Source organism: Cydia strobilella, chromosome 6 (genome assembly GCF_947568885.1).
Source record: "Cydia strobilella chromosome 6, ilCydStro3.1, whole genome shotgun sequence".
Lineage (NCBI taxonomy): Eukaryota > Metazoa > Arthropoda > Insecta > Lepidoptera > Tortricidae > Cydia > Cydia strobilella.
Window position 1 is genome coordinate 8512582 of NC_086046.1, and position 136988 is coordinate 8649569.

The 136988-nt window shown below is 40.1% G+C and overlaps 3 protein-coding genes across 4 annotated transcripts; 1 reads left to right on the top strand and 2 right to left on the bottom strand.

Moving 5' to 3' along the window:
• Positions 1-735: 735 nt before the first annotated feature.
• On the bottom strand, positions 736-51481 carry LOC134742424 (serine/threonine-protein kinase tousled-like 2). Its single transcript, XM_063675566.1, has 16 exons — positions 51002-51481; positions 38238-38323; positions 35342-35398; positions 18303-18393; positions 17408-17560; positions 15351-15511; positions 14850-14939; positions 14461-14601; positions 13743-13948; positions 12967-13210; positions 9972-10123; positions 6040-6183; positions 5332-5479; positions 4582-4832; positions 2922-3141; positions 736-1379 (listed from the first exon to the last, which is right to left on the bottom strand). Exons 1-16 carry the CDS (start codon positions 51072-51074, stop codon positions 1149-1151), a joined length of 2448 nt encoding a protein of 815 aa, XP_063531636.1. The 5' UTR covers positions 51075-51481; the 3' UTR covers positions 736-1148.
• A 6100-nt stretch (positions 51482-57581) lies between these two features.
• On the top strand, positions 57582-71879 carry LOC134742374 (late secretory pathway protein AVL9 homolog). 2 transcript variants are annotated; one of them, XM_063675482.1, is made up of 7 exons: positions 57582-57689; positions 61974-62171; positions 62792-63008; positions 65534-65723; positions 67462-68177; positions 69295-69478; positions 70782-71879. In XM_063675482.1, exons 3-7 carry the CDS (start codon positions 62816-62818, stop codon positions 71095-71097), a joined length of 1599 nt encoding a protein of 532 aa, XP_063531552.1. In that variant the 5' UTR covers positions 57582-57689; positions 61974-62171; positions 62792-62815; the 3' UTR covers positions 71098-71879. The 2 variants fall into 2 exon arrangements, with proteins under 2 accessions (XP_063531552.1, XP_063531551.1); XM_063675481.1 differs by lacking the exon at positions 57582-57689 and adding an exon at positions 61505-61683.
• A 2082-nt stretch (positions 71880-73961) lies between these two features.
• On the bottom strand, positions 73962-119906 carry LOC134742423 (kinase D-interacting substrate of 220 kDa B). Its single transcript, XM_063675565.1, has 28 exons — positions 119834-119906; positions 116841-117397; positions 114733-114870; positions 109304-109501; positions 102782-102891; positions 101459-101679; positions 100765-100922; positions 99750-99953; positions 99255-99398; positions 98327-98624; positions 97667-97874; positions 95191-95328; positions 94221-94388; positions 92206-92322; positions 91417-91612; positions 89103-89282; positions 86752-86946; positions 86264-86540; positions 85808-85973; positions 85272-85450; positions 84596-84693; positions 83340-83510; positions 82643-82807; positions 81682-81784; positions 81296-81390; positions 78599-78616; positions 77010-77106; positions 73962-75134 (listed from the first exon to the last, which is right to left on the bottom strand). Exons 1-28 carry the CDS (start codon positions 119889-119891, stop codon positions 74311-74313), a joined length of 5481 nt encoding a protein of 1826 aa, XP_063531635.1. The 5' UTR covers positions 119892-119906; the 3' UTR covers positions 73962-74310.
• Between the last annotated feature and the right edge of the window lie 17082 nt (positions 119907-136988).

Genomic DNA, 136988 nt, shown 5'->3' on the forward strand with positions numbered 1-136988 from the left:
TTAAATAAATAAAAACTTATTCTAAATACTAACTAAATATAATTTATAAATGTTGATGGTAAGTATCACAGGCGGGGACCAACAGAGGGGTAATACTCAGTCATTTTGGTTGGTGGTTGTTAAGTTCACTATTTATTTAGCAGAATGTTACTTAGGTAGGTATTTTCGTTGGTGGCGGTCCCTGCCTGCGATACTTACCATCAACATTTATAATTTATATTTAGTTAGTATTTAGACATACATACACTCGAAAAACATTACCCTCCTCCTTTGGCAGTCGGGTAAAAATAATAATTTATCCATATATAAGATATATAAATACATTTTTTGATATTTTTATTTTTAGTTTTAATCGTGTGTCGATAGATGGCAGTGAATTTACTGTGGCTACAAAATTTACTATGAGTACTATGACAGTACCGCTCTATCTGTGCATTTTTCGCTTGGCGCAGTCCTTATGCCGTAGCGTAGGCCTCTACCAACGCTTCTTTTGGCGTCAAGCAAAACGCGCAGCGGCAAACGTGAAAGGTGCATTCGATGCACATGCCCCAGCCAGCATGAGCGTCTGTTTTAGGAGCTGAGCGATTTCTAGTACCCTCTCGTCTGTGGCCATGTTCTAGTGTATGCCAAGATATTCCGGGTGTTTGGCATATGATGTCCAGTTTGTATTATGAGATCTCTGAATTCACAACGAAAAACATCAAAAGGTCTCGAAAGGTAAATAAAAGCTTCGGGAATATTTTTAACTTTTTTAATAGGGATAACTTATATAATATGCAAGGGATAGTCCCAAGGTTTCTTCTTCTCTAGTGATAAAAGGACAAACCCATTCATAAATGGAGAATCACATTTTATCACCCGCTCAATAAATACAGTCAACAGTAAGCATAATTCTTAAACAATTTAATCCGTAAATGATATTTAGTCATTTTACAACTCTGAATATTAACTGACAGTTCAAAACTAAAAAGTACAGTCTATCAAAAGTCCTCGGGCGACACGCACACGCACACGCACACGCACTCGCGGTAGAGGGGTGTCGGTCGCACTCGCACCCTGCGCGGTCCCGCGGCACGACAACTGTACGCGTGGCTCGGGCGGGCCTCTCGTCACTGCGCCGCCGGGTGGCGACGGCGGCGGCGGCGCGGCTAGGAGGAGGAGCCGGCCGCGAACATGTTGGCGGCGCTGAAGGAGGCCGGCGCCGCCAGCGCGGCGCCCGCGCCCGCCCCCGCGCCGCCCCCCGCCCCCGCGCCCGCACCCGCGCCCGCGCCCGCCCCGCGCGGCTTGGGCACGGGCGGCTGCAGGTACTCGTGCCGCGCCAGCCCGAACACGTCGATGCGCTCCTCCTTGCGGTACGCCAGGCACGCGCGGATGAAGCTCTGCCGAACGAGAGAACACGCGATCAACTTCTGATTTACTTCTGGAACGCGTTAAGATGACGGTCATCTTAACGTTTTCCTGGTTGCATCTTAAAGGAATCTGGGGTCTGCTTTGGCAACTGGCCCGAGCGCGAGTTTTTAAGACAGCGATGACCATCTGACCTTTCAAACCAGGGGGAACTAGTTCTAAGGTCTAGACCTTATAGGGATTAGTTGGGAATGTTCAGTGTTTTGTTACTGGTTAATATCAAATCCAAAGTAGGAATTTAATGAATTTAACATGGGTAACATTAGAATTTCTTCACAGATGTATGCAAGTTATGTTTACATCGCCTATAAGACAAGGGCAAAACGTTTAATATTCACCAAATGGAACTATCACAACAGGTCATGAAGTTGAAGCTGCGATTAGTTGTGCTCGGAGTGTAATATAATGTTCCAAGTCATATGAGAGAAGCTATAGACCGCGAGCTAGGAACAGATTTCTATGACCAATCGCCTCCCGGGCGATAACTCGTATAGTGGTTAACGGCTATGTATGATGAACCCCCGTGCACGTCAGCTGCCGCTCCGTTGGTGGGTTGAAAAATGGCAGCCACCGAAACACGTAAAAAATTTTTTTGTCATCGCCTCCCGTTTGATAGTATGTCAGATGATCGTTTAGATGCTATTATGAATTAAATAAATCGTCAGTCGATTGTATCGCGGTGGAAAGAACGTCAGCTGGTCGCATACCGCATAAATCATGAAACTTTGCATGTAGCATTCCATTAGGCTTTTCAATAAACGGATTACGCATACTTTGCGGACACATGTGGTAAGGCGCGTATTTTTTACATGTTCATGTGACCAGCTGACAGTTTTTCTACCGCGATCAGGGCTCGGAACCGGTATTTTTTAAAAACCCCGAAATAGCCCAATATTTTGAATTTTTTTATGCTCATTACGTAGGACATTATGTATTTAGGAAACAATTTTGCATTATTAAAACGTCCCATTAAAAATGAAATTATAAACAAAAGAACGAAAAAGAACGTAATAATACCGGTATTTTTGTATGGAGCAAATACCGGTTTCCGACCCCTGACCGCAAAACAACCGGCTGACTGTTTTTTTTATTAAAAATTGCATCTTAACTATAATCTGACTCAATATCAATCGGGAGGCGATGACTGAAAAAAAAATTTTTTTTACATGTTCATGTCATTAACTGAAGGGGTTTCCACCGCGATACAACCGGCTGACTATTTTTTTAATTCATGATAGCATCTAAACTATCATCTGACAAAGTATCAGCCGGGAGGCGATGACTGAAGATATATGTTCCTGGTCCGCGGTCTACTAAGTTTAATACCAATGTAAAAAAAATAAGACCAAAATTTGCACCAGGCAGTAAACATAAACTACAGACTACCTACAGAGACAATCTTGTCAAATTATAGCTTTTAAAACACGCTATTGTTTTTTGTCATCAATATTTATACCATGTATAGATTATATTTCCAGCTCCCACCACATGTACAAATTAATAAAAATGCTCACCTTAGCCTCATTGCTGACAGTGGGTTTGTTGGCGAACTGCACCTCGGTGGCCTTGAGGATGGTGTTCTCCTCCAGGATGGTGGCCTGGCTCTGGTTGTGGCCGAACGGCTTCTTGCCGTACAGGCACTGATAGAAGATCACGCCCACGCTCCACACGTCCACTTTGCTGCTGATCTTTGGTGGGTTTTTGCCGACGACGAAGCACTCGGGTGGTAAATACCTAAGAGTAAAAAGAAATAAATTCACATCAGTAAAATCGATTACTCTTGATTTCTTTATTATCCTCCTTTTGACTTTGACTGTGTTAGATTCGGAACCTGTCTGTGCATGATAAGGATCATGGCCGAACTTTTAGTCATCTTTCTGCATTTTTTAGAGAACTATTTTTGCTGCTCTATACAGCACAATCGAGGTTTGAACCTACGAATTTGACCACTACCCACATATTAAATTTAAGGGTTAATTTGACAATACTGTAATTAAGATAAGAAACTTAAAATGAACAGGAAACAACAGGGGCCCGTTTATCAAAAGCTTGTAGCTTGTAATACAAGTGGAAGTCGCTTTTTGATAACTTTTGTTAGAAAGGGACTTCCACTTGTATTACAAGCTACAAGCTTTTGATAAACGGGCCCCAGTAGGCCGAGCACATGATTGGCGCGAGAGTATCTCGCCGCGAGATAGACTACCCTACTTTTACTAACTGTATGAATTAAAGCGGGAAGGGTAGTCTATCTCGCGGCGAGATACTCTCGCGCCAATCATGTGCTAGCCCGGCTGGTGTAGTAAAATTGTAATTATTTTTTTGAAACTTTGTAGAAAATATATCTTACAAATACTTTAGCGGATTCAGAACACTATGTTTTTTGAGAAATGGTTTCCCAAAATTGTGTAAGGCTTCGTTCACACGGCATTGTCCTGCACGTTTTTTTGCAGTATACGTCTTAACGGATAAATAGTGGCGCATACTTTGTTCATAGAACCATCCACACGGCGTTTGTACTGCAAAAAAACGTACATTTTTTATACGTTTAAACAGATACTCACCAGACTTGTCAAGCAAATCGAATAAACTTTAACGTGTTCGGTTTGCAGTGGCGCGTAGTATAGTTGTTACATTCACACGGCACGATGTTATACGTTTTTTTTTCGAACAGCAGTCGAATAACCGTCTATAGTACTCGAGCGTTTTTCGGAAGGGATCGCTCGTATTTTGTTTGTAATTTCGTGCTTATTTTAAAATGGTTGATAACGAATTATTAATTAATTTAGTGGAACAAAACTTTCAATAGGCATCCGAAAGAAATTAAAAAACTGTTTCCTCATTCCTAAGTTTAGCGTACCTATAAATTTTCAAATTTTTTACTACGCACAGATTTTTTAGTTATGGGGATGTACCCAAAATCTTCTATTTTGTCGGCGGCGAAACCGTTATCGACTTATCGCCATCGATACCAAAATAAAAGTACGATGAAGCGTGGATCCGTCTCACACGTCTGGGACAACTGCGTGAAAAAACGAATGAAAATCAACCGTGTGAACACCCGACTGGTTGTACGTTTAAAATCGAATACGCGAACAAACGTGCAGGACGTTGCCGTATGAACCTAGCCTAAGTGTACCCGAAAGTCGTGTGGTAGTAAACAAAAAGAATAGTGACCAGTAAGTGCCCGCGCCCTGGCTCGTGAGGTCCATCCCGTGGTCGGGGTTGTAGTTCTCCTCGTCCATGACCTTGGAGAGGCCGAAGTCCGTGATCTTGATCTCGCCGCACACGTTGCCCTCGGTGAGCAGGATGTTGCCCGGCTTGAGGTCGTAGTGGATCACGGGCGGCTTGATCTCGTTCAGATACTTCAGCGCGGACACCACCTGCATCACGATCGAGCGCGCCTCTCGCTCCGGGATCGTCTTGTGCTGGACAAAGGATTTGTAAATTACTAAATTGTCTCCTGTTTCCTGTTTAATCAATATTGCGGTCTTATGGTGAATAAAGTCATATCGTTATTAAATACCGCAATAATATTAGACCCATAGTCTACAGGTGGACATTTAGGAATACACATGTAACTATGTTGTGCTATATTTTATGCACGCGGCGATGTCGCTTTCTTCTGCTTTCTGATGGTCCTATTATTGCAAGTCGTTTTATCTCCACTTTTTACGACGATGCGTGCAGCGAAAGAAAAATATCACTACAAGGAAGCAACAGGTTTCATTACATCTTACACCGGAGTAAAGTTTATCAGACGGGCAATCACGGTATGTACAGACATGTCTCCTTTTCAAAGAAATTAATTTGTTTACAGTTGTTTGCTATGCGATCGTATATCACGCACATTTTGCCTCACTTATAATTATGCAAAAATTTCCAATGTAAACACCAGCAAAACCGCTGACAAAAGCCACCTTTTACCTGTTTGAGATAGAAGTCGAGATCATGGCCGTTGCAGTACTCGAGCACGGTGCAGAAGGAGTTGCCGTCGATCTCGAACACGTCGTACAGCTTCACGATCCGCGGGTGGTCCAGCGCCTTGTGGATGTTGTACTCTCGCAGCGCGTGTCTGCAACAATGCATGTGCTTTATGACTCACTACTTACTATGGGAAACTGCTAATGAGCACGTCAACAGGGAATTGTGAGAAATCTTTGACTTATTTCAATATTGCTGTGTCTACATATGACAAAGAATTATCATAGAATAATATCTATTGCAAAATTCTCGTCATTACTCTGACGTACAAAGGAGTATGGCAGGTAGCTGCACTATAATTATTGAAGCTTCAAACAAATCCTAGTTTAATTTTGAGATTAAGCGCCCACGACATATTAGTACTTTAGCCATGGCAAGTACAACAATGCTGTTTTTAAGCAAATCAAGAAAATGTCATATTAAAATACATACAAACACGTTAAACATAAATAAGCAACAATTATTAAAACAAAACCTTTTAACACTCACTTCAAAAACAAAAAACCTGCATGCAAAGATATTTTTTCCAAACTTAAAGTCATTAAAAATAATAAACGTCACCATGAACCTGAATAACAACTACACATATTGTGAGGTCTGCTCAGTAATGACACCGATAAGACATATGGTGTGTCGTTCATACGGACTCACTTAATATAGTTGGCCTTCTTGTCCTCCTTCCAGTCCTTGTTGAGCTGGTGCACCTTGCAGGCCGTGTAGCGTTGCTCGCGCAGGTCGAAGGCCTTGTGCACCTCGCTGAACCCGCCCTTGCCCAGCAGCATTAGCAGCAGGTATCTGGTAACAGGAATAACTCATTGTATACGTATATATTACATGCTCATTTTAAATGGATGACTGTACGACACAGGACCGAAATAAGTGGCATACGTGAAGAGAGCCTATGCTTAGCAGTGGATGACAAAAGGCTGAAATGATGAATTATAATAGCCTGAAAGCTATCCTCCTGAGACTCCTCGTACATTTTTTTACATATTTCACAATATATTTTGAACTTTTATTGAATAACTAAAGAGTTCCAAATTCAAAAACAAAACAATGAGGGCTACCGTTTTTGTGCTCACCAGTTGGCGCCACTGTAGATGTAGGTCCAGAAAAACAAATCTCAAAATTCTTTCATGCTTATTTTTATAAAATCAATACGTTCTAATATACACGAATACTGCGACATATATAACCACATACCCTTAGAGATTAAAAGTGCGACTAGTAATAGAGGTTTCGTGAATAAACTTAAGGCTAAACAGCTTATAAACGAAATAAATATCATATACAAAGGAAAAAATTACCAAGGCCTCCAGTGCCCGGGGGCACTTGTAATAAACACAAATTAAAATATTTTCCTAAGAAAGTAATTTAATTTGTTCTTAGAGTAAACAGCTTATGTCTGAAGCGTACAGTCCGTTAACTCTCAGAATGACATTCGTTTTTCGTGTAAATTCGGACGTAATCGCGTAATAGAAAATGACAGTCTCTTACTGAGTTATGTGGAATCCAGCACCCAAAGAGTGCAGTCGTCTTTATGCCTTAAACTATATAAGAGTAGTTAATACCACCATAACAATAATATCACAATTTTCCAATTGTATAATTTTACCACATGAATTGAAATATGTGACTGGTATTTTCAACTCTATATAATTATAAATCATAAATTATTTATTTGCATGAATATGGTCAGATTACAGTTGTTACATAATTTAAATTATGACAAAAAGTCAAATCGCAATATAGTCATCAACCGAATATTAAGCATACTGTCATTAAATTAGGGCTTATTTAACATTGAGACAATAGGTATCCTTAACTTTTTGCGGTAAGTTTAAAACTTTTTGTGAGTTAATAAGAAAGCAAAACAGCAGTATCACCTTCGCGTGTTATCGCCGATATCCGATGTATCTTTCTAAAATCCGAAGGTCATTCTGAGAGTTAACGGACTGTACTACTCTCTTGACGATTTTTTCAACGGCGTGCACTCTTGAACTGGTTCACAATCCCAAGCTATTAAAATATAAAATACTAGCGACCCGCCCCGGCTCTGCACGGGTTACACAAAACCTAAACAAATTACACACCTAAACCTTCCTCAACTCGCTCTATTGATAGGTGAAGTCCGTTTAGTAGTTTTCGAGTTTATACACACAGTCAGACGCGGCGGGAGACTTTGTTTTGTTTCATAAGGTGTAGTGATAATTTAACTTGCCATATGTGACATAATTATAAGTACTGTAAAAATTAAAGCTATAAATATTTAAAAAAAAAATAATTGTACCCACCTGACATCTTATATCTAATTATTATATGATAAGTTATGTTATGTAAGATAGATATAATTAGTTGTAAATATGAACTACACTGATTGACATGTAAAACTATCCATACTAATATTATAAATACGAAAGTCTGTCTGTCTGTTTGTGTGTTACCTCTTCACGCTTAAACCGCTGAACCGATTTAGTTGAAATTTGGCATAGAGATAGTTTGAGTTCAGGAGAAGGACATAGGATAGTTTTTATCCCGAAAATTATCCCTTAAGAGGGTCAAAAGCGGGGTGGAAGTAAGTATATGTAATTAATGAAATGCCAGATAATTTGTGTAAACAATTAAGCACGAAATTGAATGATTGCTATTAGACTTTATCCAGGCGCTATTCTTACTCTAGCTGCGGTTACTAAACACGCAGACGAAGTCGCGGGCAAAAGCTAGTGTTTTATAAAGGTATATTTTAATGAAATTGTGTTGCAACTATTGCTGCCGCAGTTCCAATTATAATCTCGTATCAAATATCAATTGCCTTATAAGCAAATAATAAAGCGGTTTTACAGTAAACCTCCTTCACCAACTGCTCTTGACAACACATTAGCTGACTACATTACGTGCGATATATCTTGGATACCATGCAATAAATCAAAAATAACGTAGTTCCTTATGATATGTAATGTAACTAGCATTAGAACGACATCGATCAGAAAAGGGGACATAAGAGAAAGGGCAGCCTCGTGTTTGCAAATACGTTAGCCAAACCCCAGCCCAGCTCCCAAACACATGTCCTTGCAACTTTCGCCTTTGTTTATTTATAGCCGTGACACTTGTAAACATCGACCACGAGTACGGCGTCGACGACAAATACGACTAATGAAATGATAAACCCTGTTTGACGTAGTCGGTTTGTTAGTTTCGTGAAATAGAGAGGTAAATAAAATAGTAGTACATGCGAAAGTAGCTGTCTCTGTGTTACGTCTTCACGCTTAAAACGCTGCACCGATTGAGATGATATTTGGTATGGAGATAGTTTGAGTCCTGGATAAAGACAGGATAGTTTTCAAATTATCATTCTGCACGGTCGAAGTTGGGGGCAGAAATGAGTAAATATGTCTAAATCTTAGAGTTCATAATAAAATTGCATTAACTGTTGCAGTAAGTGAATAAACATCAGTAAAATAGATATTCCTAATGTTCAGTGCAACGCTCTCCTTATCAAAACAACCGCATATCGGTGTTCAAGGATAGTGTTATCTACGCGGCGAATATTAGATCCAGTGGCAAAACGTTTCGCGACTTTATTTCTATCAACGTACAGCACACGGCCGTTTGTAAACAAGACACGAGTAAATGAATAACTATTAAGCATCAAGCGAACTTTAAATGCTCAATTATCTACATTGCATTTGTTTCTTTAATTAATACTCTTCAAGGATGTGTACCTCAAGTACTTTTAATATAAGATAATTGCTATAATGTTTTTATCGCAAAAATTAACAGTGAAAACCTAATGTTGGCATGTTTTATGACTTTGTTGTTTTAGATTTGTTTTGGCATTCAGAAATATTTACTGGGGCAGCCCGCAAAGCACGTAAGAGCAGTGAAGTCACGTTTTATCATATGCCAATTTTCTTTAACCATGTTACGATAACCTGTCCATTTCCTAATTCCCGTATTCGTTACGGCATTGCAATCGTAAGATATAAAAAAACCGGCCAAGTGCGAGTCGGACTCGCCCACCGAGGGTTCCACTTTTTAGTATTTGTTGTTAAGCGGCAACAGAAATACGTCATCTGTGAAAATTTCAACTAATTGTAACTATCACGGTTCATGAGATACAGCCTGGTGACAGACAGACAGACGGACATCGTTAACGCGCCAGGGTATACACGACCTTTGGGTATACATTCGAGTTATCTACACTAATCGAGAGATCCAGCCGCTGACTCAACACGTGATGGGCGGTCTGCGTGGTCTCGGCGGCCACACACCACTTAATTTACGATCAAATTGGATCAGCATTCCACCTCACACGATCCAACTTGATCTTCAGTGGATACATAGATTATAGTCTAATAAAGCTGTCGTCGTGGTAAAATGTTCGCGTCCCCATGACGACTCGAAATGACACATGGCAGGAAGCACCGTGTGGGTTTAGTGGTGACTCCTCCCCCTCTTTTTCACTAGAAAGAAATGGGAGGTGCGAGTCCCACATACCCTCCATAATGGGTCCGCAGGACCAGAGGGACGATGAGTAACTGCATTCCCACAACGTCTAAAAAGAAAAGAATGTGTAGACTGACCGCTCGGAGAGCACGGGGTGCTGCGAGAAGCGGCTCTGGTCCTCGTTGTGTATCCGCTTGAGCTCGCGGATGTGCAGGTTGCGCTCACGCTCCAGCTTCTCCATCTCCAGCTGCAGGTCCGCGTCCTCTTTCTTTAGCGCGCTTTGCCGCAGCTGCAAATAATCACATTAGTTAGTTATGAACGGTGAGTTATGTTTTTGCAATTATTAGCATAATCTCTGATGTCCCTTAAATATCATAGCACAAAGCTTCGTTTGCGTTGCTCGACTCTAGCTTTGAGTAAACGGTCAGTCAGTACCGTGATTCTCCTAGTTTATTTTGACCTCTTCAGGGATAGTTAGCAATAGTCAACATTCATAAGTGTTCATGGATTCACCTGTTGCAAGGGAACGTACAGCACAAACAGGCGCAGCAGAAGGTGGACACAGTGTACCTTGAGTATCTCGTCGGCCTCGTAGTACTCCTGCCAGGTCATGCTGGGCAGCGGGTCGGACTTGAGGAAGGTGGGTGCGTCGGTGCCGTTGTGCAGCGGGGGAGGCTGGGGGTGTAGTGTACCTTGAGTATCTCGTCGGCCTCGTAGTACTCCTGCCAGGTCATGCTGGGCAGCGGGTCGGGCTTGAGGAAGGTGGGTGCGTCGGTGCCGTTGTGCAGCGGGGGAGGCTGGGGGTGTAGTGTACCTTGAGTATCTCGTCGGCCTCGTAGTACTCCTGCCAGGTCATGCTGGGCAGCGGGTCGGGCTTGAGGAAGGTGGGTGCGTCGGTGCCGTTGTGCAGCGGGGGAGGCTGGGGGTGTAGTGTACCTTGAGTATCTCGTCGGCCTCGTAGTACTCCTGCCAGGTCATGCTGGGCAGCGGGTCGGGCTTGAGGAAGGTGGGTGCGTCGGTGCCGTTGTGCAGCGGGGGAGGCTGGGGGTGTAGTGTACCTTGAGTATCTCGTCGGCCTCGTAGTACTCCTGCCAGGTCATGCTGGGCAGCGGGTCGGGCTTGAGGAAGGTGGGTGCGTCGGTGCCGTTGTGCAGCGGGGGAGGCTGGGGGTGTAGTGTACCTTGAGTATCTCGTCGGCCTCGTAGTACTCCTGCCAGGTCATGCTGGGCAGCGGGTCGGGCTTGAGGAAGGTGGGTGCGTCGGTGCCGTTGTGCAGCGGGGGAGGCTGGGGGTGTAGTGTACCTTGAGTATCTCGTCGGCCTCGTAGTACTCCTGCCAGGTCATGCTGGGCAGCGGGTCGGACTTGAGGAAGGTGGGTGCGTCGGTGCCGTTGTGCAGCGGGGGAGGCTGGGGGTGTAGTGTACCTTGAGTATCTCGTCGGCCTCGTAGTACTCCTGCCAGGTCATGCTGGGCAGCGGGTCGGACTTGAGGAAGGTGGGTGCGTCGGTGCCGTTGTGCAGCGGGGGAGGCTGGGGGTGTAGTGTACCTTGAGTATCTCGTCGGCCTCGTAGTACTCCTGCCAGGTCATGCTGGGCAGCGGGTCGGACTTGAGGAAGGTGGGTGCGTCGGTGCCGTTGTGCAGCGGGGGAGGCTGGGGGTGTAGTGTACCTTGAGTATCTCGTCGGCCTCGTAGTACTCCTGCCAGGTCATGCTGGGCAGCGGGTCGGACTTGAGGAAGGTGGGTGCGTCGGTGCCGTTGTGCAGCGGGGGAGGCTGGGGGTGTAGTGTACCTTGAGTATCTCGTCGGCCTCGTAGTACTCCTGCCAGGTCATGCTGGGCAGCGGGTCGGACTTGAGGAAGGTGGGTGCGTCGGTGCCGTTGTGCAGCGGGGGAGGCTGGGGGTGTAGTGTACCTTGAGTATCTCGTCGGCCTCGTAGTACTCCTGCCAGGTCATGCTGGGCAGCGGGTCGGACTTGAGGAAGGTGGGTGCGTCGGTGCCGTTGTGCAGCGGGGGAGGCTGGGGGTGTAGTGTACCTTGAGTATCTCGTCGGCCTCGTAGTACTCCTGCCAGGTCATGCTGGGCAGCGGGTCGGGCTTGAGGAAGGTGGGTGCGTCGGTGCCGTTGTGCAGCGGGGGAGGCTGGGGGTGTAGTGTACCTTGAGTATCTCGTCGGCCTCGTAGTACTCCTGCCAGGTCATGCTGGGCAGCGGGTCGGACTTGAGGAAGGTGGGTGCGTCGGTGCCGTTGTGCAGCGGGGGAGGCTGGGGGTGTAGTGTACCTTGAGTATCTCGTCGGCCTCGTAGTACTCCTGCCAGGTCATGCTGGGCAGCGGGTCGGACTTGAGGAAGGTGGGTGCGTCGGTGCCGTTGTGCAGCGGGGGAGGCTGGGGGTGTAGTGTACCTTGAGTATCTCGTCGGCCTCGTAGTACTCCTGCCAGGTCATGCTGGGCAGCGGGTCGGGCTTGAGGAAGGTGGGTGCGTCGGTGCCGTTGTGCAGCGGGGGAGGCTGGGGGTGTAGTGTACCTTGAGTATCTCGTCGGCCTCGTAGTACTCCTGCCAGGTCATGCTGGGCAGCGGGTCGGGCTTGAGGAAGGTGGGTGCGTCGGTGCCGTTGTGCAGCGGGGGAGGCTGGGGGTGTAGTGTACCTTGAGTATCTCGTCGGCCTCGTAGTACTCCTGCCAGGTCATGCTGGGCAGCGGGTCGGGCTTGAGGAAGGTGGGTGCGTCGGTGCCGTTGTGCAGCGGGGGAGGCTGGGGGTGTAGTGTACCTTGAGTATCTCGTCGGCCTCGTAGTACTCCTGCCAGGTCATGCTGGGCAGCGGGTCGGGCTTGAGGAAGGTGGGTGCGTCGGTGCCGTTGTGCAGCGGGGGAGGCTGGGGGTGTAGTGTACCTTGAGTATCTCGTCGGCCTCGTAGTACTCCTGCCAGGTCATGCTGGGCAGCGGGTCGGGCTTGAGGAAGGTGGGTGCGTCGGTGCCGTTGTGCAGCGGGGGAGGCTGGGGGTGTAGTGTACCTTGAGTATCTCGTCGGCCTCGTAGTACTCCTGCCAGGTCATGCTGGGCAGCGGGTCGGGCTTGAGGAAGGTGGGTGCGTCGGTGCCGTTGTGCAGCGGGGGAGGCTGGGGGTGTAGTGTACCTTGAGTATCTCGTCGGCCTCGTAGTACTCCTGCCAGGTCATGCTGGGCAGCGGGTCGGGCTTGAGGAAGGTGGGTGCGTCGGTGCCGTTGTGCAGCGGGGGAGGCTGCGGGGTGGTGGGGGCTGCACTCGCGGTGCGCTTGCCGCGCCCGCCGCCGCCCTCGCTGTTGGAGGGCCGCTTCTTCAGCAGCAGCTTCTTCTGCCGGTCGATCTCCTCCTTCTCCGCCGTGATCTCCTCCTGCCGCCTGTCACAAAACGGGAAGGGTTACAAATTGTGCCTGTACGTCAAATTCTTCGATTAGCAGAGTGCGGCAGCTGATTTGATTAGGAGGAGGTGGTTACCGTTTATTTGATAAGAACTAAGAAACGCATGGGCTGTCTGCTTAACCTTTCGTATGCGCATGTCAAAAAATTGGCATATCAATAGCAATCGTGACAAGTTGAATATCTATGGAGCAGATCTGCTACTAGGCATACGAAAGGTTAAGTTTCAAAAATACGAAAAAGCTGTGTATTAAAATCGAAACAAATAGAAACTGTAGGTCTCTAAGATATTTCCTAGAGACCTAGAGAAATTCTATTTGGTATGTAATAGGTAGGTATCCTCTTACTCAATTCTCAAAATTCGGGCTTTATAACTAAACAGTAGCAATAATTATTTAGTTTTCCTCTTCTTATACAGAATGAAGTAGAATAACTCACGTATCCAAACTCAAATTAAGGTACAGGAAAAACCTAAAGATATCTTTATGAGCACAACAGACAATGAACAATCACCTCGTTAATTCCTGGAACGCATATCCATCAGTCCAATTCTCCTGAAACGTGGCGCCGACGCGCTGCGTGACGAACTGGCCGAGCCTTAGCCGGTTCTGCATACACCGCTGCCGGGCTTCCTTCTTCTCTATAGTGCTTTTCTCATTTAATAGTTTCTTCACAACATCTATACACTTATTAATGTGTGACTTATGTTGCTCTATTACCTGTAACAAAATTTGACCATACAAGTCTGTCTTAATAATATATTGTTTAACAAAGAACTCAACGCACAAAAATAATAATATGGTTAGTTAAAGGGCCCAGGTGTCATCGTCAATCTTTCATACAGAGAGACTTCACATGAATACGCGCAAAACAAACTGTTTCCGAGGAATCCGAGACATAATAGCTATAAGAGCAGTACCATACATATTTTGTCAACAAGTAAAACACAAAAATGTTCACCACACCAACGCAAGGCAAATACTGAATGTATAATATCATACAAGATCAAACCAAATCAATGTAAAAATGAATGTTATTAAGTATTTATCATTCTAAATCGCCATTTAAAATTAAATTCTACCAGCCAACATAAGGTCAAATTTTGCATTTAATTACTTTGCCACACATGTGGATAAAATGCAACTTTGTTATCAGTTTTTGAACAATCAAGAGAGCCTTTACCAGCTGGTGTGGCGAAAAAAAAAAATTAATGCCTTAAACTTAAACTTACTTTGCTCTGTGCTTGAACCTGATGTTTCAATTCTTCATTACTCCTTGTTAATTCTTCTATTCTATTATTCCTTAGCTCTAAGTCAGACGACGCTTGAGTTTCTAACTCTTGTATCCTCTGGCATGTCAGTTCAGTTTGAACCTAAGACAAATAAGAATCACATTCAAGGATTTCAAGGATCTATGACAAACTAAGTAGGAAATAGATTATGGATAGTAGACGTAGTGGCGAGGCGCCCAAAGAATAACACATAGCCTAATTAAATACATAAGCTTCAAATCCTAACACGTGGGTTACCGAAAGATACGTTTGACGCCGCGCCACTGATGGATAGGTGTAGTAAAGTCATTTCAAGAAAAGTATTATGATTGTAATGCATTAGTATTAACCTGTTTAACAGATGTGTGAGGCCGCTGTTGAGAGGTGGAACGTAAAAAGTCCGCTCCCGAAGGCAGCAATGAAGAGGGTGACGGTGGGTACTGTCAGAGAGACACAACTTTTGATATAACAGTCAGGATCACTAGAGCCTGCTATTATAGTTAAGCTTATATTATAGGGGTTAACTTAACGGGTTAAGGCATAATTTGCCACATATACGCGTATTTCATAAAATTAAGCAATTTTATTATACAAGCTGTGTTCATTCTTGTCTCATTAAAAATATTTCCAGGCTAAAAATCTGAAGCCTTGATTTCAGGTTTATGTATATCAAAGTAAAGAATATATTTGTATGATGAATGTATGTATTTTTTTACATGTTTTTATAATAAATATTTACTGTTGTTTAAGTACCCATAAAGAGTTTGCTTGTGGGACTAGGTTAATAATTATGTCCCTGATTATTAAACTACAAATATTAATAATCTAAGATAATATGGTCGAAAACTTACCATAGGATAGTTGCCGCCCTGAGGCGAGGGGGATTTGGCTCCAGTGAGCCGCACGGGACTGGAGGAGGGGTGCTTGGAGAGGTGATCCCGGATGCTCTTGTCCGAGGAGTTGTGCCTCTGCTTGGCTCCCACTCCTCCTCCCCCGCCAACACCTTCATCACCTGAAATTATTTACAGATATCATTTAAGTTTCATTCAATAATAGGCATACCCTTATATTTTTATATCCATAACCCAAAGGGACTTTAGGGTCAATTAATTGACCTATCTTTGAAAAACATTACATGCATTTAAAGTATTTAAACAGTTTGCTTAAGTAGCTAAGTAAAAGTCATCATATGATTATGACATCACTAGATGTAATTATCAAGTGGCCTCCTTTTCATGAGTAATGTATTAGTAATATAAAAATGGCTCAAGAGTAATATATAAATATGACCCTGTATATCTACATTTGATTTTTATTTAAGATTGCTGTGCGAAATATTCAATTTAATGTTTTTACTAAAATGTTGTACTAAAATTGAAATAGAAAATCTTTATTTCAGGCCTGTCGGCCCATATTTTGTTAGTTTACAGATCTTAAAAATATATTAGTAAACACACATAAATTGTAAAATAAATAAATTAAAACTAAAATTATAAATAAATTAGCTTCAATTGAATAAAATTTGTTAAAAAAATTATTTGATTAAAAATGACATTTTGGTTGAACAACACAAGGATTACACTACATCCATGCTATTAAACAAACTAATTTATTTGTGTTTGTTAGATATTATGTATGATGGTATTTTAAAAAATAAAACATGTCACAGTGCCAATTTGGAATGCAAAAAGTAATAATTACCGAGTAAGTGATATATTGAACCAAATTTTTATTTAATACTGGGTAATTATATAGGTTGTTTGAGGAAAACCCAAAGGAACTAGAATGCATGCTAATAGATCTAGCTAAACAGAGCAAGGCAGTGGGACTGGAGCTTAACTCGGACAAGACTAAATTGATGACAAATTCTAAGAGACAAGAAATGGCAGTCAATAACTACATTCTAGACTATGTTGAAGAATACGTATATCTGGGTCAAATAATATCTTTCAAGAACCAAATGGATAAAGAAATTGAAAAAAGAATAGCATCCGGCTGGAGCAAATACTGGTCACTTAAGGAAATCATGAAAAGCAACCTAGGTATAAAGATCAAGAGCAAAACTTTCAACTCATGTATCCTTCCGTGTCTGACTTATGGCTGCGAAACCTGGTCTCTTACTAAAAAACAAAGGGATAAACTTGCGAAGTGCCAGAGAGCTATGGAGAGGAGCATGCTCGGTGTAAAATTACAGGATAGAAACCGCAGCACTGACATAAGAACCAGAACAAAAGTAGCAGATAGATGGCGCTGGTCGCTGCTGCAAAGGCTGCGTTCAGCTTATGGTTGGGCCGTGTCGTACGGCTGCGATCGTGACCCAAAATGGTCCCGCCGGAAGATCAGCGCTGACCTTCGGGTCAGCATTATGCTGAGGCGTGACCATTTCGTGGTAAACTTCAACTTCGACCTATTTTATAAGTTCCTATAGCTTTAGTATACTTTTGTATGTAATTTTAGTTTTAAGTTTATCACGAATAAAACATTTGAATTTAGCAGATATCCTCACCCACATAGACATGCAAAAATGGAGGTGGGCAGGTCACACTATAAGATGCAAGACAGAGAAGTGGAGCCAAAGAGTTCTAATGTGGCACCCTACCGATGGGTCAAGAGCGCAAGGCCCTCAATTAACACGATGGGAAGACGAAATTATACGTACAGTGGGACCACTCTGGACAAGGGTGGCAAGAGAGAGGAAATACTGGAAGGAGTTGGAGGAGGCCTTTGCTGACAGGCACACTGAACTAAGAGACTTCATATAAACACTAAAACTACAACCACAAAACAAACATGTTCAGAACAAAGGGCTATATAATAATTATATAGGTATATAGGTTTAGGTAATGTCTTAACATTATCTAATCAGAAACAAACTGCTATACATGCATGATAAATCTGTGATAAAGACCTTTCCGTTTCCTTTTCCTCTCAGGTACAGCTATTGTTGGTGTGGCACCACTGGGCGGGACCAACGCTATGCCTGGACCTACAGCGGAGCCTCGCAGAGCTGCCGTTTTCTCAGGAGTTAGTGCGTCAATTTCCTTATCACTATATGATGACCCTGAAAAGTAGAATGTCCACATTCAAGCTATGGTTCACACACATTCACTCAAGTGGGACAAACTTTAGGTAACAGTATCCAAACCACAAAAAAAATATTGTTGAAATTTATGACTTGTTTAGGCAGGTTTCAATAACAAATTGTCCTTGGTATAGTTTTGACCATTTTAGTGAAACTAAAAATATTGTGATCCCTTTGGAGTTTGGCACATTCAACAGTTATCAAAGTATATAGATCTAACAGATTTTAGAATCATTGGTAAAGACTTAACAAAACCTGTTTCAGTGTGAATACTTTTGTTTCTATTAATTGGACATAAACATAGTGGTATATTCTCTTATTATGGCAATTTTGGACATGCAAACATTACTTGTATAAAGTATCTCGATAAACAGTGAACAGAAAGTGGTTAGGTGGCAGAACTCACTTTTTGACAAGGAGCTCAGTAGGCCGACGTGGTTAATGATAGCTCCACTTTTATAGTCATGCATTTTGGCACACGGCAGTCTTGGATCTAGGAAGGAAATACAACACTTTCTCGCTTTCTGTCCGGCATAATACACAGCAATGTGACGTCACGGTCCTTCGTTCGATCGCACTTTTCCACATTTATTTATTTCATCCCTCATAAGTTCGCGACTAAAGGTTACACACTGATGAACGGGCCGGCATATCGTAAACACTGGGGGCACTGTCGCGTCACCACTTTTCACTGCACACGAAGCACTAAATCACAATTTACCTGTGCTCATATTGGAGTCCTGATTGTGTAGTGGCTGCCCCGTGTTGACAGTAGTTTGTGGTGCCATTTGAATTTGTGCCCCAGCTGACATCTGTAAAGAAAGATGGCGTCTTTACATATGAGTCGCCCAGTTAACTTCATTTACACTCACGTACACAAAATTTCAACTAACTGCACACTAACATTTAATCACTAATTAAGTGTTAAAATACACCCATTTTAATGGTTTTTTATACATATTTTCACTTTATTAATCGGAATAACCTAACTAGTTTGACAAGTCGTCGTAAACTCCAGTCGCGACAATCCAACGGAACGGACGGATACGCATCCGCGGGGTGAGGCGAGGGGGTGCGGACCGTCACGAAGTTTGCTCCGGTAATAATAATAACGACGACGACGGGCGAGACGCCATTTTACAAGGATACAAGGCCAAAAGAATTGTTACCCCACTAAAAAATAATATTTCCCTGAACATTGATCACGGATATAAGCACAACCGTAGAGCGCCAAGGATTTCGCAAGCTATTTAACGCGAAACGTTTTGCTCGTAGAAAACTAAGCGGCGAGGCGGCAGGTCAACAGCCCGCGAATCCCGCGATTGCGATCGGTGCTAGCTAGCTGTTGACCAATGTAAATTTTGCACAAATTAGAGAAGGGTCAGTGGGTAAACTGTCATATTTATGTTTTTTGTGACTTTATTTTTCTCTTTTTATTTGTTGTAGATGGTACGGAAATAAATGACTGATTATTCCCACAGAGGTGGTTGAGGCGGGCGGCGGGCGGCATGCCACCGACCTGCGGCGAACGAGAACGTGATATCGGCGCTCGTGCCCCACAACAAACTGCTTACTGGACGTGTTACGTAGGTAGGCGTCGGCGGTGCCGCGCTGAACATATAAACATAGGTATGTGTACTTACAACTGAATATATAGGTAGGTATAGAATCTAGCATCGCGCGCGATAATCATGTGCCTACAACGAGCAGGCAAGGCAACACTGAATATTTTATATTCAATCTTGGACATGACTTGCTTAGTAGCAGTTTGCGGTGCGATGTGCGATGTAGATGTCCTTTCAAAGCAAACTAACTTGGCACAGAACCTTACACATATTTAAAGGTCAGTCCAGACAGCATTATCAAATCGACCGATTTGATCAGAAAATAAATTGGCGTCAATCTCCAATTTAATCATCAATTTCAGATTTATGGTTATATTTGAGCGCTCTAAAGGCCGTAACACACCATCGCACCGTACCAAGGTCATCGAGCGACGCATCCATAAGTCGCACAATGACCTTGGTGCGGTGCGATGGTGTGGTACGGCCATAACACTGCGTCTTATGGCGCCTCTTCACGATGGACCAGCGAGATGGCCATGCGATGGTTATGGCTCCTCTACACGATGGCCCAGTGCTGAACCAGCGAGATGGCCATGCGATGGTTAAGCGCACCCACTTAAGCCAGTACCGTAGCCTATGGTCGCTTAAAGCTTGATAGATGTTGCTTGTTTAAATACCATGTTTTATATGCTTTAAAAGCTGGACTGAATGATAATAACACGACTAACATGCAATTGCAGACTAAGTTTCACGATTTACATGTAATAGATTATAAAAAAAAAACCGGCCAAGTGCGAGTCGGACTCGCGCACCGAGGGTTCCGTACTTTTTAGTATTTGTTGTTATAGCGGCAACAGAAAAAAAATCTTAGTCAACATGTTATTTAGTGTGAAAGATATATAAGATAGTAGACATATAGATAATGTTAGAAGACATAGAGATATATAGACAGTGTTAGAAGACATAGAGACAGTTTTCCAAACATACAGCTTAATTTTATAATGAATTATAGCAAAATAACTAGAAAAGGTTCTGAGAACTATCATCACCATACACATGAAATCATCACCGATCGTAATTTTTTCCCGGTGATGATGGGTATGGTATTGACGATTTGAGAGTTTCATGTTTTTATTTCTAGAAATACGAATAATAGTAGTTAATGTCTATGCCACAAATAAACTTTATGTAGTTCTCCATTCATTACAGTAATTATTTCTAATATATCATTCGTAAAATCTTTAAACCAAAGCATAACGGTAATGATGCTCTGTTGTGATAAACTATGTTTTACAAATTTGTTCGTAATATCTCTCACGACGATTCAATCGTGTGAATTAATAGTGAAATCACTTTTTGCATTTTATACTAAAGTGAAGAATAGAGTAAGGACCTTTAGCGGTATTTTGTTGTTCATACACGAGGATAAGCTCACATTGACATTTACCATGACGGTGATGACGAATATTCGTGACAAAATGTTAAAATATTTTTAAATGTATAGTCCTCTTCATCGTTTTCGATGACGGCGACCCCAGATAAAATTATGGACTTTGTCTAGCGTGAGCCCTAATATGGCTGGCCAAGCCGAACTTCCTCTTAAAATACTCTATTGCATGCGTGACAATAAAGTTGGACAGCTACGTTGATTTTTAAATGTACTTTATCAGTGAAGGAATTATTGTATATTTTTCATGTGTTAAACAACAACATGGAATTAAGATATAACTAAAAGAAAAATCGCAATCGTACGATAGGTATGCGATAATTTTCACTGCAAACAAAAAGGTCCAATTTTTTCCGGTAGACGGTGATGATTTTAGACACATGAAACATTTTATATAAAATAAAAACTGTCAAGTTATTGGAGATGGTAATTGAAGGAACATTAAGATTTCTTAAAAACATATAAAAAAGTTGCAACTCGCACAACCTATTAGTTTTCTTTATAAAGACCGAAGCGAACCATAACTTTTCGCCGGATTTTGAAATCCACCCCATTACATATATGAATGCATGAAATAAAAAAATATTTATGCCCCTCTGAAGCAATAGGCAACCAAAGTATTGTGGTACTAAAATCATCACATTTAAGAAATAGGAGTAATAGGACTAAAGAATAAAGAGAATCACGTGATTCATGCACGACCAGTATTAATAAGAACGTAACTATGACATGCTTACGAGTTTCACCAATTGCTGACAAGGTTATCTGACGTAATGTTTGTTCCATTTCCAGACAATCAGATAGCATTGATAGCAATCATTAGGCAGTTACACCAATCAAATCGAAACCTAACTCCCGTATTACCATGAATTAAAGTAGAAAAATGGTAAAGTAAAAAATCTAAAATAATTTAATTTCAATTCTTTTTTTAAAAAAGGAACCGCCTTCAAAAAACCAACCCCCTGAAAAGCACAAAATATTTTTTATATACCCCACCCCCTATCCTTGTCCAGTCCCTATCCCGTCGTATAGCAAATTTCTGCCAAAAAGTAATTAATACCTAATAATAAGCAAATTAATAACCATGCGGGTAATGACTTAGTTTTCGAAGGCGGTGCCAAACCAAAAAAAAAGACATGTTTAGTTCTTGCACTACTAACTACTTCTCGTATTCCTTTTTCTATTTGGCAGTAAAGAAAGTATTTGTTGGTTTGGCACCGCCTTCAAAAACTAAGTCATTACCCGGATGGTTATTAATTTGCTTATTAATTAGGTATTAATTACTTTTTGGCAGAAATTTGCTTTACGACGGGATAGGGACTGGACAAGGATAGGGGGTGGGGTATATAAAAATTATTTTGTGCTTTTCAGTGGGTTGGTTTTTTGAAGGCGGTCCCCTTTTTTTTAAGAATTGAAATTAAATTATTACAGTTTACTTATTTTTTATTTTTTTATTTATTAATTTTTTTTTTACTTTTTAGTGATAGTACTTTTTGTTTAAATTTTTTATCATCTTTTATTATTTATTTATTTTATTTTACTTTTTAGCGATTTATTTTAGATTTTGGGCTAAAATATTAGTTTGTTTACAGTTAGGTTCCCCATTTAGTTTTGGGCTAGTAGGTACTCTAGTGTAGGCAATGGATAACCTCGATAATTATTCGCGACGAACCCCTTTAACGTTTCGGTGCTAAACGATTTGTAAATGTAGTTAGGTATAGGTATTATGTTTCGTCCTATTGTAAATTGTAACTAAGATTTAGTTTACCTAGACACTCCCACTCCCAGTCCCAGTCCCAATCCCATTCTCAGTTCCAGGCTCCAGGACTCTGACTGACTCCGACTCCCACGCCCACTCGCACTCCCACTCCCACTATTTCATCTTATCACAAAATTTCATCTAAAATTCCACTAGGTTCAGCCATGGTTTAGCATCAGCTCTATCTTGGGTACTGCTCTCCCAAGTGCTCATCAAGACGCGTCGGAAGACCAAAACAGCGTGTGCCTATATTGCACCAAACCTGAGCTCCACTATGTACAGCCAGGGTTCAGCATCAGCTCTATCTTGGGTACTGCTCTCCCAAGTGCTCATCAAGACGCGGCGGAAGACCAAAACAGCGTGTGCCTATGTTGCACGAAACCTGAGTTCGACTAGGTACAGCCAGGGTTCATCATCAGCTCCATCTTGGGTACTGCCTGCTCTCCCAATTGCTCATCAAGACGTGTCGGAAGACCAAAACAGCGTGTGCCTATGTTGCACCAAACCTGAGTTCCACTAGGTCCAGCCAGGGTTCATCATCAGCTCCATCTTGGGTACTGCTCTTCCAATTGCTTATCAAGACGTGTCGGAAGACCAAAACAGCGTGTGCCTATGTTGCACCAAACCTGCGTTCCACTAGGTACAGCCAAGGTTCAGCATCAGCTCAGCTCTATGTATACTAAAACCTTCTACAGAATATAACAAACACTTTTCTGAAAACTGCATCAAAATCGGTTCAGCCAAACGCAAGATAATCGCGAATAAACATACATACATACATACAAACAAACATACGGGTCAAACTGAGAACCTACTTTTTTTGAAGGCGGTTTAAAAAATAGGTACCTCTCAAACAATTCACAAATCAACCAATGATTAGCCAGCGCATTGCTTATTGTGTCGGTCGTATCTATTTTTAGCTTACCCGCCTAGCATCCGACGAATGGAAAGTTAGCAAGTTGGCAACCTACGGACGCTAACAACAGGTAGATATGTATTGTAGGTACCTATATTATGTATATGTTGTTTACAGCGAATCATGGATCGATGCGAGCGTTATGTTAGCAACATTGCGTGATTGTGCTGTACCCGTTTACGTTAGAAAAACCTTTTCATAAATTGCAGCACGCAGATTTTATGGCATGACGTTGCCGTCGCCGCACGATTACAAACCAAATTGTACAGTCTATAGACACGCGGCACCGGCAGCGTGTCAAGCCAAATTCAAAAGAAGAAACTGGCGACGCAGCGGCCGTGTTTTATATTACACGAACCATTTGAAGCCATTTTTGTTTTGACCCGTCACTAAAAATCTATTAAACATAATATGGCTCGCACTGTCAAAAAGTTATCAGATCTCACACTACAAGCCCCAACTTCACAAATACACCTCATTCAAAATATGTTGCTCTCATTTAGCGGAAGCCGCTCGACCCCAATTTCAAAGGAATACCGCAAATCGATGTACAGGTTAGCCGTTTGGCACACACATACTAGAGGCCAAAACAAGATTTTTGACCCGCAGTTCCTAAAAAAATTTCTCTGCGGGGGGGAGTGGTAAAACATTATTTTTTTTGTATGGAAAAAAAAAATTTTTTCTTCCAAAACCTATCGAGTGTGGTATCATACGAAAGGGCTTTTTGAGGCGATTCTAAAAATATATCACATCATTACATTTCGGGCATTTTTTTAAAATTAAAACAAAAAGAATTTTCGAAACATACCAAGTTTGGGCTCCTCCAGACACGATATGGCTGATTTTTTTTTTGTACAATATGCCACAAATGATACGTGATATCCTCATGTCTAACCCCAGGAAAGCAATTTTGAAAATAATATCATTAGCAATTTTTTTTAATTTTTCAATTTTACAAAGTGACACAGTTCTACTTCAATACCTATTTCACGAGACTTATGGAACTATACTGCAGATACGGTACATATTAATCATAAAATAATACGTAATATCCATATATCCAACGGGAAATACCTCTTCAACCCTTTAACTGCGCCATGTACAGGTTAGCCGTTTGGCACACACATACTAGAGGCCAAAACAAAATTTTTGACCCCCAGTTCCTAAAAAAATTTCGTTGCGGGGGAGTGGTAAAACATTATTTTTTTTGTATGGAAAAAAAATTTTTTTTTCCAAAACCTATGGTATGTGATATCATACGAAAGGGCTTTTTGAGGCGATTCTAAAAATATATCACATCATTACACTTCGGCCATTTTTTTTTTTTTATTAAAACAAATAGTACATTTCGATGCTAGTGCGGAAAGTATGTCATTACTCCACGAGTACCGAGATATAGTAGACTCGGGACGAGTGAAGAATTTTTCCTAACATATGTTGAGCTCTTTCTGTAACCGGCGGCGGTCGAAGCAGAGCGAACCGGGACCGGAGATCCCTATTGTACACGAGTGAAGCAGGCGTCACTCCTGTTGTACTATGTGGCGTTACTGGGTAATCGAAAAGGAATACCTAGTCGGCTCATAAGTTCTGTCACTGGCCTTTAAAATTTAAATTTGGAACTCCTAAAACAAAAACCGTTCTGCATTTGAATTTCGAATCTTTATTAAATATTTGAGTAGTATAATTTTGCAATTTTCTGTTTTCTTCAACATGGAGTGCACTATATCGTTGTGGTCACTCGCCGACTAAAATTTTTAAGCTACTTGAAAATTTAAAATTCTCTCTAAGATTTGTGTATCGTACCATAGAAAGATACAGTGAGGTCTCTAGTTTAAATGACAAGAAAAGAAGCGGTCGTCCGCGTACAGCTAGGACTCCAGCGGTTGTACAAGCAATTAGGGCACGCATTGCCAGAAATCCCGCTAGGAAACAAAAAGTTATGGCCCTCCAGATGGGTTTGAGCAAAAACACGGTGAAAAGAGTGCTTAATCAAGACCTGAGACTTCGTGCTTATAAACGAAAAACTGGCCATCTTCTCAATGGTCGGCTTAAAGCTTTAAGGCTTAAAAGATCTAAAGCTTTATTGAAGAAGTACGCTAAAAATAAGCACCGTTGTATACTGTTTTCGGACGAGAAAATTTTTGACATAGAAGAAAACTGTAATAAACAAAATGATAGAGTGTACGCTCGCAATAGTAAAGAAGCGTCTAATAGCATTCCCCGTATTCAAAGAGGTCATCACCCTTCATCTGTGATGGTTTGGCTGGGAGTTTCTTATGCGGGCGTCACTAGTATGCATTTTTGTGAGAAAGGAGTAAAAACTAGTGCCAAAGTGTACCAAGACCGGTGTTGACTAATATTGTGAAACCACTATCCCATACGATGTTTCTAAACCAGCATTGGGTTTTCCAGCAGGACTCTGCTCCAGCCCATAAGGCAAAGTCTACACAAGCCTGGCTCGCCTCCAATAAAATCGACTTTATACGGCATGAAGATTGGCCCTCCTCTAGCCCAGATCTTAATCCTTTAGACTATAAAATATGGCAGTATTTAGAGGAAAAGGTGTGCTCAAAACCTCATGCAAATCTAGACTCGCTGAAAAAATCTCTTGCTACGGCAGTGGCCAATATCGACATGAAAGTGGTGCGTGAATCCATTGACGACTGGCCACGAAGACTTCAAGCCTGTGTAGATAATTATGGCGGTCATTTTGAATAAATGTTATACATTTAGATTCTCTAGTTATTATAAGCTTTCAAACGCTGTACAAATTATACGGAATAAACTTAAACTTTTGATTTTATTTGATACTATGTATATGACAGAACTTATGAGCCGACTAGGTATATAATGAGCTTTTATTTGAAATATTAAACATTGAAATCGGTCAAATAGTTAAGCTTGTAGAATTATTTGAAATATATTTTGAAGAAATTTACACTCACATTCAAACTTTTATATTTCGTGAAGTATGAGAGGTATCGGTGTCGGGTTTTTTTTATAATACTTGTTATTTATTCAGTAATATATACATGCATTAAGCTATTCATGTTCCATACATTTTTTTTTGAGAAACCAAGTAAAAGCTATCAATCGAGTAAAAAAAATATCTTAAGATGCCGTTTTTTGTCGAAAGTAATCAGTATATATTTTTTGAGTATTTTTTTAAAAGTAATGTATATAATGAGCTTTCATTTGAGATATAAAACATTTAAATCGGTTCATTGGTTTAGCTTGTAGAATTTTTTGAAATATTTTTTAAAGAAGTGGCGCCATCTCTGTTCCTAAGGGGTGAAACTTGCGCTGCTGCGGGTCAAATCACTCAGTTTGGTCCCTACTAGCACTGTGCAAAGCGGCTTGCTTTTATCATGAAGTGCAGCATCCGGGCAAAAAATGGCCATAACAAGTATGACTAGATTTTGGAAAAAACATAGGATGCGAGAAAAAAGTAATTTTTGACAAACTTTTTTTTATGGCAATCGATCCCATTCCTATGGAGGATCAAAAGCTTGTATGGGACTAAAAAAATATACCGGCTAGAAAAGCCACCAATCGAGGAAAACTTTTCCCATACAATTTGTTTGAAAATGAACTTTTATATTATTTCACGTTTTCTCCATAGTAAATATATGGAAAAAGTTTTCTTTTATTTGTGAATTTTTCGTACACTTAAGTTAAACCCTAGGAAACTATTGATATGATACTGGATACGAATGGACTCGATTGGCATAAACAAAGTTTGCCAAAAACGACTTTTTTCTCGCTCTGTATGTTTTTCCGAAATCTGTAAACGCCAATCTTTATTAATTTGAAACTGAGGGAAGGTCTTCTAAGACCATTTTCGCGTAGCCGCACGGGATCTGGTAACTGCCCTCACTGACCCACTAAGAAAATCCACTCTGTAGTGAGAATGAGGCGTATCTATTATTATAATAAATTTATAATTCGCGATTATATTAATCCCAAGAGCGTAAAAACCGTTGGGTACGAACTATACTCGTTGTAGAGGTATGTATGCGGACTTATTGCGTCGCATCGCATGAAACTCGGTTTAGGTTCGAAGGACAATCAATACTCAGTCACATCTCCGTCCCGCATTCGTTGGAATGGAAGCGCAGTTCCGCGGGCGCCCAAAATCCCCTCTTCCGGCGCGGTGTGCAGCCGGTTGCCGCGTGCTGTTTAACCTAATTTTCTAGTACGAGGGGTGCAGGGCAAGAGGCGAGGGGGAGAGCGCAGCGCAACTTCAGCCGCAAGTGTGCAGCGCCGACGAGGCGCTATGAGATTCGAACAATTTCGAACCCCTAGCTTGCAATATTGATTATTCCTAGTGGCGGCGCCTTTCCTCATACAACTCAGTTCAGCAGTATAGCCTCTCGAAAACAATATTGGGGTGTGCGTAGTTCTTTATAATAAAACAACACCTGTCCGGGTATAATATTACAATACAAGCGAGCGGCTTTTATGATGTCTAAATTTCTTTCGGGCCCTATCGGTAGCACGCTTACCTATGAGATACCTATTAACTCTTGCCTTGAAGAGCCCCAGATTGTACTCATGCGGAAACACAGTCTCGGGCAGGGCATTCCACTCCTTGGCAGTTCGCATAAGAAATGTGGAAGCAAAACGCTTCGTGCGTATTTTTGGAGTTCCTACCATGAAGCGATGCCGGAGTGCCGTTTGTCTTGTAGTCCGATGTCCGATGGTAAAAATGGGACGGAGGAATAAGGTTGTGCAGTTCCTCGGCACACTCTCCGAAATGTATCCTATAAAGGCTGGCGTCCACTAGGCACTTCGTCAAAAACGTAACCAAAGAAATTAGGAGGACAAAAACTTCTGATATTTACCCCTGGATATTATGTCTATCTTCCTAGTAATTTTATTCTGAGGAATGTTTAGACTCGAGAGCGACAAGATCTCACATAACAAAGAAACTAACAGTTTTGTATGATTCACGGTTAGTTTCACTAGACTTATATCGACCGGGACGGGATACAAGACAAAAGGTAATCACGGTCCATATCCCGGTCGATATAAAACTAAAGAAACTCTCTCAAACAATAAAACAAAATTAGCTCTCAACATGATGAATGTGAGTAGAGTAAAATATATGAGTCTGACGTACCTGTTTACACAGTTATAGTTATAGCGTAATGAAAAGACAATAATATCAAGTAAACAAAATAGTAATAAAATAATATTAAGGGCGTGTGTCGCGGGCATGCGCAACGATCCATTCACAACGTGACGTGTCGCACCGGCATGACACCGCTCAGATTCCTAGCGACACTTCAAAAACAACCTATGGTTTATTTAGTTAGAACATGATATTCGAAGTTATGGTGGTTTGTCATAGGGTGGTTGCCAGCACCGTGCTCGGCAGCGGCAGTGGGTCAGGCTGGCGCGGCAGGCGGTTCGGGCGGACCTTGCAATGTCGCGGCGGCGTGACGCTCAGCTGACTGGCCGCCCGCCGCCGTCGCGCCACCCGCGTTCGCCGTTCATTGCCTCCGCGGCGGCCGATATAAACGGTTGTCCCGCATGTTGCTGCTAACATCTTTTCTACGCTACTAAATACGAACGTTGAAAATTAAACGAATGTGTATTGTGATTATAGATCGATGGTATAAGTGAGTGCGCAGATAAATATAAATTTTGTTGGAGTGTAGTGACGACCGGTGCGAAAGGTCGGGCTGTGTAAAAATAACTGCGGAACTGGGCGGTGGAATGAGGTTTGACGGCACATTGTAGCCGAGGCGGGGCGAGGCCGTGTGCGCCATGTTATAATTTCCCTTAGCATCGAATGTGCAAAGTTGCAAACTGACTGACAACACTGCGCTTTGCTTTTGCTACTTCTCTTTCTCTCAATGCGCAATAATGTTTGTGAGACACAAGTCGTCTTCCTCGTCTCAAGTCATCATCGGCCTTATTATGCGATATCGTCTGGTTCGGTCTGAAACTGCACGCTGCTTAGTAACAGTGGATTGTTTAGTGATGAGACGAGAGATGAGTAGTGATGAAACGAGTTAACAAGTTGATTGGATAGCGGTTTAATGCTAATTTTATCATTCAATGATGTACCTATACACACCTATTCAGTTTAGGATTTTGCTGCTAGGTGAACGATGTTTTCTTACAAAGTTTAGAAAGGACTTTTTGGGTCATAATAGCTATTATTTATTTAACAAGTGCGGAAATCATCTTTACGCACGTGTATCATACAATGTTTTACTATGCATTGTGCGAGTAAATAAAAAAACATATCATGGCAAATAAGTTTAATTATTAAAAGGAGTGTTTTAAATCGGCACGAGTTGCGAATTACCTATTCGCACGTGTATCGTAGAACGTTTTACAGTACAAATGGCCCTTTAAACTTTCGACATATGCACGAAAAGTGCTCTTTTCCTCACTAGTGCGAGAAAGTAGCACCATATGTACTGTAAAAAAAATTTAAAACAAAAAGCACTAGTGCGAAAAGTAGCACTTTCCGCATGATATGGCTCCGTAGGAAACGCAGTTTTCGAGCACATGCATTGTAAATTGTATTTTTTAATACAGTTGCTCAAAAAGTGCTACTTTTCGTGGCTGTTTAGCGTGCGGAAAGTTGGTTTTCGCGAACTAGTGCTTTTTACTTTTCCAATTTTTTTAAATTTTTACTTGTTCCAATTCATGACTACTTATTGATAAGTGTTAATATTAGCAAAGATAGATATAACTCCGTAATAGATGGATACAGTCTAAGGAAAAATCGTGCCTCGAAAATCAAGAAAATTTGATTCTCGATCAGAGGGCGCTACTAGCTTTGGCCTACTGTCGTATAGATGGCGTTGACGGTTTCGTTTGTTATAACCATTTTAACGCATATCAGTGAAAGAACATGGGTCAAAATCACAAAAATAATTAATGCAAATAAAAAAAAACATTTATCCATATTTAAATACATTTTATCGTATCTTTATAAATCTTCATTTTTAGTTTTAAGGTGTGTCGATAGATGGCAGTGAATTTACTGGGGTTACAAAATTTACTATGACAGTACCGCTCTATCTTATTATATCCTCTTTGATATTAGTTTCCTTTATACGTCGTAATCAACATAAAAACCTACTGTTAATGTAAGAATACGAAAAATATGCATAATTCATATTTTATTACTTACCTCTTCATCATTATAAGTATTATAACACGTTTATTTTTTAATGTTGAAAAACCGTTCTTAATAAGTTGTCTGAATAGAACGGAACGCCTGTCAAAGAAGAGGCGTATTTTCTTACTGCATGAATGTTTTAAGTTTCCAAAGGCAACATTCGATAATTTTTTTTATAAATATACGATACACAAATAATCGTAAATAACGATATTTAGGTAATAATAGTACAATGTTTTAATATTTACAATTGTTTCTGTCTTATAGAACATGCATTGAAAAAATAGTTATTTGTTATACAAGGGTGCAAAGTTGTATTTTACCCGCGAGTGTGGAATTGAAACACGAGCAAGCGAAAGGATTATATAGTTGAACCACGAGGGAAGCGAGTGGTTCTGAAATAGAGTCCTGAGCGTAGCGAGTGTTTCAACACACGAGAAGTAAAATACATTTGCACCGGTGTGTAACACAAAACTTTTCGCCTCACTATAGCGAGGAAAGTGCAACATGCAACATCCACAGGCGTTAGATCATCTTCATCACTGGAATCACTCATATTTTTACGATATTACTTATAACAGAAAACTGGAAGTTGTGTATTTTTAAGCGAGTCGGTGAGAAATGTTTTTAAGTAAAAATTTTGTTGACAATGTTGACAGTTCTGACGTATGAAATGTCAACGATGCGTTTTTAAATTGCATTGACTCAACTTGTGCGTTCAGAATTATATTTAACAACATTATAAAAAACAAACGTTTCTTATGGAATTTTAAGGTTTATGACTTAAAATCATTAAAAAAAGCTAAATTTGGTATTTTTATTAGATTCTCAAACCATTTATTTCATGATAATTGATATCTAACGAACCATTATTATGAGCGTTTTACGTTTTGTTATCTGTCAAGCTACTTAAACACGCTCCATCCAAGGTCAAACTACTTTCTCCACTAGTGGATAAAACGCGTTTTCCCCCGCTTGTTTTGAACGATAAAAGACAACTTTCCGAGCTAGTGGGGGAAATAAAAACTTTCATTGAAGTGGGTTCAATAATAATAACAAAATCTATTCTAGTCGAATATTTTTTTTATCGTTTCAACCCTATGGTGTGGAGTGTCGTTGGATAGGTCTTTCAAAATAAATAGGGGTCTTTGAACAACATTTTTTGATAAAGTGAATCATTTCGGAAATAATTATTTAGAAAAAAAAGGGGTTTTTCCTTCTAACTTCTAACCATTGATCCAAAAATTATGAAAAAAATCACAAAAATAGTGATTAATAAACACATTCGAAAATAGTTAAAATAATCGTGATCAGTTAAGCCGTTTTTGAGTTATCGCTAAAAGTTTTTCCTTCTTATTTTCTTTAAAAGCCTGGCAACTCTTATTTGTGACCGGATTTTTGCAGGCAACCCTATACCATTGTATTCGCAATAAAATTACCATTATTTTGATATATAATTCAAGCGTCAGACACATGGGTGCAATTATCGATTTTAACTCGCCTGTTTAAACACGGCAACCTCATAGTCATAATAGTGACCGGAAAAACATAGGCAACCTAATTTATTCATGTTGTAGAAGTTGTATACTTTCCATGGGAACTTATTTCGTTCGTCAGACAAATCGGTGAAATTTGAAGAAAAGAAATTATTTTCAAAAATTTATTAAAAATAGCCTTGACCATATTTCATTAGGTAACCCTATTTATTTATGTTCAGGAACATATTTTCTTTCATAAAATATAAGTTTCATCCGTCAGACGTATGGGTGAAGGTCGACCATATATAACGTATCTTAGACTATCACGTTCAGAGCGGACTTTTTCGGAATTAGTCCACAGCACCTTATCTAATTACAGTAGGTAGGTATACGGCATGCGATTTCTTGCCAAATTACTTTCGCCAGTCCACGTACGATTGTGTAGGTAAGGGGCCTATTTAGGTTGTGCGTAGTGTAATAGATAAGTGGGATGCCGATTCCGCGCCGCGACTCGCGCCCGCGCCGTGTCACTGACCCCGCCCCGCTCACGATCCTAACTTGCCGCGCATTCCTGTTGTTTACCGAGCCAAACACTCAGCCGAACTTATGTTTAGTGACCTGGAGATCCGTAACATTTACGAGTGATAAGAGAGCGAACTTATACTGGTTAGTCAGCGTTTGACTCCGACCGCTACCACACGTGGGCTAGTATAAATCTGACCTATGATCACGTGTATTTGCTGCGAGTCTCTGGGTCAAGTTATAGTAGGAGAAGCCCAGCTCTACGTGGAGACAGTTTTGTAATGGGCAGCTTACAGTCTGAACAGGCCAAACAACCGGCGTTCCGACCAAACCGTTCGCATCATCATCATGACTGCAAGCTACCGCATTTAATAATCGTAAAAGTTGCTGTATTTACATCGCATAGCATCATGCTATAAAACTTCTCGTCAGTAGGTACCATAAAGCACCTAGGTACTTTGGCAATAGAACAATAACTGCAAGGGTAGACCTCAGTCCTCAATCCATTTTTTTGTAACAAAAGTTTAGTTATTTTTTTTATAAGACAATAAGGTAATTGAACCTAATTTTAGTTCAAATACATAATATCAATAAAATCCAACGTATGAGCCGTGCTATCCGAGCAAGCGAAAGATTCCAAAATCGAAAAGTGGAATCTAAAGCGTTGCGAGAGTTTCAAGACACCAGGGTTTAACACATTTTGCCACCGAGTGAAACCCAAAAATGTTCACCACACCAACGCGAGAACGCGAGGAAAATACTAACTGTAAAATATCAAACAAAACCAAATCCAAATGAATGAAATTTATTAAATATTTAACATTCAAATTCATAATTTAAAAGCCAATTCTACTAGCCAACATAAGGACACAACTCAAAATTTGCATTCGATTACTTGGCCACACATGTGGATAAAACGCAACTCTCTCATTCGTTTTTGAACAACAGTATTTGATTGAGATCTTGAGACCGCATTTTATGTTAATTTTGTTTGTAATGTTTTAGGTTAGGTTAACCGTTAGGGTTTTGTTTTAATTAAACTTTTATTTCAAATCAATATCCGTATTACCTGTGGACACTTGCACCAACTTGCACGAAGGAGGCGAAAAATGCATACATGTTTTTATAGAGAACTGTACCCGAGGCGTATACCTAATTCAATATCGAGTGCGATAGGGAACGTATCTCGGCCACAAATAGGTACCTACGTACGATAATGAATGTTATTCTGTACGCGCTATTTATATGCTATTTATACTGGGTGTTGTAACGGAGCTCACGGCGATAAACTCGACTAAATGGAGTAAGTTATAACTTGATTTATAAATATTATTGGTAGAATGTAGCGGTCACGATAACATCGACAATCAACGTGCCTAATCAGAGCAACGTAATACATGAACGAGGGTGAATCGATACCGATATCGACTACACGGGTGTTTGCTGACAAAAGCATAATCGACATCAAGGTGAGCGGGAGGTATAGAGGTGGTCTTTAAATGATAAATGTATGGTATCACGACCTTAGCTACGTCCACACGTCGAATTTTGACGAATATTTTCGACGTAACAATAAAGCCACGTCAGCTAATGAGATATAACGGATTATGGCTAATTTTTGTGCAAATTTTCATAGGACTGCTTCGTCCCCAAAGTCCTCACAGAGATGAGAGAGATGCTGGATTCGACGAGTAAGCTCAACGCTCCATTATGAAGTTGGTAAAATATTAACAAAAAGTCAATACACAATACCTTCCCACATATACCAACCCCTTAAAGATATATCTGAAAGACCAAAAGAAGGTAAGTAGACTAAGTAAGATGGCTGTATCAAATGATATAATGAATTGAAACAACAACAAAAAACTCCTTACAAGCTTGCTCTACTAGACAGTTGAAATTATCTGTGAAATAGTTATTTGTTATACAAGGGTGCAAAGTTGTATTTTACCCGCGAGTGTTTTAACACACGAGAAGTAAAATACATTTGCACCCGTGTGTAACACAAAACTTTTCCCCTCACTATAGCGAGGAAAGTGCAACCTCCACATGCGTTAGATCATCTTCATCAACTGGAATCAACTCATTTTTTTACGATATTATAACAAAATAATCTCGAAATTCAGTACATACTTTTTACGTGAGAAGTTTTAAAGTAAAAAATTTATTGTCAATGTTGACATTTCTGACGTATGAAATGTCAATTATGCATTTTGAAATTGCATCGACTTAACTTGTGCGTTCAGAATTATATTTAACATAATTATTAAAAAACAAACGTTTATTATGGAATTTTAAGGTTTATGACTTAAAATCATTAAATAAAGCTAAATCTGGTATTTTTTATTAGATTCTCAAACCATTTATTTAATGATAATTAATATCGAACGAACCATTATTATGAGCGTTTTACGTTTTGTTATCTGTCAACCTACATAAACACGCTCCATCCAAGGTCAAATTACTTTCCTCACTAGTGGATAAATGCGTTTTTCCCCGCTTGTTTTAAAGGATAAAAGACGGCTTTCCGAGCTAGTGAGGGGAAAATGTATTTCTGTTGCCGCTATAACAACAAATACTAAAAAGTACGGAACCCTCCCTCGGTGCGCGAGTCCGTCTCGCACTTGGCCGGTTTTTTTCGTCTTTGACCTCCCATAAAATTAGAGGAAAGGGGGCCAAAAATTATAGACGCCGGAACCCCTTGCTATACATTTTTTCTTTACTAGAGCTTAATACTGTACAACAGGACTAGATATTTGTGTAGGATGCTTCATATTTTGTTAAATTTTATGGCAAGCTCAATGTCAGACATGCTGTTGATATGCATTAGCCTACCGTATACACACCTAACAAGTCAAAGGTATTTCTAAATAGATGTATTACAATTTAGCCCACAGATGGGCTGTAGATATGTAAATAGATAACTCACCGCCTTGTAAATCTTGTAATCGGGGGCCCGCTGGGTTTCTATCTCCCCTGCGCTGACCTGCAAACACGCGTCACTGCCCTCAGTCCACGCTTGCAAAATGCAGCACATGATTCATACGTCTACCCATAAAGTATCATAAGTATTTCATTACCTAATTACTTATACATGTCTACGTAATACGTGACAGAAACAATAGATAGGTACTTTTGGTCGTACCCAACCCAACCACGGATAGGTTGGGTTAAAGGCATGTCACATAATGTCAGCTCCGCGGTAAACCTCATCATCATTCCCTTGTACAATCCATGACTATCTGTATCTAATAAAAAAAACACCTACCTAATTCTAATGTGATGATCTGATGATAGTCAAAAACTAGAAAAACAGATTTAAAACAGGTGCCGGAGTTACCGGTAAAGTTTTTGTAGGTCGATAAGTGTGAAACGTATATTAGCTGGCAGGCAGACTATTTATGTCTGCCGCCATCTTGTCGTTCGAGTGACGAAATGCTAGCATACATACCCACTCGCATCGCAACCACCAATGCAAGCGATCAATAACGCGAATCAAATTAGCATTTGTTACTGCTTAATAATGAGGTATAAAAATCGTAAAAACGATAATTATTTTCAAGGTGACCATGTTTTATTTTAATTACAAGTATCACGATACTGACAAAATATTTAAAAACAAAAGAAAAACGTGAGCAATAACGAAGATCATTTGAATAACAAATACGTTAGCCGGCGAGTGGTAACAATCCGATAGCCTGACTGAGCCTGGCCCGGCCAAGTGTCGCCAGTTCGCCACGCAGGACGAAACGGGGAAATGACTGGCGGGTGGAAGGGCGGAGGTGAGACATAATGGAATTACATATCTACCACATCACAAGCTGCCCTGATATTACCATAGCAAACTTAGCCCATCGACTCGAAAGACCAGTGTAAATGTTATCTCGAAACCGAATACAACTTGTATGAAACTAAAAATGGCACTTAAATTGGTTCGTCCGAGGCGAATTGCACGGCACGAAGGGAAATGGGAATACATGGCTTGAGAGCACAATACGCGCGCATAGGTAAGTATATACGATTATACGCCGCGGTATGCGTGGAAGCGGCCGTGTTGAAGCCAGGTGGGCTAACACAATCTAAAACTACTGTTGAGATTTGTGATCACTGTTTTCTATCCGTGTTTGAGCAATATCACCAGCTAATTAATTAGCATGCTTGTTTACGAAAGCAACGAGACCGATGGTATGTATTATACTTGGAATTTATGACACGATTCATTGTTGGCGTTGCTTGAAGTACAGTAGAGTCCGGTTATAACGACACCCAAGGGACCGCTGATATTACGTCGTACTGAAATGTTCTCACTCCCAAGAACGGCCCCCCTTTCCTATATACCCCACCCCAATCAAACCTTTCAATTAAAATATTGATTTACGTTAGTATTACAACATTTTGAGAGACTTGTGTGTTGGATTGTTGGAAGAAGCCACTTTTGTACGCATACTCACTTATCATCCGCAAATTACTCGAATTCGTCGTAATTTTTGGGGATGTATAATCAAGATGACAATCGTATATCGACAATCAAAAAATACCTAAATAAGTTTTTTGTCAAAAATTTAAATTTTGATACAAGCCTTTATCGCTGACTGTGTACTTTTGTTTCAACACGCAACTTATACTCATTGAGACATTTCTAACAAACCCAAACTCAATTACGTTGCGTTTTTTATCACACAGTTCCTATGGCCACCTCCTGTGTCCATCATCAGATCCGGCACCAAATCGAAGGTACCAAAACATTGCATTAGGTAACCAGAATTGATGAGACGAATTTCCGTCGTTAAAAGCGGTCGGACGTTATGAGCGGAGTCGTAATAAACGGTTGTACTTTCATAGTAGTTCATACTAAAACCAAACATGTGCCTATACTTACGTCGTTTAAACAGGTTGGTCGTTATAAGCGAAGTCATACTAACCGGACTCTACGGTTGATGGAATAAGTAGGTACCTATTTAAGAATAACAAATACATAATTTGCAATCTGCTCAAGCATTCGGGTATTATTGTCGCGAAACGCGGCCATTTTCATCGTAAGCGTATACGCGAGGCGGCCATAATCGAGTGACGTTAGCCAGTGTTTTAATACCGAGTGATAAACCAGATGGCATAACTGAACCGGTATAACGATCGCAAAATATAAAAAATAAATTACATGAGATTTTACACAATTAAACCAACGCCAGTAAATGTTAATGTGCAGTCACATCGAATGATCGGAATGTCATCTCGCTTATCGCGCAAACAAACACACCTTACAGACCACAAAACCACATACAATATAACTCATTCCACAAGCATGCTGTAATTTTGTGTTTCTGCTGATGAGTAGTTACCGAAGCTCTTTGGAACGCACTATGTTGACAGCGTGCGTTGATTTTGTATCTATAGGACAACACGGCGAATCCTCAAGTTTACAACACTTGTTACGCACATAAACACTGCTAATATATTGCAGTATAAGATGCCTCATGGTCCTTCTTCACATAAATACTTTTACGATGCCCGAATTGGAAAATATGTTTTCTTATAGCTGTAAGGTAAATTTACTCTTTTTATTCTTGGATATCACTGAACTGTAGCCCGGCTTTCTCACGATATTTTTATTTACCAAAAATCGAATTCATAGTAAATATAAATATCAAATTTCTTTACATTTGGCAAACGTTTTAAATAACACCATTATTTAAACCAAATAATGGAAAATAACAGCTCAAAAATTGTCTGCTTAGCATTTCCATAAGAGTAAAGTTCGTAAGCGTCGTCTTGGGGGCATGCTATGCTCCAGAAGCATAAAGAGGATTGATGATGGTAGTTCTAACCTTGGCGCCTAGGAAGCGCGCTTCCAGCAGCTCCTGCTTGCGAGGATCCAGCGCCGCCTGGAAGTGCTCCATCTTGACGCCAACACCTGCAACAAAATGAGGGCATAAGTATGTTGCATGTATGCATTGCAATCGATGCTTACTTCGCATTCATATCATTCCCCTAGAATCTATACATATAGAAGAAGCGGAGATGAGAGGAGACGTGCGGGAATCAACCAATAGCATTGGTTTAGTTTAGAATAAATTTATCCAGAGGCCGTGAGTTCAAGTCTCACCCAAGGCAGTAATTTTTCCACTTTTAAATTTATTCTAAGCTTAATAGCATCGAGTGCAGACGTTTCTGCTTGTTAAAAATTAATAGCATTGGTTTTTTAACCAAGGACAATAAACTTTCTTTGACTGAGAATATGCCATTTTCATGTGTGTTTTGAGTATGTATTAATTGTGTAGTGTGCGATTCTACTCGTATCAAATGGTAACAAGATAAGACGGAAAATTCATGAATCATGAAAAAATCGTTACATTTGAAAATGAAAATCCTGTACAAATCGTTTGTGTAGTTAGGTAGTGGTAGTGAATAAATAAGTTGACATGAAACTGATGCGAATTTGATAATAAATTAATGAGATCATTTTATACAGATATTAAAAGAGTTAACTAACGAGAAGAAGTAATCAACTCGGCATTTGCAAGATGGTCGTGAAAGTGCTACTCGTAATGTAGTCTGAGCTTTTAGCGTTAATAATAAGTATAATAACAAACTTAAATTAATAAAGATAATTTGATTGGCAATTACATTTTAATGACAAAATGGACGTGTAAATCGGGCGATTATGCTGTTAGCGTATTTCGCGCTGGCAATAAAACTAACACTATAATGTATTAAAGCTGACACGGAGGCCGATATTTCGTTAAACCAACTCGGCAGGCTTAACCGCATCAGAGCTACAATGTTTTCACAAAATAATCATTGTATTCGCACTTTAACGGCAGTTTTGCGTTAAACAATCGAATTGATTGTGTTGAGCGCAAATGGAATTCCGTAAACGATCGCAAATGATCACAGTTATCACTTCAGCTCTAAGTGTTCTGCATGGAAATCCGACTAGTAAAAACATATCTACTGTTTGTATAAAACTGATCGATAAGCAAAGGATCGTTTGAACTAAGTTTAAGACAAGAAAACATTGCTTACAAGTAGAGGTGAATAATTCACGCAATTATTAATAATTGTAATTATGCTTAAGCAATGATATTCTGAAATTAATCAACCAATGACATCAATTGAATTTTCAATTGGCTTCATCCAGAAATCATGAAACATTTTATGGCGCGATTGGGGCGAGAGTGGGTCGGAAAAATATCACAGATTATCACTATGGTACTTACATGTCATTCGTACACAGCACAAAAAAAAATTACAATTTTGTATAGGTAATAGGCATAATGACAGCATCAAAGAATCATGTAAATAATGGTTTCAAAGAAACATATGTTAATATGATTCTAAAAAATGTCCCAAATTCAGTATAAACATTAGGATTATTAATATGTTCAAAAAAAAGTGCAAAATTCCCCAATCTGCCATTTTGACTGAAACACCAATCAGAAGCGAGCCAAACCGTGACGTCATCACTCCATGACATATATTTATTTGAGTAGCATAAACAACCTCATTGACAGTTTCAATGTAAAAAAAGATATATTTTTTTATTACACCATCAAATATTTATTACGTACAAAAAATATTATTACATGATATAAAGTAAGTATTTAATTGACATTTTTTTATTAAAATGCTAAATCCATACTAATATTATAAATGCGAAAGTCTGTTTGTCTGTCTGTGTGTTACCTCTTCACGCTTAAACCGCTAAACCGATTTAGTTGAAATTTGGTATACAGATAGTTTGATTCCCGGGGAAGGACATAGGATACATTTTATCCCAGAAGTCACCCCTCAAGGGGGTGAAAAGGGGGGTGGAAATTTGTATGGGGAATCAATAACCGCTCAACCGATATAGATGAAACTTGGTATGGGGATGGTTTGAGCTGTGGGAAATGATATAAAATAACTTTTATCCCCGAAATCATCCCTTAAGGGTGTAAAATATGGGGTGGAAATGTATAGTGTGGACCAATTTGGGGGTGAAAAAGGATGGATTAAAAAGCAGATTTGTTTAAGAATTAAGATACCCAAATTACTAATTCCACGCAGACGAAGTCGCGGGCAAAAGCTAGTAATACGATATTTCACTAAAAAACTTTTTTAATTATTTGGCTGGATGGAATATACACGGTGTTTCATGACCCACTGAAAACCTAAAAACAGTTTGTTCAGAATCGATAGGAGAATCGATTGCGCTATATATATTTTTTTATACTATGTCGGTGGTAAACAAGCATACGGCCCGCCTGATGTTAAGCAGTCTCCATAGCCTATGTACGCCTGCAACTCCAGAGGAGTTACATGCGCGTTGCCGACCCTAACACTCCTCTCCCTCGAGCTCTGGCAACCTTACTCACCGGCAGGAACACAACACTATTAGTAGGGTCTAGTGTTATTTGGCTGCGGTTTTCTGTAAGGTTGAGGTACCTCCCCAGTTGGGCTCTGCTCTAGATCTGGAATGACATCCGCTGTCCTGTGCCCTACTACACAAAGCGAGATGTCATTCACAGTGCCCATACCTCTCTTTTGGACGTAGTTTAAGGACATACCCGGGTCCTTTTGGACGTAGTTTAAGGACATACCCGGGTCCGGGTATATTTTAATGGGGGTAATTTTTTTATTTTTTATTATTTTTACATGCTCAGTCTACAAGTTTGTAATGCAACAATATCAATAACTAGCATTTGACACGTTATTTGTCAATGAGCCACACCCTTAACTATATGAATATATATCATTGCCATGTTGCCTGTCGTAAACAGAAAAAATTAAAAAGTAAAAATTAAAAAGTAAATAGAATATAAAATATAGAAGAAAATAAAATTACTACTATAAATAATTATATAATTAATCTTAAAGTGCAACCCTGTGAGAGTTTTTGTATTGTTTGTATTTTTTTTTTAATTCAATATTTTAAATATTATTGTGTGTGTGTTTCGTTATTGTGAATTATTGTAATGTATTTTTTATCATCGCTAAGCGTAATATAATATATAGTGCCGAATTTGTTAATTCGCTCGATTTTTAAAATTTTTGTTTTCGTCAGTATTCGATAAAAGAGTTCCCTATTCTGTTATTTCTGTTACCACAATCGGATTAGGACTAACCTCAAAATCTCTGGAACAGTCCTGAAATTTGGTATGTAAATTAAAGGCCCCTTTTTCATGTCCACACGATTTGACATTTGGGGACCTTGAGGAAGGAGGAATATGAATTCCACTTTTGTCTATACATTTGTGCATGATCTATCCCAATATCAACATTTTACTCAACTGCGACTTTACCAGAAAGTAGGGTTATGGGTTTAAGTACTGATGATTCAGTACACCCTGTAGCTTAGGATACTGGACGGATTTTTTAAAATGACGTATCAGTATATTCCTCTTGCCCTTCACAACCTGTTTACACTTGTTTTATTAAAGAAAGATCAATGCTACAAATTTACTAAAATTAACGGAGGAAAAATGTTTAGGACTAAATAATTTGATTGCAAAAACAGATTTAAGGTCTTAAATGGGGTTTAAACATTGTGACAGTAATCAAATTTGACACCTACAATTTCTGGGATTTCTGTTTGCGTGTCTTAGAATTTGAGTCACTCTTTGACCACGGGGATCAGGCGGAACATGAAAAAATAAACGACTTTTTTTTTCTCCGTAGCTATGTATTTTATATGATTATCGTGCATGGCGAAGTGAAAGCTTATTAAATTTTACACAAAAAAGGTTTATAACGCTATGTTCCTAAAACGGAGCCATCTCACAGAAATATGGCCTAGACTAGAACCCTAGAAGTCAAAAAGTTGTACTAAATCATCTCCTAACTGACGTTTTATTGAGGCCCACTTGCACCATCCCACTAACCCGGGGTTAACGGGGTTAACGGGGATGGTGCAAGTGGGCCTTAGAAAAGTTACCTTTCTTTATAGCGATACACTGTGTATACGTACATATTTACTACCGAAAATTCTAAACGCTTATATGAAAGGTTTCTACATTATATATGTGACGTTTTCAACCAAAAGGTACCACATTGTCGCTTGTCGATAAGGTTGATTTCTAATTGAAGCTATATGGAAATGGCGCCTTACTGACAAGCGACAATAAGTACCCTTTTGGTTGAAAATGGCACTTATAATTAACTAACTGCACTCACCTTACCTGGTGATGTTTATCTACACTATAACCTTATATTATACATTATACTTCATGTTTGTAGTTTTTAAGCGCTTTACGTAAGTTGACAATAGTGATAACGTGTCAACATTCAACAACTACTAAAATGCATTCAATGATTACGTAATGTTTAGCATATTCTGAAAGGTTATTTATAAGGTTGTGTATGCCGTCATAGAGAACTGACTTTATAAAAAAAAACATTATGTTTTATACGCGAAAATATAAATAAAGGTAAGAAGGTAAAAGCGAGTGAAATTAATTTCCTAACGCTCTAAGGATCAATAAAAATGTTTTGAAATCGGTCCAAGTTTCTGAGTAAAATATATTCAGAAGATATTGACTTTAGGGGTGGTATTGAAAATTAATATTTCGAGTTCTTGTCTTGTCTAATTTGCAAGTGAAAAAAGCTTATAAAATACAAATCAGTACCTAATAAATATCTTCTGCTCTTTTGTATCCGTTAGCAGCTTATAATCAACGAATTCTTATATTATCGGTGTGTTAGTGAAATAATGTAAAGAAAGAATCGCGAATGCGGGTCGCGGGCGGAGGGGCAGGGGTTTTGGCGCAGTATCTGGAGCAGACAGTCGAGTTGAGAGTTAGGTAGGTACCTACGATTATGTAGGTATACGTATGTATATGTTCAATGTACATATCGATCGCCTCCCCGGGCCACTCGCCACTATGATCTCACCTCCATCCTCCCCGCCCCGCATCCCTCAGAAGCCTATGCCCTAGCCAACAACGAATGACTGTCGTCGACGAGTAGGTACTGCTTCTACGCTTTTCACGGGATATGACGCCTTTATCCTCAACAAAAACGTGGATACAACACAAAGCATTTGATCAGACTTGGGTGTGTTTTTTGATTTGATAATATAATATATAAAATGTTTATTAAATGTATGTTGTTTATGTTCATTAATTGTGCTGTAAATTGTAGTTTCGAAAAGGACACAGCCAACCCGACATGTATAAAAGCAGCATATTTACATATGTACTTCCTACCTACCTACCCTTTCAAATCTACAAGACTTTTTTGAACTGTTTATTTCCTATGCCAAATTTCGAAAAAGTTAAACCTGCCCATGTGGTAAAGGGCCTGCCTGATCTAGTGATCAACTTCAATGTGACATCGACACATTTGTTTTTCTCGTCGCTGACCACATGATGACGTAGATTAGTCTAGCATAATTTATAATGTAATTTCATATTTTGAGAATACATATCTAATCTAATCTAATCTAATCATGTACCTTAACTCATAATCTTAGAGCTTTTCCGCTTACATCCTTTAGGACTTTTAGGAGCCCTGGATCTGTGTTTTTGGCACCCTAATCACAAAAATTTACGTAGGCCCTGGGCATTACAATAGCAACAGCTATTTGACCTTTGAACACGGAGGAAACATAATATGATTATTGGGATAAGTCCGGTTTCCTCGGTATTCTTTCCTTCACCGAAGAGCCACTTGTAAATATTTATTAATTGTACTCTATTGCACTAAATATAAACAACAATGTACAAATGGAGGACTTAATGCCATATGGCATTCTCTACCCCAGTCTACTATAGGGCCAATTACTTTAATTAAAAAAGTAAACTATACTTAACCACATATACACATATAAATAATATATACTCATGGATAAATTTAGAGGAATGCAAGAAAAAAGGTTTAATTACTGGATCTGCACCTAAAGTAATTTCAAAATGAGTAACAAAACTTTTTTTTTACGTTCCTCTAAATTTGTCCATGAGTGTAGATGTAAACTCGCATATAAAGTATATACATATAAAAATATATATAGTATATTACTTTTAAGAAACTCTATTGTTAGGAGCCAGGATTCGAAGTTCGAACCCACGACCGGTATAACAGTTTTGAATGATTCACGGTTAGTTTCACTGGACTTATATTGACAACAATACGAAAGGTAATCACGGTCCATATCCCGGTCAATATAAGGCACGACCGGTATGCAGAGATGGGCAAAATGTAATCGACTAACGATTAACGATTAACCCTTAAATGCATGATTTTTTCTTTTTGCCTGGAATTAATATATGTCTTACATAATTGTTTACTGATTCTAGGAAAAATAAAAATTAAAATTAAAACATCGATTTTCACTGCTTAACCAGTATTAGAAGTTACATAGGGTAAATAATAATTTATGTAAATTTATACAATTATTGGTAAAAGATATATCAAAAATCTTACTACCATTAGAAATTTATACTATTTGTAATATACCTATAATAAAGATTTTAAATATAAATAATTACAAACCCCGAAAAAACCGCCTAAATTACATACTAAAAATCATCAAATTTTTCCAATTTTCCGCCATTTCGTGTTAAAAGAAATGTAATTTTTTTAAACTTAAATACTGCGCAAATTTGAATAAAACAACGGAAAGCGTATTAATTTACGATCAAAATAATTATACAGGACCAAATAGATTTTACCTAATTATGCATAAAATTATATATTTTTTGTTGTGTACATACATACATCACTATGCATTCAAGGGTTAAGATTACAAGAATTAATTGCGACTGACGATTGAAAACGACGATTGATCAATCTTAGTTGTATAGAGTGCAACCAATTTTAGTTGCCGATTGATTTCGGACAACTAAATTTTGTAATCGACTAATTAGTTAGATTATTTTCTCGCGACTAATGTTAGAAGCAAATTGAATAGAATACCTCGGTATGGCTATGTTGACCGACTGATTAGGACATCTTAACGGATGTTTAAAAATAAATAGTCATGTATTACTTACGATATTTTGACCGTTTCTAAGGAGTGAGATCTGTTCTCACTATTATTTTGCTACTAAAGTAGTGCATCTCTCTGAAATTGGATTAAATTTCTCTTATCTAAGGGTAAATAAGAACTGGGTACTTTGTGCATTAGTAAAATAACACTTAAAAAAACACAATTATATAAATCAAACTTTGTATATTAAATATAAAAGCAACCATGATATGTATTTAGTTAAACTATATGAGGTTGTTTTGTCACCGCGTGACACTAAAAAGAGTTTTACTATTGTCAGAGACAGCAAAATATTGATAGTTTTAGTTTCTAAGATTTACTCAGTATCGTATAATTCATAGTATTAATAATGCACCAACCTACTTTATTGTTTGCGATTTGTAAACAATGCAGTTTTTGCTATTTGTCGTTATTACCAATATATCGTTATAATAATATTATGGCATTATTTGCATTGTCATTCAAGCATTTCAAATTAAACGTGTATACATAATTTTAGCTCAATCGGATTCTACCCAAACTAACATAGTTACAACATACGAGTACCTCCGTATGTTACATACATACGTACTTGTAATTACATATTGCAAGATAAAAAATGCAAAAACGGGCGACTACGTAGTTTTAATATAGATTTAATCGTGAAATTTAGTCGATTGAAACTAAAACTAATTTAGTTGTTAGTCGAACATTCTCACAACTAATTTAAACGCAACTAAATTAATCGCGATTAAAAAATGACGATTGATATTTTTAATCGATTGACTAGTTAACTAAAAGATTAATCGATTAATGCCCATCTCTGCCGGTATGTAAACTAGTCATACAAAATCCCTTAATTAGGCTTGATCTTGCTATTTAATAGTGGCTTAATTGTTTCAAAAATAATCTAATACTTATCACATCGTTTTTTTGCGGTATTTATTGTATCCCCGTACCCAAAGGTTGATACGAAGAGTTGGGTAGTAAGCGATAAGAATAAGACCGTATACTGATTGTCCGCCTCCATTTAATATATAAGTTATGTTAAGTCTGTGTATTGTTCTTCCTTTGGTGGACACTGAAGAATATTGTATTGTATTTACCACACCGAATTCCATAGAGCCCCATTCGGAGGTTAATGCTTCCTAAATGTTGTTGCTGCTATGTGACCTAGGACAAAGGGATCATCTACATCTACAATATCTACCTCCATAACAGACTTCAAAATTGACCCAGGAGACAACTATAGGAATAACTAAAATCAGAAAAAACCAAGTGCGAGTCGGACTCGCGCACCGAGGGTTCCGTACTTTTTAGTATTTGTTGTTATGGCGGCAACATAAATACATCATCTGTGAAAATTTCAACTGTCTAGCTATCACGGTTCATAAGATACAGCCTGGTGACAGACAGACAGACGGACAGACGGACAGCGGAGTCTTAGTAATAGGGTCCCGTTTTTACCCTTTGGGTACGGAACCCTAAAAAAGGAAGTTTACATTTACACTCATGTTTGTATGTATGATAATCAACGTTGCAGTTCATGTGCATTTGTAAGTGCATTGTAACACGCTTAAATGTGCCATTCTCAACCAAAAAGGTACTTATTGTCGGCTGTTAATAAGGCGCTATTTCCATATACCTTCAATTTGAAATAAACCTTATCGACTAGCGACAATGTGGTACCTTTTTGGTTGAAAACGTCACAAATCCAGCAGATCCAGCAGGCTGAGCACGGTCGCATTTTTATCGCCTGTCACCGTGCCTGTCACGTTCTAACAAGTAAGTAATAGCAAAAGTGACAGGCATAGTGACATGCGATAAAAATGCAACCATGCTGCCACCGCTGGATAACATAATACGTATTCAGACTCTAACGAGGAAAGTAGCGCAACTTTGACAAGTAAGAAAACCCGACTCTATATAGTGAAAACAATAGTGGGTTATGGCGCAGGTTATATAGCGAACGTTTACTTCGAGACGGTGCTGACATTGAGCGGCACAAGGGAAAACAAACACTTTTCTTAGGGATGTTTTCATGGATGTACTTTTTGAGAATTTATTATATGCGACAATTAAGATAAGACGAAAAACTTTTTATATTTTTATTTCAAAGGTCAAAGATTTAAAATATTTTTCAATCAGCTACGTATCTCCACCAAGATCGAATGCTATGCGATGAGTTAAAATAGTGGTAAATAGATAAGATAAGATAGTGACATATTTGCTTAAACATGGTACATTAAGTTGACATAATCCGTATAAGCAGGCAGAATCACATATTTAGCCAAGGGCAGCATGCAAATATTTCAGATAACCTATTTCAAAATTTTTAAATTTCCTATACTATCAAATGTTAACAACGTTACTACATACACGGTATATAGTGCAAGTAAAGTCTTTACTGGAATGTATTACCGTGGTATTTAGTTTTGTGGTATAAAAAGACTTTGTTTAGAGCAAGTACTAGGTACCCACTAGGTACCTTATACTTGAAACAATGAAATACTTCATAAATGCAAACTAACATGAATACTTAACTGCTTAGTGGTAAATTAAATTATTTAAAAAAGGTAAGATTATTCTAAAAAATATAGAACAAAAGAATATATTACTTATTACTTTTATTATCTTACATAAATAATCTCTACTATAGTTCGTTTTTTTAGCATTAGAATGAAGGTAAGCGATCTTGACTCAAAAAAAAAAGTTTAATTACTAATTTTGAAATTACATACTAAGATGCTGTAATCCAATAATTTCTTTTTTTTTTGCGTTCCTCTAAATTTGTCCATGAGTATGTATATAAGATACCATAAGTGAACTTTTTGTCGTACCCCTTCTATGGGTGTATTAGTGACACCGAACTTGTTAAGTACTGCTATAGGTATATAAATAATATATAATTACGCAAAATATTTTTTTAAATAAAAAGTTGTCAATTACCGATTTTTTTTTTTACTATAGATTCCCTTAAAAACGTATAGTGAATGTAATAATTTATGTTTTACATGTCAGAAATTGAATGACTGTTGTCTCCTGGGTTACGGTACAAAATGACGACTACATACAAAGAAGTTTCAGATCAAGCAACTTCCAGTTCAGTATTTATCGAACACGAGCATCATGAGAAGTAAGAGAACTATAAATACCAAAAGCTATATTCAAACTACTCAAGTTGTTTTAAATGACTTACATACAATAGCGATAATAATAACAATTACAATACAAGAGTGGATGAGCTCACGATGCATTAAAGGACGACCGATACCCAGGTAGAAATTTTCCGATAACTACAAAATATAGGTACGTGTATAGGTCATTGTCATTATCTAACGACATGAATGGAATGCACAGACCATAGACCTAGCATTACATAGACCAGCTATACGCGTGCGCCCGTAAGGGATAGACATAGATGACGTCATAAACGTGGGGATACCATATTGGTAGAAATTACCCCAATATTTGATATCACGTTGGGGCGATTACCCTGGAGGCAAAGTTAGCTTGTTTGACGGTATTAAAAAATTGTTAAATAAAATGTCAATGGGCCGTTCTTTTTAGGCGTATGAACAATGGAATACCTCTTATAATTCGCGCAGGTGGTACAAAACTAAACATGTTTGGTAAATAAAACGTAAAATAAAATGTATTATGGGTTTTAATTTAAAGAAATCACAAATCGCAATCACACCAATTAATGTACACCACATTTAATCTTCACAACATTTGTTTATTTATTTTTTGGAATTAGAAGTACGAAAAAACTTCGAAGTCAAAATTACCCATAAAATTATGATATTTTCATCTGGTATCCCTAACATGATTGTTATGCAGCTAAATTAAGAAGAAGTTTAAAAATGGCTGAACTCAGATTCCTACCTACCTACGTAATTTGGGCGGATAATTTTACAAATAATGTTTTGTTAATTTGCGTAAATAATTGTGATATTTTTATTGAAATCGTTTGATTCTACATTGCTTTGAGTGTAACGTAATTTTACGATGTTATTCTCTCATATTGCGTTAAGAGGAAGGTGTAAAATACCGTACTTACGTGTGAAAGGTTATGATCTCATATTTTTGCTCAGAGCGGCTATTACAGCCGATTACAGAACAATTCACCAGTATTTTATCAAAGTTCAAGCATTCAAAACGCTAACCATCACTATATTTCATAAGAGAAAGCACAATTTCATACAAAACAACGATAATTAAACAAGCAACGAACAAACATGACATGTCACGTACTTATTTGTTTGCCACAACCTCGGTTGTGGCAGCGGTGGAAAAGTGAAACTATGACAAGGACAAACAATAACAGCTCTTTCTCTGCTACTCCTACTGAAAGATACATAAGACTATCCCGTTCGGTTATTTTCCCCCACCCCTCATGACCGATCCAGTTATACTAGATTCATGGCACAGACCGAAGTCGAGGGCACCGAGTTTGTACATTATTTTGAATGACTTACCTGTATGATGTTTCATGTATTTTAAAATTAGATAATAAATTGTGAAGTTCCACGGGTAAAGGTACCTTTTGGCGGTCGGCGCCTACGCTGTTATTAACGACACTCCAATACTAATAAGATGCTACGCGACGTTACTAATAAGATCTACGCGACGTAAGCGCCAACCGTCATAAGTCGTTGGAACGTCACAATTGTATTCTCTATTGTCCACAACGTAGGTATTATTTGTGTCATTTCAAGCAAAAGGTACCACATTGTCGCTTGCCATAAGGACGCGCTCACACGTTATTCGTATAAAGATACAAGCAAATTTCGTTCTTATGGTAAGCGACTTGTGGTACCTTTTACTTGAAAACGTCATGTTTATTGGCAAGTTCGTCGTTTACAATTACAAGTTTAACAACCCGTGTTTAAGATGGTAAAATTGATTAACCCTATAAGCGCCACTTGCACCATTCCAATCCCACTAACCCGGGGTTCTATTCTAACTAACCTAACCTATTCACTCAAAAGGAAATTTAATTACTAAAAAATCGGACAAGTGCGAGTCGGACTCGCCCACCGATGCTTCCGTACAAATTAAATTTTAAGTATTTGTTGTTATAGCGGCAACATAAATATGTATGTACATCATCTGTGAAAATTTCAACTGTCTAGCTATCACGGTTCATGAGATACAGCCTGGTGACAGACAGACAGACGGACAGTGGAGTCTTAGTAATAGGGTCCCGTTTTAAACGGGACCCTAAAAACTGTTAAATAATTACTACTACGACGTATTAGTATCAAGTTATGCCTGTCATGATACTCATGACAGGCACTCATCTAATAACATAACACACGGTGTATAAGTGCCGTGTCAGACGGAACAGCTGATCGCGACTATCGCGAGCATGTTTATTCAGATGGAACCAGCGTATCGCTCGCCGTTCACACACACGTATCAATGCATGACCATCAATAAAACGTTATGCTTTCCAAGCAATTTATATTTAGGGTCTGATTATAGGGCCAAAGTTGGAAACAAGCAACGCGCGCAAGGTGTTTATGTGACGGTGTGTGATGTAGGCGTGTGTGACGCGTGGTGTTGTGTTGTGGTGACGCGTGCTGGCTAGGCAAGTGGCAGTAGCAGGCAGACGGCCCGCGGCCGTCCACCAAAACCCACCCTTGCAGCGGGAGTTGCGGCGGCCGCGCTCGCTCGGACGATCGTTCATCGTGAACGCCTCCTTGAAATGCATCTTCCAGCACCTCTCCGCACCGCATCCACATTCACGTGTAGCATCGGCACGCCAAAACACAATCCGCTCACTGTCACCACCACCCGTCGCACCCGTCCGATAAACAAGTAGCGACTACGCGTCAACCGCCGTGATCCGCTCTGATTACGTTTCCCGGAACGAGTCGCATTTTCATTTTTCGAACACCGGCGACGAGCGAATAAAACGTTTGATAGGCGCGAACCGACGGTCGACCTCGGGCGCGGACTGGCGCGCGATGCGAACGGCCGTCGCCGCCTCCGCGCGAGACCGGACCTCGCGTCTCGGGGCGAGGATGCGGGAATCGGCTTCGGCGCAATACCCGTCACGAAAATAATAGGAACAGCGAGTGCACCTCAGAGTGGCTCGGAGGCGCGACGCGACGCGGTCGGTGCGAGCGAGACGCGGATAAACACCAGACTGTTTACTTACGGCGCTCGAGTGCGGGGTGCGGCGGGCGGGGGGCCGCCTGCAATCCGCGCGCTGCAATTACTGCCTGTAGCCCCGCTGAAGATTACATCCTAACTCTCATCACAATTAAATAATATTACAAACCCAACCTGCGATCCCTCAACCTCAACCTAAACTAACACTTATTTGCAGTCTCTACGTTCAGGAAATTCACGAAACAGAAAAACCTACTTTTTCGTTCTCAAATACCTTTCAGTCCAATTACTATGCTGTTAGGATTCCGTACCCAAAGGGTAAAAACGGGACCCTATTACTATCTGTCTGTCAGAAGGCTGTATATCATGAACCGTGATAGCTAGATAGTTAAACTTTTAACACATGATGTATTTCTGTTGCCGCTATAACAAATACTAAAAACAGAATAAAATAAATATTTAAGTGGGGCTCCCATACAACAAACGTATTTTGCGTAATGGTACGGAACCCTTCGTGCGCGAGTCCGACTCGCACTTGGTCGGGTTTATTTTTAACACAACACAATGTTCTATTTCCAACTGAAACTGTTGCTAGATTTCATTATAAGTGCCTAGTTTTAGCATAGAAGAGTAAAGTAGCAATAACTTTCAGCAGACAACTTTCAGGGTCACCGTGTATTTGCAAATTTTTAACAGAGGTTACGTAAAATTGAACGGTGTCTTTAAATTGATCGTTAATTTTTATCATTTTAATTAGACTTGAGGGTTCTCAACTTATCACTATCAATAACAATAGGTAGAGGGGGTATTGTTTTACATGTAGAGCATGGAGGGAGTCGGTCGGAGCAGGTTGACGATCAATCGTCGAGCAGAGCTCTGCACCGGGCGGTGGTGACTGCATTCCAACACCCCGCCCGCTCGCGAGCCCTCGCCCCCCGTCCTTCCGGAGCCGTCACGTGACGCGGCGATTAGCCGCAGAGTGCGCCACCGCGACCGAAATAGAGCGCACACACTACATCACACATCTCGTTCACCTCCACTAAACCATGCTAAACTCTCTCCGTTTTTTCTGACAGTCGGCCCGGCGTGTGAACGCAACGCAGCCGTATCCAGAGAACCTCGCTAATGACCACATTCTAAGCGATTGTTAACCTAACGATATTATAACGGCACACAACCCGCTCCAATGCTATCCTAAACTTTCATCTGAGACATTTTTGTATGTAGATCTGAGCAGGTAATTCGTCTACATAACTGTATCAAAGTATCACCTTTAGGTAGCCTTATGTAGAGACGAGATACATTTTTTTTTTTTTTTTTTACTAGCCTAATTTAGTGTCCCACTGCTGGGCAAAGGCCTCCCCTCGTTTCCTCCACTCGACCCTGTCGTTTGACGAGATACATAACAGTTATATTAACAGACTTAAAGAAACAAATTGAACAAAACGTGGGCGTATCTAACGAGGCCAATATGGCACGAGCAAAGGACTTTATGCGGAATTGTACCAGTCAACGTGTAAACCCCATTGTAAACTTGCCAATTAAGAGCTGTCAATTGTTGATGAGCTACTTAAAAGATCAATCTATCAGGACGAGTACGAGTACAACGTTTGCCTTCATGGCTCGTTACGTAACAAAATACAAGTCGAGTTGGCTGAAAAATAATAATGCCTCGTTTCTGTTAGCAAGGGCGGTTTCAGTTTAATAAATAATTCGAATTATTTTCACAGTCCAACAAATTTAGTACGAGTGGTGTGTAAATTGTCGGAAATCACGCAGGGCTACCGCATTTAACAACAAGAAAAAGACGACACGATCAATACAGGCTGCAAAATGTACACGTGATCGCGTCACTATATAACTTCCTCCCACCACCCCGCTCACCCCCTAAACACTCAGCTCCTCCCTCGACCCGATGTCGACACTAAAGGATTTTTCTACCCCTCCTTTCCCAGCTTGTTAGAAACATCACTTGGTCTACATTATTATCATCTCGGTTTGTTTACTACGCCTAAGTTTTTCTTAAATACGACGATTAACTAAGATTTGCCGAGCCATTCCCGTACCCGTTTACATTTTTGCAGTAGCGAGATGACAAAAAAACGCGTCGTCAAACCAGTTCCCTCGGGCGAATGTGAGCCCATTGCCGCGGCGGCGGCTAGGGCCGCCTTGGCCGTCTCATTTGTGCTAACGCACGGTCAATACTGCCTGCCTTTCAAACCACATCTACCTACCTAGGAACATACCGGTACAGAAAACTTAACATGCTTTCATGCTCATAATCACCATTCACTCTGCCATTTCATGTGATGTTGAATAAAAATGGTCTATGTATATGTCTATAATACCGGCATAGCTCAATTGCCGGGTAACTAATTGTCGAGTACAGGTATGCTTCAATAGGCGTCAGTCAGTCGGTAGTCTTGAGTAAAGTTTTAACTCGAAGCCGCAAATAATATTAGCACAACATAAATAGTTACTGATCTCTTTGCAATCATGTACACGACTATAATATTATAGCTATGGTGAGTGCGGGCGAGGTGAGCTAACCGCAAAGTGGAAATAAGGAAACTTGATTACTTAAAGAAAAGTCGATTGTAGAGGCGTGGTTTAGTCGAGATGTCGGGATCATTAGCGTGGCTCTTGAATAAGTGAGGCAAGGGTGGGTGAGGTGCTACCACCACAAAGGGTTGCGAATTGCGATCCGGCGCGTTCGATCGATAGCGTCCGCGAAAAATGCCGCAGCCACCGCACATCTCCTTTTCGAGGGCGAGCCCAGAAACAAAACCGGATTGTGTAACCAACAGCCGTATAATCGACGCTCGCAAACTCCGATAAATCATCCTTCGTTTCAAACAGCGATCGGGTACAATTTCCCTTCATACTGTTAGATTGCGACGTTAACCAACATCGTATTGAACGCACTCATTATGATGCATGTAGACTTTCTATTGCTAAGCCAACCTCGCTGGTACAATTTCTCTGTAGTGCGGACGACTTTTTCAATTTGCTGGATGAAAAAGTGGTGCATCGAGTGGTTAGAATTGGTGGTGGCAGCGATGCGCCGCGTATTTGCAACGGATGCAGCGAAATGAACATGAACAGTTCGTTGACCTCGAGCGGGCCGGGTTTCACTCGACTCGTAGAGCAGCGCCCAGTTCTGCATAGCGCCAGCGCAATCCACAATGCGAATCAATTGCCTGAACGCACATACTTAGTACGTAAACGTGGCAACAACGCAGCGCTGTCCATGGCTAGTCGCACTATTGGACACCTCGGCTCGGCCCGGCCAGTTCTAATATAAACACTATCTACACATTCTTAGTAAGCCACTGACATCGACTGGAAATACGCTGGAACCAAATAAGACGCGATTCATACGCCGCTCTAGCTTTTTCTATATGTATTCCTCGATTTAATTATATACATTTGTGACATATAATGTACCTATTCTTATGCGCCGGCTACTCCTGTGTAATATAACTGAATTATCTTAAAATCTTAATCGATATCTAAACATTACATCATTCTTTTCTTTGAATGAATCTTTTCAAAACGCATGAAAGACATCGTCCAATTCGTCCACTTTTCTGATTTGGATCATATTTATTTTGAAGCTTACTGGGTAGACAGATGTAATTAACTGCTTAAGCGCCAATTATTCACAATAAATTTGCGCCTTCGCCAAACGGCAAAATGTATTCAATCCAGCAAATACAAACTGTAAAAACCCAAAACAATCTCTCTATAGGTATTGTCAAAGATCGACGTATTTTTTAGCATCTCAAAACCGTAAAACGTGACGCGTAAAATATATTCTGTGTTTATTGGAATAATTATCAAAAGACTAAGAGGTGGGCAAGGGAACGAGACGGGTGCCGACTCCGGCATCGATCCATGTCTTATGTACTTACGCGCTTTACATACATGCCGCCCGCGCTATGTGGAGATTCAACCGCGATGCGTCAACCGATGCACATGCACCGCGCCACCGACTTATACGTACGGCTGTTGAGCCAATCTCTTTATAAGTAGCGCTACCCTAACCTTGAAACGATGACCTTTTCGAAACAAGTTTAATATTACGCGTGTCATTTCACTATACAATAAAGGGGATAAGAGGTATGAGCGAGCAGACTTTATCATTTTAATTTGAGTCATCGTGACGCTTATATTGCATTTCTAATTTTAATAGAAGCTTACTTGATTCAAGATTCAAGTTAACTTTCTCGCCGTCTTACGCTTTACCTTCTGTCGCCTCCGTGTATACCGCAAATTTATTAGTACGAGTGAGAAGGAGCACCCGCGCCGACCGTGAGAGATTATCCCGGTCGCCGCTGGGGGAATAGATTGGAGGAACAAGTAGGTATGAATTGGGTTCTGCTTAATCGAAATACACACGAGTTCGGCCCCTTTAGTAACACCCCGCGGGCCATGTAAGAACTATAGTTAATTTAGTAGACGGATCTTATTCATAACATTAGGCGATATCAGAATGCACATGAATTTAAAATTAAATTTTACCTGGTTAATCCTAAGCAAAAAGTCGACGCCCGGGCAGATGTCCATATACGGCTGCCAAGGTAAACAATGTTTGCGCGACACAAGATAATACTCAATATGTGCATGATACTGCAACCGTCTGGTTAAACGGCAAGACAATGGATGTTAAATTAGCTTTTATATTAATCGAATAAATTAAAACGGCGCTGTATTAATATTATAATGCCGATTCGAATACGAGGGTAGCCATTGTTCGGTAAAACATGGCAGCTACAGCTTGCGTTGCGTTGCGTGGCATAATCAAAGCGGGCGGAGGTGAGAGGTAAAGCGCGGGGGAACGTCTAAACTCCATCAGGCGAGGCAGATTCGTCGTGTCGGGTTGGACTGACCTCGAATCCCTATTGATCTGGTGACGGCCCGTCTATGACGTCACACCCTGCTCTAACATGGCCGCTGCTAATACAGAAAACTACGCCGCCTACGCAGTTCAAACACTGCACACAGTAGAGCCTAATCGATATAAATAGGTCCAACACCGGCTCAAACGAAAAACTCTTCATGCGCTTCATTCACTATTTTTAACTTACTGCTCGTTGGTAATTGAACTGCAAACATTGATGATTATAATCGGAAAAAAAACCAGGATTCATAAACAAAGATTTGGTAAAAGGATCCTTTTCGCTCGTTCGTAATCGAACTAAAAACGAGTCTACACGCTATACGTGAAAACAACTCTATTATCAAATTCATAGATACCGGAGTCCTTGGTTCAGGTATTTTTTACATAAACAGAAATTGAACTAGGTACAGTAGGTACATACAGGCAGCCCAAAAACATTTTGACAAAGAATTTTTGCTGCTGCGTATTGTTGATAATTTTCACAAATGTGCGCGTTTGTGTAGCAAAGCTAAAGGAGGATATTTTGAAAATAATTCGTCTTTTAGTTAAATGATTGTAATGAATGCCATTACCGGGTCTAACACGATAAAATTTTATTATTTTACCTTTTTTCCGACGTTTCAGCTAGGTTGCACTAGGGAAGACTGACGTCCCAGCAAAATGTCAATTGAGATTTTGGTAAACAAAATCTCAATTGACCCAGTTAAACCCGGTAATGACATTAATTATATGTACAAAACGCGAAAAGTTTAGTTATAAATGATTGTAGTTTTAATTATCAATGCAATCTTGTAAACGCCGTTTACATAATAAAATTAACCAAAAAAACTTAGTAACTTATTTTTGGGCCACCCGTACATACATACTCACCTACGATGGTCCTAAAATATCAGTCTTATAAACAGTTAAAACAAGTGTAGGCAGCTATTGATAAATTAATGTTTCTTAAACCATTATAAATATTACGACGCCGACTTTTAAATGGAAAGCAAAGTTACTGCTTCATGACAATGAATCTGATGTCTAAAATTCCCCAACATCTAAATCCCTTAAAGAAGCCACGTAACCACCAGTCAAACGAAAATAGATTTTACGATAAGTCATTAGGGTTTATTATGCTTCCACCAATATATCCAAGCAAGGGTAACGTAACAACCTTATTTTCTGCAAGAGCTTACCTGGGTATAATACTTTCTCCGTCATGCCTGCGGATCTAACAAGCTCTCCATTGAATCCTGCGAACAAGAAACAAGTTTTTGTTAGGAACTTGTGGACAACCTTTAAAACTGATGCAGAAGTTATAATGAGGTATCTTGGTAAGTATCTTATATTTGTATAAGTACATCTCTGGCTGGTTAATAATAATCACTATTTAAATGTAGTTAGCGAATGTTAATTTTACCGAGTTAAAGTTACTGAATGCACCTGCGGTGGCAATTTACGCCTCAGTCCTAACTTCCTAAGTAGGGGGAAACGAGCAAAGGACAGGCGCTGCCGCCCCTACGGAGTAACGGAACTGCGCAGGTATACAAACGCTCGTGAGCACAAATAAGTCGCGTATTCACTTAGTTTCGAAGGTCAACCGTGTGCCTCCACCTACTCGGCCTGAATACGCGACAGACGCAAACTGTTTATTTTAATATGCGGCGTGTCATGTATACTCATACTTATCCACGTATATAGAATAATACAGCGCGTAGATAGGCTTGTAGGTAGATAAGTGTGACTTCATTGTGTTAACACAAACAACGAATGTCATGGCTAGGTAGGAAAATACCAACCATGCTGAACAGAAAGTTTCGTAATTTCGATATGTTATTTATAAGCATAAGCCTTCATAAATATGCATAACATGTAAATCAATGAAGTATTCTCTCTTTTACTGAAATCAAACAATTCTTTCTAATTTAAAAGTTGTATTCAATTCAATTTCAATTTAAAAAAGCCTTTGGTTTGATAACTTGCAAAGAAAATTCACTTCTAAAGAAAGTGACATTTAACTAATTGTAAGGTCACAGGTCAGTCTGGTCTATTATTAGCTGACCGTTATACCAAGCAGATCATTTTCAGCACCTCTGAATTTTAATTAAATAATGTACATACAATAGCTTCTAAGTAGGATTTGCCATGGAGCACCTCAAGAGAGCATATTTGTGGCTTTCCATTAGAGCAGGGTCTTTATGCTTAATCTTATCTTATCCTTTGCAATAAGGACCTTTTTAACAGAATTTTTATTGGAATTGCAGATGGAAAGATCCTTATTGCATTTGAAGCATAAGGACCCTTCTGTAATGTAAAGCCACATTTCATATTTTTATTATCACAATTTAAAAAGTCATGCCTAGACTTGAAGTATAAATCTTTTTAAATTGAATGAATAAATGTGGTTTTTTCTATAAAAAGGGAACTTATTGTCGATGGCACTTACGCCATTATAAACGATGATCCGATATAAATACAATGCCGCGCGACGCTGTGCGGCGTAAGCGCCATCGACAATAAGGTTCCTTTTCATAGAAAATGACCCAAATTAAGCCTGATTATGACAGTGGGAATTGAAATAGCATTTCTCTCTCCCTTTCCAATTTTAGTATTTATCCTGGTAGCATTCTTAACTACTGACTCCGAGCCCAGGGTTCACAAATTGTACATATTCAAGCTTTATTAACCTTTCGAGACTCGTTGGCTCTCTGGGTAGCCATATTTACTAAATATGGGTCCGGGTCTTGAAAGGCTAAACATGCTGTAGGGATACTGTTGATATGTATGTGTAAGATTGTTTCCATAAAAAATATGTTATTCCATAAATGCTAGTTAATTTTCACTGAATAAAGATTTAGAACTTTTTCCACTTTCTTTTAATTACTTGTTCCTCAAACTTTTTGACTTTGGCAATAGAATGGATTGATGCTACAAAAAGTTTAGTGAAAAAACAATCTTCAATAACAGATTGTCAGTGGCAGTTGACATATAATCCAAGAAAAGGCAAAAGGGGTTTATCACGTTTATGTATGATAAAGTTCCCCTGTCAGTTCTTCGAATATTGTGTGTACAGTCGAGTTCATAAACATGTATACATTTTTCACCTTTTTGCAATGGATTAATGTGAAGAAATGTACCCATACATATTTATGAACTCGACTGTACATTCATAAATTATATTCAGGCAATACAATGACAAAAGAAGCCCATCAACATCACTTCCACCAATGTATACATGATAATTAGGTTTACCTAGAATCAGGTTTCATTAAATTTATAGTGTAAAGGGACCCACTAGGTTTTCGCGGGCTTGGTTTCCGCAACTCGACGTCGTATATTGCGCCTATTTTGCGTGAGACCCACTGACTATCAGTCCACCGGACGATATCAGCCTGTCAGTTATTCGGAACTGTCAAATTTTTGTTCTAACTGACTGATAGTCAGTGGGCCCCTTAAGGGATATGCCTACCTGGGCCGTGTTGCATAATAAAATACAGCTAATATTACAAGTGGAACTCCTTTTCTAATTCCACTTATTAGAAAAGGAGTTCCACTTGTAATATTAGTTTTATTTATGAACTCGACTGTATGGCCCTGGAAGTGGCAAACTTGACATGGTGTGCACATCTAACTCAATAAAAGTTAGGTATAGCTGTATCTACTTAATTTTTCAAAATCCTAAATAGGCTTAATATTTGATTAGCATTAAATATTTTAGGGAAAAATGTATGCTATTGGACCGTTTCCTGCAAGGCACTGAATGGACCATATTATTTAAATATAAAAATGTTACTTTGACTAAACAAATGAAGGTGGTTCCAGGTAGTTCCGACTTCCGAAAAACTATGCATGTTGCATATTAAAAAAACGGATAGGTATGTACAATATACCTACCATGTAAGTCATATGTAAGTCTTTAACTTGTCAAAACTTGTTAAAGGTAATTAAATTTACATGTTTAAATACAAAATACATATATTTTTATACTAACCTTAAAATCCAGAACTGAACTCGAATATATTATGTAGTGCCTGCAGTCAACAAGTTGCACAAATATGTATGAGTTCTTTCACCAATTCAATGATATTTCAGTTCATTACGTGCGAAAATGGCGACGAAATGGTCAATTTTCATTAAGGAGTTTTCCTCGGCAACACCTCTCGATAACAATTCAGTGTATAATAAATAAACATTAACTTATGTTAATACATCTAAATACAGATAGTTTTTGCACTAATGTACTTGATAACGGATTCAAAATAAAACAATTAATAATTCTGCACTTAGTTTCAACTCAAAATATAGAATAACAGAATAAACAGAAACAGATTATCAATAGTCAATGGTACTCAGAGGTACACCGAAAATACACAATAGACAACATAATAGGTTAATGCGACCTCTTGACAGTTCCTGTGTGAAATTGTCAACATATGACAATCAAGATCAAGCAAGCAAGATACCGGAACGCGAATACAGACGAAGTAAGCCACAGTTTCTTTAAATTTTGATATTGATTAATATGTTACTTTAAAATTAATTGGTATTTATAAATATAATTTGTTACATGCGTTTATATTTAAATCAAGTTTATTAATTATTTGATAATAATATTCGGAAGTAGTTCAATGTTGCCAATTGCCAAACTAAATTACTTAAGAAACATCTAAGTAATTAATTTTATCATGATTATCCTGAAATAAGAAATGAGCACTTGTATTATTTTTAGTGCTTTAATTTATCTAAATACGTATTTAAAAATTATTATCCAAAAGATTGCTTGTTTTGCGGGAATATATAATTACTTTTACGACAACTTACAATTGACTAGTAGCGACATCTTTTGTCTTATCATTTACAATAAAAATAAATTAAGCCCTCGAGCGAGGCCTTCAACGCGACAAACGACAAACTAAGCTAGCATTTTGAGATTTTGGATAGCAAAACACTCGCGATCTGCGCCCACGATTCATACAATAATTTTGGAGGATGACTTTTGATTTACTGGATGGCTTGCTGGACACTTGGACAGTGTAACAAGCCTAATAAGCTTTAACAAGTCAGTACCTTAACCGGCAACACTGATTTATAGTCTGTACAAAAAAAAGTTGTGTTTGTGGTTTGTGGACTTTGTGGTGCTGTGCTGTCATTCTTTGATTGTGCGACGAGTACTAAATTCATTGTTTTTGTAAAAAAAATCCGTCTGAAAATGCCCTGATCATCAAATCCCCATAAAATAAAATACAACATCATGTCTTGTTTAAATGAACCAGTGCTCAATATAATAGTTGTGGGTTTTCACCATAAAAAAGGCTGCCAGGTAAGTGTAGGCGTCGAGGGTTCATTAATCAATAATGTTTTTGTGAAGAGTACTTGATTAATATTAATGCTATGACATTTAAGGGCTATGCTTACTAATTATTAATAAAATTCAAGCTCAGACTTGCTAAAATTCAGAGCCTTCGCGATCAATGTCTGTATCTTCCAAACGTCAAGGTTTATGCCGGAGTGTTTCGTAGTTGTTTAGTTTACTGGATTTTAAGTTCAATGCAAATTATCAAATATCAAATTATTATCATCAGGATGTTAGATGTAAATTTTATTTTGTAGGTGGAGCACTGTTACCCTGAGTTGGTCCCTGGCCGGCCCACTGAGCTGCCCTCGGCATGGCGGCATCTTCCAGCATTGGCATTGCCTGACGGTTCTCATAATTACCTATCTGACACTATATTTTTCCACCTACCAGGGCTAACTGAGCCAGCCCATACTGTATATGCAATATCCTGTTTCCGGCAAATCCCAATAGAGGTATTATTTCCTGACATGTCTATTTTAATACACACTGTGATTTTGTATTTATTTTATATTTTATCAATCAACTCAAGTCAAACTAATACTGCTGGCAACAGTACTAGTACTAAACCACTGCAAACCATAATAAAATTATGGTAATTAAAATCATCAATAGCAAAAACAAATATGTTTTAATTTAAATTCTATTTGTTATGTAAATGAGACATGCACACTGATTTTGTATGTAAATAATTCTAATAAGTTTACTTGCAATAAATAATAGAGAAGGTTACACTAGAAGTAGTATGTTATATATTTGAAATTTTTTGAGAAGTTTCTACATAATGTCCCTTCTAATACATACTACTATCTAGTAAGAATAAAATATTTAAAAAATATAATACGATGACCTGGTTTACCTGTTTAAAAGAAAAAAGCATAAGGCGTCACAAGCAGGCCTCCAACCCCTGCCCACCTGGGGGAGCATACACCTGTCGCATGTGTGGACACCGGATCCTCTCTCGCATACAGCCATGAACACAAGTGTTGTCACCAGGATGCTGCTTAAAACATCTGTCACAGATGAAAAGGCCTATTATTTATTGTATATATATGATACAATTGTAATGTTTCAGCAAGTGGTACAAAAAACGGAGGACATGACCAGAAGTTCAGTTCAAAAGAGTGTCTGTGTTGTGTGCCAATCCCCCCTGTTTGGGAGGCTGGCAGTGAAGATGGAGCTGGTAGTGAGAGCATGGTTCCTGCAGGGAGACTTCTCACAGACCAAGCTGCTGGAGGATGCATACAAACACCTCAACAGCTGCCCTGTTCAGATTGATCAAACACTAGAAGGTAATATCACCTTGGTTATTATATTTGATTACAAACAGTGATCTGATAACAGTGAAACAGTGTGAGACATAATTGGGGGAGGGCTATGGCCCCTCCTATAACTCCTTGAATGGGAGCATCTCGGGATAACCCCTTTTCGCCACTATTTACAAAACAGATTATTTATATATAATATAACAGCACCATCTAATACACCTCTATCTATCTATCGATCTAATTCCTGGCACAGAATAACTAATAGTACTACCGTACAGAAAATTCACTCCTTCACAAAAGCCAGATTTAGGTATAAAATTATACCTACACTCGCCGCCTGCAAAGCAAAATTGAAACTTATAACCGCGTACGAACCGTGAATCTTTTTTGCGCGCCGCAGTTTTATGACCGAGCTGCGAGTGTCGGCACGGGGTTGTCACTTGACAAGTTTTTGTACCTATACCTACTGATTTATTATTTTTAAGATAAATATGTAGGAATTACAAACGTTGATTCTGTAAACATAGAATTTTTAGCCGGAGATAGTATGTCTGATTCTCACGGAAGTAGGTATGCCACAGAAGTATGTATGTATGTATGTAAACACTTTATTGTACATAAGACAGATTACAAACACAATAAAAGAACAAAAATATATACAATGTACAAAGGCGGACTTATCCCTATAAGGGATCCCTAGAAGTACTTATTCCTTTGAAAATATGTCTGTCAATATAGTCCGGAATTTAAATAGTACATTACTACAGAGGCCGGGAAGGAAGTGGTTGCCGGCCGAATAGAATATGCGGCCGAACGTAGTGAGGCCGGATAGTTATGAGGCCGATGTATGTATAGTGCTTTTCTCAAACATAGACAGAGAGAATCATACTATCTTTGTCTTGCTCTAGTACTAACACCCAAAAGAAAAGAATGAGTATAGTTTTCTTTGTTCTCATGTACTGACAAGATTTGCTTGACCAACTATATATATCAATCAAATATCGCTTTTTTTTTAATTAACTATTCCAGCGTAGCAAAACCGTCTCGTGTGACGCGGAAGGGTCCTGGAATTTCCCCAGGGTACCATCGCCCCACACAGTCCTACCGCTCTAATGGCCCTAGTGCCATAGAGCCCGTCAGGTAAAAAAAAAAAACAAACAAAAAAAATTTTTTTTAATAGGCGTATTGGCAGAATGTCATAAACGAACCAAAAAGCAAATATTGCTTATAGTTTTTTTTTATGGCTGAATATCATGTCATGATGCTGTGCCACAATTATATGTGAAATAGAAATTTAAAAAAAGCCACTTCCCGGCCTAGGCCTGCAACTTTGTATGAAATTTTATTACAGACCTCTCGTCTAGCCGCGCATGAAACGTGATACTTCCCAGCCTAATATAAAGAACGTAATATCAATATTACATAGCATGTTTGAGAAAAAACATGTTTTTTCTGCTTCCTTGTTCTTCCGTTTATTCAGATATCCGTAAACAGAACATTATCTTTTATACAGATTAGATCGCGATTTAGGTTTCGAAGCCATTGCGTATTTACAATTTTGCGCGAGCGCCACGTGACACGACTATCGTGCGAGCCGAGCGGCAGCCCACTGCCATACACCTTCCCGGGCGGTGCACCGGCCAAATATACCTAAACTGCGCAGTGACACATATCACCCCCCTGTTCCTGGGAATTACTTGTGTATTACAAACCCTTTACAGAAAATTGGAAATTAGATAATCCAATTTGAAATTCTAAATGCATATACGTATCATCTCTTTTTTATTTGATAAACGGTGTAAAATGTAGCTACAGTATATTTTTAAAAGTACCTAAATCACATTTATTTTGTATAGCCGACATACAAACTAGATATAAATGGTAATTTACATATTTTACAATTATGACTCATAATTTGAATAAGTAGGTTAGGGAAGTAATGACTAATATGATTCAAGCAGGGCTGGATAAGGAATGTTTTGTTTTATGTACCTATCTAATCTGGTTATACACTCCAAATAAAGAAATATTACTTTTTTAGGATTCCGTACCCAAAGGGTAAAAACGGGACCCTATTACTGAGACTCCGCTGTCTGTCTGTCCGTCTGTCACCAGGCTGTATCTCATGAACCGTGATAGCTAGACAGTTGAAATTTTCACAGATGATGTATTTCTGTTGCCGCTATAACAACAAATACTAAAAACAGAATAAATTAAATATTTATGTGGGGCTCCCATACAACAAACGTGTTTTTTTTTTTTACCGTTTTTTGCGTAATGGTACGGAACCCTTAGTGCGCGAGTCCGAATCGCACTTAGCCGGTTTTTTAAATGTATTCCATATTAATGAAACTGGATAAACCTCTAGTAGGTAGGTACTTAATTTTAGGCTTATTTTAGGCTTCGCACGGGTGCAATGCTCATGTATTATACATATAAACCTTCCTCTTGAATCATTAAAAAAAAACACCAAAATCCGTTGCGTAGTTTTAAAGATCAAAGCATACATAGGGACTATATACTATGTAGTGATTAGTGTATGTTTTTAGGTTTATCAGTCCTCCGGCTAGTGGAGTCGTGGCGACACAAGGCGCTGCTGTTGTTCAAGCTGGTGCTGCTGCGACGGCGCGTGCTGGTGTACGGCGCGCCGGCCGGGCCGCTGTCGGCCGCGCTGCTCACGCTGGTGTCGCTGCTGCCGCGCTGCCTGGAGCACGGGCTGGGCAAGGCCGCCAATGTCGTGTGAGTACTGAGTACTGAGTACCCCTGTCATGCAGCAGGGTGCAATCACGCTGGGTCATTCACGTAATGCGGCATCTAAATTGATTTCATACGGCAAACGACCCATTAGCACAGGGCGGACACGCTATACATCAAAAATCACTTGCGTTTCTATGTGTGAACGGCACGTCTGTACACGCTTCATGCGTCATAGTGTGAGTAAGTGGCTTAAAAATTGTACTGAGCGGCCGGCAAACGGCCGTCAATCTTCTGTCGCGGGGCGAGGTAATTCGAATCGGGGCGGGGCGGTGCGTGGCCGTTTTGTATGATAATACTATTAATACTATTACTTATTCTGTGCCATTAGGCCCGGCTGCACCAACCACAATCAACAGACTAGATTAACTTAACTCTGCAGAGGACTATTAACTTCATTATAATAATTTTCGACTGCAGACAGTTTGGTACAAATAGACCTTAAACTTAAAAAAATACTTGTAGCTCCGTGAACGTGAATTACTGTTCCTGAACAGTGCCCAGGATGTCTGCTGGGATAATTTAAAGTCGAAAAGCTTATGAATATTTTTAGTGGTGATAGTTCTGTCTGCGCGTATAGACATACGTTGGGGCTTCAAACATCAAACATTTATTCAGCAAATAGGCCACAGGGGCACTTTTACATGTCAATTTTTACAAACAATAAAATTAACCCAAAATTGCAAAAAAAAAAACAATTACATAAATATAATTATGCGCGATGTCACGTGTGTGACGTCATGGTACTCGTGGTAGGTGCATCGCAGCCGGGAATGAGCGCGCGAGTCGCTACGTCGCTGGCGCGGGCCGGGTTGAAGGTCACGGGCCGCCGCCAGTTTCTATGTGCTTTAGGTATTGCCGTAACAGTTCTTTGTTAACATTCTTGTAAAGGTGTACAAACTGTACAATTTAAAATTTATAGCTTATCATTTACGCATGCCGTAACTCAAACAAATGCGTCATTTCCAATGTTTGTTTTTAAATTACTTAAAATTATAACATTTAAAACTTTCGCGTTTTGAACACATATTAAATCACATTTACAATCGGGTCTATCGCGAATTTATTTTTTTACCTGTTAACTCGCGTTAACAAGCGCCATCTATGGGACACCCTCTACTCTGTATTGAACCCTCGATGACTTATATTCTACGCACCCACCAGGGTACGTAGTTCAAGAGAAGGCCCATAGGTGGCGCTTTAATCAATAAATAGGTTTAAGATAGGAATAAGATGTACCTACTCGTCCACTTTACCTATAGACACCATTCGATACACAAGCTGTTTCTCTCTCCGACTCCTGACTGACTCCTTCGATCTCCACCCATGTGCCAACATTACCTTCATTTACCGATGTTTCGAAACAGGTTTCACTGGTCGTGGTCGCGGCTAACTGACATCCCAGCAAAATTTCAAAACATAAATTTGTGTGACTACCCGACGAAAAGTGTATGAAAAAGTTTGGGGTAGACAACACATTTTCAAACCACCCACTACACATAAATGTTAATTATTGCCAATAGTCCGACACGCAACACTTACAACAACAACGCACACATCCGAAGATAGATCCCTTGACTTTAACTTCTGGATCACTGGTCCCCAAGTTGCCGATAAGTTAAAACCATCTTCCCTATTAATATTTCTGGGGTGCTTCTTTATTTCAATCGCTTTACTGATTACAGATACACGCAAATGATTTACTTAAAACTTATCTTTACAGATTGTCCAGGCCATTATCTCCCATCCCTATGGCCCCAGATAACAAGTCGGAGGACATTGTTGACACCGCAACCGACATCGTGAACGAGCTGTATGTTAACGGTTCCACTCAAATAGTTGACGAACTTACGCCTAAAGAATCAGAAAATTTAATGGAAGAAAAGGATAGAGTTAGCCGGCAGAGCTTTGATGAGACGCTACTAGCAGATGTTGACAGACAAGACCTAGCTAGCAGAGACAAATGCCACAGCGTTGGAGAAAAGTACAAAACTCAAAAACCGCTAGTTGAAGCCCAGCAAAGCCCAACTATGGCTAGAGATATGAGCGTAGATGGCTTGTACAACTTAACAAATCAGATTGACCAAGCTGAATGTGGGCTTCCATTATCACTTTTCGAGGATGGTTACCTCTGTTTACCGTACTTATCTTTACAGTACTTAGACCTTTTGTCAGATGCAGCCGTACAGGGTTTCGTAGTGGGTGCATCTAATGTTTTATTTAAGCAGAAACGTCAGTTGTTCGATGTGCTCGTAGAGCTGAATGAGATGAGGATAGAAACAGGGGATTTGTTGCTGCGAAGACAGCTGGCGCTCGGGACGGAAGACCTGAGGTTTGCTGACCACGTGGTGCGGCACGGCGCTTCGCAGGGCGACGCGTGGATACGAGACCAATTTGCCAGCTACTTAATTTATCTTTTAAGGACATCTTTACTGCCAGGTAATTTTAACCTTATACATTTTCTGTATATTACCAAATTGCATGTTAAATTGTCTGTGGTCTATGTGCTTAAAGTCCTTAATCACGCTTACATTAAGATTCTTCTTCGGAAGATGACACCAGACCCGTGCAAACATCGTTTTGTTTACGAATCTCATGCCAGATGGCGCCGTGTAGCTAAAATCCTGAATCGCGCTATCAAGATTTTTCTTAGGATAACGACCCCATTTTTTTAACACAAAACCCGAGTTAAAAAAATAGGAATCACAATACATACTAGATAGCGCTGTTCCGTGTAGCTAAATGAATCGCGCTATCAAGGTTTTTGTTGGGATGACCCCAAATTCAAATTATGCCTGTTTAGTTTATCAATCTTCTGCTAGATGGCGCTGTTTCGTTATTCAAAAACCCTAAATCGCGCTATCAAGATTTTTCTTGGGATAATGACCCCAAATTCAAACTATGCCAGTTTAGTTTATCAATATCCTGCTAGATGGCGCTTCTTCGTTATTCAAAAATCTTGAATTGCGTTGTCAAGATTTTTCTTGGAATAATGGATACTGGTTTTATTTTTTTATTTTATTTATTTAGTTAGTACCTACACGACTTGAAACTTGAAATTTAGGTACTGTACTGTTTCAAGTGTTCAGTGTTGCATGTGCAGTGTTGTAGTAGAAATCCTGAATCACTATCAAGATTTCTCTGGATCATGGGATGAAGACCTCAGACTAATATTAGCACATTGTTGAAGTTACAGTTATCAACTCTAAGGGCCACTTGCACCATCCCGCTAACCCGGGGTTAACCTAGTGTCAAATTGTATTGGAATGTAACCATGGTAACTCCAGGTTAGTGGGATAGTGCAAGTGGCGCTTAATAAGGTAATAGCAATCTTAGTTGGCGATATCTCCTGCGCCTTTAAAAAAACCGTGATTTTCAGCAGTAAAACCATTAAGACTAACTTAACAGACTAATTACCTTCAGGATAGCCCTATAGGAATATTGTAGCAGTACGCAGCAGTTAGCTTTGTCTCCTGTGTCACGGAGCTCATAGGCAGAATGACAACTTCAAAAAGTTGACCAACGCACTATTATTAACAAAAGTTTTTATTTACAGAAGGTAGTCGGGAAATCGACCCGTACAATGCTCAATTCATGTCGGCGTTCAAAGCCACGCCGGCGTACCAGCAGTGGCTGAAGACGACCAACAACGGTGACATCGAGGCCTTCGCCAACCTCGCGCCGATCCATCCGTTCGCCGGACAATTATCCGTGGCTGATATGAAGTTGAAAATCGCACAGTAAGTGCACCTATTTAATTAATAAATATTTTACGAATATACTTACAGTATGTTTTTTTACCTTCAAGCTCTTTGCGAGTTAAATATTTAGGTCAATGATTTTTACTATGAGATCAAATGTGGAAACGCAAAAATATTTGGCTGTCCCGTAGAAAACATCGGCATGCGATCAGCCGAAACGTATTTTCATTTATTTATCTATTTATTTAAAAGCAATACAAAGCTATGAACTATTCACTATTTCTTAAAAAATAACATGAAATAGTTATTTGTTATACAAGGGTGCAAAGTTGTATTTTACCCGCGAGTGTTTCAACACACAAGAAGTAAAATACATTTGCACCCGTGTGTAACACAAAACTTTTCCCCTCACTATAGCGAGGAAAGTGCAACATCTACAGGCGTTAGATCATCTTCATCACTGGAATCACTCATTTTTTTACGATAATACGATATTATAACAGAAAACTGGAAGTTGTGTATTTTTACGTGTCGGAGTCGATGAGAAATTTTTTGTTGACAATGTTGACATTTCTGACGATGCGTTTTGAAATTGCATCGACTCAACTTGTGCGTTCAGAATTACATTCAAAATCATTTTAAAAAACAAATGTTTCTTATGGAATTTAAGGTTTATGTCTTAAAATCATTAAATAAAGCTAAATTTGGTATTTTTTATTAAATTCTCAAACCATTTATTTATGATAATGAATATCGAACGAACCATTATTATGAGCGTTTTACGTTTTGTTATCTGTCAAGCTACTTAAACACGCTCCATCCAAGGTCAAATTACTTTCCCCACTAGTGGATAAAATGCGTTTTTCCCCGCTTGTTTTAAAGGATAAAGACGGCTTTCCGAGCTAGTGAGGGGAAAAAGATTTTCCAGACCAGCGTAGACATATTGTGCTGTACAGCCCAAAATGACCGAAGCCTGTGCTAGGGCTAGCTACAAATCTTGTGACATATTCAGAGCGATCGTTACGGTACCTATAAACAATCGTATTGATGTGGGTGGCTAAAACCATTTTAAATGCTTAAAAATATACAAGCAAATAGACATGAAACAGACATATATTTTCGTTTTTTAAGGGTTGATTTTATAGTGGTTCATTAGTCACCTCGCAGAACACCCGATATTTGCTGTCCTAGCAAAGATAGCCGCCGATGTGTAGCAGATCTAGCGTTTTTTATAGCCTTTTGCGTGTGACATTTTAGACATATAGGTGACTACAATTTGAAGTTAATAACTGGTGTAGACTTTTTTTTTATCGGATACTTTAGAATACTTATCCATGTTTAGCACTATGTCTACGAGCGAGGGCGGGCGGAAGGTGACGGCGGCGGTGGCGAGCACGGGGCGCGCCGTGGCCACCACGTCGCGGGCCGTCGGCGGCGCGCTGTCGCAGGCGCGCGGCGCGCTGTCGGGCTGGTGGAGCTCGCTCACCGCGCCGCCACCGCCCCACGCCGACGCCGACGCCGACGCCGACCCGGAGCTCACCGAGCACGCCGACCCCGCCCGAGACAACAGGAGAGACGAGCGCGCCGACACGCCCGACCCTCCCGACAAATCTATAGAGGAGACCTCCACCGCCCTCAATAAAATACAGGTCGTATAATCGGACGCGTTTGTACACGTCGTGATTGTCGCTTCGTAGTATTCTAGATATCGAAATTAGGTATATTGTAAATTACATCCTTGTAGTATGTTCCTTGTAGCGGTATATCCGGTCGTCGAGTTGTAGCTATGGTGGGCCATTAGATTTTTTTACAGTGATAATGTGTTTATTTATATTCAAGGAGATTAATAGAAGATAGAACCGTAAGCAGACTATTTGATCGAAGAAATAAACGGGCAGCTTTTTATAGAATCTAGGTTATCACTAATTACGCTTTCATTAAATGAAATGCTTTTATTATCTGTAATTGTTTTTAAATAATGTATAATTTTAAACGAATTTTACGGTTTAAACTCATGTGTTTCTCACTCGCGTGGACGTGCGTGATAGTATGTATGTCTCATGACAGTTTAAATTCGATTAGTGTATAATTTCGTCAGGTGACAACCAAAACTCACTGATTACTAAAACATAAACAAACAAAAATCTACCTTATCTGGGTACAATTATGGTTCACTATGGCAATGAACTTATGGTAATTAGTGAGTTTTGTTTGCCACCTGACGATTTATTCAAAACTATATGTATCCGTTTCTTGTTGTGTGTAATCATATTTTTTCGCTCGAATAGCTGCTTTCCTTGTAAGCGCAATGTGATTTTCAAATTTATGTACGCACGAAAATTATTACACATTGAATTTTATCTCGTGAAAAAGTTCAAAGAAAAACTCAATCAGTAATTATTAAATTATAGGCTTAAAATATTTATCGATTTGTATTCAATCAAAGGGGGGTGTTTGAATAATTCAAAACTGTTACCGTGAATATTCTCGATAATGGTCACTGGAGTTTATATTTGTATTGTCTATTAAAATTGATATAAATATTTTGAAATATATTTAACCCTTTACCAGGCAAAGGGTGATTGCCAACCACATATTTTGTTTACCAGAGTCAGGTTTTAGCTCCAAATCTCCTACAAAGCAAATCAAGCAATCTCCTATCGATCCTTAAAAATATTACTTTATGATCTTCATTCACAACATGCTTCTAAATACAATGTTTCTTTGGCAGTGGTTTGAATTTACTTGACCAGTAAATCCAGTAATTTCGGTGGTTTATGACGAAAACCGAGCAGTTTACTTAATTTTTAAGAGAAATGAAAGCAATTTTTGAGTGTTGTAAGGTTATCTAATCTCTTACTTTGCTAAACATTGATGTATTTTTGTAATATGACCAGAATTAGGATGTGGGATACACTATCCATGGGAGATTTAGAGTTAAAAACTGACTATGGTAAATGATATACTAGGTGGGTGGCATATCACCTTGCCTGGTAAAGAATACAATTACACTAAAGGCTCGGCCAAACACAAGGCGCGACGCAGCGCCGCGTTCGCGCCGCGGGGGAAATGCGTTTACGCATGCCACCTGGTCCGGGGGAACCAGGAGGGATGACGGACTAACCAGAGGACTACCGTCTAAAACCACCAACGAGTGCCGAATCCGCCTTAGATGGGGTGCCGCAGGGTCGCTATCGAACGCGGCGCGATGCGGGCGTGACTCGCGCCCGATACAGCAGCATACGCACGCGGAAGGTTCCTCATTCACGTCCGACTGATGTGACCCAGCGTGCCGCCGCGTGGACGCGCCTTGTGTTTGGCCGAGCCTTAAATTGAATATGGCAGTTCATTATGGTCGGGGAGGCTGAGAGGGGATTTTTGTAGGTACTCGAGCGCGTCAGATTAAGATGCGAGTGATATCTTGCTACCCTGTGGAGTCTACCTTTACCACTTTTAGCCGTCCATGTTGAGCCGTTGGTTGGTGGTGGGGTTCAACAAATCGTTAAGCAAATTGTGGATTTTGTGCTGTTACTAAATCCAAGTTAATGCTATAATTTTTCTATAACTGAATATGACACTTATTTGTATGCATTTCCTTAATCTGGCGACCACAAGTTCGACGCCCGATTTTCACATTGTAACCGTCAGATTAAGGAAATGCGTACAAATGATCGTCGTAACAATTCCACAATCTACTAAACGATTTTTTTAACCCTCCATCAACCATCAACCCCCCGAAATTTAAAAAATCTGTAGTCGCTTTCCTGCTCGTTGGAAAAGAAGAACTTTATATAACCTTTTTTTCTTCTTATCATCTAATTTCCAATAGGTCTCTACGACGCTCGAGTAACTACACATTTAGCATCGCCGGCTCCCCACCTATTACTCAAACAGGCAATGGGATTACCGTATCCCACGTTTTTTTTCTGGTTTACAGGAACATATCCGACTTTTGTAAATACATTTTGTACCAGACGTTCAATATGGTTGCAAACCACGCTTGTTCTTCGCGGCCTGGTAAATATTAACATGGTACAGGTATTGTAAAAATGTTGATAATAAATACTGGTACTTCAACTTTGATACGATTTGTGATCTCTAAAAACACTGATAGTTTTAGTATGTTGTTGATATTATAATAGATTATTATTTTAGACGTCAGTGTGGAATAATGTTACAGTGAAATCGAATTAAATAATGTTAAGATGCTATTATTTAATCAGTTTTTTTCTTGTCGTTATTTATTTATAATTATAATCAATGAAATCAGCAAGGAGGCTCTCTATGTACTCAACGAAGAAAACCCCTGAAGCAGGGATTAATTCTGTTAATTTGTACTTCCCTGATCTACATATATATTTATATTTTTTTATTTTGATGAATGGTTTCAGGCTGTATACTTGCAGAAATATCCGCATACCTGTTTTATAGCTGTGACACGTTAATATAAAATTAAATTATTTAAGAGCGTTTTATTCAACCTACCTTAACTTAAGGGTTAATTAACAAAAACGACATAGAATTTCGATCGACAGCAAATATATTTTTAATATCCTTACGGGTATAATATCACAATTCTGGGCAGGCATTACATTTTAAATGCGATATAATTCGTGTAACATCTGTTTGTGACATTAAGTACTCAATTACGATTCGGAACTTTTTCATATTAGCTAGAATTAATCTAAGTCGAGGAAGTCAGAATCACTAACTACGTTTAACATACGATAACTAATGGAATAAAGTCGGCGCCACTCAGCACGGCGCTCGAGCCCTACCACCGGTAAGGCGGAGTCGAGAGCCTCATCTCCGAGGCGGTCGTCGGTCTCTAGCGAGAGTCAGGTCGCCGTGGGGCGAGCTCGCCTCCGGAGTCACACGGCCGAGTCGGGCTCGTCCCACGGCCAGGGCGGCCCCGAGTCCAGCGCGTCCTGGCGCCACAGCGCGCGCGCGTCCGAGGCGCCGCGCGCCAGTAGGCGCATGTTGTAGGGCTCCACCATGTTGGAGAGCTCGCCGCTGTCCGCGCGCGCCAGCCTGCCCGTCTCCGCGTCGCCCTTGCCCTCCGGCAGCAGGTCGAACACGGTGGCGCCCTCGCGCGGCGACTCCAGCTCCGTCACGTCGGACCGCGGCGAGAAGTCCGTGCTGGCCGACACGTCGGGCAGGCTGCGGTCACCACACTCGACGCGGATGGGCCCGGCGCGGCCGCCGGGGGCCGGCGAGCCGGCGGCCGTGGCCGGCTCGGACGCGACGAGCGGCGCCGACTCGTCGTCGCTGCGGGCCTCCTCGCGCGCCGGACTCCGCTCGCGCGACAGTATCTTGTCCTTCAGCCGCGTCAGCTTCTCCGCCGAGCTCACCTTCTTGAGAATGTCGGCGGTCTTGCGGAGGTTGCCGAGCTTGGGGTCCCGGACGGGCTCGTCGCTGGGGTCTCGGGTGACGAGCAGCGAGACGGGGCGGTCGCCGGGGCGCGCGCTGAAGGTGATGGGGCGGCCGTCGTCGGAGTCGTCCTCGTTCTCGACGTTGAAGGTGACGGCGGGCGGTGGGCGGCGGTCGCGGCCCTTGAGCGAGGAGGCGGCGCGGCGGGCGGCGAGCGGCGTGGCGCCGGGCGAGGCGGGCGCGGAGCCGCTCCACGAGGCGCCGCTGGGCCGCAGCCGGCCGCCCACGCCCACGCCCACGCCCAGCTGCAGCGACACCTCCTCGTCTGTAACAGGACAGCGCGGGTATAGTGCGCCGGCGACGGGGGCGGGGATGGGGGTGGGGAGGGAGACGAGATTCACCTGGGGCCGTCGCTCCGAACTCGAAGATCTGCGCGGCTCGAAGCGACCTAGGATCACCTAAACTCTACGGGACTGAAATCAAACAAAGCTTCAAACTTTTGTATATTTATTATCTCACTGTGTAAAACATCTCGGGAATGGTATTGTTACTTCGTGTTCTTCGTGCGATTAGTAATCGAGAAACTGACATTAAGAAAATGGAAATTACTCTATCTCTATCACATTTAAAACCTGTGGCAAATCTAAACCTACTATATCAACATTCTATCGTATAAGTACATATAGCTACAATAAGTCTTCGGTCGCAGGTCGAAGATATGTATAGAAACTTACGTTAAATATAAAATGTTATACAAATTTTAACAAGTTTTTGAATGTTTTTTGATTTAATAGTAGTAGTAGGTACACAGTGTCCTCGTGCGATTTGTATGTTTTCTAAAATGTCGAATTGTCGATCAATCCTATATTTTTTTATGAAGTATGGACAGTTTCAAGTATAATAAGCTAACAACAACTCATAACAAATAACATTACCCTAAAGTCCTAAACTAATACGGCGTTCACATAAATTATAGCTTAGTTAAATTGCTTTACAATATATTGTATTGTACCACGTACCTAAACTAGGAAATGATAGGCACATTTTGTCTTCATTCCATATGCATCACATATTCGAGCCTACGACACGTTTAGAAATAAAAATTATGGGGTTGGAGCATTTTTCCATCTGAATAAAAAGTACATATAGCCCTCAGATTGGCCTTTTTTATTTTAGGGCGTGGGCGTGACTTCTACTTTTCAAAAGTGATAAATTAATACCTACGTAAATTTAAACAGTATATTTGAATTATATTTTAGGAATGATCAATACTTTTATAGACTACGTCTTTTTATGTAGGCAAATAATAGGAATTTTTTACACTTAAGGTTAAATACTTTTATCACAAATCATTCCTTAATACTGGAATATCTAGAATAAGTCAGTGGAATTGATCTAACTAAACTAAAATTGTTATAAGTTATTCAAATTGTTTATATTAACACAACTGTCTATTCATGATCTCTGTCTACTACAGACAGTAAAAGAAGTAGTCCGGCTACTTTTTATCTCTTGTCGCAATAGATCGAGACAATTTTCTAATGCACAAAGCAATATCAAAGCATTGATGTAGTTACTTATGAAAGTTATGAATACTAAATCAACTCGAGAATATATATGTCGAAGGCTTACATAGGAATTTCCGAGTTTTGCAATATTCACACAGTTCCGACTCCAATGCTCCAAACATAATTATATTATTGTGCTAAATGCAAGTTAGGTTACAACACGATTAAAATTCTTGAACCGAAAACCATGCATTATCTTGATAAATTCGGCAATTGGAATGTCAGAATGCAAGAGATGTGTCATCGTAACATTATTTTCAAACGAAGCTAGATTTTAAGAATGAGTACCTATCAAATGAATACCTATAAAATGAATAATAATAAAGTATAATAACAATTATATTAGGACCGAACGTTCTGGTTGTTGTGTGTGCACGTTTAGATTGTAAACACGCATATGCAAACAACAACGCCCATAAATGCATAGTTTCCACCTCCTGCAAAAATACCTATATATCACATCTTTTATATTCTGACCATCAGTATCTAGCTAGATGTAATGCAACGCCAGATTCACATGAAGACATCATCATGGACCGTGATGACAACATCTTGCGGTTCGTCGTCGTCGTCGGTGATGGCGGGGGGCTCTGCAACGAGGGACTGTTCGCGGATGGTGGTGAGAGGCTCACCTGGGTGGGAGGGGGGCTCGGACTGGAGGACGTCCTCCAGGGCTTCCTCGTTTAGTGTTTGGAGCGCGCCGCATATCATCTGCTCTTCCAGCGTCACCTGCCGACAGAAACACTATGTTAAGTACCTACCTAAAATAATGGTTAAGATTTTTAGCCCTACCTCCGACCGTGTAGTAATTTCTGCTGTTGATGTTGTACTATCGCCAAAAGTACCCTGTGAACCCAATACACTGTAACACGATAAACAGATAACTGCAGATACACTGTATTGGATTTACAGGGTACCAAAGTACTTAAATGTAAGAAATATAAGGCTATTTTCATAAAATTTGTATTTTTTCTAATTCCGTAGTCAACAAGTAACCCTGATGTAAAATGATGTGCGTCAAACGCATTGCGTTTATCGCATAAAACAACCGCGCGCTTAAACCTTCGCTACGTCCGTCTATACGGGACTTAACTCAGTGGACATTAGTGCTAGAAAAAAACAATTTGTCACGATTACCTATTAATATTATTTAGGCGGACAAAATGATTCATTGTAATATTATAACACGACAGTTTTATTTTGTTTCCATGAATTGATTAAATAAAGAAACATCAAAAGAGAAGAATTGCTAATTTATAATAGGCAATTCTAAGCACACTTACTGGTTGGTTGTTGGTAACGTTCCAATTTAGCAACATGACTATGATCAAAACTTATTTGATGCACTGTCTGTTAGTGCATTTTATCAAATTAGTTTGTCCGAGAAGTATATAATGACATGTGTTTTTAAGCAAATAAAAATTGGCTATATGTATAACAGTGAACAATTGAGTAGATATTATTATTAAATTATTGACAATTAAATGTGTGTTCTACCGCTTGTACAATGGGCTGTGCTCTGAAGAATTGTTTGACATGATGCCAACGGCCGCTTTCTATCACCGCACCGCTCGCCATCAGCAGGGTGTTCATCCTCACACCCTAGCACCTAAATGGTCGCGTACTGTGCGGTTTAAGAGGAATTTCCTCCCGCGTACGCTTCGGCTGTGGAATGAGCTCCCTGCCGAGGTTTTCCCGAGGGGCTACAGTATGGGGTTCTTCAAAAAAGGAGTGTACAGGTTTTTAAAGGGTCGGCAACGCGCGTGTAATATCTCCGATGTTGCAGGCGTCCATAGGCTACGGTAACTGTTTACCATCAGGCGGGCCGACGTGGTATAAAAATAAATAAAAAAATGAACTGGCGTACGCTGTCATCGCGTTTAGTTCCTCTACCTTGAAGTTCACACATAATCAAATCCATACTAATATTATAAATGCAAACTAAAGGGAGTGAAAAGGGGGATGGGATTGAGAGATTTAATGAAATGCCTGACAATTGATGTCAAGCAAATCTCAAATTGAATGATTACTTTTATCCAGGCGCGAAACTTACTCCAGCTGCTGTTACTGATTCCACGCAGACGAAGTCGCGGGAAAAAGCAAGTATTAATTATACCAAAAGTGGAGGTGCTGGTTGTATGTATGGTGTGCACGTGTTACATTGGATTGGACCTACGGGTCTGTATGTACAAGATAACATAAAGTCACTACTAATAATCACCTGATATTCCGCGTATGGCTGTAAAACACAATATTATCAAAAAACTGCCCTTTATTACAATATTTATTAAATACATTTCGCTCGCAGTTGCCTACACTACAAATCGTTTAACAAGACGGTATTAAGCACGAATTAATAAACTAGTGGATGTGAAATGACTCCTATTTAGTATGAAAACCAGTGTCGCTAAACTCACACATTCATAGCCACGTTAAAATACGTCACACACTTACAAAATTGCTCTGATTCGTAGCAACTTTCCATACCAAAAAGTTATTACCGGTGGACATTTCTCGAACGAATATCAACTGTAGGCTACATGAGTGACGGTTTAAAATATAATGTCAAAGCTATATGACATACGACTCTTTCATTATCTCATTCATCTCACCAAAGCTCGCTCAACGTTCACCTAATACAACTACTCAACACCAGATGGCGTTATTTTATATAATTTTAAAATCACTTACTTAACAGGCGAGAAAAGGGCTAAAAAACCAGTATAAGTAAGGTCTAATTACGCATGGTTTGTTACGGATCTCACGGTCACGTTACACTGGTGTTTTGGAGACCTCTACACGCCTGCGAGTAGCTAACCGTTGGAACTTCTTTCCATTCGACGATATAGGGAGGGGACAGTGTAATCGGAGTGTTTTATCGATATTTGTGTGTTCAGTTAGGTATTGATATTTCATTACCGTATGTTTTAACACATTTAGATGATACTTTATTTATGATTATTAGTGATAATCGTGATTGTATGAAAAATAATATGTAGTACAGTACAACAAATATCTAACTAGAAATTTGTTTCTTATTAATTGACCAACTAGGTTGTTAATGTGAACATTAAATATATCTTAAAGTCAAACAGATAAAATCATAGTTCTTTAAAGGTCTATTAACTCGGTATTGCTGTTATTTTGTAATCACAAATCTGCAATTACTTACATAGGTAAGTATTCGTCTTTAACAATAAATTTTCTTGTGGCAGCATTTAAGGCCAATCTAGACGGGACAACCTGATTAAATTGTCAAATTAATTGTATGGTGTGAAAGCATACATGAAACTGGCTCATCGATCCCACTTGATTTGATTGTAAGATTGTGACCTATCAAATCAGGAAGGGGGGCGGCAAAATTCCAATATTTGACGCTAGTTTGCGTGGTACGGAACACTTTTTATTAATTTAGTGAGCCCGAATGTCACTAATAATTACTAAATTAGTAACTAAGTTTTAGGCGTGTGGACGCTAGATGAGATGTATGGCAATTTTATCCCCAGAAATCTTTCTCTAAGAAATGCTCCTAGCAAATGGTGCTATATTTTTGCCGAAACTAATTTTCTTGCCCAGTAGCATTGATCCATTTATTTTTAATATCGGCATCTTGTGGTAACCTACAATAATTAATAATAAAGAAATAGAAAATATTAAACGTTTATTCATGGCACATTGCATGCATTGTACGCATAAGTGCATTAAGTACCTAGTCTAATTATATTAACGATGAAAATATGATGGGTGTAAAAAACAAAAACGTATGTAAAGGAATACGAAGGTTTGAAAGGTTGCCATGAAATGACCCCGACTTAACTTAGTGCTTGATGACCAGAGCTGCCATATTTACTAAGACATTGATTATCCCAAATAATAATTAGAAACGTGTCTAAAATAATAATTTATTACCGAACTACCAAACATCAAACTTGAAATATCGTAACTTTAACTTTATCGATATAAATATCGACATTGCGCAGCATCTGAGTAGCGAAGTTATTTGACATTTAGGATAGCGAATATTCCAGATAAACTTAAAGAATAGTGACAAAGGATTGTGAACTCTAAGTTCTAACTGATAAAATATAGATTTACTTAACGAACATTCGTAAATAATGCAAAAGAAACAGATTTTTCGTATTTATCGGATTATATTTAAATAAATAACCACCGGTGATAGGAAATACCTCCACGTGAAAGATTTTTTAAACCGCTGTGATTTCTGCAGCTTAATACTGCACAATACGGCATTTTAAATTTAATTATCAATTTTTGTTAGACGAGCGTACGTACGACGTGAATGTCATTCGAGCATGAAGTTTACACAACAACTGAGCATAGTCTGTGCATAAAGTGAGTCGGTCGCTACTAACTGTCGGATAGACGGGAACGCCCACTTGCCATCTCCATCCTACTCCGTGGTATTAAGGACTACAAGTGAAAATAGCAATCCATTCCCAAGTGTTTTGAGTGATGTGCACACGTTACTGCAATATACCTTTCATTGTTTTCTCAGATGCTAATCACAACGAGTTTTTGTCAAAAATTCAGTTTTTGGTACAGGTTTTATTGCTGACTGTATTTTTTTATTCACACTCATCTGTTACTGTTACTTTTATTTAATTACAGCGGTAGCGTTTGATCCTTATAGCCACCTTCGGTCTCCATAATCAGGCCAGCCATTAAATTCACTTAGTTATAAAAAAATATTGTCATAGTCGTCATCGAACGTCACGCAGGCATGCTAAATTCCAGTTCTACAGGACATAATATAGGTATAGGCAATATTTAACATAAAAAAAAAACTCTTAAACTTATAAAAACGTCACAAAGGCAGTGTTTCCTGTGTTCTTCACCAGTTTACTGACTTACTCTAAAATCCCAGTAAGTATATGTATGGAATAAAAATAAAACATACCTGTTTTTCCACATTGGACGGACGGCTACGCTGGTGTTCGATGGGCCTGGGTTTCACCGTGTCTGGTTCACTCTCCGTATTCATTTCTGCTATAACTGTTGAACAAATTAAATTATATATTATCTCGGGTTTCGGATACTTGCCCGTGCTACAATACAGTATAATACATTATATCTACATATTACAAATTTAAAATATCATGAGTCACATCAATTTTACAGTTTTTGTTATTGCGCGCGAAACATTTCGGAGAATCTAGGTCTTCTTTAAGCACTGAGGCCGTTCGCCTTGACGATGCGTGTCCTAACCAAAAATATGCGAGTAAAACTATAAAATGGTTTCAGAACTACTAGAATTTAAATAAGGTCCAATTTGTTTTGGGTTACCTGTGACAGCAGGCGCACTGCAGGGCATGTTGGCTTCCAACTCTCGTAGGTTGGTGATGAGCATTTTGAATAATTCCCAGTCTCCGAACGGCAGGTCCATGAGCTGTGTAAATACATGATCATCCAACAAGAGTATAGGCTGTATAGCAATAGGGTATTCCACAATTTTTTATCAATGGTATCAGTCGATCAGGTTTGTTTTGAGGATCTAATGTCTGTATGTGACCCATTGTCTTAAAGCAATATAAAAGGGCATAAAGCGATCCACTTTTATCCGAGACATTTGATTAGCCCGAGCGCAGCGAGTATCAATATATTCGAGGATAAAAATTGACATTTATGCCTGAATTATACACTGCTTTTCACTTCGATTGTGAGTATATACAAAAATATCCAATATTGTAGGTTATTATACCGTATTTATTCAAAACTAAAGAAACTAGTACTAGGTTGTGTCAGGGGCGCGGGGCGCGCCGGGCGGGGCTGGCTGTTTGTATGGCAGATGCAGGACTTTATTGCTTAGTCAATAAAGGTCGTAATAGATGATTTTACTTTATGCTCTAGCTGGAACATAATAAGCAACTTTATGTCGTCTACGCACTTTACGTGCATGGGAAGTGAAAAATATAATGAAGACAGCTAGCTAGAACGCGTTTAGTCGATCAGCACAGTATCTCCATAGTCAAAGTAATAAAAAGACGCACAAAGTTTTACAAATAGTGTTTTATAAAAGAGTGATTGGCGAGCCATATTCTACCAACTAACGTTGCTCACGCCGTTAAGACCGAATCGCAGGAGACTTGCTTCGGCTCATTTCTCTAAACTTGTTGCTTTATGCGTTGTCGTTGTTTTTGATTACATGGTGCATGAAGCTCCGAGAAACTTTAAGGGATACGACCTTCAGGATTTAAGATAGCGACCAAAAAGAAGAGAGAAGAACAAGTTAATAGGGTCAGTGTACCGGTTTGAGGTCGTCGAGCTGGCAGTGCCGCAGCGCGAGGCCGCAGACGCGGTGCTGCTGCAGCGCCGCGCAGCACGCCGCCGCGCCCGCGCCCAGCGCCGCGCTCACGATGCTGCACAAGCGCTCCACCGACAGCGCTGACAGACGGATGTTCGATATGTCCACCTGCACATGAAACATGAAACTTTACATAACTCGATGCAACAATGAGAACTGTACATACTATTTGTTCTCAATAAAAAAAATGTGCCACGTCGGCGGCAGGCCAGTGTCACAGATAGATCGGTATTTCACGCCGTGGCAGCATATAGTTTAACGCACAGCCGTTTTATTTGTAACCTAGCAACAGGTCGACATTTTGTGCGAATTGTCCACGCTCCTTGAATACCTAAGAACTATGGAAGGTATAGAAAGGATGCCGGTCTCTTATGGCAGAATTGTTGCAAAAGTGACCGCTTTCAGCTTTAAATAATAGTTCCTAATCTCTCCGGTGGCGCTAGTTAGGCTCTGGGACATGAACCATACAAGGCAACAAATAACCCGACCAAATTACGTAGGTTGTTTTTGGTAGTATTTCGGTGTATGGTGGCGCCGCCTAATTACTGTTTTTTGATGGACACTTTTCATGCATAGAGATTTGGCTCCTTTATATAGTCTCCATGCTAAGAACCTTACAATGTAAAAAAGCTTATCTTACCAGCGCAGGGAAAGCGTTCCTCAGCACAGTGTAGGGGTTAGGCGCGGGCGCGCCGACGGCGGGCGGCGGGTAGTGCGGCATGGACTGCGGCATGAAGCCGTTGCCCGTGTTCACCCAGCCCACGCACATGGGCGTGTGCGGCGCTGCGGCTTGGCTTGGCGGGGATATGCGCTGTAATTATACTTTCGTTCATTTTTACGCTACGGTTATATGGCTACGATGAAAATAGTGTCAATAGTATTTTGTGCAACAGGTACATAATAACGGTTCTTAAAATTCAAGGGCCAGTTACTAAACGAAACGAAGTATTATGTACCGTTGCACACAATATTTTTTTCTAAGACAGCGGCAAACACCTAAAATTAGAAATAAAATCAAAGTAAATAATGGTTTAAGTAGATCTTTGCCTAGAAATCAGAATAAAAAAAAACCGGCCAAGTGCGAGTCGGACTCGCCCACCGAGGGTTCCGTACTTTTTAGTATTTATTGTTATAGCGGCAATAGAAATACATCATCTGTGAAAATTTCAACCGTCTAGCTATCACGGTTCATGAGATACAGCCTGGTGACAGACAGACGGACAGTGGAGTCTTAGTAACAGGGACCCGTTTCTACCCTTTGGGTACGAAACCCTACAAAAAGTAAGTATAAGGTCTCTCTCTCAAATTCTTGCTTTCAAGACGCCTAAGGTCGTACCTATTTGGGAATACAGGCGACTCAAGCGAATTCCGCCCGTTGCCGCCCGCGACTCCATATTTTAAGTCCCCGGCAAGCTCGGCCGGATTTCACCTTCCCATACAAACGGAGTTCCGTTCTCATTTAAAAACTACGTGTTGGATTGTATTAAAACTGCACATACAATGATATGCGGTATATCTAGGTCTGAAATTAGTTTATATAGCTCTAGTATATAAAACAATCGAAATAGAGCAAAAGCAAGTTTTGTATGATAAACTTAAATTCGCTGTATTATTTTTACTACGGTATCTGAAGCCACATAAACAGATTTCAGACCTAGTAGATATACCTTATCCTATTGTAAGTACTAGGTTTCAGAGCAATCTAGCTATTCGTTTTAAAATGAGAACGTAGCTACGTTTGTATGGAGAACCGAGCTTGCCGGGGACTCTTAAGCGCCACTTCAAGTACGGAGTCGCACGCGACAACGCAAGTGATGTGATAAAGATGTGACAAAGTGGTGGGATAAAGACAAGGAAGATTACTGAAAACAATGCATATTTTATTTAAGTACTTACATGTTTTCTGTGGAAGAGCTTATTGTGCGGCTGTCGTGTGTGCGGCGTCCAAATAGCACCGTTCATTTCATCCTCCAAGCCTGACTGTAGCTGCTCCTCTACAAACACAACAAAGTACACTTTTTTTTTGTTAACGGTGTGGGCGAATGCTTTTACGCACCGTCCCCCCGGCCGCGAGAACGCCATTGATGGGGGGATGGGGGGTGTGTGTCCCCTCTCAACTGGGGAGGGAGGACCTGGCCCTACCCATTAAACCCACTCCGGCGTTTCATATCCTCTTTGCCGTTTGTGAGGGCGCCATGGGATCGAGTACACTCTACCATGGCGCTCCCCGGCAGCCCCGGCTTGGCGCCAGGACACCCGCACAATGGGGGGGATCAGAAACACTGGATCCCCCCCCGACGACGTATGTGGGGCCGTGCAATGCGGGTCCCGCACCCGCTGGTCCCACTAGGGGCCTGCGTCGGAGAGGCAGCGCGTCAGGATCAGCTTCGCGCCCCCTCTCCGCCTCCTCCTTCTGCAACATGACTTGTCCGCAGAAGGCACCAAAGTACACCTTATTACAATAACTATACAGTGTAGTTTACTCTAGACCTAAAAGCCAATTCAATGCAATTTGAATGATAACCGCAGAGACGAAAGAAACGAAGACGTAACAAGGATGCGGGTTGTGTACCTTTGATGACTTTTTTGATGTAAGGGTCCAGGTTGATGGTGAATGGCAGGAAGATCTTGAGATCGGCGGCGGTGAGGGTTGAGCGGTGAAAGCTGAGGAACACCTCCAGCTTGCGTTCGTCGCGGTCTAGTTCCATTAGGGAGCTGGATTCGCGTAGACCATTTAGGTGTGGTTTCACTCTAGAACAAGCATTTTTATTAAACATTTTTGTACGTTTTGATATAATTTTAACGCGAGGTGCGGAACAATGTTCCTTGGAATACACCTATGGACTCCAGGTGCCTGTTGCATAACATATCACAACTCATAATAGTCATAATTCATAATACAAGCGGAAGCTTTACTTTAGAAAGGACTTAAGCTGACATCTGCCAACTGTCAAGAATGTATAAGTCCCAAGAGCAATAGGTGGGCGGAGTGAGTAAAAATTTTAATGTTTGTTAAGAGACAGGGGACGACGGTAAGAAAAGCTTGCGCCAACTCCAAGGAAATGGCGTAAGGGTAATCAAACCGATAACAATGTGATGTGAACTTACTTCTCGTAAATGTGCTTGAGCGACTTGCTGTCGTCGATGTGCTCCTCGTACGTCTCGTGGTGGTAGATGATCCATGACGCACGGAACGGCCACTGCTCCGTGAGGTTTATCCAGGAAGCTAGCTGGTACCAGTTGAACTCGATTTGGAATGCTTTCATTAGACGACCTGGAATAAAGACATTATTGGTTAGCTAAAGTTAGCTGACACAATCCTACGGGAATAAAAAGATGTAACTCTGCTAATTGATAATAAACGATTTCTCATTCTCATTCACTGGTTAGCTAAATTTGAGCACATGTTGTTAACCCTTAAATGCATAGTGATGTATGTATGTACACAACAAAAAACATATAATTTTATGCATGCTGTGCAGCCCTGAAGCCACCGAGGAAGCTACGGACTAGGACGGAGACGGGACTTAGTTATCATAGCGGTGGGATTTTGTTTAGACTCACCAGTGACATACAGCACGTTCATAAGCCGCCGCATGCTCCTCGGATTCACATCACTGAAGTAGTCATCAGTAAGCAACACCCTTCCTAGGTCCGCAGCCGTGGTGGCAGGGGCCGCTCGGTGCAGCCCTGAAGCCACCGAGGACGCGACGGACTCGGAGGGGCGGAGACGGCGGGCGCGGGCCGCGGCGGCCGCGCTCAGCTCTTTGGTTGGCTGGTTCTTGATGCGCTCTTGGCTGGACATTACTTCGGATGTCGAGGACAGACGGCGGGCTGATACCTGGGAGAGAATACAGTAATAACTTGAGTGTAGGTGTCAAAAAAGTCGTTAAATTGCATTTTCATTGGACCATAATTTCATCACGATCGCCATTTTAGATACATTTCGACCAAAACTCAATCAATCATACGGAATCAATCCAAAAGACCGTTTCGTCTAGTAAGATGGTCTGTCCGAGATCGGATCGGTCTCACTAGATTAAGATACTTACAGATCGCTGCATGCTCGCGGAGAAGTCGTCGGTCGCGATGGTTTGTATGCGCTTGGCGGCAGTTTGTTGCGCGGTTTTGACGCGGCGCAGCGCTGAGTTTTGAAGGTAGAACGGCAACTGCACCATGTTGCGTAGGTAGTCCCAGCCGCCAATGTTGCTCTCGGAGAATGCGCGCCGGCTGTTCACTTCCACTGCCTGGACGAAAGTATGATTGATAGCTTTAAGAACGTCTATTAGCTATTTATATGAATTGGACAATAATTACAATATTATCTGTACATGATCACGTTTCGCTCTGTATATATCAGGGTACACTGTAAAAAATATTACGCATAGAATCGACCCGTATTCTGGTGAACCTATTCTCGGGAGTTGAAGCGCTGAAGAGCTCAAACATTTTTCTTTCTTTAAGAAGAAACAACTTTATCACCAATTTATCACACATTACATCAACCTTACATATGGTTTTTTGTTTATATGTTCTGATATTATATTATGACATTTAGTGCGCAATAGCACTGTGAGCTATTAGGTAAACACACAGAAAACGCTTGACCAATATAAGTCCTCTTATAGTGGTGTTCAAAAATCGGGAATAAAAAAAAATGGAGGTGATATTTTATTCTGACAATGGGAATAAATATGTACATGTAATAAACAAAAACATTCGGGTTTATATTGTCCTGGTATGATAATTTATGTACATTAAGAGTTTTTTTGTCCATGAACAATTTTGGATAAAAAAAAAACACGCCAATGCATGCAACATCAAAGTATCAAACATAGGTCAAAACACAAAAATTGAAATAGAAAAACCAGGTAATACATATTTATAAAGGATCGATCAAGACAGCTTGTTGATTATCAAGTACAGTAAAGTACAGTCAAGTTCACCAACATATATTTTTACATAATGGAGTCACAACACTTATCGATGAAATAATCGTTTTTAACCCCATAGCGAATTGAGATAGCATCAGGTACATACATAGATACACAGAAACCAACTAGTCAAAACCGATCACACTAGTTTTAGACTACAAAGTTTGAAACGTATACTATGTAGATCTATTTTATTGTATTATTCGTTGATAAAATTTATTGCAATAATATGGAAAATTTATTGCAATACGCCTTTTTACCACAGAAAAAAGGATGCGTTGCGATTTGCGATATACACATAATGTGTTCGATCGTATAAGTTCTTATCGGTTCGATGTGATTCTGCGGCGTAAAGGTGTGGTGACTCCCTTACTGAGAAAAAAAGTTGTAATGTACATGGGTTTGTAACTGGAAAATAATCATGCAAAAGTTCAAAGGTTGTTGCACAACACCAAGCTAACGGTTACACCATCGGCTGACTAACCTCCATCCAAGCAACCTGCACATACGAAGCTGTTAAATCTATCTGTACGTGTCTACATGCCGGGCCGGGTGAGATCATTAGTGAGATGCGAAAGAGAGCGTAAAGTAACTTCTGCGTTTTGGTTATTATTTAGTGTCTAGCAGGGATTGGTGCAATTACAATGCGTCGAATTTTGTTCGTTCGCCGCATCAAACAATGTCGGTTGGCTGGTAACCTCATACATACTTCTCCTTTTTATTCGTCGACCGCATTAGGTGAAACACTCAGTGTAATTGCACCCGATGAATTACTCTGCTTAGTTAACGGAAAGAAAATAAAAATATTTCAATTATTGGCATAATTTAAGTGTATTTTTGAGGACACTAACCAGTAGTTTGATTTATAAGGATTGTTTATGATTTTGCAATAAAAACTGTTACTGATTTATTCTTATTAATCATCATACATTAAATTTAAGCAAAAGTTACTTATCTGCTTTAGGCTTTTACATTCAACTCTTGATCTATAGTAAAGTTACGCTACGATCTCTATGCATAAATCAACTTTAGGGTTGAACTAACATAATAAAATAAAGCATCAGGATGGAAACTAAAATAATTAGCTAAAACTAACAATACTTCTAGTGTCTATAAGTAGGTAGTGTTACGTATATATGGAGTTGATATATTTTCTTATATCTAAGTATAGAAAGAGTACATAGACTAGCGTTTCTACGACCACAATTTTACATGTCACCATAAATACTAGCACGATGAACAAGCCATCAAATTTGATTCCAACATGAACAATTGGTAGAGTGGACTTATCAATAGAGAAGCGATAGAGAAGGAGATTACAATTTTATATTACTAATTATTTATTTCCAAACGATTTGATATAAAAATATCACATATAGGATTAACTAGTATTATTGGACGTAGAAACGCTAGAGAACCCCCGTTCTCCTAAAACCAACTCTATCACAACACCACAAAGCCCAACTCACCTTGCTAATAATATGCGGATCAATGGCCAGCAGCAGTATGAAGGGGCTCTTTGGGTCGGAGCAGAGGGCGTACACCGCGTTCAGGAGAGCCAGGACTTTTTCTTGTTCGCAACTGTCCAGGGCGTCTACGACGACGACTAGGCGCGTCTGTTGGCCAGTGAATGCGTCGAGGCATGATACCTGGACGAATTATAAACAAACATTATTTGTAATCATGTAAACTTTTATCGCTATAGGATAAACTGATATTTTAGTAAGCAAGTGATGTAGTCACTACAGGGTCAAAGGAGTCTTGGCTAAGATGGAATGGGACACTCTGACAACACCGATTGTCGAATGTGTGGGGAAGAGGAAGGGACCGTAATAAACCTTATGTGTGAATGTCACGCCCACGCCAGACACAGAATGAAGGACTTTGGAGCAGGCTATCTGGAACCGCAGGAATTCAAAGCGCTGCCCTTGAGCTCTATCATCCGACGTATGGAGATGATCGAAAAAGCACTTGAGTATGCACAAGGTAGCTATGAGGGGGCGATCACACAAAAGATCCCGATGGGTTGAATTAAGCAAGTTAAGATTGTGGACTTTTTGCTAACGAATTAATGAGACAATATTTTCCTCGCTGCCTCTATACGAGTAGCAAGCGGGTCCATTTATTAGAAGAAGGTATTTTTAAAAGGCATAATAATCGTATAACCAGTTACTCACCGTGTGCGTGAGAGTCTGCACCTCCGGCAGCAGCGCCAGCAGCACGCGGCCCCCGTGTACTGTCCCCGGCACTCACCGTGTGCGTGAGAGTCTGCACCTCCGGCCGCAGCGCCAGCGTGGGCGCGTCGCGGCGCAGCGCGCGCGTGAGGCGGGCCCTGGGAGGCAGCAGCAGCGCCAGCAGCACGCGGCCCCCGTGTACTGTCCCCGGCACTCACCGTGTGCGTGAGAGTCTGCACCTCCGGCCGCAGCGCCAGCGTGGGCGCGTCGCGGCGCAGCGCGCGCGTGAGGCGGGCCCTGGGAGGCAGCAGCAGCGCCAGCAGCACGCGGCCCCCGTGTACTGTCCCCGGCACTCACCGTGTGCGTGAGAGTCTGCACCTCCGGCCGCAGCGCCAGCGTGGGCGCGTCGCGGCGCAGCGCGCGCGTGAGGCGGGCCCTGGGAGGCAGCAGCAGCGCCAGCAGCACGCGGCCCCCGTGTACTGTCCCCGGCACTCACCGTGTGCGTGAGAGTCTGCACCTCCGGCCGCAGCGCCAGCGTGGGCGCGTCGCGGCGCAGCGCGCGCGTGAGGCGGGCCCTGGGAGGCAGCAGCAGCGCCAGCAGCACGCGGCCCCCGTGTACTGTCCCCGGCACTCACCGTGTGCGTGAGAGTCTGCACCTCCGGCCGCAGCGCCAGCGTGGGCGCGTCGCGGCGCAGCGCGCGCGTGAGGCGGGCCCTGGGAGGCAGCAGCAGCGCCAGCAGCACGCGGCCCCCGTGTACTGTCCCCGGCACTCACCGTGTGCGTGAGAGTCTGCACCTCCGGCCGCAGCGCCAGCGAGGGCGCGTCGCGGCGCAGCGCGCGCGTGAGGCGGGCCCTGGGAGGCAGCAGCAGCGCCAGCAGCACGCGGCCCCACGTGTACTGTCCCCGGCACTCACCGTGTGCGTGAGAGTCTGCACCTCCGGCCGCAGCGCCAGCGTGGGCGCGTCGCGGCGCAGCGCGCGCGTGAGGCGGGCCCTGGGAGGCAGCAGCAGCGCCAGCAGCACGCGGCCCCCGTGTACTGTCCCCGGCACTCACCGTGTGCGTGAGAGTCTGCACCTCCGGCCGCAGCGCCAGCGTGGGCGCGTCGCGGCGCAGCGCGCGCGTGAGGCGGGCCCTGGGAGGCAGCAGCAGCGCCAGCAGCACGCGGCCCCCGTGTACTGTCCCCGGCACTCACCGTGTGCGTGAGAGTCTGCACCTCCGGCCGCAGCGCCAGCGTGGGCGCGTCGCGGCGCAGCGCGCGCGTGAGGCGGGCCCTGGGAGGCAGCAGCAGCGCCAGCAGCACGCGGCCCCCGTGTACTGTCCCCGGCACTCACCGTGTGCGTGAGAGTCTGCACCTCCGGCCGCAGCGCCAGCGTGGGCGCGTCGCGGCGCAGCGCGCGCGTGAGGCGGGCCCTGGGAGGCAGCAGCAGCGCCAGCAGCACGCGGCCCCCGTGTACTGTCCCCGGCACTCACCGTGTGCGTGAGAGTCTGCACCTCCGGCCGCAGCGCCAGCGTGGGCGCGTCGCGGCGCAGCGCGCGCGTGAGGCGGGCCCTGGGAGGCAGCAGCAGCGCCAGCAGCACGCGGCCCCCGTGTACTGTCCCCGGCACTCACCGTGTGCGTGAGAGTCTGCACCTCCGGCCGCAGCGCCAGCGTGGGCGCGTCGCGGCGCAGCGCGCGCGTGAGGCGGGCCCTGGGAGGCAGCAGCAGCGCCAGCAGCACGCGGCCCCACGTGTACAGGTTGGCGAGCAGCACGGCGCCAGCCACGGCGCACGCGCCGAACATCAGCCCCTGTTGGATTTCACGCCGCCTGATCGACGACGACCCAATCTCACTGAGTCGTCAGTTTAACTTTACTTTTAAAACTAAGCAGGATGTGAGTGTTTCAAAATGATTTAAGAGGTAAAGCCCCCCTACCCCTAAATACCCCTTTTCCGCCAAAATAACAATTTTTGTCAGGGACTTGACGTATATGGCGGATACCTTATAAATAATAAGGTGCATAACTTATTAGAATATACCGATGAATGAATAGTTAACACCTTTACCAAACATCGGCTTCATATTACCGTATTTATTTATTTCTTCATTTATAAAGAACGGGGAAAATCATCATTCTTAAATCTATCGTGTGAATTAGTCAGCAGTCTGAATTTAAATGAACAGCCTTTGCTCGTAAATACTTAATAGAGTTTAGAAATCAAATCATGCTATTTTTTATTATACGACCAACCTAGCGCAGAAAATTTCAAAACATGTATTAAAGTGTGACAGTGTGAATTTATAGACATTATAATTAAAAAGATCTAGTAATAAATCAATTTAATGTACGATATCCTTTGCAACCTAACTTTAAATATATCAAGAGAATTTAGAGAATCATAAAATCCATCGCTTGCTTACTGTTCATCGTAGTTGGCATCGGTGAAGTACATCACTAGAACGCATAGACCCACGAGGATGCAAGTGAAGCATATCTCGAACGTCACGATGTGAGGGATGCAGCATACTCGACGCCACCTGCAATGAGAACCTTAATTGAAACGTGGAGTCTTTTTAATCAGTGTTATTATTTAGGTGCCAGGAGTAACCTATTGATTATTATAATTTTTCTTTCGATCGCGCTCCTTCAAATGACACTATCTAAATGCGATCGTAATGACATTTGAGACTCTTCTCTACCAAGTTTACAATTTTGACAATATCGCCGATTTTAGGCATGAAACATATGTCCAAGTTTTAAGACTTAGAATCCAACGTAGGTCTTAGTCTAAAAAGCGCGCGCGTGATACAAATGCGCTCGTACTGACACTCGAGCGCTTCGGCCAAACTCGCGATCATTTGCACCACCATCGCCTCACACAATTAATATTGTTAATGAATAAATTGTAACAATATTTTTTTAAACCCTCTAGGTATTTTGCTTAAATAAGAATGTAAGTAACTTATTTCTTTTTTTTATATCCAGGCCATCTAGTCTTGAGGCAGGGATGTTGAATCGATTCGTTGTCATTTTCTCGTTAGTTGCTGAAGGGATCGACAGAGGGCGTGAGATACCTCGCTATCTGCTTTTTCTTAAACAAAAGGTTTTCTTTTATTAATTTACAAAAATCAAAACCTAATTAAATGTTTTATTACTGTTCTTCTTCCTTTTTGTAATTTATTATTAATATTTTATTTTACGGAGCCGAGTTTTGAAAGCTGCATCTACATTGTACGCGCAACGAAACGCAGCGGTGGGAGTATCTGTGGTTTGATCTGTCAGTTGTCATTTTAAGAGATTTCGAAAATGCAATAGGAGGATGATTGCTTTCCTCAGTGCCCTATGAGGCCATATTTTCCTTAAATCGCGGTTTAAACCGCTTCATCGTAAGTAATTTACCTATTTTCTTCCTCATTTCGTGTGAGATTAGTGCAGTGCTGATTATTTTTATATTTATTTCAGTTATCGGATGTAAACGTTTTGTCGAGAGTGAGCCCCGGCGGCATGGAAATTATGCAAGCTTGTACCTATGCTCTGAAGGCCTATTGTCTGCCCCGGGTAAGCCATACTCCGTTGCGCAGTTTGGAATTCTACATTACTCTGCGGAAATTCCGTTCCGTTGCTTATTTATTTTGTAATTTTCAGGGTTTCACGACTATACTACTTTCTACCCTACGCGGTTGGCAGGGCCAAGCGTTTTGGCTAGTATTACACAATGTTCCTACTTCCTCACCTGGTCGCGTGGTCTCAAGCCCAACCTGAGGCTGTCGGCAGCTGAGAGCGGACTTGGGGGAAGCAGATCCGGACTTTTCCCTGGTGCTGGTTCAAGGCCTGGCGTCGGCGCAGGAGTGCGGTCTTGCGGTTGAGGTTGGAGTGTTCCCTTTTATTTTTATTAAGGCGCCCAATAGTTCATCTTTAATTATTATTCTTTTACCTGAAGTTTACCGGTCTTCCAGTTCCTTGAAACACCAACTCACCCCCTGTGCTCTATGTTTCATACGTACATAGTTTATTTAAGACTGAGCTAGCTACTAAATATATTATTACCCCAAGATTTCTTGTAGATGAATTCAATATACTGTTTAATTTAGTATCTCTTTATTTTATTTCAAAACCACTTTAGGGCTCCCCATAGAACCGGAAAAAAAGGGTAACAAAATACCTAAACTAAACCCTCTTGGCTCCCGTTCTTCATGTCCTCTCTGAACCAACTTGGTTTTCACTTAATATGTCATACTTACTTCCATCCCGACGTAGAAAAGACGGGACTTGGCCTAAAATCGCGCGCGAGCCTTGAACAAATGCGCGCGTACTGACACTCGAGAGCTTCGGCCAAACTCGCGATCATTTGCTCCTCCATCGCCTCTTTCTCTTGGCTCCCGCTCTTCAAACTCTCTGTGAGCCAACTTAACTTGGTACTACATGCCATACTTACTTCCATCCCGACGTAGAAGATACAGGTTTTGGCCTAAAAGCGCGCGCGAGCCTGGTACAAATGCGCCCGTACTGACACTCGAGAGCTTCGGCCAAACTCGCGATCATTTGCACCACCATCGCCTCGCCCTCTTGGCTGCCGCTCTTCATGCCCTCTGTGAAGTGGAATCTGAAACAAGCACTCAGTATGAATACTGCCAAATTCAAATTAAATTAGGGTCTCATTGCCCGTTATGGTATTGAGCATACCAGAGACAGCATCGGAGTTGAGAAATCCTAGTCATTCTAGTTTTAAAATGTCCTTTAATAGGACAATAAACCATTTGTACTTTATTTGTTATATTGTGCAATAATGTTTAAATAGATAAATAAAATAAAATGAGGCCGCAGCAACTATAGTAGACACAACCAGCGCCAAGTGCGCGCCAGCTCCAAGAGCGTCCTGGCAATGATCGCGGACAAGTTTCGCCCCTACATGACATTTTGTTGTGGACTCCATGCGCCCAGCAGCACTGTGGTTGACACATTGAGATATAGGTGATGACTGTCAATGTTTTAACCACTAATGCGTTAAAAAAAGTTATTGGATTAATGTGTACTTTATTTTAAGTGTGTTTTAGTATAGTGTTTAAGTCTAGTGTATAAGTGTCAAATTAATTATGTATGAGTCATTATGCTACTCCAAATAAACGAATTTTAATTTTAATTTAATAGTAGACACAATGCTCCTTTCCATATTTGGCGTTTTAAGGGAGAGTCCACAGGGCCGCATCGCACGCATCGGACTGATCAGTGGTCGCATTTGTGTGTAAAATCCGTTGCGTGCGATGTGGCCCTGTGGACGTCTACCTTTGAAACGAGTCTTTGGATATCTAAAACATCATCACAGCATTCCTAGTTACTATAGTTGCGGTTTTATGTTACGACTCCCTAGAGCCGACAGCCGCCCACCACCAGTATCTACATGTTACCTTATGGGCGTGGCGGGCAGAGCCCTCGGGTCGTTGGGCCCGGGCGGGTGGCAGAACACCACCTGCAGCACCAGCAGCAGCGAGCTGAACCGCCGCCCTAGAGCTGATAGAACGCCACCGGCCCACCACCACTCGTATCTAGAAACAAAAGAACCTATTACAATATGTCAGGAGTTCCCAACCAATACTTCATGCATAGCAAGACGGCAAGGAGGAGAACACTTCACAAATAAAGAAAACTTGACTATTTTCTTGACTTGTTATTACTACAAAATTGAAGGCGAGGCTGGAAGCATTAATTTTTATCTTACCAAGACGGGAAACAAAACAGTAAGAAGCCTTACAATATACAGACTGTGCGTGTTGGAGGGTCTGCCAGCTCGTGACCTGAATCGAAAACGACAACAATTCACGCTTCTAAGCAGGTGCTGCCCCCTACAATTAACGCTGGCTCTATTTCGTATAGTAGGGTCTGCCATCTAGTGGCTTAAATCTAGAAATGGAAACTTGACATTATGCTTCGCGCCAATGAATGGGGGATTTTGTGCTGCCGTCTTCAGTTCATGCACGCTCCCTATAGGGCAGCAGCATAAACCAAACGCTCGTAAAAAGTGTAGCTTTACAAGCCATATAAAACTGTATTGTTTTGTTGCCGTCCCACCCTCACATTATTTACTAGAAAGTAAAAAAGGAACATAACAAACTAAACCTTAATGAGTTCAGGTTTTAATGAGACAGAGGTAAATTATTTGTTTCCAAGACTCCAGAACATGTACAGCGCCAGGTATATGGCAGCGAAGAGGCCGAAACACACCGCGACCGCGACGTAACCGACGTATGCGTCACACGTCACTCATAAGCTCTTAACAATCAATGCCTTAAAACTAAAAATAGAAAAATAAAATACAAAGAGAATAAAACCGACATCAAAAAGGATTAAATAAAATATCATTCTTTTTTAAGTATATGCGTTATCAACTGATATGTTTGAAGTCAGTGCCAAGCAAAAAAGGATAATATTTTATTTAATCCGACCGGTCTGGCCTGGTGGGTAGTGCCCTGCCTGTAAAGCCGATGGTCCTGGGTTCGAATCTCGGCAAGGGCATTTATGTATGTATGTATGTATGTATAAACTCTTTATTGTACAAAGACATAGAACACAAATATGGCACAGAAATAGGCAGTACAAAGGCGAACTTATCCCTTTAAGGGATCCATTTATTTGTGTGATGAGCACAGATATTTGTTCCTGAGTCATGGGTGTTTTCTATGTATATACGTATGTATTTATCTATATAAGTATGAATATCGTCGCCTAGCAGACATAGTACAAGCTTTGCTAATATAAAAAAAAACCGGCCAAGTGCGAGTCGGACTCGCGTTCCAAGGGTTCCGTACATTACACAATTTAAACAATGTATTTTTTATGTGAAACGTGAGTGAAATGTCTTTAAAAAACCCAAAAAAAGAGGTCGGAGGTAGGGGTCGGATCAAAAACTAAGTAATTAAGTCCGACTCACCCTTGACTGCAATTTCTAATAGGTTTTCCTGTAATCTATAGGTAAAGATCTATTTAGCGTATTTTTTTCAAAATTTTAGACCCAGTAGTTTCGGAGATAAGGTGGGGGGGGGGGTGGTAATTTTTGCCTATTTTCTTGAATAACTTCTAAATTTTTAATCCTAAAATTATAAAAAAATATATTTGAGATTCTCACAATGAGCTCTTTCATTTGATATATAACACGATATAGTTAGAAAAACTTTATTTTTTAATTTTCTCATTTACCCCCCAAAAGTGGCCCCCATTTTTAAAATTCATTTGTTTACGTTACATATCCGTCTTTGGGTCAGAAACTTACATATGTGTACCAAATTTCAACTTAATTGGTCCAGTAGTTTCGGAGAAAATAGGCTGTGACAGACAGACAGACAGACGCACAAGTGATCCTATAAGGGTTCCGTTTTTTCCTTTTGAGGTACGGAACCCTAAAAACCTTTTTGATGTCGGTTTTCTTTTCGACCCTCCTTTCCTCCTTTTGTCGGGGAGATCGTGGGTTTTATAGTAGAACAATCCGTGAAGCCATTGAAATCACAAAACATAGAAATTTCAATCGAGACGAAGGTTTTAAGTTCTCATCCACATGGAACCCAGTCATTAGTAAGTGTGAGCGAAAACAAATATCGAAAGTTGAAAAATCGAATATTGTGAGTGTTGTCTGTCGACCCGGTGGCAGTGCGCAAAATGTTCAAGTTAATAAACAAGAGCAAGTGCGGGTAGTTCGAAAAACTCGCGCGCCTAGAAGATGTTGATGTCAACTTACTCCGAGACCACGGGGACAACGCCGTCCTCGAAACGTCGGAGGTAAATTTAAAACTTATTTTACACGATTAAGTCCCGTCGTTGTGGTTTTCTATTTTTTGTAAAAAGTTTTTATCATATAATAGGGTAGTGTTTCATAAACAAAGACGGACTTACTTGTTCCCAAGACTCCAGAACATGTACAGAGCCAGGTATATGGCAGCGAAGAGGCCGAAACACACCGCGACCGCGACGTAAGCGGGCGCTCCAGCCACGGCCGTGCAGGCGCCGATACTGAGCGCGATGTGCCACGCGCCCCACGATACCGCCCACGACCACGCCCAACCAGACTCGCTCCATTGGCGGGCGAAGTTTTTCATCTCCTCTAAAAAAAAACACGCTGTACCTAATGACGGAGTCAGGCTAGGTCGTAAGGCCCATCATACAAGATTCTCCTATGTCTAATTTGACCCTTGGTGTATAGTATATTGGGATGAATTTCGTTTGCAAAAGCAAAGAAATGCTACATTATTCGGTTTATGAATAGATTTCACAATTTCTTTAAAAACGGTGTCTGACTATGAAGGGTCAAGATACTCGGAATTTTAAAAATGGAGTTTTTGGTGCAATCGTGTTTATATTCGACATTTGATTTTAAATACGAATTTGTGGTCCAAAATTGAAAAATTGAGCACCAAAATGAACTTCCTCGTTTATGATATGGTGTGTATGTATGGGTTTAATTTATTATTGGTGTTCATAATTTTTGTATTAATTTTATGTGAAACGGTGTTAACGGGAATTAGAATGTATAATTGTATTCGGAATGCAACTTACCTTTTAATTTACTGAGCAAAAACGATTTCCCAGAACCCCACCTCGCATACAACCCCACCGTAATAGGCACTGATAAACTAGGCTCCGACAACATATCAGCCAAAGCCGCGCTATACAATTCATATCCCAGCATATTCTCATTGTCTTCATTAGTATTGAGCTTTCGCGCGCCGAATATCTGCCCTAGTATTGTCTTGTTGTATGACATGTCGATGTTGTACGGCGTCTCGTTTAATTTGTTCGGTTTGTATAATAATTGACTGTTCTTCGGATTCCGGAGGAGTATTTCGACAATTTGCTGAAAGGGAAAAGATTTCATTTCATAGACTTCAACGTCAGATGGGAACGCGGAAGTCGGGTGTTAAGTAAAGCTAAAATTGGCGGCATCTAATATAACAATTCTCGTAGTAAATGCAATCATTAATTAAGGTGATATTCGGATGGAGACTGCTACAGGGATTAGTCATCGAAATTGAGTCATGTCATGTCTTATATAGTATAGGAGCAAATACCTAGGTAATCCATGCACACTAAAAGAGGCAACTAGCAACCTGAAGACTTTGCTAGGCTTCGTGGAGGAGCTGGGGTGGTTAGAGTAGCGCTACCTCGTTTCACGCAAAATAGGCACATTGGATGTCGATTTGCGGAAAATGCCCAGCATAACTAACTAACTAACTAACTGAGTCATGTCTTCCAAGTACCTGTGCTACAACGCTGCAGCAGTAACACTGTTGCAGCCGCCATCCGAACGTCACTCAGTAATCTACCCTCCCAATTACCACGACCTCGGTGTCCCAAATATTTTGTGTACTGTTTGTGTTATTAAGTAGGAATGACTTGTCGATTCGAGCTGCTGGTGACGTAACGAGCCATATATTTGTTTCCCTGTGTGTTTTTGTGTGTGTGCATAGCACATTCGGTCACATACCTTAGAGCGCGCCCGCATAGCGATGTGCAGCGCGGTGTCGCCGCGGTTGTCGGCCACATTGACGCGCACCTTGCGCTCCAATAGGAGCTGCACCATCTCCGCGTTACGTGACCGCACCGCGCGGAGCAATGGCGTGTCACCGCTCTGTACAATAGAGAGGATATTAACAATCCGATTTCATCAATCGAGTAGTCTCGCAAAGCGGCCGGCAGCGTTTGACACAAAGGTCTGGGGTGTAAAAAAGTACCTCATACTGACGCGTGAAAAACTTAAGAGAAAGGAAAATTAGGTCTGAATCTGAGAAAAGTACGTAAAGTAAAAGTATCATGAATCGTCAAAATATAGGTGATTTTTTCTAATAACTAACCTTTATTATAAAAATGATTATCTTTTTGGACAGAAATTAAAATGCAGATATCCCGAAGTGTGTAACTGAAATATTAAATATCTTTTTGTACCTTACTAATACTATTCGCTCTTAGGGTAGGTACTTACACTGGTACAATGTTCCAAGTCGGGATTGGACGCCAGCAACAGTTTCAAGATAGCAACGTGTCCTTTTTCCACAGCAGTATACACTGGGGTCTTTTTCTCCTTGCCCGACAGGTCCACGTCTACGTGTTTTTTGAGCAAAGCCTCTACTATATTCTTGTGGCCACCTTTGACTGCGTGAATCAAAGGTGTGTCTTTTGAGTGGTCCTAAAAATTACAAAATTTCCATAAGCGCGAGGGAATGGTGTTCCCTTTGACCGCCAAACCAGGCGTGTCTCACTCCGCGATTTCGTCGCGTCGCTACAGTACCTGCGGCCGCCTCAATGTTGAGGTTTTTCCATAGTAACTGCCGCGCACCGCCACGGAACGCACGCCTGCACGCGCTTGCGCCGCCTTGCGCGTAGTAGACGCGTTTTGTTAGGGAGTGAATCTTCTGTACCTAGTACTATTATATATTCTGTGGCCAAACGTCAAGTGACGCGCGCGGCTACAGACCAATATCAACCTACGTGCATTCCGTTAAGGTTCACGATAGCGCGCCGCGCACGAAAGGCGTAGCGTTCAAAGGGTTAATAATAAATATACATTCGATGTAGCTTTTATAAACGCACTTAATACAAACTTAAGAAAATGACCTTTAAAATGTAACACCAAAACCTCCAATTGGGGCTACAGTGGGGCCTTTAACCCAAACAAAGTCTATTGTATAGTGAGAGGAGGCATATATGGGACCAAAAATGAGTACTGAGGTGCCAATGGAAAGTTTCCGAAACTGTGACATCTTTCACATCTCTGAACATTTTCGCAAGATTGTATGGAAATCGTCTTTCCAACCTGAAATTTCCTTTATTGCTAGTGAACTCTTCTAAGGATTACTGAGAATTTTCCCAACTTCGTGGAAACTTATTGGACAATTTCCACGAGTAAGAGTAAACAGGGGTTTATTTTTGGTCACTGAATAACCAACTAGAACATTAATAGCGCATGACCACTAGTGATGATTAATATCCATACATACCTGTACATTGATATATGACCCCGAGTTAATGAGTGCCACCGCTATGTCATAATATCCCTCTTTGCAGGCGATCGCGAGCGCCGTATAGCCGTCCTTGTCTAACGCGTTCACATTCGGTTTATGTTCTAACAACATCTGGACGATCTCCAAGTGGTTCCCTGCAATGAACGGGAAATTGAATGGTTTACTCTCAAAACAACCTAAGTCACAATAGAATACATATTAATATTGGTTATTTTAGAATTAGATTGCGACGGTGCGAATTTAACGACGCGAATGACATTTAACGCCTAATGTAAAGTATGTTGGGCTAGTGGCGTTTATTGGTAATAGAGCTAAGCATGTGCTAAATGACCACCATTAGCAACAACACTTTCTCAGGAAAATTACTTCACTAAGGAACCCAAGGAACCAGACAAAAAAAAACAACGTAACGAGATACTTGTAGATACAGAAGGCTAAGAGTTTCTAACAAATTTAAAATAACAAAAGTTTCCACAATGAGTAATGCGGCGTAATTATGCTTTAACGCAAACGTGGCGTACCTACTCGTTGGGATACGAGCGCCACGGAACACACGCTAACGCCGCGTCGGCCACCATACCAAGATTGGTTAACTAACACATTTACTGCCAGCGCCACGAGCGAGCGTAGCTGATATTTCGGTGTTTCGTGGCAAAGGCGGCATACACACCGTGGGTGGCCTGCAGCAGCGGCGTCCAGCAGTACATGCCGGCGGTGTTGGGGTCGGCGCCGGCGCGTAGAAGCGCGGCGCAGGCCACGGCGTCGCCGGCGCGCGCCGCCCACGTCAACGCCGACGTGGCGTACTTGTCGCCGGAGTTTGCGCGCGCGCCAGCCGCGAGCAGCCGCTGGACCACGCCGCTGTGGCGCCGCCCCGCCGCCCATACCAACGAACTGGAAAAAATCGGATAATAAGATGGTGAACATTTTCTTGTGAACCTTAAGGTTAGATGTGGTTGCGTTTTTTCGTCGAGGAGGTTCTTTGGAAATCATACAACTTATCATCAGCTCAGTGCCATGGTAATAAATAAAATTTGATCTCAATCAGAGACCGGGAAGTGCTTCAAATGTAGGTAGCTTAAGTACAAGATTTGAATTAAATATATTTATATATAAAAATATACGTAGTAAAGCAAATACACGCGTGTAAAAATAAAGGCTCTTAGAGACGATGTGAGAGCTCGTATATACGAGTTCCAATACGCTACGGAAGTTAAACTAATTCAATAGGTCTATGCGAGATCTCGTACCGTCTAACTTAACCATATAAACAACGATATTGAAACGCATTAAACCAAGTAATGAATACAAAGATTACAAAGAAAAGCAGCTTTACGGCAATGGCTAACCACAATATTGTTATTCCATGAAACTATAATACCGTATATTAAACTACGCCTACGAGACCTTCAAAAAGACTTACGTCGATAAAGTAATTGCGTCCATAACGCGAGCAGTATCTGCATATATTGTCACCACAAATGTCGCTGTTCAATTTTATTGCCAACTGTACATGTCGATTGTATTGTAATGTACTCTTATTTTACACAAGCGACACTTATTGTTGCACATTATGTTCATAAGTTTTAGTTGCTAGTTGGTGGCATGAGACTTTTCCTAACAAACTTTAAAAACAAGCTTTACAAACTTGTTTAAGTTTGTTGACTTTCAAGGTAAAGTTTTCGAAACTTTGAAGTTTGTTATTAAATTGCGAGCGATAGAAGCAGATGTTGATAACGACTTCTCGTAAGAACTACGTTTTTCGATCACTGGCAAAATGTATAGTCGACGTCAAACATATGTTTACACTTTTGCACGTTACTCCTTTGTAATAAAGCGATAAATGTAAAGATATCTTTGACGTCGACATTTTTTTCGGTTATCAATAAGAACGATTTGAATGTATTCTTGTGTATTATGGACGTATTTATGACAGTAGCGCCTACTAGTAACCGAGAAACCTTATGCCTGCGAAGGATGCATTTGGTATACTTACTTTATATTATAGTGTCCGTGTGCGTGTACATCAGCGCCCTTCTCCAGTAATATCACAACTATTTCTTCGTACCCCTTGTAAGAGGCCCACATTAGAGGCGTCCATCCACCCTAAAATATAAACGTTACAAATAAATAAATCGACGTCAAACTCATTTAAACAAAAGGCTATATCTACACTTGTAACCTTTTATCATAATCATCTGCCACCAAGCCACCAAGACCTCATCCACAGCCAGAGAATCTTTCCACCATATGGGTTTATTAACTTTATTACTATTCGTATTCTGGTGAATTTCCAATATGACTTGGAACTCCGGTAGCCGTTTAAGAAGTGCAACGCTCTTACGGTAGATGTCGCTAGGGTCCCCTAGCACCATATGGTGGAAAGATTCGCTGGCTGTGGAGGTCTTGGTGGCTCAGATGGCAGAGCGCTGGAGTATCTATCCAGAGGCCGTGAGTTCAAGTCTCACCCAAGACAGTAATTTTTCCACTTTTAAATTTATTCTAAGCTTAATAGCATCGTTCGCAAACGTTTCTGCTTGTTAAAAATTAAAAATGGGTTTAAATGTAAAGCTTTGATTGGAAATAATAGGCAAGATAATAAATTACAATTATTAGTACACAATTGAATATGTTTCGTAGGTTGTTACGTTTTTATAAAAAAATCCGCGAGGTTAGTAGTAAAAAAGCCGATTTTCTTTTTTTTTTTACTTCCAATATTATTTAAGTAAACGTTACAGTTAATTTTGAAACAATGTCAAGTAATGCAGAAGAATAAAAAAATAGATCCAATATAATTGATCTAGTTATAGTTTTCCCCCAATTTTCATTTTTCTATTGACGGCTATTATACCTTAACCTGAATATGGTTGGAATTTACCAAGGTAACTTACTGACTCTCGGCAAGTCAATGTTTTGATGATTTCAATGATTTTTTTGACTTAAAATAGGAGAAGACAGTTAGTTGTCAAAGATGTAACATATAACAAGCTTGTGTGGAAATAAAATAAATTTATTTAAGTTGCAAGTGAGTTGTTTTCATGTGGAGACACGGACAGGACCCCCCCCCTCATTTCATATTAACACAATCTGTATCCTAAAATTTTCTGGAAAAGAAAGACAACTTGTTTTCCTACGTGTGTATGACCCATTAGTGAGAATAGCAGTGTCATTCTTAATATTAGCCTGTACTAGCCCTATAGACCGCGAGCCAGGCGCAAATTTCGCCAGTCATCGCCTCCCGGGCGAAAACTCGTATAGCGGTTAACGGATATGTATGATGAACCCTCGTGAACGTCAGCTGCCGCTCCGTTGGTGGGTTGAGGAATGGCAGCCACCGAAACGCGTAACACGGTCTTTTCACCGCGATACAACAGGCTGACGATTTGTTAGCATCTAAACTATCATCTGACAAAGTATCAAACGGGAGACGATGACGCCGATGACTGAAAATATATATTTTTTTACATGTTCATGTGACCAGCTGACGGTCTTTCCACAGCGATACAATCGGCTGACGATTTTGTTTACAATAGCATCTAAACTATCATCTGACAAAGTATCAAGCGGGAGGCGATGACAATTTTTTTATAGACTTTATTTGCTGCCATTCCTCAACCCACCAACGGAGCGGCAGCTGACGTTCACGAGGGTTCATCATACATAGGCGTTAACCGCTATACGAGTTTTCGCCCGGGAGGCGATTGGTCATGGAAATCTGTTCCTGGCCCGCGGTCTACTACACCAAATGCATTACACGAATATGAAACGAATGAAACTCATTGCAATCATATAACTATTCATATGTTTGCTTGTTGTTTGCCCGTTTTACTTAACTGTTAACGTTGGCGTCGGGTCTCTAATGATCCAGCACATTAAGAAGTAAGTCATTGTTATTAATAACTGCGATTACACTAATAAGGATAACATACCTATTACCTGTTTAATAGGCATCACCATAGAGATATCACTTTAATAGGCATCACTAGAGAGTATAGATCATCCAGTTCATTCTAATTACCTACGAATATAAAAAGTTTAAGCTACGCTACGCAACTTAATTAACTTAAAAGTGTCCATATTTATGTGTTAATTATAATGCGATACACTTAGAGGGAATAACATAAATTGTAATAAAATAATCATATAGTACAACGCGAGTTCATAACCGCGGCGGTAGACTGTATTTAACCAGATTTAAGAATGTACAGTGGATGTCAGTGACATCTTTGGCAGAGTTCCACGTGAAGTATACATATACTAATTTTAAGTGCAGCATCCAGAATACATTTTAGCGGTCTATATAAAAAAAATGTGCATTGTGCATTTGCAATAAAGTTGACACTCGCTTAATAAAGGAACTGACTTGGTGACTTGGTTACTAATGTCATAATGGTTATAAACTATAGTCTGAACGCTTCATAATTGACGTGTCCTTGTCACGTGAGTTTTCCTTGCCCGGTCAGGGGCGTACCCAAAGGAAAATCGCGGACAATAGAGTTACTAAATCTAAACTTTCAAAACTTCTATACTGATGCTAACTAATTATTTCCATCAGCTATTCAGGACTATTAAAGGATAAAAAAGAGTTCTAACATCTTAAAGCTAAATACTCACGACACATGTAATAGATTAGTCATAATGTTTTTTTCTGAGAAATCTGTGGTATGCTTCTATACCTAAGATAATTATATCAATAGGTACTATTATTAAACCATCAGCAAAAACTAATTGTCAACAGAAAAATATTACGTACCTACATGTAAACGCGCTATGCTATTTCTGGGACAAGCAGCTGTTATATTATTTTGGAGTTCGGGACGTCTGTTGTGCAAGACATCATATGTCACTGGTCAACAATAACACATTATAAATCCATGCGTCACAGGATCTCAAAGACATTGGAACTAAAATAAATTATGACGTGAAACCCTTAATAAGATTGTACATTTTGATGACATAGGTTAAACCAGTTTACATACAAGGTGCAAAGTAAACAGTCTTTAAGTGAAATTACTAAATAACGGCAATTACCAGCAATTAAGTTTTAAACCTGTATCTTGATGGTAGCAATTGAACGTTTCAACCTCATAAAATCTTAAATTTATAGTTCAAGTTCCACCCACGTCCGGGAAAATATTTTATTTCCTAATGCACCGTAATCTAAAAATAGATCTGTAAAGTAAACATTGCGACCTCAGTAATAGGTCAGGCGAATCTGGTTTGTTCTTAGTTTTAGTAAAGAGAGCCAGTGCCAGGGACAGTTTGTGTCGTTCTAGGGATAGTAGACACTCAAGATCCCATCTGTTTTGTAAATATGCACGGTAATGGCCTCACGGAAGTATAGGCATAGGTCTACCGGTCATACGGTAGACCCTTTAGAGCCTCCCGTCGTAGATCAGGATGTAAAGGGGCCCACTGACTATCAGTCCGCCGGACGATATCGGCCTGTCAGTTGTTCGGAACTGTCAAAATTTTGTTCTAACTGACAGGCCGAAATCGGCCGGTGGACTGATAGTCAGTAAGCCCCTTTAGTATCATATTCCTTCGCTTGTTTTTCCATTGAAGAAGTGTAGAACAAGAGTGTAGAATGTGGCGCCAACGGAAGCCCAATGCAGTATGACATGCAAGCGTAATAATATGATGTTGCAGGTAACCTACGGCGTGAACGTGGAACGAATATTTGTAAAAGACCTCAAATCCAGTAACCAGCCGAGTCGCGAATGAAAGTAAGGGCGGGGTCGACGCCGATGTCTCAAGTCTAGCAGTCGCAACGCTATTCACGTGCGTATAGGTGCGTATACTGTATAAAAACTTTTATAAAAAAAAGATAAACCGACTTCAAAAAGGATGAAATAAAATATTATCCTTTTTAGGGTTCCGTGTTTAAGTATATGCGTTACCAACTGATATGTTTGAAGTCGGTGCCAAGCCAAATTTTAAAAAATATATTAATAGGGATTTTGGTGCAATTCGATAAAGATGCGGCTATATAAGTATGTTGGATTACCTAATGCAGCGTACTACGCAGGCGAACAACACGCGAATGCGAAGCGGCGCGGCACGGCGCCTTAATTAATCCTTTGATACCTATATAAAAGTGTCCTACGTGGGCGATCTCGTTGCGAACGCGAACGAATTGGGCCGGCCGCGCCGTGCCGCGTCGCTTCGCTTCGTGTTCGCGAGTGTTCGCCTATGTAAGACGCAGCGTTACACGACGACAATAAACGAACTTCCTGTACACCTCAGAACAGAACACACGGTTGAACCTTCTTGGCGCAGTTCGTACCATGCTTGTCGGCACGTTAGTGTAAATCTAATACGTTTTGTCGTCGTATTTTTTTAAAGAGCATTTCTTACTAATTCTTAAACAGTTATAGCACGCAAGTGTGGGATTGGGACTGTGTTATTTTCTGTCGCTTATCCAGAGGACTACATTTCAAAATATAAAACAATTCAAGGAACCTTCATGCAAAATTTCAGCTAAAGCGGTTCAGTTGTTTAGCCATGAAAAGGTAGCAAAGAGGCAGACATAATTGCTTTCACGTTTATAACATTTGTACAGTTGTAATGGGATTTATAGACATAAAGCTGATTATTTTGACTGGTATTGTTACTACTTGGAGTACTTGGCTTGGCACCGACTTCAAACATATCAGTTGGTAACGCATATACTTAAACACGGAACCCTAAAAAGGATAATATTTTATTTCATCCTTTTTAAAGTCGGTTTATCTTTTTTTTATAAAAGTTTTTATTTTTCCATTTTTAGTTTTAAGAGCGTGACGCATGAATGAAAAACATAATCATGTTTATCTGTAAATTCGTAAACTTTATTAAATAATCAGAATTTTCCTCGAGTCCGTCTGGGAAATCATTCCTGTCAGTAAATCCATTCTCCGCCCCGCCACTGACCCAATCCCTCAAACCCCCCGATCACTCAACCTCACAGCACATCAACCCCTGATCACTGAACCCCTCGACCCTAAACCACCAACCCTTCAACCGCCATTCCCCGACCCCTAACCCCAGACCCCTTAACTCCTAACCCTAACCCCCAATCCCTTAACTCCCAACCCCTCAGTCTCCGACCCATCAAACTCACCTCCCCTCGACCCCCAACCTCAAACCCCCCAAACACTAATACCCTCTACCTTCACCTCTCAGTCTCTTTGGTTGTTTCCAACACTACCTACATCAAAAATCATAATACACATACGAGGGAAGTTATCAGTAGCCTTACCACGAGTTTGACATTGATATATTCGCTATCGTGTGCGTAACTTACTGTTTATGCATCTCGCTCGTACTGGCGTATTAGTGTACAAAGTAAGTTACGAAGAATATTTAGTGCCAAACTCGTGGTTAGGCTACAGTTGCACTACATCAAATTGGTGGTATTGGTGAGGAAATGCTTGAGTTACTTTAGAAAACACCGAAATTACCATACACGTGCCTTTAAAAATTGAGGAGTTCCCTCAATTCCTCACGGATTCCATCATCAGCTCAAAACCAAAAATATTACGAAAACACCTTGGAGAGGTAACTTCTTTCAAACAGAAAAAGAATAACTCAAATCGGATCATGGGTGCCGGAGTAATCGCTGAAATCATTATCATCAAAACAATCATCATCATCAGCTCCACTTCATCAAATTAGTGGTTTTCTAGAAAAAATGATCAAGTTGCTTAAGAAAACGACCAAATCACCATACATGTGCCTTTAAAAATTGAGGAGTTCCCTCAATTCCTCATGGATCCCATCATCAGAACAGCACCAGATTAATGTGGAACCACCTTGGTGGTAGTTCCTTTCAAACAAAAAAAGAATTGTTAAAGTCGGACCACGGGTCTCGGAGTAATCGCTGAACATCCTACATTAAAAAAATCATCATCACTATCTTCAAAACAATCATCATCATCAGGTCCACTTCACCAAATTGGTCGTTTTCGAGAGAAAATGCTCAAGTTGCTTATGAAAACACCCAAATCACCATACATGTGCCTTTAAAAATTGAGGAGTTCCCTCAATTCCTCAGGGATCCCATCATCAGATCAGAACCAGATTAATATGGGACCAACTTGGAAGTAGCTCCTTTCGAACAAAAAAAGAATTACTCAAATCGGACCACGGGTCTCGGAATAATCGGTGAACATACATAAAAAAAAAAAAAAATAGCCACAACCGAATACAGAACCTCCTCCTTCTATGAAATTGAAGTCGGTTAAAAAGTGGCCCCCGCGACTCGTGACGTGAACTCAAGCGGCATCCAGCCGCGTCCGCACCGTAACTAGCAAACGCACCGCTATTCAGACACGCACCTATAGGTAAGAAAGACTTGATACTCATACAGTCCCTTGAGTCAACTTTAGCACCAGCGTCTAGCAGGTCCCGGACCACCGTGGCGTGCCCGTCGCGAGCCGCGAACGCGAGCGGCGTCTAGCCGTCCGCGTCGGCCGTGCTCGCGTCTACAGCGCAGTCGCACCGCCATTGACGCGAGTCTGTTTATGTAGGTACTCACACAGTCCCTTGAGTCAACTTTAGCACCAGCATCTAGCAGCTCCCGGACCACCGTGACGTGCCCGCCGCGAGCCGCGAACGCGAGCGACGTCCAGCCGTCCGCGTCTGCCGCGCACGCGTCCGCACCGCAGTCCAGCAGCAGGCGCACCGCAGCCGCGCGACCATGCTCGGACGCGCACATGAGAACCGTCGTGCCATTCTGGTGGAAATAAAAAGTTTGGTTAGATCACAGAATCAAACCGCCGTCAAGTCAATTGTTGTACTTATTTTTCCTAAGTAAAGTATGTCCACGAAAAAAAGTGGTCGTGGATGATCTGGTATATCTTTTTACCGAATGTACATTTACAAGAAGTTTTTTATTTTAATAATTTGTATATACATATAATACTATATAACAAAAATTAAATAGTATTTTTATGTATGCGTTTGTGTGAGTTTTCGCAAAATAAATTCCATCATACCTTTCATTGCTTGTACAGCGTTTTTTGACATTCTTCACTCGCTTCCTGCTACAATGTCACAACAGTATTTATATTTTTACAAGCTGTTTTAGGCACATTAGAATATCAAATGTCATCTTACCAAATAAATGCTTCTTGAAACTCATTTCTATTTGTGGTAGTCAGGAAAACTTTCTGCTCCAAGCACTGAAAGTAGTTTTTATATGGAAGGCATTTTTTCGTCAAAAAGTCAAATTCACCAAAGTTAAAGAACCTCAGAACTATCTCAATCTGAATACAATAAGATTTTTTTTTTCTTTTGTGAAAAGAGGACGTCATAAGGTATAATTTGGATTATCTAATAAATAAATAAACCATATATTTAGCAGGACAACTTAGTAAAAACTGCCAGAAGACGCTGTACAAGAAAACATAGGTACCCTTTTTTTTTTTTATACCACGTCGGTGGCAATCAAGCATACGGCCCGCCTGATGGTAAGCAGTTACCGTAGCCTATGAACGCCTGCAACACCAGAGATATTACACGCGCGTTGCCGACCCTTTAAAAACCTGTACACTCCTTTTTTGAAGAACCCCATACTGTAGCCCCTCGGGAAAACCTCGGCAGGGAGCTCATTCCACAGCCGAAGCGTACGCGGGAGGAAATTCCTCTTAAACCGCACAGTACGCGACCATTTAGGTGCTAGGGTGTGAGGATGAACACCCTGCCGATGGCGAGCGGTGCGGTGATAGAAAGCGGCCGTTGGCATCATGTCAAACAATTCTTCAGAGCACAGCCCATTGTACAAGCGGTAGAACACACACAAGGAGGCGAAGTCTCTCCTTAGACTTAAAGGTTCGATACCGCTTGTGAGTTTGGGATCGTCGACGATTCGTACAGCGCGCCTTTGGACTGAGTATATATTGGGATATATATTGCCAAAATTAATAGAAAACCTAACGTTATATCATGTTTGTATTTTTAATATGTAGTTTGATATCCACAAATTATGTACAAAACGTGTTGTTTAAAAATTTGACATTCAAATAAAAAAATTACACTATTATGCATGACCACTTTTTTTCGTGGACAGGCTTTACTTTAAGTACACAAAGAGATGTTGAAGTATCAATTCAATGGTTTAGTTAGATTAGCGTTATATTTGTGGGAATGATATGCATTAGGTACCTAATATCTAAATTTATCTTACGAGTATCTAATGGATACTCGTAAGATAAATTTAATTTGGAATGGATGGAATGGATGCTTGACGAATATATATACTTTTTTACTAAAACTCTACTCTACTCTTTTAGATATTATCTACGAGGGCGGTTTGATAAGTCAGTAAGTTTTAGTAAAAAAATATTTTTTTTTTAATTTTAATTCTTAACTCTATGGTTACTGGCTGTTATAACTTTTTTTTAATATTGGGAAAACAAAAAAGAAATCGAGTCATATGTCAGATTAGATCAGGAAATTGTTGGAAAACGGAGAAAAGTAAATTTCGAGTGTACATTACTTTTTACGTGGCAAAACTATCAAAGAGACAGAATACCGGTTAAAAAAATATTATGGGGAATCTGCTCCATCTCATGGAATGGTACACAAGTGGTTTACAAAATTTCGTTCTGGACGTATTAGCAGTAGCACCAATCGCTCTGGAAAGCCGATTGAAGTGACCACTGATGACATCGTGAATAAAGTCCACGATATTGTTTTGGATGACCGTCGAGTGAAGATACGTGAGATAGCCGAGACAAAAACGAAGCCTTTTTCTAGATATAGGGCTCAGAAGCTTCCACACAAGTTTCCACACGATTTTTTTTTCGTGGTTTTTGTGTTCCAAAAATTGGTTAAATAATTGTACAAGTATTTTTTTGTGAGTCATCTTAGAATAAAATTTTAGTAGGAGATGATTAAGTATAACGCTCTGTGACATTGGCCATGTAGTCGCGGGGCCTGATATCCGTCCCCGCGAACGCCTGGTTCACAAATCGCATTACTCGGGGGCGATTGCCCCCCCTGAAGCAGATCAACTTTGCAATGAGTCCTAAACGAGCTGATACGTCGCTCGGTCCGCGTTTGCCATGCAGGGACACCTCGAGCGGTCCTAGGTGTACGTTCAGCGTTCGGGAACTTGACTCGAGTAACACGGCACGCCGCGATGGTTTCGACGGAGGACGTTCAGACGTGGTAATCGTGGCCTAGAGTTGGTTGTAACGCGATACTGCGTAATGGCCTCTTTCAAAGTCCTCTTCAGCTGCTCATTAGCAGGTGTACTCACGCTCTGACTCGTCGGTACTGAAATCAACCCGCGGCGCCCCCGGTGCCGGGTCGGGTGCGGGCATCGGATCCGGCGACGTGGCGGGCAGATCTCGTACCGAGGTGGTCCGCGCGAGCAGAGAGAGCCTCCTGGCGAAGCTGATCAAGTGTCGCGTCATTCAACCGCTTTAGCCGATGCATGACGCGCACCTGATCCGATAATCGCTGCTCCGAAATTATTATTTATATTTTTGCAATTAACGACTAAGTCCGAGTTTAAGTACCGAACCCTATGTCCGAGTTTAAGTACTGAATCACTGCGGAATAACCGACTGTCTGGAAGCCGAATTGTGGAATCCGTCCAATCTGACAAATGACGGCAGATGACCCACTTCGTCTGCGCCAATATTCTACCCAATAGCAAAGAAAATATAGCACTCATCAAAGTTCCTATTACATCACCATAAAGTTTATTATGGCTTGGTTTAGCCATCTTTTATTTTAGTCGTCATTCTACAAGTATGTTATTGTGGTAACGGCTGAGAAAACGTTCCAAAGGGCGCATTATAATTAATGATTTTCATTTCGGTTAAAATAACTTTTTATATTAACATGCATTAGAGTAATTAATAAAACCTTGAACGTTGAAGCGACTGACGGCACAAGGTCTCGTTATATAATCAACTAAACGTTAATGCACGCATAATATATTTTGTAAGTAACGACGGACCACTGGAGAGTTTTTATTACGTAAAATATTTCAGAATGCGGAATGATACAGGTTACGTATTCCTGTCAATGCTAGTTGGGCAAGAATAACTATTAAGTACTATACCTACAGATAATTAATTATATGGGTTAGTTCATTATGTATCTCTTAAAAATTACAATTAACTGAAACAAAGTATATTCAATTCAATATGATATACAATAATATTAATCCCAAAATATCAATCTTCTTAGGCTGCGTTTCCACCAGAGATGCGCAGAGGATGCGTAGCGAGGGATGTGTTTGTTAAGAACCAATAGAAAATGGCCGCCTAGGGCTGCGCTGAGCGAGGATAGGTAATTGAATCCATCCATCCATCTTTACGCGGACGACCTACAGATTTATGCAGCGGCTAATATAGATGATCTTCCTTCAATGATTACTCAAATCAATTCTGATTTAGAGTCCATACGGGATTGGGCGTGCAAATTCGGTTTGAAGATTAATGCCTAGAAGTCGCAGGCAATTGTCATTGGTGGCCCTTACTATGTAGCTAAGGTCTCAGACATGGTGATACCTGACATTTTTTTGATGGGACTAAAATACCCTTCCTATACTGTCCGAAATTTGGGTGTCATCATGGACCAGACTCTTTCCTGGGAATCCCACGTGGCTGAGGTGAGTAAAAAAATGTTTGGTTCCCTACACTCTCTTCGACGACATCAGAATTTCCTCCCTCTTCATATCAAATTGACTCTTGCCCGCTCTCTCTTGCTCCCTCTACTAGACTATGGTGACGTTGCGTTCTTGGATCTTAATGAGGAATTGCTGAATAAACTTGAGCGCTTACAAAATGTCTGTATCAGGTATGTGTATGGCCTCCGTAAATACGACCACATTTCTAATTTTCGTAAGCAGCTCGGGTGGTTAGTGTGGTTACCGATCCGCCAGCGCAGGGATGTGCATGTTCTGTCGTTGCTTTTCAACATACTCTTTAACCCCTGTTCCCCATCTTACCTAACCGAGAGATTTAACTATCTGGCTGAAGGAAGTGATCACCGCTTACGTTCTAGTGCTAACCTTACGCTTGCTATCCCTTCGAATAGGTCTCGAACGTATGCAAACTCATTCACAGTGCGCGCGGTGAAGTTGTGGAACGATTTGCCCCTGTCGCTCAAACAGTCCCGGTCTGTAGCATCACTCAAAGTGAATCTGAAAAAGCTTTGGCTTTTCCACGAAATGTGATTTGGTTGAGTACTAATATATTTAATATTTATTTAGTACTATATATTTATGTATGCTAGTACATATTTATTTTATTGCATAATGCTATTGATGTATTTTAGTTATTCGTAGACGTTAATATTGTAGTTTTCCTTTTTAAATATTATTGTACGTTCTATAAGTTTGTCTATCTATCTAATTCGAATTTTCTACTCATTTACTCTAAGGTTAGCTGGAAGAGATCCCTTATAGGGATAAGCTCGCCTTTGTACCTAAATTTATATGAATTTCATGTTAACAATTTTTGTTTTGTACAATAAAGTGATTTACTACTACTACTACTTGAAGTGATTCTATTGGTTCTTACGAGTAACACACACATCCCTCGCTACGCATCCTCGCACATCTTTGGTGGTAACGCAGCCTAAAGTTAAAGGTTATATTTAAGCTTTAAGGCGCACCTTGACTTGACATTGGTGTTGATGGCGAGGCAGTGCTGGAGTTCGCCGGGCGACTCACTGTTGAACAGGTGCTGCAGTCTTGAAGCACGCCACAGACAACATCGACTCGCTGCGGTGGAGGCTCTGTGGGATGAACGATGAACTATACTCACCTCATCTCTATCGTCGATGTTGACATTGGTGTTGATGGCGAGGTACTGCTGGAGCTCGCCGAGCGACTCACTCTTGACCAGCTGATGCTGCAGACTTGCAGAGTCTTGAAGCACGCCACAGACAACATCGACTCGCTGCGGTGGAGGCTCTGTGGGATGAACGATGAACTATTCTCACCTCATCTCTATCGTCGATGTTGACATTGGTGTTGTTGGCGAGGTACTGCTGGAGCTCGCCGGGCGACTCACTCTTGACCAGCTGCTGCAGAGTCTTGAAGCACGCCACAGACAACATCGACTCGCTGCGGTGGAGGCTCTGTGGGATGAACGATGAAGGTTAGGTTACTCATCTCTAAGATGCTGGCTAAATATCTAGTTAAACAAATAATAATAAAAAGAAAATTTCGGCAAAACTTTCAGTGCCCAGCAGTTACCGCTGTTTTGTCGTTAATATTTTAGTTTAGCCTACAATTCGTGCCACTGTTTTTTTATTGTAGCATTAATTATAATCTCCAGGAGAGGACCATAATACAAAATTGACACGCTTTACCGCAGTGGCAGTCTCGTATTGGAGACTGTCACCTTTTTGACGTAAAATGCTTAAACATGGCAACAATTTAGTATGGAATTTTTTTAGTTCCATTTCATTCAATTTCTACTATTTTATGTGGCACTATACACTTATTTTGTACGCAAAACGGACGTAAACCAATTTTTTCTATTGTTAGATTTGTTAGATTTTGCGTAAAAAATGCAAAAAGAATGTTTTCTACTTCAAAAGTGTGTTAATTATAAGTAATTAGTAAACGAAAACACAAGAATCACAAGATACGACTATACGAGTAAATTAGTAGGTTATAACACTTAAAACTGTTACGATAGCATTAAAATATGAATAAACAACCTCACTACTTAGAGGAGAAGTCCACCGAATCATTATATCCTATACCTTTCAAAGGATTAATTATCACCTTTTCTTTAAAAAAATACACACTGCTCTCACAGACGCCGGGAAGCGATTGCAATGTATAACAAACCTTCATAAACACTATAGATATAATGATAAAGAATGATATCACAAGGTAGTCCAATAATATACATATTCTAGGTATAGTAAGACGTTCTAGTAAAGTCGTGTCGCATAAATTATATCTTATACGATATTTCTTTATTGTCAATATTTGATGGCGGAAATACATAGTACATTGTGATACAAGTGTGCTACGTTGGTCACCACATTACACAGAAGGCGATATTGTGCGCGCGAGCTGAAAGCGAGCGCGCAATAAGAAAGCCGATGTGCCGAGGCGTTTCATACGACGTTTTTCAACACACTTGCGAGGAAAAAAAAAAGAAATTTTCATATTAATACAATTTTCATTGTTAAAACAGTAAGTCTAAAATCTGTCATACTGCCTGCCGCCCCTCGACCCTGCCGCTGGCGTGACGGGCCGGCCGGGCCCCGGGCCCCCGGCAGGCGGTCAGCGAAGCGCCGGCGCCCTCCAGTCCTTGTTGTAAAATATACTCGACCAATTTAAGAAGGCTTATTTATTACTAATAATATGTATAGAAACGGTAACTAATACTAAACAGGTAACTAAGCTGATTGCTAATAAGTTATTAGCAATCAGCTTAGTTACCTTTTTAAGTTAGTCGGATTATCATTCATTACCTAACAAGTGCTATAATATAATAAAAAAGGACGCGTGTTTAATATCTAGGATTATGACTTATGAGCCTAAAAGCGGTTCAATAACTTCCACGTTACAGGCAAGTGTGTTGAAATAGTACATTACGATACCAGTGCGAAAAATAGGAAATTCGCAACGAGTGGCGATAAATTAAAACACGACCGACACGAGTTTCGAATTACCTATTCGCAAATGTATCGTACAACGTTTTACAGTACATATGATGGCCCTTTAAATTTTCGACATAGTGACGTATAATGTGCTTATTATCGCACTAATAGTGCGGTAAAAAGCAGCACCATATGTACTGTAAATAATATTATTTGACAAGCTCGTAACGAACGAAAAGTTTATTATAAAAATATCGTAAACCTAACTGTCGTAATATATCTTGTTTAATCACCCGTTTTTCAGAAAGAATCATAATATTTTTGCAGTTTGCAGATAATATCATGCATCATGTTAAGAGACACTTAATAATCACAACGACCATGCACTTGGTTAGGTGTCGGTACCAGACTTCCTAACACTAGCATGTGGAAAACAACACAGTTGAGTTACTTTGCAGCATTCACACTAGCAAGCATACGCAGACCGTGTTAGAATGTCGACGAAGAGCGAAACCGTGGAATGCTGAGAAGCCGTGGCCGTGGCTGATGCGGCGTTGCTCGCCCGGCGGCGCCGTCACCGACAGCCGCGGCACGCTGAGGTGCGCGCCCGCCGACAGCGACCCCGGGTGGTGCTCGTGCCCGCCGATGTGCAGGTGCAGGAACGACGCCCGCCGTCGCTTTGGCTCCGGCGGCATCAGCGTCGTTGCCCCCGCTATACTGTTGCTCTTCGCGCGCTGCGGCATCACCTCTTCCACCACAATATCTCCCAACACGTCCGACTTCTCAGACCCGGACCGACTCCGATCCGATTCTGATGTCGCCGGCGATTCCACGACCACATCCAACTTCGATCCTGGTTCCTCCGATATAACTGGACCCACGGGAGGCCTGCACACATTCTTCGTCGTGTGTATATTCGCGACGAGACTTCGTATGTGGACGTACTCGTTGTCGCCGGGCTTGCCGGGCTTGCCGAGCGTAGGACGCGGCGAGTGGGACATGATGTCTCGGCCAGCATAATAAGTCGAGTGTCCACGGTCTCCTGTGACAAATGCGTGAGTGTGGTGACTGCGCGTAACTAGGAGAACGCGTGAGGGGGGCGGTTACTATTTGCGTCGCGTGGTGCAGGGCGGGCGGCGCGCGGTAGGCGGGCGGCCGCGATGAATGAACGCGGGCGCATACGTACTAGAGAGTAGGCGCTGTAAGTGCGTAGGGAGAGTCGTTTGATGATCGCGGAGGCGGTGCGATGCGCCGTGCGCTCGGGAGGCAGCATGTCGCGCGGCGTCCGGTCGGACTGTGAGAAAGGCCTGAGATCGGCGCCGGGCTGCGCTCCCCGCCGCCATTAACTTAACATTCTTGTTATACCGTATCTTACGTTAGGTCATTATTGTTTATGACGTATTTGAAAAACGTAATTTTCGGTAACATCCTTGGCCATGAGTGAAACAATCTGTTTGAGTTCATTTTCTAACTACGCATTAACAAAAATAATAGAGCAGTAATGAAAACTTATTAAGCATATGTATAAAACAAAAGAAATATTATATTTGCAAGAAAAACCTATGAGTTATTATTTGCCGTAAGTATATCTTAATTCCAAAGCAAACTTAAAACTTAACGGTTAGGCATTTTTGAAAACGTGATATCAATGTCAAGGGAGGCGTGTTGTATTTAAACCAAAGCAAATTACTTCAGAATACAATCCTGAGGGTAGCGAGATACGGACTTCGCGCGTCGTCCATTTAAACACACGACCTAAGTACTGAAAAAATTACTATTTTTAGTTCAAAATATGTTAATTAAATAATACCTATAGTTATATGTGACTAGTGACTACATCAATCCGATGATCTGCAGCATATATGTTAGTTGTTCTAAAGTCGGTACTGTGCTGTTTTAAAGTCAGCGCTTTCGACGCTACGATGTATCACAAATAAGAATACAAACATGAGCTCCTGCTAAAAAAAGAAAGACCGTTTTAGGAATCCTTTCCTAAAACGATCTTTCTTTTTTTCGTAGCCATAGTCAGGTAACTTTTTTGTAGGTGAAACTACATCCAACCTGACGGGTACTGACCTATCATATTTTTTTCTAAAAATGAGACCTAAGTAAATCAAGGTTTGGATTCGGTAAATAAACAAGGAAATACTGATAGGATAAATCACACATATACCTTACCACACCTATAACATCTAATTTGATATCACATATAATTATAATTATAATGACACCTACTTTTGGATAAAATATCCGGAAAATCACGCGAACACGGAAAATTCACATTTTAATAGGTACTCAGAATAATAGTTATTTGTTATACAAGGGTGCAAAGTTGTATTTTACCCACGAGTGTTTTAAACACACGAGAAGTAAAATACATTTGCACCCGTGTGTAACACAAAACTTTTCCCCTCACTATAGCAAGGAAAGTGCAACATCCACAGGCGTTAGATCATCTTCATCAACTGGAATTTCATTTTTTTACGATACTATAACAAAAAACTGGAAATTCTGTACAAACGTGAGAAATTTTTAAGTAAAATTTTTGTTGACAATGTTGTCATTTCTGACGTATGAAATGTCAATGATGCGTTTTGAAATTGCATCGACTTAACTTGTGCGTTCAGAATTATATTTAACATAATTATTAAAAAACAAAAGTTTATTATGGAATTTTAAGGTTTATGACTTAAAATCATTAAATAAAGCTGAATCTGGTATTTTTATTAGATTCTCAAACCATTTATTTAATGATAATTAATATCGAAAGAACCATTATTATGAGCGTTTTACGTTTTGTTTCTGTCAAGCTACTTAAACACGCTCCATCCAAGGTCAAATTACTTTCCCCACTAGTGGATAAAATGCGTTTTTCCCCGCTTGTTTTAAAGGATAAAAGACGGCTTTCAGAGCTAGTGAGGAGAAAATTATAATTCCTGACGCCGATGCTTGTGTTTTGCACACAGGGCGTTATTAAAAACGTAACCGCCTAAACTAAAAAGGTGAACCTCCGCAACATAACGAGAGCAAAAAGAATAACGGGGTTACAGGATTCCTCTCAGCCGTGCCCGCTGCTCGACCGTGCAGAAAGTGAACGTACATACGGTTGCTTATAGATATCTAACCAGTAACGCATAGCAACATACTTAAGGAAGATTCGTTAGCAGACAGCTCAAAATATCCCTTTAACCGAAAATCGCCAACTCTTCGTCATCAGTTTAAAAGTTTTCGTGACGAATACGAAACAGAACTGGAAAACTAAAGAATTTAGAATATTCTGACAAAAATCCAGTATTTTTCAAATTTTTCATTTTAATTTTTCCAAACCGTAAGTTCACATGAAAACGTAGAGTTCATAAATAGGATTTACCAAAACTTCTGCAATTTCTAAAGATTTATTTCATTGTTCCCGATTTTATATTTATGTGCGACTATAAAAAAAGCAAGTCCACTAAAGCCGTAGTATACAAAAGCCTACCTGCCCTGTATACGTCTTTATAAAAGACGCTGCACGAAGCATCTTGACCACACACCATCAGTTTCGACAAAATATAGGATACAAAATCGAACCTCCTATTCAGATGCAGACTTTCCCTAGAATGATTACTATCTACTGGAGTTACGCTCTTATATCGGATCAAATTGTGTATTAAAGATTAACTCTCGGTTAATATTAGGATTTTACCGTTGTTCTATAAACAAAAAGATTTGCTAGATAAAGATAACACAAGAATTACGATTTTGTGCTGATGTTATACCATGCACTATAAACTGTGAAAATGATAGCAAAGTTTACATTTAGCCGTTAAAAAGAAAAGTAAGATGTTTCTCAAGGAATGAGATTACTTTAATTTTAGTTTTATTTATGAGGACTGCAGAGGACTAGTTTACCTAATGACTTGACATATGCAATTATACGTGGTGTACTCATTCTCGTTATTGTATAGGGGTACTGCTTTGCATTAAATAAGGGTCGGCTGGCTTTTAGGGTTCCGTAGTCAACTAGGAATCTTTTTTGTTTGTCAGTCTGTCCGTCCAGTTTAGCTAATGTCCGTCAGTCTGTCCGTTCGTCCGCGGTATAGGTATAGCAATCACGCCGACAAAGTGGTACAATAACAACTACAGAATATTTAAGGGTACCTACCGGCAAGTAGTGGGGGTAAATTTTGTTTTTTCACTTCAACCCTATGGTATGGGGTGTAGCTGGAAGCTGGAATCGTTGGATAGGTGTTTTAAGGATTTTAAAATATTTCACAATGACCCGGACTTGGATTTGACAAGAGCATTTTTTCACTGTTAAAATATAAAAAAAACAACCGAGTCTTATTTAATGCAAGGTGAAATGTAGCATTTTAATGGGGTAATATATTAAATGAAATAGGTTCAAAATTCTAATATACCTTCAAAGATGCAGTGCCAATGTTCGTTTTTAGGGTTCCGTACCCAAAGGGTAAAACGGGACCCTATTACTAAGACTCCGCTGTCCGTCTGTCAGTCTGTCTGTCTGTCATCACGCTGTATCTCATGAACGATGATAGCTAGAGAGTTGAAATTTTCACAGATGATATATTTCTGTTGCCGCTATAGCAACAAATACTAAAAACAGAATAATATAAATATTTAAATGGGTCTCCCATACAACAAACGTGATTTTTTTTGCTGTTTTTTTTTCGTAATGGTACGGAACCCTTCGTGCGCGAGTCCGACCCGCACTTGGCCGGTTTTGTTAATGTTTGCTAACAGATTTATTTATTTAGGAAATCGTAGTGAGATATTAAATATACAAATAATTACCTACAGTAGTCATTCTAAAGCTACTTAACGATGTCCTAGCTACAGTTATTCGACTTGTTGAACTACTTGAACTAGGAAGCAAGAGGCAATACAATTATACTAAGCAGACCGCCGTGTGCGGTATTTGGGCGAGATTTTCAACGATCAATCAATTAGCTGTCTGCCAATACTGAACGTTCGCGGCTCGACGGTGCTCCCGGAGCCAACTATCTCGGACACAATGTTAATCTGAATGGACCCGGCAGCCAAGAGTATGCAACGCGGTAGTGAGTGCGAGCCGACAATAAATCAAAGATAAAATGAAGTTTATATAGTCTGACAAACAACTTTGTCAGTAGAAAGAGGCGCGAAATTCAAATTTAATATGGGACGATAATCCTTCGCGCCTACATTTGTTAATTTTGCCGCTTTTTTCTACTGGCGGAAATGGCTTGACAGACATTATATATACTGCATGTATATGCTGCGGACTAAAGCTTCAAAGTTAACCGACGATATAATTAAATATTTGCTGCTTAATCTTGGTGCCAATGCTAATACTTCGGGTTCATCGGGTTGGATATAAACCATAGATATATGAATATAAGGAGATCGGACATGCCGGCCGATTTGTATAGAGTTTTACCCCTACACAAAGCACAAGTCATTCGCGCATCACGCTCAAATGTGCAAGTGTCAAAGATGCAAATAGACGAACGAGTGAACCAAATTTGACGGAGTGGTTTGCGGTAGGTCCTCTGTACTATGAGACAATTCGTCATTGAGTATTTCGTTTTGTACCCTATCCATTGCGGAGTACACTTGGATTTGCAATAATGTAACTTGTTCAGCAGCAATGGAATTCAATATGTTAAATATTGTTGAAGTGATGACAATTTATATGGATGAAAGTATAAATATTAGGTTGAGTTTTTGTACGCCATCAGGCAGGGTATAGTGCTACAAATATTTATTTACCGCCACTGTAATCAGTTTGACATATACTCACAAATAAAAACACTCAACTTTGAATCCATTATTTGAATCCATTATTTTATTAGAAATAAATAGTATTTATCGTATTTACATGTAAAAAGTGATTCCATTGGAGTGGAAATGAATCAAATCACTACGATGTTTGCAGGTAGCTATTGCAAAACTCGGCATTTTGGATAAAAACGGAATATTATCTGTGCCGAATTTAAACTGTTTTGAGACATACTAATACTAACATTAAATAATTTTACGGTTTAGACTCACTTCTCAAGCACTATCAGTGCGAGCAGCGTTCACGACGGCCGTGTATCGCGTCGAAACAAAATTCATAGGGTACTTCCCGATGACCTAGAACTATGAAATTTGGCAAGTAATATCTTCCTTTACTACAAGTATAAAAAAAATCTCAAATCTATAAATTTGTAAAAAATAAAATTAAAATTAAAAATAAGTTAGTTACATTTGTACGCGGAACCGTCGGTGGGCGAGTCCGGTTTTTTTAATGTGAGTAAGATATTATTAATGTTTAACTATAGTTATTTGTTATACAAGTTGTACTTTACTCGCGAGTGTTTTAACACGCGAGAAGTAAAATACATTTGCACCCGTGTGTAACACAAAACTTTTCCCCTCACTATAGCGAGGAAAGTGCAACATTCACAGGCGTTAGATCATCTTCATCACTGGAATCACTAATTTTTTTACGATAATACGATATTTTAACAGAAAACTCTGGAAGCATGACAGCAACAGACATGTAAAAATACACAACTTCCAGAGTTTTCTGTTATAATATCGTATTATCGTAAAAAAATTAGTGATTCCAGTGATGAAGATGATCTAACTCATCCAGAGAAATCGAGGGAACTCCTTAAATGTGAAAGGCCTACATATAGTGATTTTTGTATTATCATCAGCGAACCCAGCATTTCTATTTAAAGAAAGTGACATTTGATGAAGTGGATATGCTGATGATGATCAGAATGGAACTCTTTAATGACGCATAGTTTACGTTTGACGATTTGTTCTCTTCGTTATGGACCCCGACGGAAACTTGGACCCGGACTCGGCCTCCGACCCGGACCCGCGTCTGGACATGGACTCCAACTCGGACCCGGATCCAGACCGAGCTCGGGTCCAAACTTGGACCCGGACAGCCGGACACGGACCCGGACTCGGATTAGAACCCAGACCCGGACCCGGAAATGCTACTAGAAAAGTGGGTTAGGTGGGTGGGTGTCTTTGAACTGCGATTCTCACAGAACAGAACTTCTATCAGAAAAGTAAGTTAGGTTAGGTTAGAACTGTGACCCTTACAGAAACGAAATGCTACTAGAAAAGTGGGTGGTTTGGCAAAAAATGCTGTCTTTTTCATTTCATTGTCTGGAATCTAAGAGTGCACCATCAATAATAAGTATTCTTTCAACGGCATCCCCCATTGAAGTCGGTTTTTTTTTCTTAAAAAAATATTCTAAGAAAAGTTAAAAAGGAATCATGTTTCATAAACACCTTGGATCGGTCAGGCCCAATCATCGATAATTAGTGTTGAGTTGATAAATTCGTTGCGTGCCAATGTGACCCTCAATTGGGATCATCTACAAGACAATGTGTTGGCATTGGGAGAGAAACTGGATATTCCATAACCATCTGGCAGCTATGTCAATCATCAGTACGTTTACTGAGGTCTGACAATGCACCGAAGTAAACAAGCAAACAGTTTTTCAAATATGTAAAAGGGTCCACATGTAAACAGTTTTGTCTATTAAACGAAAATAACTGTCCTCACGACAGCTAGCTTCTAGCCTCTAGAGTCATTAAAGAATATAAACAAAACGAGAAATAAATTATTAGCAAAAAATACGAGGGAGCAAAGATGGCAACCAGACCTCCCAAAGACTTTAGAACTCGAAAAACATTTTTTGAAACGAAAATCAACAAAATAGTTAAACTTGAAACGGTTGTCCAGTGAACATGAAAAGTAGCGGATCAGACTACGCGTCAAAAGTAAACTGTATAGATTTATATCTAGTTTTATGGTGGCTGATACTTTTGAGACGTAATAATGTATAATTATAGCATTAATTTTCTCTAGCGTCGGAATAAGTGTCATCACTGTCATCGAAGGTAACACTGATTTGTTGATCCCTGGCAATGGCGACATGCTATGCCAACACCACGCAACTGCAGTGAACTCACCCTTTTCTTGGTAGGGTGCAGAAAAGTGTAAATACTACATTGTGCAACGAGGGAGGTAAGTAAAATTTTGGAAACGAGGGAATTAAAGGCCCGTGTTTGCAATATTCTTACCCCCGAAGTTACACACAATGTAACCACACTTGCGAAGAAAAAACTAAATTTTAAGCGAAATAATTCTTAAATACGGTGACATATCAAACATTCGTCCGCCATATTGTCATTTCTTGACAGGTTTTAGGCATCGAAGGCACACATAGAAAATTATGTAAAAATATTTTAAACGGCTATTAAATTAATCAAGTTAAATGTTTTTAAAAATAAACAAAAATATTAAATTACAAAGGTCACTATTTTAAAAGTTACTCATTTAGGCTACTTGAAGGTTTGTTTGAACTCCCTAGGGAGTTAAATATTTTTTTACAATCCTAAACTCCCGCGGGAATAAGAATAGGGAAATAAGATCTAGCACGAGCAATAATGCTATTAATAAGCAATTTGTGATGAAAAATAAGTCAAGTAAAGAACATTATAAGTAGGTACGTGTGTTATGGCTCAATCAGAGAAGAATATTTATCTAGTTGCTTATTGTTTTAGCAGCTAAATCATAAAAGCATTGTGGCGTGGTGAACAGAAACATCTGTACAAATATACAACGGCATTGTTGGAGCAACTCTTATAGGTATAATTATTAATTAGGTATATTGTAATTTGTACTACCAATGGCAACCTATATAAATTTGAGCTATACAAAAATGTATTAAATATGTAATTAATATTTCATATTGTTGTCTATTTACTGTGGGGACATCCGTCTAAAGAACAGGGCGCGACGAATGATGTCAATGCCAACCTATCACTTAATTTACTGCACCGTAACAATCTTATAAATGAATCCTAATATCAATAAACACGTTACGGCATTACCTCATCACTAAAAACGGTATCATTTAGGGTATCCTTTAGGAACTTGTAGTATGGGAACATGCTGCCATACGTTCTTGGGATACCGAATGACACCATGAGAGGCCGACGCTCCGCCGGCGACCTGGAGGGGCCAGCCCATTCCTGCCAGGACATGATTCACTTCAAGATCCCTTAATGTCACTAACACTTGCACTGTAGTTCTAAGCCTTCTAAAAGTCTTATAACACATTATATGCCATATGGGCATTGGAACTATCACGCTACCTAACCTCAACAATAACTACTAAACTTAATGACAGATACGTCAAGAAATCCACAAAAGTGGCGGGTAGATCGATACTATGAACTAATGGAAAATTCAGGATAATGTCCTGTCTGAGTGGAAGCAACGCCGGACTGAGAGTTGATAAGATTTGATTGAGGCAATGGTATTAAATAATGTGTAAGCCCTTATCTTTATCGGTCTATTTGTGGAGCTACACGCAACTAAGTTGTTTAGTTTACACTTACACTTGATACCAACATAGATACACGGCATGACGGGTATCATCATACCCCTCGGATTGAGTTAAAATAATTGATTGTTATGCTAAGTGAAACTATAATTTCAGGTAAGGAATACTATTTCGTCATAGGTAGGTAGAGTTCACATAGCTATATCATTGGCTATATGTATAGTTAGCAATTGGTAGTAACACACGTTAGAATCTCCTTGAAGAGCGTTAAATAAGGTACTGAAATCACTACACATTAGTAACTGATGCACAATAAGGTAATTATTATAAAGTTCCGACTTTTATAAAAGTAATATGTCAACAATAAATAAAAAATATATCATAATATCTCGATTATGTTGAAATGATAAAACTAGCGCCATCTTACGAAGTCACATTGAACTCCTGAGAGTAAAAAAGTTAGCTGCGCTGCGTTCGCGCAGTAAGGAACGTTTGTTTTTATCCGACTTGCAGGTTATCAAATGTCTCGCTGGAAAAACAGATGGCGTTTGCATCCACTTATTTCAACCTATCACATTGTATAGCGTTGGTAATTATAATACCTACAGAAATACCTTATAGTCATAACACCTATGAATAACATAATAAATAACTTATAACTTGTAGTATAGTAAGAGGATTATATACATCTGCCTCAGTTAATCCGAGGTCTTGAAAAGAACCTATTTGACAGATTTTGTGTATGTTTTATCCTTTAAATACTTACTATAAGAATAAAATGAAGCAAACGTTTTTCCATTACTACATTGCGTTACACGTTTATTAGATGTAGGTAATCACATGTAATCAAAATGACAAAAGCCCACTATTTTATATAAAATAATGAACACAGCTTTATCAACAAAGTATATAATATTTTTGTAAATTAAAATATTTCTAGCATGGGACAGTCACGGAATGGAATATAATGGTCAATGATCACGGAAAGGAACCTAAAGTCGTGTCCACAAGTAGATACATTAACAGCACAAGACTAAATATAAACATACACGTTGATGGTGCCAGCGACAATATTTTACTTCTTGACATCCACATCTACATAAATTTTCACTAGGATTCCTGGAAAACACATTTTACTAATTCCTCTCTATCAAATTAAACTAAAACAGCACCACATTAAAACATAATTTGCTTTATAATTCCATTCCGTTACTTTCTTCGTTCCGCCAGGGGGGTGTCACTGCGCAGTTTAGGTATATTTGGCCGGCGCACCGCCCGGGCAGGTGTATGGCAGTGGGCTGCCGCTGCCGCTCGGCTCGCACGATAGTCGTGTCACGTGGCGCTCGCGCAAAATTGAAAATACGCAATGGCTTCGAAACCTAAATCGCGATCTAATCTGTATAAAAAATAATGTTCTGTTTACGGATGTCTAAATAAACGGAAGAACAAGGAAGCAGAAAAAACATATTTTTTAAATTCCGGACTATATTGACCGACATATTTTCAAAGGAATAAGTACTTCTGTGGCATACCTACTTCCGTGAGAATCAGACATACTATCTCCGGCTAAAAATTTTATGTTTACAGAATCAACGTTTGTAATTCCTACATATTTATCTTAAAAATAATAAATCAGTAGGTATAGGTACAAAAACTTGTCAAGTGACAACCCCGTGCCGACACTCGCAGCTCGGTCATAAAACTGCGGCGCGCAAAGAAGATTCACGGTTCGTGCGCGGTTATAAGTTTCAATTTTGCTTGCAGGCGGCGAGTGTAGGTATAATTTTATACCTAAATCTGGCTTTTGTGAAGGAGTGAATTTTCTGTACGGTAGTACTATTAGTTATTCTGTGGTTCCGCTTAAATGCGAAACCGACGATCGGGTTTCGGAATGGAAGTTTCGGAATACTACCTCCGGCGATATTTTACTAAATATTTCATTAAATAATCTTAAATCACGTTTATAATACGATAATTTGGATTCTGTATACGTAATTTGTATAAGTGACTAATGTTAAAAATATGTAGATTACTTAATACTTACGTAATTACAAGTAAATTTGGTTTCGGATGGTGGAACCAAAAAATGTTACCACTGCGTACATGCACTTTCGATGAGTGTTTGTCCCGGGCAACTATTCAATGAAAAATGGCGGATATATTATAAAGTTTTAGATTAATTTTGCCAGGGTAAGTAAAATGACAAAAAATAGTAGCAACAATATTTTAAGTTACACAGTCAAATAGCGGTTTCGGAATGGCAAATTCCGCTATGTTCAGATTCCGTCTCAACAAATTTTAATTATTGCAAATAGTGTGTTAGTTTTTAACATAATATGTATTAATAACATAATAGCGCATATATCAGTCCATATATATTTTGCCGTCGTTAAGTTTTTATACAAATAGATTTTGAAAAAATACTTTAGAAGTAAAACAATCAAGTTGGGACAGCAAAAACGACGTTTTTTATCACAAAATAATTAAAGTATTATACTACATGGCCGAATTTCACCTTCCCATACAAACGGAGTTTCGTTCTCATTTTAAAACTAAGTGTTAGATTGCAATGAAACTTTGCACATACAATGACATGAGGAATATCTAGTAGGTCTATAATTAGTTTATATAGCTCTAGTATATAAAACAAACTAGAGCAAAAACAAGTTTTGTATGAAAAATTTAAATTCGCTGTATATTTTTTACTATTGTATCAGACCTAAATTATCCTTATCCTTTTGTAAGTACAAAGTTTCATTGCAATCAATCTCTAGCTAGTCATTTTAAAATGATGACTACGTTTGTATGGAGAACCGAGCTTGCCGGGGACTCGACAAACGATTGCTTCTAATAAATCTACTGCAGATGACTTTAAAAAATGCGGAAGTTGTACAAATATTACAATGCCAATCTATTGTCGTTTTGTCGTGGGAGGCTGTAAACACAAGAGCTCTTCAATGCTTTGCTTGAAAAATAATTACCTATACAGCAATCATAAATTGTTTGCGAGAGAAAAAACCGTAACCGTACACAAGTAGATATAAATAAACCGTGCTCAGAGGTGGAGGCTTTATATCGCTTAATCCCACTACGAAGCCACACGGTTATTTGACAAACACATGTTATGAGCTATACCTACGTCTAGGTACTCAGTCCAAGAAGGGATGGCGAAAACGACCCACAAAGCGTTTCGCAACGAGTGAGGTCATAAGACTCAGCCGTCCCGTCCGTGCTTAGTTGGAACGGTCCAAGATCTAAAAATACTGCAGCTTTGCTATACTTGAAGCCATTCAATTGATTCAAACCAGCTTAGGGTAGCTTTATGTAAGTAGTCGATAGAAAATACGAAGCTCTGGTAAGCGTAAGTAGTAGAACGAGAATTAGACGATTAACGCGAGGAAATTAGCTATTAAGGAAATAGTTCGTGCCTATATATATACACCTATGTGTAGGAAACATTTGTAACTAATGTCAGGTTAGCACATAAAATATATACGATATAATCCTATCCCATATTGTCCCATAACACAAGCCTCCTTGGGCTTACCTTGGGACTTAGTCAATCTGTGTAAGAACGTCTTATAATATTTATTAAAAATAATACATGAATAAATAAATATATCTACAAGTACATCTTAAAAAAACAAAGTCCCCCGCCGCGTCTGTCTGTTTGTATGTAGGCATGTTCGCGATAAATTCAAAACTACTGAACGGATTTTTATGCGGGGTCGCTAGTTTTTATACAAAAATAACAAAAGCAACGTAACATAAATACCAAAGACAACGAGAATGTGTATTTATCCAATACTTGGTCTATTGGAAAATGTGTGCAACGTGGGTCACTATTTTTCTTATCGCACGGATGTTGTATTTATTTTAAATAGGTACTCGTATGTGGTTCCTTGATGTACCCGCGTTCTTCGGTCCCTTGTTATGTAGTTATTTCAGTCTTTAGGATTATTTAAACGTTGTGCGAAAACACCCTCTACTATCAAAATCTACTGATATTCGTACCTAATATACATTTAAATGCACAATAATAATAAAATTACTTTCCTTGAAATCATTTTCTAAATGGGAAAAAGCGTTAGAAGTTCGTGACAAGTACGATTAGCGGGTTTTCAGCAACGTAACTTGTGAGACAAATATCTAATTAGCTATAATTTTGTGGAGCTAAATGGCTGTAGGTATCCTTGTATAGTTTACCGCCAGTGACAAATAAACACAAAACAATTCATTGCTAATGACTGAGTCACGGCTCTATAACTCTTTATTTGAATGCCGAAGTGTGCAGATAAGGCCTCGCAAACCGCAATGAAAATCGCAAGTCTATACATTTTAACAATTTCTGACTATTTACCTATACAGCATAATACGCCATTTTACGCCGGTCCCCGCAACTTTAGGCCTTTTTTTCATACTTTTTTTCACTGTTAATACGACTCGCATCCCGCTTAATACGCCATCTAAAATTATATTATCATTATATATCTATTACCCACCTTCGTATTTACAATGTTACGAGGGTGGGTTGATAAGTTTCCGAAATGAAGGCGAAAAAACAAAGATATTTGATTCTGACAAATTTATTTTTCTACATATGCTCCTTCTAGCTCGATACAACTTAGCCGAGGCCACAACGAAATTAGAGATCTACTAGCTTTTGCCCACGGCTTCGCCCGCGTGATTTTAGAATCTACATATGATCATGATAGAAATTCTTATATTTTTGACATTAATGCAAACTTATTATGTAAATTGTCTTTCATGAAATAAATCATCTAATCTAATCTAATCTAATCTATGTCGTTTTGTCAAGAACTTTCATGACTACATTATTAAATTTCAAAATCGATGCCATTTTCGCAATTACCGTCCCAAAAAACCATAAAAACGACACCCATATTGATATTTAGACATTTCCACCCCATTGCACCGCAGGGTGTACAACCCCACAGGGGAGATGGTTTTTCACGTCCGCCACGTTGGATTTTAAAATCGTTGTTGTTTTCGTAATCAGCGACCCGATAAACCTTAGAAACAATACCCTTGTTGATTTTCAGACTTTGGCACCACATTTCGCCCTTTTAGGGGTTGAATTTTCAAAAAACCTGAAACACGTGTTTATTCATTTATCGTTAGGAATACTTCTGTGAAGTTTCGAATAAAATAGGCTAACTAATCTTGTTTCCCCATACAAACTTTGGACCCCCATTTCACCCCCTAGGAGGACGAATTTTGAAAAACCCCTTCTTAGTGAATACTAACGGTATAAAAACTACCTATTGTGAAAAATTTAGCTCCAACGGTCCAACGGTTTGGGCTGGGCGTTGATTTAAGTGAGTCAGTCGGTCAGTCAGGACTTTTACGTTTATATATATAGATTTAATTTTGTGAGAACCCATCACCGAAGGCGACGGTGGACTTCGCGGGGATCTCTGCTGCCGCGGCGTCTGGAATGCACAGAGGGAGGCGTTATTTGATATTTTTTTTTTTTTTTTTTTAATTTATTTAGGAAACAAACAGTCACATACAGATAAGTTTAAACTTGCAGATATACAATAAGACCTATAGTTCCATTAATTATAACATACTGATATTGATAACAAGTAGAAACAGGGCTTGTTCGGCACTGCCTATAAATAGGAAGATACACAGAAGTAACAATTGGATACACAACTAATAAAGTACCTAAGTATCAAACATGCTTACAAACATACATACGTTACATAAGACTATAGAACAATTACAATTTTTTTTTTTTTTTTTTTAAAGCAAAGACTGCTATGGAAAAAGTAAGCTCCGCAGACCACTACTATATTTACTGAAAGACAATGAGAAGATATCTAGATTTATGAAATTAACATTGTAATCATGACAGGCTCGTCTAAAAAAAGTATTTTTGGCGAAATTAGATCTACAAAAATCGATATGGAATGTTTGGGGGTGGCGCGTGGGAATACGAGGCAATTTAAAGACAATTTTTTCAAGAAGAGTGGAAGAATCAGTAAGGCCATTTAAGAGTTTATACAGAAACATTTGGTCTATATAAACACGTCGTGTATCTAGTGGCCCTAGACTACGACGGTGTGTGCTATTCTCTGACATATTCAGACCGTGGCGGAAATTGAGCGACTTTAACAGCTTTTTTTGGATTCTTTCAATTCTTTTTATGTGAACGGTATATTGAGGGGTCCAGACGACGCTACCGAACTCTAAAATGCTGCGAACGTAAGAGGAGTATAATACTTTTAGGGTGTTTGGATCTTTAAATGGTTGAGATAGTCTAAGTATCAGGCCCAATTTCTTGTAGGCCCTCTCGGAGATGTGGTCTATGTGTGAAATGAAGTTAAGCTTAGAATCCAAAATAATACCAAGATCTCGGACCTTGGTGATTCTATTTATGATCTTTCCTGAAAAACTATAATTGAAAAGAAGGGGACTTTGTTTATGAGTGAAAGTAATACAGTTGCATTTATCAGGGTTTAGAAGCAATTGGTTATAACCGCAATATGCGGCAAAGCTATCAAGATCGCGTTGCATGTCCAGGCAGTCGTTCTTTGTTTTTATGATTTTGAAAATTTTTGTATCGTCTGCATAAACTAGATGTCTTGAACTAGAAAACGATGAACCCATGTCGTTTACGTATATGATAAATAAAAGCGGTCCTAAATGAGAGCCTTGAGGGACCCCTGAATCAATGGTTAAGTATCTGGAAGTATAGCCTCTTAGTGATACTGCCTGGCATCGGTTCTGGATGTAGGATTCAATCCACCTGTAGAGGTCTCCGTGTATACCGAGTTCGTATAATTTGTGTAATAACATAGTGTGATTAATTTTATCAAAAGCTTTTGAGAAATCGGTATACACGGCGTCAACCTGATGACCGTTGCCAATAGCGTTCAAAATAAAATCAGTGAAGGTAATAAGATTGGTGTCAACACTACGGCCACGAAGAAAACCGTGTTGGTCAGGGGAAATTATACGAATGATACAATTTGTCAATTCGGATGTAACAATTTTTTCTAATATTTTGCCAAAAATGCATAATTTAGATATGGGTCTATACTGTGTAACATCATGTTTATCTCCGCTTTTATGTATTGGTGTTATTAAAGCCGTTTTCCAAACAGACGGGAAACAACCCTCGGATAACGATTTACGGAAAATAATAGTAAGAGGAGTAGCCAATTCCTTGCTACAGCGAGAGATTAAAATTGGATGAATACGGTCAAGTCCCGCTCCCTTATTTGTGTTAACCTGTTGGAGGTGTTTAAGAACGAGTTTATTATTTATGTTAATCGAAGAGATATCTACCGGGCTATTGTTAGTATGAGAATTTGGAGAAACAGGGTACGCGATACCTTTAACAAAAACTGAGTGGAAATAATCGTTGAAATAATTAGCTACTGTCTCACTGTCAGTTGAGGAATTGCCTCCATAATACATACAGTCTGGGGTTTTATTTGCGGAAAACTTTGATTTAATGAAAGACCAAAAATATTTAGGACACTTACGGATATTTTTCTCAGCAAAAGATATGTATGAATTATAGCAATCCAGTTCCATTTTGTGCTCTCTTGTTCTTAACAGCTTGAATGCAAGATAGTCTAAAGGATTTTTGTAAGTTTTCCACCTGGTGTGAATTTTACGCTTTTCTCGACCTAATTTCACTAATGCCCGGGTGTACCAAGGGGGACGATTACTAGAGCAGTTTGTCTTACTGAGGGGAACGTACTTTTTAATAAGAGTATTTAAGATTGAGTAAAAATGAGTAGTAGCCTGTTCAGTATTCATATATTGCATTGGGGTCCAGTCAGTAGAAGAAAGAGCGTCACGTATTTTTTCGTAATTTGCAGCATAAAAAAGTAATTTCTCTCTAGGAGGATCATACGCGGCCGAAAGAAAAGGAAGCTTGATGTTAATGTCGAGAGATTTGTGATGGGAGTCCTCAGGGGTTAGTGGTGTCGTACAATGCGTAACAGAGCAAGACAAATCGCTTAACACCAGGTCCAAGATCCGATTGTTTACATTCGAGCACCCGTTAAGTTGTTTTAAACCCGAGAGGTTTAAGAAATCGGAGATTAAGGTTGCAGTCGTATTGTTGTTTGTGTCAATAACTAAGCTTCCATTAAGAAGCGTCCAAATGGCATGACTAATATTAAAATATTGATATCCGCAAAGATAGATATAACTCTGTAATAAATGGATACAGTCTTAAAGAAGAAACGTGCCTCGAAAATCACGAAAATTTGATTCTCGATCAGATGGCGCCACTACCTTTGGCCTACTTTCGTATAGAGGGCGTTGACGGTTTCGTGTGTTATTTAACAATTTTAACGCATATCAGTGAAAGGACATAGGTCAAATCATATAAAAATAATTAATGCAATAAAAAAATCATTTATCCATATTTAAATACATTTTATCGTATTTTTATAAATCTTCATTTTTAGTTTTAAAAGGTGTGGATAGATGGCAGTGAATTTACTGTGGTTACAAAATTTACTATGACAGAACCGCTCTATCCTATTATATCCTCTGTGATATCCGTTCAAATATCTACGTCAAACTAAAATAAATAACTACCTTAGATAAGTAAAACAGAAATTATTGTCATTTAATTAATACCAACATAAACAGAATGTATTTATCTTACAAAAATACTACAATTACGTAGGTAAAATTATGTTAAGTGCCATAATTTTGATTTATAATCTTTGTTGTGTCTTCCATTCTAAATGTTTATTTAGAACGGAAGACACAACAAACATTTATATTTCTAGAAGAAGGCATTTTGTGTGGAATTTAATAAGCTTTCGTTTCGCCATACACAGTATTCACACTAAACCCAGATGTTCCGAGAAATAAAGAAAAAAACAATAAAAGACGTACATTTTTCAAGATGGCGTTTGATCCCCGGGGTCCCCGAAGCTCAAATTTTAAGACATGCAAACAGGGATCCCAGGGATTGAAGGTGTCAAATTTTATTACTGTCACTATTTTCTAAACCCCATTTAAGCCTAAAATCTGTTTTTGCCTTCACATTATTTAGCCTTAACGCATATCAGTGGAAGGACATAGGTCAAATCATATAAAAATAATTAATGCAATAAAAAAATCATTTATCCATATTTAAATACATTTTATCGTATTTTTATAAATCTTCATTTTTAGTTTTAAAAGGTGTGGATAGATAGCAGTGAATTTACTGTGGTTACAAAATTTACTATGACAGTACCGCTCTATCCTATTATATCCTCTGTGATATCCGTTCAAATATCTACGTCAAACTAAAATAAATAACTACCTTAGATAAGTAAAACAGAAATTATTGTCATTTAATTAATACCAACATAAACAGAATGTATTTATCTTACAAAAATACTACAATTACGTAGGTAAAATTATGTTAAGTGCCATAATGTTGATTTATAATCTTTGTTGTGTCTTCCATTCTAAATGTTTATTTAGAACGGAAGACACAACAAACATTTATATTTCTAGAAGAAGGCATTTTGTGTGGAATTTAATAAGCTTTCGTTTCGCCATACACAGTATTCACACTAAACCCAGATGTTCCGAGAAATAAAGAAAAAAAAACATAAAAGACGTACATTTTTCAAGATGGCGTTTGATCCCCGGGGTCCCCGAAGCTCAAATTTTAAGACATGCAAACAGGGATCCCAGGGATTGAAGGTGTCAAATTTTATTACTGTCACTATTTTCTAAACCCCATTTAAGCCTAAAATCTGTTTTTGCCTTCACATTATTTAGCCCTAGGTATTTCTCCCTCATCCATTTTACTAAATTTGTATTGCTTAGTACTGGTGTTCCAATTAGTTACCTACTGATGTATTTTTTATTGAAATCTGCTCAATAGGGGGTATTACTGCAATACTGCCACCAGAGTGCACCACTAGCCCGTTTAGTAAACCATAGAGTAACTTATACATACTGTGCCTTTTACAGTTTTTTGACAAGTTTTCAGAGATAATCAAATATGACATTGATGCACCAAGGCGGTTTATTTACAGAGAACCTACCGGGAAACGCGAAACCGAGATTTCGCTATCTGCCTCTTTATCGCTCCAATATGCAAGTGCAAGTGACAGAGATGTTAGATAACGAAATTTCGATTTTCTTGTTTTGCGATAGACCCTCAGATTGTGGTAGTAGCGCCCCCTGCGCAGAGTTTCGCGTAATATTTATTCCCTATAGTTTAGGCACTCGAAGGAAAAATATGATTTCACATTCAGCATCCTCTCAAGTCGGCTGTATTGTTTTTTCTTTAATTTATTTAATGGAATGGCATAAAAAGTCACAAATAAATCGAAAATATAACAGGTATGTCACAGGTTTATATCCAAGGTTCTCAGCCATTGGGCTGCGTCAGAGGTCAGTGAGAACAGGTCATCGGGGCTTCCGGGGTAGGCTCTGAGGGGGCACTCCTGGACAATGTGTTGGACAGCCTTAATATTTTCTTTAATAAAACATGTGTAAACAGGTTGTGAACGTCAAGTGGAATCTATCGATACGTCATTTGAAGAAATCCGTCCACTATCCTGGGCTTCAGGGTGTAGAGATAAAGAATCATCAATACTGAAACCCATTACCCTACTTTCTGGTTAAGTCGCAGTCGAGAAAATGTTGATATTAGGGTACATCATGTACAAATGTATGGACATAAGTGGAATTCCTGTTCATTCAAGTTTCATATCAAGAGAATGTCCCCTGGAAAAGTATAAGAAGAAGAATAAAACATAATTTGGATTTAGCGAGTATTTTCTACAAGAAGATTTCCATAGAATACGTAAATTCAGAGTAAAATGAGAATTTTTCCAGGAAAGAAAACATTTTCCAAGATGGCTGCGGTTTCTCGAGGTCCCCAAATATCAAATGTTGTGGGCATGAAAAAGGGACCTTTAATGAACATATATACCAAATTTCATCACTGTCCAAGAGATTTTGCAGTTTGTCCTATTCCGATTTGTGCTACAAGTTATCATAGGGACACTGTAATAAAATAACGCAACCTATTCGCGCTTTGGTTACATCTTCATTTGTCTGAGTATAACTATTAGATTTTTTAAGATATCGGAATTGTAAGCACGCAGGACTACTAAGGACCATTTGGACAACATACAAATTTCACCTATCCTCCGCAGGGTGTACAAATTTTGTACATATTTCTCAAACTATTTTGAATAGAGTAACTATATAAGAGTTCCAAATTCGAAATCAAATGAGTGCTTCTGGGTTTCAACTGCAAGGAGCTATAATAGAAGT

Coding starts and splice junctions, on each gene's coding strand:
- LOC134742424 (XM_063675566.1), bottom strand. CDS start 51,074: ATGCATTTCAAGGAGGCGTTCACGATGAACGATCGTCCGAGCGAGCGC. Junction 18,394..35,341: donor ATTACAAGATTTACAAGGCG/GTGAGTTATCTA, acceptor CTTTCTTTACAG/ATGTCAGCTGGGGCACAAAT. Junction 6,184..9,971: donor CACCCCGTGCTCTCCGAGCG/GTCAGTCTACAC, acceptor TCCTGTTACCAG/ATACCTGCTGCTAATGCTGC.
- LOC134742423 (XM_063675565.1), bottom strand. CDS start 119,891: ATGGTGTGTGGTCAAGATGCTTCGTGCAGCGTCTTTTATAAAGACGTA. Junction 109,502..114,732: donor ACATCGACGATAGAGATGAG/GTGAGAATAGTT, acceptor TATTTCCACCAG/AATGGCACGACGGTTCTCAT. Junction 98,625..99,254: donor CTATGCGGGCGCGCTCTAAG/GTATGTGACCGA, acceptor TTTCCCTTTCAG/CAAATTGTCGAAATACTCCT.
- LOC134742374 (XM_063675481.1), top strand. CDS start 61,615: ATGTCTTGTTTAAATGAACCAGTGCTCAATATAATAGTTGTGGGTTTT. Junction 62,172..62,791: donor TCCGGCAAATCCCAATAGAG/GTATTATTTCCT, acceptor GTAATGTTTCAG/CAAGTGGTACAAAAAACGGA. Junction 63,009..65,533: donor GATTGATCAAACACTAGAAG/GTAATATCACCT, acceptor GTATGTTTTTAG/GTTTATCAGTCCTCCGGCTA.